Source organism: Artibeus jamaicensis, unplaced genomic scaffold (assembly GCF_021234435.1).
Source record: "Artibeus jamaicensis isolate MK-2021 breed Jamaican fruit bat unplaced genomic scaffold, CSHL_Jam_final contig_374, whole genome shotgun sequence".
NCBI lineage: Eukaryota > Metazoa > Chordata > Mammalia > Chiroptera > Phyllostomidae > Artibeus > Artibeus jamaicensis.
Genome location: NW_026521808.1, coordinates 463,966 through 573,160, shown reverse-complemented (window position 1 = coordinate 573,160; position 109,195 = coordinate 463,966). Strand labels below are relative to the sequence as shown.

Below are 109,195 nucleotides of genomic sequence, written 5' to 3'. Positions count from 1 at the left end.
AGTTCCAGTCAAAGTCTCTCTTGCTTTTTCAGGCCCCGCGGCCAAGGGGCACCCCAAAGCCGCGTGGGCCTCTTCTACCAAGGCTGCAGGAGTCCGCACTCCACCAAAAGCATGTGGCTGTCTTCTTCACCTGGCTGCAGGGATCTCCATTCTGGCAAAGCTGCGTGGTTTTTCCCTTTTACCTGGGAAAGGGGGGGGTCCACACTCCGCCAAAACCACGTGGCTCCCTCTTTCACCTCACCAACAGGGGGTCCTCACTCTGCTGAAACCGCGTGGCTCTCTCTCCCAGGCCTTCCCACTCAGGAGCGCAGCCCCTAGTTACATTCTGAGTCCAAGCCCTTCTCATTCAGGAGTGCAGACCTTAGTTCCCATCTTGAGTTCCCCAAGTTCCATCCTGAGTCCCTTCTCACTCAGAAGCGCAGCTCCTAGTTCCCATCTTGAGTCCCCGCCACAACCTTCTCTCTCAGTCCTTGCTAGTTCCTTCTTCCTGGCTCCAAACTTGGCCACTGCTATTTAACATATCTATGAAACCAGTTAAAGGTTATAGATATGTTAAATAACCATTCCTCCAGAGGTTAGCTCCAAAACTGTTGCTATGCAAAATAGCTCTCAATGGCCTGGCTCCATTCATCCCTTCCCCCCCTGGGGGGGGGCGGGGAGGACATCTTATATGTCTCTCCAATATTTCTATACACTTTGAATTCTGGACACCATTCCAAATCTTTTGGGCCCCCCCCACCCCGGCTGCACCCTGTATCACTACTATATATGTCCACTCAGCTGTCTTGGTGGCACATCAGCCAGGAATCAGTTAAAGTAAACAAATAAGTGAATTAATTGAGCAAATAAATAAATATTGATGAAAAAGGGTAAGATAGGTTTTTCAGTGTCAGAGAAACAATTTATAAATGTGACAACAGGGAGGGAGGGTAAAGTGAACCTCATGGTGTTGGAGTGAAATTAGAAGCATTGATATAAACTTTTTTCAAAAAAAAAAATAGACTCAATCCAAGATGTCAGCAGAGTAGGAGGAAGTTGCTCTTAACCTCCTTCCAGGACCAAACTGGAATTAAAACTAAAATATCAAACAATCAACCTGAAAAACCAACTGAAGACTAGCTGAACAGAAGTCTTACCACCAAAGATTTACAGAAGCCATATGGAGACTGGTAGGAAGGACAGAGACATGGACAGTAGCTGAGATTCGGGAGGGATATCCCAGCTGCAAAGGTCCCCCATGAAAAGCATGGGGTCTTAACCCCATGCGGGGCTCCTCAGCCCAGAGCACCAGAGCCAGGAAATGGAGCCCACATAATATGTGGCTGTGAAAATCAGCAGGAATTCAGTCTGCCAGGAAGTGATGGGATTCTGTTAGAAACCCAGGTGCCCTCTTAAAGGGCCAGTGCACAAAATCCCATTTATAGCCATTCACCCTAGGCTCTGGCAGAAAGAGAGTAGAGTGGATTAGAGTCTAGGGAGGAGATTGGGGTGTGTGGCTCTGGGGAGAGAGCTGAAGGGACAGCTGATAGGGTCACTGTGCTGAATCCCTCTCCCACACCAAAGATGATATCTTTCTTGGATCAAGAACTCCCCTCCGTCTGGCATCAGCATGAGGGAATGCACTACCCCCATACTTCTGACTTCCCCTTGCAACACCCTGCAGAGCACATTCCCTTCAGAGGAGCCAGTTGCCTGAGCCCATGGTGTAGAGGACTACACCAAGTCCAAGAGGACGCAGGAAGTGTCAAAGACTGTGTTGTGGCACTGGGGCAGGCCCTTCCTTTCCAAAAGCCTAATGTGCACCACCCCCCATAGGAGATCTACTAGTTCCACTCTCCTGACCCCTGTCCCCTTCTGCCAAGCTAAGGCATTCAAGGAGGTCTGGGCAGAATCCAGGAGAGACTTGAGTTTTATGGCTCTAGGGCAGGGGCAATTCCCCCGTTTCATGCAAGCCTGACCTGCACCACCCCTCCAGTGGAGATCCACTAGCCACATCCTCCTAATTGCTGGGGGCCCAGACCTGCTGACCTCAGGCTCTTGAAGAGGCCCAGGCACAATCCAGGAGAGACTGGTCTGACTCTAGGGCAGGTGCTATGTTTCCCTCATATGCTTGACTGGTGCCACTGTGCCTCTGCAGAGCCCTGCCTTTATATGGCCAAATCTTGGTCTGTTTGTATCTGAATTCTGCTGGCCTACTCCTGCTGAATCCCCGAGACCCTTCCACACCAAAAAGGTCTGTGGGCACGTGCGGGTAGCAGCTGGCCTTGGTGTATCCTAGGACATTTGCTGAGTGACCTCAGACCTAGCACTGAGATCAAGTTTAAATCTGTATCAATCTGGTGAACATCATTTGCCCCCTACCTAGTGACCCATGAGAACCTACCTCATGCAACTTGGGTACCACTAGAGGCCCTTTCAGTGACTGAGCCTAACAGGCAGCTGGCAGGTGGACACAGTTGAAGGTGTATCTTGGGGTGCCTTTTGCTGATTTGCCCCCATGCTCAGTGATGGTGGAAGCCAGCCGTGGTGCTCAGCTTGGCCCTTCCCATATATACTCAGGACCAGCAGAGGCAGCCACAATCTGTGGATAGCTTTTCAGCTCCAAATAGGTAGCCCAGGGGCAGTCACAGGCAGTGTCTGATATTGGATGCACCGGAGTCAATCCCAAGAGGCCCCAGAACCAGTACACCAGGTGGCAGGCATCAGAAAACATCAGAGCAGGACCCAATTAACTCCAAAAGCAGCACATCCAAAGGTAGATCACAGCAAGTGCTAGAATCTGCTAGGGCAAATTCTGCTTCATGTGGTAGCATCTGCACAGCAGCCCTTACACTGTGGTTGGGGGTCAGTCCTCACAGTCAGCCACCCTGATGATTGACCCTGAGCACAGATGGAGCAATAGCAATCAAGACTTTTAATTATAGTAGAAGAGTTCACATAACCCATATGAAGAATATTCCTGGAGCACCTTGAGTATGCTGCACTATTGAGCCCAACACTATACCAACCATATAAGGTCATCATAATGAGATTGGGAGACATAGCATATCTAACTCATACACAGAACAAACACAGAGAGGCAGAAAAAAATGGGGAGACAAAGAAACATGCTCCAAATGAAAGAACAGGATAAATGCCCAGGGAAGGACCTAAATCAAATGTAGAAAAGCAATCTACGAGATACAGAGTTCAAAAGAATGGTTGCAAGAATGTTCAAGTAACTGAGAGGGAGAATGGATGATTTCAGCAAGAACATAAGGAAATTGTAAGCATGAAAAAGGACGTAGAAGCCATAAAAAAAGAAATGAAGAAGACGATATCTATAATGAAGAATATACAAGAAGGAATCGATAGGTTTGATGAAGCACAGCAATGACTCGCTGTGCTTCAGCGAGTCATTTGGAAGAGAACATAGAAAACACAATCAGAGCAGATAAAACAAAAAAAGTATTTCTTTTAAAAAAGAGGATAGTTGAAAGGGCATTTGGGACAACATGATGTGTTACAACATCTGCATTATATGGGTACCAGAAGAAGAAAGGAGAGATTAAGGAATTGAAAACCTATTTACAGAAATAATGATTGAAAACTTCCCTAATCTGGTGAAGGAAAAAGGCACATAAAACCAGAAAGTACAGAGTCCCTAACAAGATGAACCCCAAACAGGCCCAGAAAACACATCATAATTAAAATGCCAAAGGTTAAAGAATCTTAAAAGCAGGAAGAGAAAGACAGTTACCTACATGTGGGCTCCCATAAGACTGTCAGCTGTTAACAGAAATATTTCAGTCTAGAAGGGAGTGGTACAAAATCTTCAAAGTAATGAAAAGCAAGGACCAACAACCAAGACTACATTACCCAGCTAGGCTACCATTAAAATTGAAGGAGCCTATATACCCCAATGTTCATAGCAGCATTATTTACAATAGCCAAGTACTGGAAGCAACCTAAGTGTCCATCAGTTATGTGAGTGGATAAAAGAACTATGGTACACTTACACAATGGAATACTACACAGCAGAAAGAAAGAAGGAGCTCCTACCCTTTGCAACAACAGCATGGATGGAACTGGAGAGCATTCTGCTAAATGAAGTACACCAGGCGGTGAAAGACAAATACCATGTGATCTCACCTCTAACTGGAACCTAATCAATAAAACAAGTGAGCAAAATATAATCAGAGACATGGAAATAAAGAACAAACTGACAGTAACGAGAGGGGAGAGGGGAGAGGCATAATGGAGGAAAGAAGAGTAAGGGTCATCAAGGAACATCTGTAAAAGACCCATGGACAAAGCCAAAGGGAGGTAGGATTGAGGGTGGCAAGCAGGGGTCTGTGGAGTGGGGTAAAGTGGTGATGATAAAATGGAAACAACTGTACTTGAACAATAAAAAAAAAGAAGTACAAATGGGTAATTAGAAAGTAGTCACAGGGATGTGAAGTATAGCCTAGGGAATAGTCAATAATATTGAAATAATTATGTATGGTATCAGGTGGGTACTAGATTTACCAGAGTGATAACTTAGTAAATTATATAATGTGTAATCACTGGGTTGTACACCTCACACTAATACAAATATTGCATGTCAACTGTAACAGAAAAATAAAAAATTATGTAATATCAGAAAAAGAAAACTTACAAAGTTATCATCCCAGCTTCAACCAGAAAAGATAAACTAAAATAAACTTGAAGGAGAAATAAAGAGCTTCCCAGACAAGAAAAAGCTAAAGTAGTACACTATCACCAAACCAGTATTATAATAAATGTTAAACAGTCTTCTTTTTTAAAAGATTTTATTTATTTATTTTTAGAGGGGAAGGGTAGGAGTGAGGGAGAGAAATATCAATGTATGGTTGCCTCTCGTGCGTCCCCTACTGGGAACTGGCCTGCAACTCAGGCCTGACTGGAAATCAAACCTGTGACCCCCTGCTTCACAGGCTTGTGCTCAATCCACTGAGCTACACCAGCCAGGGCTAAACAGTCTTCTTTAATAAGAAGAAACAAAGACAAAGAGAATGACCGTTATAAAGAATAAAATGGCAATAAATATGTACCTATTAATATAACTTGAAATGTAAATGGCTTAAATGCTCCAATCAAGAGCCAAAGGGTAGCTAAATGGATAAGAAAACAAGACCCATATGTATGTTGTGTACAAGAGGCCTGTCTCAGAAGGAAAGACACACACAGGCTAAAAGTAAAGCGATGGAAGATATTTAATGCAAATGTAAATGAAATAACAGCCTGAGTAGCAATACTTATACAAGACAAAATAGACTTTAAAGCAAAGGCTATAATGAGGCAAAGAATGACACTACATAAGTATAAAGGAATCAATCTAACAAGAGGATACAGCTCTTGTAAATATTTATGCACCCAACATAGGAGTTTTTCTAGAAACATATAATCTTCCAAAACTCAATGAAGAAGAAGCAGAAAGCCCGAACAGACTCATAACAGCTAGTGAAATTGAAGCAGTAATCAAAAAACTCCCAGCACACAGAAGCCCTTGACCAGTCGGTTTCACAGGAGAATTTTACAAGACATTTAAGGAAGAGCTAACCCCTGTACTTCTCAAATGATTCCAAAATATCCAAGAAGAGGGAAGACTCCCAAACTCTTTTCATTCTAACCCCAAAACCAGATAAAGACACAACAAAGAAAAAACTATAGGCCAATATCGCTGATGAACCTAGACACTAAAAGCCTCAACAAAATATTGGGAAACCACATCCAGCAATACAATTAAAAGATCCTACACTGTAATCAAGTGGGATTCATCCCAGGGATGTGAAGATGGTACAATATTAGCAAATCAGTAAATGTAGTACATCACATAAACTAAATGAAAGATAAAAATCACATATCAATAAATGCTGAAAAAGCATTTGATAAAAGTATAGCATCAATTTATGATTAAAAAACACTCAGCAATGTGGGTGTAGAGGGAGCATGAATCAACATAATAAAGGCCATACATGAGAAACCTACAGCCAACATCAGACTCAATAAGCAAAAAACTAAAAGCTTTCCCACTAATATCAAGAATAAGACAAGGGTGTCTGCTTTCACTTCTTCTACTCAACATACTAGTGCAAGTCCTAGCCACAGCAATCAGATAAGAAAAAAAGAAATAAAAGGCATCCAAATTAGAGAGGAGGGAGTAAAACAGTCAGTGTTTGCAGATGACATGATAGTGTACACAGAAAACCCTATAGACTCTACCAAAAAACTACTTGACCTAATAAGGGAATCTGGCCAAACAGCAGGATACAAAGCCAATATTTGGAAATGGAAGGCATTTTTGTAAACCAAGAACAAAATATCAGAAACAAAAATTAGGAAAAAAATCACATTTATTATAACAAAAAGAAAAATAAAGTACCTAGGAATAGACCTAATCAAGGAGGTAAAAGGCCAATACTCAGAGAACAACTGAACACTGAAGAAAAAACTAATGAAGTAAAAAATAAATGGAAGCATATACCATGTTCATAGATTGGAAGAATTAACAAAACATTAAAATGTCCAAACTACCCAAAGCATTCTATATATTCAATGCAATCCCTATTGAAACACCAATGACATATTATACAGGTATAGAACAAATATTTCAAAAATTTATCTGGAACCATACATGATCCCAAATAGCCTCAGCAATTTTGAGAAAGAAGAACAAAGTAGGAGGGATCACAATACCTATTATTGGAACATGTATAAAGTCTCCACGGACAAAGATGACGGGGATGGGAGGATTAAATGTGGGGGGTGTGTAGGGTAGGGGAGGGTAATGGGGAAGAATGTGGACAACTGTAATTGAACAACAATACAAAATTTAAAAGGGGGAAAATAATACCTGATATCAGACTATATTACAAGGCCACTGTAATCAGAACAGTCTGGTACTGGCATAAGAACAGACTCAAATCAATGGAACAGAATAGAGAGCCCAGAAATAAACCCATGTCTCTATGGTCAATTAATCTTTAACAAAGGGGACAGGAGCATAAAGTGGAGTAAAAATAGTTGGGAGATCTGTACAGCTACCTGCAAAAAAGGAAACTCGACCACCAACTCGCACCATACACAAAAATAAACTCAAGGTGGAAAAAAGACTTAAATATAAGTGTGACACCGTAAAAGTCCTAGAGGACATTATAGGCAGGAAATCTCAGATATTCCATGCAGCAATATTTCCACTGATATGTCCCCTAGAGCAAGGGATATAAAGGATAGTATAAACAAATGAGTCTTCATCAAAATAAAAAGCTTCTGCATGGCTAAAGAAAACATCAGCAAAATGAAAAAGGAACCAACCATATGGGAACAAGTGGATCAAAAAACTGTGGTACATGTACAGGATGGAATACTACACAGCAGAAAGAAAGAAGGAGCTCCAATCCTACCCTTTGCCTGACAGCATGGATGGAATTGGAGGGCATTATGCTAATAATGCATAGTGAAATAAGCCAGGGGGTAAAAGACAAATACCATATTATCTGACCTATAAGTGGTACCTAATTCAAAAGACAAACAAACAATCAAAATACAATCAGAGACATTGAAATAAAACACAAACTGACAGTAACCAGAGGGGAGGGAGAAGCAGGATAATGGGGGGAAAATAGAGGGCCATCAAGGAACATGTATGAGCGACACATGGACAAAGCCAAAGGGGTAGGTTCCAGGGTGGGTGGGGTGAAAATGGAGATAACCGTACTTGAACAATAATAAAAAAGATAAATAAAATAATCTTGAAAATAAAGAGCAAAAGAAAGTGAATGCAAGTAGAAGGCAAGGAATAATAAAAAACAGAGATCAATGGAATATTAGACTATAGAAAAAAATCAATGAAATCTAAAGGTTCAGAAAAATCAAATTGATAAGTCTCTAGCCAGACCTATCAAGAAAAAAAAAAGAGATAGGACCCTTACATTATCAATATCAGGAACAGATGTTAACGTCACTACAGATTCCAGAGACATTAAAAGGATAATAACAGAATACCATTAAGTGTACGGACTTCTGTATCTCAGCAAATCACCTCAGGAAAGATACAGCCCATATAATATATGATGGAAGCTTCCCTAAAAATGTCCCAGTAAGGATTCCCAAAGTACCATCTTACAATTGCTTAACTTCACAAGATCTGAAGATACCTAGAACTTTCATCTGGAGCCGCCAAAATGTCCCCCTCCCTTATACTACTCATTCAATTATTGTTTCTTTTGAGTGTCTACTACGCAGAGAGTCCACCTTCCGCACTCTGGCCATGCCCCGCCCTAAGCCCGATCCTGTCTTCAGAACTTTTTCTGGGACCCGCGGCCATTTTCCCAACTTTCCTGCAGTACCGCAGCACCTCAGACTTAAAATACCACCTCACGCTATTGCAGATCTGCATCAACCTCCACAAAAAAAGGCATTTGGTGAAAACTTCATGCAGGGCCAGTCCTTTCTTCAGTCCCCATCAGTCACCCCATCAGTCACTAGGGGTACTGTTCCGTTACTTAGTGGGTCCGGAAGGGGCGGGACCAGATTCTGTAGCCATCACCCTCGTGGCTAGCAGTCTCCCACGTGGCTAGCAGTCTCCCACGGCGAAGCACTCATGGGGTCATCTGTGTCGAAGGCTGCCCTCGGGGCCACCACGGAGGAGTTCGTGGAACCCGAACCAAAACACCTAGCTGGTAAGTAGGAGGTCTAATGCAGGTGGCTCATAGATGGCTAGCGTGCTCTAAGTACCGCTAATGGTGGGACTTCACTCGGCTCCCCCTCTTCAGCTTTCTTCTCCATACTCCGCATAGCTGCTAGACCGGTGAGATTGGGTTCTCACTTCTAGTAAATTTTGATTGCACCTAGAAGAGAACCGCTGGGCTTTTAAACTCCAAACTATAATTTTCAAATAACTTAGTACACCAGAGGTGATCAAATAACATCTCAGGTTTCTGAGAAAAGTTTCAATTACAAAGTTCCCCCCCCCCAGGCGCCTTTATAAGTCATGACATTAGAGAGTCTTCCAAAACGAAGGAAAGTCTATCAAGCAGATCTTCCCATAGGTAGTCCTTAACCTAAGGTTCGTGAATATGCAACCTTTTGGCGTCTCGGGGCCACAATGGAAGAAGAGTTATCTTGGGCCACACATTAAATACATCGTGGCACATAATGACAGAAAAAATCTCATAATCTTTTAAATAAATTAAAAATTTTGTGTTGGACAACATTCACAGTCATTCTGAGCTACATGTGGTCCATAGGCTGAAGGTTGGACACCCCTGCTTTAAAGTGTACCTTGCAACATTTTTTTTTTCTGTGTCGGTTTCCAGGGAAAAGTATTTTGATTCTTTTTAAAAATATTTTATTTATTTTTTTAAAAATTTTTTATAGAGAGGGGAAGGGAAGGAGAAAGAGAGGGAGAGAAACATAAACGTGTGGTTGCCTCTCACATGGTCCCCACTGGGGACTGGGCCTGCAACCCAGGCATATGCCCTGACTGGGAATCGAATCACAGCCCACACTCAATCCACTAAGCTACACCGGCCAGGGCTGTTTTGATTCTTAAAGTTACCTTTTGCTCAAAGACAGAATAGCCTCCAGGATCTCCCCACTCCCTATTGTTTGAGGTCACTGTAAACAAGGACTTATTTAAATAGTATGTGCTGATGGCGATATACCTAAATCCTGCTGCTATTGAAACCTGCATGGCTGACTCAGTCTTTTCATCAAATTTTGATGTAAAGATTTAAAAGTAAAGCATTTTACTTTAAAACTCCATTTACTTTACACCAAATCTTGATGTAAAGATTTTAAAGTAAAGCATTTTACTTTAAAACTCCATTGACTTAATATATATTTGCCTTCTGAGATTTTATCTTCTTATCATCATGACAGTGTGCACATATTACAGCAATTTCAAATCCCTGCCACTGCCACTTAACTACTTGTATGTCCTTGGCTATGTTACCTTCTTGAGTCCATTTAATAAGTATTTACCATAACCTGTTATGTGCCAACTATTGTGCTGCGTCTTGGGGGAACAGTGGTGACCAAAATGAGCACAGTCCCTACCCTCATCAAGTATACAGAACTATAGGGTACATAGGCATTAAATATCATGTAACATGTCATTATAAATTATCATACTTGTAATGAAGAAAATGTTTAGATTATTCCTTTTGTCATTACTCTGCAATTTGATTGCATCTGTCTTTAAAATTAAAGTTACCAATTATAATTTTGAAAATTATTTCTCAGTCTATATTTTAATACTTGTCATTTTTTATAATTTAGATCTAATACAGTACATAAATGAAACAAATAAGAGTGTTGAACCCCTGGCTGATGTTCTTTCTGAAAAAACAAGGAGCAGCAGCTGGGTGGTGGTGTTCAAAGCCCTGGTTACTGTGCATCATCTTATGGTGCATGGAAATGAGGTGAGCATGGTGGGTATAGAAATGGTAGTCATTTACAACTACAGCAGTGTTCTTGGTTTGACAAAGGCTTACCACATTGTACTTTAAATTGTGACAAATAAGAGAAGTGAAGAGCAGTGGATAGTAAAAACTGAGTTTTTCATTTTGCATATAGATACATCTTTGTAAGCAGTGTTTAAGGTATACTGTTTTAGTCAATGGGTAATAAAGTGGACAATAGGTTGGATATTTCACTCAATTCTTTAGATAATTTAGACCAAAATGGAAAGTTCCCCCAAATGTATTGCTACACAGCTGCTTTATTTTGCCACAAGAAACTGGATACCTGAGTATATTACATCATCACCTGTCCGCCTCTTCCCACATACACTTTTTATATTTTATCAAACAGCTAAAATGTTCTGCAGTATTAAATTACTTACTGTTCTCTACTTCAAAATTAACATTTTATCTCAGTAAACTTTGCATTAAAAATTAGGATTTGAGCCCTGGCTGGTGTGGGTTAGTGGATTGAGCACTGACCTGCTAACCAAAGGGTCACCAGTTCAATTCCCAGTCAGGGCACATGCCTGGGTGGCAGGCCAGGTCCCCAGTAGGGGACATGAGAGAGGCAACCACACATTGATGTTTCTCTCTCTCTCTTTCTCCATCTCTTACTCTGTCTGAAACTAAATAAATAAAATCTTTAAAAATTAGGATTTGGAAATGTACTGGATTTTGAAAGTTGTAAAGCAGTAGTAACTACAAAGCATGGTATTTTTTGTATAAATGCAACACAGTAGAAAGCTCAGAAGTAGAACTGTACTTACATGGGAGCTTGGTGGCACTAAAAATGTTGGGAAAAGTGTGGAATTTATTTCTTTTTGGACTTTTTAAAGAAAAAGTTTTTATGAAGTACATTTCATTGAGACATCTGTTTTTTTTGGAATTTAATATAAAGCCTTTTGATACAAGTAACATCCCTATGGAAAAAATAGAATGAGATCTTTATCTTACCTCACATACAAAAATAAATTTCACATGAGTGAAATATCTATAAATGCAAAACCTAAATTTTAAAATGGGAGGAAATGTAGGAGAATATGCTTATGACATTTTAGTAGGGAAGCTATTATAAAGTCGGAATAAGATTTTATATACTACAGACAAAAGATTAATATTTAAAATATATTATCAGTAAGAAAAGGGCAGCTCTGGCTTGGTAGCTCCGATGGTTGGAGCGTTGTTACATACACCAAAAGGTTGCAGGTTTGATCCCCAGTTAGGGTGCCTATGCGAGGCAAGCAATCAATCTTGACCTGTCTCTCTCCTTTTCCCTTCCTCTCTCTGTAAAAACTCATTTAAAAAATAAAGACATATCCTCAGGTTAGGGTTAAAAAAAAGGAAAGAAAACAACAGTATAATAGAATAATGAACAAAAAAAAAAATGAACAGACAATTCATGGAACGGGAAACCCGAATGACTAATAGCTGTCAGAGAACATGCTCAAATGAGCAAAGTTTAAAATGCATGGTCATGTCAAGAGTTGCAAAGATCTTGAGGAAATGGTAACTGATTTACTGTTGGATGATATGCAAATATTAGTTGCTGCAGTTTATCACTGCCAAAGAAGAGCATTGAGACATGTTTAGTAAAACTGGAAATGCCCAGCCTAGTAACCCAGCAAATACACTACTCATAGCATATTTATAATATTTAGAAAGTAAAAATCACCTAAATTTCTTTTTTTTAAAAATATTTTATTATTTATTTATCTTTAGAGGGGAAGGGGGGGAAGGAGAGAGGGAGAGAAACATCAGTGTATGGTTGCCTTTTGTGCGTCCCCTGCTGGGAACTGGCCTGCAGGGAACTGGTCTGCAACCCAGGCATGTGCCCTGACTGGGAATCGAACCGCGATCGTGTGGTTCGCAGGCCCGCGCTCAATCCACTGAGCTACACCAGCCAGGGCTTCTAAATTTCAATAAGTAGGGAACAGATAACTAAAATGAGATGTGTTTGTACAATGAAATACTACATTGCATTAAATGGAATGTATACCAACAAGGCTAGAACTCAAAAAAAAAAAAACCCAACCAATGCTAATAGAGGCAGCAAATTGTAAAATGATAGAGTATAGTATCATTCATATAAAATTTAAAGATGCATTTAATATTTTTCCATAGAACAAATATATATGAAGCTATACAGAAAATAGATTAAAGATAGTATATTACAATTATGATACAAGTCTATTCCAGGTAGAAGAAAGAAATGGAACTTAGGGATGGGGCTAAAGCCATTTTTAACTTTATCTCTAATACTTTAATCCTCTTATTTTGAAATAGGTTTGAAACAGATATGTCAAAAAGTTAGCAGTTGTCATTTCTGGGTAGGGGAGTGGAGTACACAGGTATATATATTTTTAAATTTTTTCCTGTAAATTAAATGATCAAGTATTGCACTATGAATTAGAATAATTCTGTAATTAATTAAATATTCTTAAAATCAAAAAATGGCTACATAGAAAGTCTTGGGAGAAAAGGGTGTGTATACACATAAGCTTTAATGTTTAACTCGTTATTTAACTTGGGAAGTATATAAACAGAAGACAACGTTGCAGGTCTTTATGCTGTGTAGCCCAGGATATGATCATGCTCACCTTAATCAATGCTTGTGAAGTACCTGTATGATAGAATTATGTTAAGAATTCTTTCACAATGAAAAAATCATTAATGAACTCTTATTTGTGGGAATAAACTAATTTTTGGATTTGGCACATTTATTTGACAGCGTTTTATCAAACATCTTGCATCTAGAGATTCTTTGTTCACTTTACAAAACTTCCTGGATAACAGTGTCACAGAAGGTAAGATGATTCTTTGATGGAAATATTCCTATGTGGCAAGGAAGGAAAAGTTCTAAAAACCATGCCTGGTTTTTAAAAATGATTTCAAATTATAAAGGGTGTTGTGTGTTGTGTACATTTTATGATGGTAGATAATTTCTAAGTTTATTAATACAGCACACTTGCATGCTTACTGAGAACAATGGAATATGCTGTCTGCTAAACATAGAGGAAACTGAACTCTCCAGGTATCAATATTTACTCAGGAAGGCCTTCCTTGTTCAGTCTACCAAAAACTGTGGCACAACCCTATGTCCCTTCTCTGCCTTAATTTTATTTTTTGCACTTCTCCTTGACTAACCATCTCTGTGTGTTTCTTTTCTTTTGCTTGTTGATCAGTTCCACATTGGAATGTAAGCTTCATGAGGGCAGGGATTTTTATCTATTTTGTTTACTGCTGAACTTCCAGCATCTAGAACAGTACCTGTCTCAGTAGGTATTCAGCAATTGTTGAATGAATAAGTAAATTCAATAATGAATCAAAATATGTTGAGAAGTTGAATTTCCATCACGGCCTTTTTTTCTCCATTTTCCTTATGAAGCATGAGTCAAGGTCATTGCTGCATGGAGGGAGGGTGAGGGAGGTATGACTACAATGAGATGGGGAGTTTTAGGGAAATGCTAAGAATTTACAATAGTTTTTGTAGAAATGTCAAAGAAATTAGTAAAGTTTAATTATTTTCTCTGTTCAGGAATGTCACTGTCAACACCACATCATGAGGTGATATCAAGACTTTTAGGAAATAAAAAATAATATTTAACAGAAAGTTTGAGGAATGTAGGGCTAGATGATTAATGAAGGCCATTCTAGCTTTTGTGCTTCAAAGATATTGTTGAGGTATATCGGTAAATGTGGAGTGAAAAGTCTTTGCATTTATTGACATATATTGCAAATGATTAATATTGGTTTATTAAAAATAACTAAAATATTTTATTTTTAGGCCCTACTATGTCAGCTTTCATCAGACAGTATAGCAGGTACTTGAATGAAAAGTCACTCGCATATAGACTGATTGCATCTGACATCACCAAAACCAAGAGAGGGTCAGTAAATATTATTTATGTGTAATCAAGAAATACTGAAATACATATGTGCAATAATATGTAGTTTGTAAAAAACATAGATGATTTCTTTAAAAATTTTTTTCATAGCTGTATTTCAATAGGCTGATTTCACAGTACTTCTCAAACTTTTAATTATTGATGTTATAAATTTCTTTGGTCTTTTACAGGATGGATGGTATGATGAGAACTATGAATACTAAAGAGCTGCTCAACACACTTCAAATAATTCAAATTCAGTTTGATGCTCTTCTTAATTTTAACGTAAGACCTTTATAAATCCTTTTTTAAAACTTTGGTAAATGGCATTGTTTAACTGTAGGTGGGGGAAGAAATTTTGTGAAACTGTGCTGGTAACTGATTACTCTTTTACTTAACTTCCAGGCAACTCCTGATGAACTAACTAATGGTATAATACATGCTGCTTTCATGCTCCTCTTTAAGGATTCTCTTTGCCTCTTTGCAGCCTACAATGAGGGAATCATTAATCTGCTAGGTAGGCTAAAGAATAAACATTACATGTCTTAAAAAACTGGTAAATCAATTTATTTGTAAAAATTTTCTATATCTATATTTAGATTCATATTTGTTTCAGGTTAAAAATAGGAGATATTTGCAAGGTCATAAGTGCTCACATATTTCTGGGAAATTTACCAGGGAATCAATATAGGTTGCCATACTTATGCATTAGTCATTAAGGCCCACTCCACCAAGGTCAAAATACAGTTCAGACTTTTCTAAGAAAATATTGCCTATAACATAAGTCATTGTTATTGATTATATAGAAGCATATATTTCATAGACTTTTCAGGAATTATCTGTCATTGTTTTGCCCTCACAAATGATTCATTTCATAGTTACGGTACTCCAGATTTCATTGATGACAACTTGAGATGTTTTTTGTATACTGAAGTGTAAGAACCTGTACATTTGTAGAATTATAAAAGAATAGTAAACACAGCCCCTTCCCTGAGAGAGCTTCAGAGTTTTCAAAAAGATTACAGACTAGAAGTTACAGAAATTGATACTAAACTACCCAAACAACCTCTGTATGCTATTAAATTTTAGATGTATTTCCAGCACCAGTGTTTGGCATGCAGTAGTTGCTCCATAAAAATCTGTTACATATAAATTGAGTAGTACTGTTGCTTTTTAAAACAGAATAACTGGATTAAAACTATAATTATTTGGAACAAGTTAAAATGACATCCAGAAGCAGCTTAAAATAGCATCATCAGAATGGAGTGAAACTTGAAAGTTGCTAAGTTATTGGCTTCTACATGATAATATATTTTTTCTATTTTTAGGCAAGTTTTTTGACATGAGGAAGAGCCAATGTGAGGCAAGTTTGGATATTTACGTCAAATTCCTTGACAGAACAACCAAACTGGCACAGTTTCTGAAAGTTGCAGAGGTATACAACTCTATTTCTATCCCAGGCTTTTCTGTTTTATATAGTAACTTAATATCCAAAATAACTATCCCCCCTACCACTATCACCATGGAAACACACAGAAATTGGTAGCAGTTTAAACTATTTTGTAAACAGTAAAGCTAAAAACTAAAATTAAGTACCTCAAATATACTTTTCTTTTTAAAAATATTTTTAAAAGATTATTTATTTATTTATCTTTAGAGGGGAAGGAAAGGAGAGAGGGAGAGAAATATCAATGTGTGGTTCCCTCTCATGCGTCCCCTGCTGGGAACTGGCCTGCAACCCAGGCCTGTGCCCTGACTGGGAATCAAACCTTGATCCTCTGGTTTACAGGCCTGCGCTCAATCCACCGAGCTACACCATCCAGGGCTCAAATGTACTTTTCAGTGCACTGATACACAAAAGCAATCTGACAAGGATTTCTGTTTGCAGCCATGATGATAACCAGTCACAAGCTCACCCTCTCAGCAGCAATGACTCTAACATTGGGAAAAAATATATATGATGTCTTTTCAAGTAGAACAGGTCTGTGGTCAGTGAGAGAAAGAAACACATAACGTGAGCCCCATATCTACCCTGATACTTAGAAGAACCCAAGCAGGATAAATACAAAGAGAACCATGTCTAGGCAACTGATAGTAGAACTTCATAAAAACGGGGAAAAAAGACATATTACCCATAGGAGAACAACATGAATAATAGCTAACTCTGACTCTAAAAATTAGAACACATTTGTATGATATCCAGACAGCAAAGACTCAATGTCTGACAAGTCTTTTGTTTTATAGTTTTATCCTTAGGACAAGTATAAGGTTGTGCTTAAGTGTACAAGGGCTACTTTATTTAGCCCGATGTTTTTCTTGCTCTGTTGGGTTGGCCAGAAAGTCCATTTAGTTTTTTTCTGTAAAATAAGAGACATTTTTTTCATTTGCACCAATAACTTTATTGCTTTGGCTATTTTGAGTATGTTGGCTATCTCCCACATGGTATAGCGTTGATTGTTCTCAATGTCTCTATTTGATTGCTATCAACTTCAACTGGTCTATCTGACGATGGAGCATCTTCCAGTGAGAAATCTCCAGCATGAACCTTCACAAAACACTTTTTAAAATATATGTTTTATTGATTATGCTATTACAGTTGTCCCATTCCCCCCTTCACTTCCCTGCACCCCCATCTTTCCCCGATTTAGTTCATGTCCATGTGTCATACTTATAAGTTCTTTAGCTTCTACATTTCCCATTCTATTCTTACCCTCCTCCTGTCTGTTTTCTACCTACTGTCTGTGCTACTTATTCTCTGTACCTTTTCCCTCTCTCTTCTCCTCCCACTCCCCTGTTGCTAACCTTCCATATGATCTCCATTTCTGTGGTTCTGTTACTGTTCTAGTTGTTTGCTTAATTTGCTTTTGTTTTTGTTTTTGTTTTAGGTGTGATTGTTAATAATTGTGAGTTTGCTATCATTTTACTGTACATAATTTTTATCTTCCTTTTCTTAGATAAGTCCCTTTAATATTTCATATAATAAGGGCTTGGTGATGATGAACTCCTTGAACTTGACCTTATCTGACAAAAGCACTTTATCTGCCCTTCCATTCTAAATGAGAGCTTTGCTGTATAGAGCAATTTTGGATGTAGGTCCTTGCCTTTCATGACTTGGAATACTTCTTTCTAGTCCCTTCTTGCCTGCAAGGTCTCTTTTGAGAAATCAGCTGACAGTCTGATGTGCTCTCTTTTGTAGGTAACTGTCTCCTTTTCTCTTGCTGCTTTTAAGATTCTCTCCTTATCTTTAATCTTGGGTAATGTATTTTGATGTGCCTTGGTGTGTTCCTTCTTGGGTCCACCTTCTTTGGGACTCTCTGAGCTTCCTGGAAGTCTATTTCACAAAACACTTCGGCACATTTGATCAGTCACAGCACCTTCTTCACACACTGTACAAATCTTTTCTTGTGTTTCAGTTTTTACCTTTCTTAAAACAATAGAACATAATATACTGAAATGTTTCTTATTTTTCATCTTAAATATTAAAATGGCTACACAAAAATTAACCAATTTTTTAAAAAAATATTTATTTATTTATTTAGAGAGGGGAATGGAGGGAGAAAGGGAGAGAAACATCAATGTGTGGTTGCCTCTCACATGTCCCCTACCAGGGATCTGGCCTGCAACCCAGGCATATGCTTTAGACAGGGAGTCAAACCAGCGACCACACAAACCCTTTGGTTTGCAGGCTGTCACTCAATCTACTGAGCCATACCAGTCAGGGCAAAAACTCACCAATCTGATAAGTTGTTTTTAAATGCAAACTGGTATGACAGCTGTCACAATACACTCTTAACAAAATTATTTTAAATGAAGTTAAAGACAACTAAGTGCTACTAGAGTCATATTTCAGAAAAAAACCAAATGAACATTTTGGCTAACCCAAGTAGATAGGTACCAGACTAGCAATGCATTTGTGCTTTGGGGGCTTTTTCTCTGTTGTGGATACATTGGTCTCATAGTTACTTTCTTTGTTGCCATGCTCTGCTGTAATGTCTGCTTCCGCCCACCCTGTTGTGAACTCAGGAAGTTGGAATTGACCAAAACGACATTCCATATATTACTCAGGTCAGTGTGTCTCTCCTGTGTATTTAAATGAGCTTTCTATCTTTATGTTTGTGTGTTTATTATATTAATTATAATTTGAGAATCCATCCTTTGCCATACACTTATATGTATATTATCTATTTTTTAATTTTAATTTTTAAAATACATTTTATTTTTTTATTTACAAAATTTTAAAGATTTTATTTATTATTAGAGAGAGGGGAAGGGAGTGTATTTTCATTTTCATATGAATAATATATGTATATAGCAGCGATTTCAATGTTTTTCTTCTGAAGGCACCCATAAAGTAATTAGTAAAATTCTGCGGTACACCAAAAAAAAAATGTATCTTTGCCTATCTGACCAAAAAATAGGTATAATTTTGATCTGTTGATGCTGGAAAGCTGTTGTTGTATTGTCTGTTATCATTTTTTTATTTGGCAATCTAAGGAAGAAGAGGTCAGTGCTCCTGACTAAACAGATATTGCATGTTTTAAAAATTCTTATGGTATACTGGTTGAAAATTGCTGGTATATACACATAAACTTATGTCTTCTGAATAGGTCTGTGAACCGTTGGTCTTATGAAAAGGCTGTTTCCTTCTGAGTGCTAAATGGTGTCTCATAGTATGAGTATAACAACTAGATGATGCTTTTTAAGTGCAGAAAACTGATTAGTGGAAACAGCCGAATATTTGGAATAATAAACTTAAGTTTGAGGTTGTCTTGTCCCCCTTTCAGGTGTGTAATCTCAAACAACTCATTCCATTCTCTATGCCTCATTTCTGCAGCTGCAAAATTGGTGTAATAGTATTGTCTGTCTTGTGGCAGTGTTGTAGAAATCAAATGAACTCAGGTTTTTTCCTTCCCTAGAAGCTGGTCATGAGGAATCCCTCACATGGCAATGGGTGTGGATGTGAGGTAGAGTTGGAAATGCAGCAGGTGGGGATGAAACGAGGGTGTGGCATCCTGCTCACACAGCCTGCTTGTGGCCTCTGGACCTACCTGTGCTCCATTCCAGCTGTACCATAGGGCTGGACAAGCCAGAACCTGTACAGAGACTTTTATTGCTCTGGGCTCCAAACTAATGTGGCAGGATTTTAGATCACCTGGGGCTATGGACCAAAGCAATCTTCCCTGGTGTGGGAACATGTTGTCTCCAGAACCCAAAGAGGCCTACCAGATGTTGTGTTTCTTCTTAAATGGTGGAAGGTGCTCGGTGCACTACTTTATGTTTTGGGCAGGATTTTCTGATATACTCTTGGCCGCTGAAACCTTATACATTTTACTGATGTAGAAGGCTTCTGAATCTTTTATCAGCTACCCTCTGGAGCATGTGTAGCTTTCTAAGATTTATACTGTTCTGGCCACTTCTTGCTCATCTGATTCAGTCAACATGATGTCATGGATACAAGTGGATTCATGTGACTTTCTGAGAGTTAACTAAATGGTCTAGACGTCTTCTGACCGTATTATGACAGAGGATTGGGTCGAAACTGTAAAATGTATACTGTTGTTTATTCTCTGTGCCTACCAAATTTTTCTCATCCACACTTTTGATAGCAATGGAAAGTAGAACATTTACCAAACTTTTAGCCACCTATAACATAGCCGAGACTGTGTTAACTCATCTCTACGAAAGAAACTGTAGTGGCTGGCACCATGGCTGCAGTTGAATTATTACTTGATTGAGTGTGTTGTAGTTTGTCATTCTCCAGGGCCCGACTACTTTGGGGGGCCATATTGGTGAATTACATGGAGATCATGGGGATCATCATCCCTGCATCCTTTTTATCTTGAAGATTGCAACTAAATTCTTCCATCATCCTAGGGGGCGATCTTGTTTTTTCTTTACTATTAGTCCTGGAGGGCAGCTGGAGGCTGTTTCAGAGGCATGTCCCTACCTGGGCTCTTCTGTGACTTAACTGTAGTTAGAGTCCTAGAGACCAGGAGGGGAATAGGGGCAGATCCTGATGGAGTATATAACTTGTGGGGTATCATCTCCAACAAAGTGAGGGGGGAGAACACTGAAGGCTCAGAGGTTTCTAGGGAATCTGGAGGCTTAGGACTTTCAGGCCATCCCTGCAGCTCTCCCCATTTCATAAATTAGGGCCCTTATTCTTTATTCAGTCAGGTCCCTGACCCTGGTGTGGCACACCTGCCTCAGTGGTGACTGGAGGAATGTACACTATTCAGACAGAGCCTGGCTTAGGTGGTAGTCATGAATATGGGAAGAAGCCTGTGAAGAGAGAGGTACTAGATTGAGGTCCCGTAGGGAATGAGAGGATATTGGATGCAGAACACAAGTGGAAGCAATGGCCTCAAATAAGAGGATAGAGGAGGCAAGGAGTAGAGGATGGTTGCAAATACAAATAAATATTAGGTGTGGTTTCAGAGAAGGAGGGAGTTTCTGCCTGATGTCTATTCATTAATATATACACCTCTTAGGTGTCAGCACAAGCATTCCTCAAGTACAGATGAGGGACTTGTGCATAGACACTGAGCCCCACAGAGGGGTCCACAATGGGAACTACTGTTGGATAAGTCGATGCATGGCTTCCTGAATGAGAAGTCAGATAACCAGGCAGAGAGACAGTGAGAATATCTGAGTTAGTAGGGGAGAAGATGGAATCGAATTGCTCAAAGGCACCATAACCAGTGAATTTCAATCAACATTCATTCACAAACACGTGCTTGATGCCTATCAGGAGGAAACTACTACAATGAATGAGACACAATCTGAGTCCTTGAGTTCCTAGAAAAGACAGAACAAAGACTACAAATACATGATTGGATAGCTCCCCAAGTGGAGTTTTCGTATTTTTCTCCACAATGAACTCAGTCCCTTAAGGCAGGTGGGAAAGGTTTCTTTGCTGAGAACCACAGCTCAGCAACTATGGGGGCACAGGCAAGCATTAACTAACCTGGGCTCAACCTCCTTCAGTTCTCAGTGCCTGTAACTGGATCTCTAGGGGAATATTTGACCAGAGGAGCTCCGAGGGGGAGGCCCATGTTTCCCACTGGGCCACCCTCTCTCCTTGCCCTAGGTCTGGTCTGTAGGACACCTGAATCAGAAACAAAATAGGTGGCTGTCAGAAAGGCTGCAGGAGATAGGTGAGGGTCTTTGTTGGTAAACTTCCTTGCAGATCCCCATTCCTTCCTCTGTAATTCATCTCCTTTTAACTAAAAGCTTTAAAAAAGACTTTATTTATTTTCAGAGAGGGGGAGGGATAGAGAAACAAACACTAATGTGTTAGAGAATGTCGATTGCTTGCCCCTTGCAGGCCCCCAGCCAGGAAGTGGGCTGGCAACCCAGGCATGTGCCCTGACCATAAATTGAACCTGCAACATTACACCTTGTAGGATAATGCTCAAGTAACAGAGACACTCCAGTCAAGGCCAGAAGAGCTTTTTTTTTTTTAAGATTGTTTACTTATTTATCATTTATCTTTAGAGGGGAAGGGAAGGAGAGAGGGAGAGAAATATCAATGTATGGTTGCCTCTCGTGCATCCCCTGCTGGGAACTGGCCTGCAACCCAGGCATGTGCCCTGACTGGGAATCGAAATGGCGATTGTCTGGTTCACAGGCCTGTGCTCAATCCACTGAGCTATACCAGCCAGGGCTCAGGAGAGCTTTTTTAAAAAAGTTGTTCAATTACAGTTGTCCAAATCCCTTCACCTTGCTCTCCTCTGCCCTGCCCACCCCCCTAGAAGAGCTTTTTACTTAGTACTGTGGTCTCTGGCCCTCAGCCAGTACTGAAGGTCATTTGCTGTGGCTTTGCGTTGGCAGAGCCGCTCCCGCTACATGCTTTCTTGAGTGCTCTGGAAACCCTGGAATGGACTGCAATGCAAGGCTCTGTAGGAAGGGAGGGAGCCTAGAGAGATGGAAACTAAGTCATCTTCACCTTTGCCCCACTCAGTTGGTCTCTGAGAGAGGTCTACTCAAAACGATGCACAGATTCAAAGAGCATTTTCAGCCAATCTGCTGCTACATCCCTCAAATGGTGTTAAGGTCTTCCTCTGTGACTGTATGCTCGCCAGTTTCTCCATGTGCTTCCAACAGTCTTTATGTGAGTAGCTGCTGTTAGGTGTAGGCTCACCACTTTAAGGCTCACTCAACCCCTTTTGTTTTCTTATGAGGCACTCTTCCTGGTTTCCTCAGCTAATCCTTTCCGCCTTGGTTTCACTGACATTGTCTGGGGCTCACAGAGCCTCCTCCTGGGAGCAGCTGTGTCCATCCCTCTCCTTTCACCCTTTTCGTGAGGTTTGTGTTGCCTGTGACTCACGTGGAAAGAAGGGTCTGCTCTGTCTGCAGTTGATGTATTTTTACTTTTCACTAGAATAGTTCAAACATACATCTGTGGGCCCCTCATCGAAACTCCAGGGGCACAAATTCGGAGACCTATTCACGTTTCATGTGCCTGGCTGCATTTTCCCAGCCTTCCCACAGTGCTTAATGGTTTGGGTGGGTGGAGGGTAACTGTGTGCTTCACTGAAGAGGTCTTATGGCCTCACAGCTACCCTTTCCTTGTAAAGCGCCTTGGTGCATTTTACATGTTCAGTAATTCTAAGCAGTGTTCTGCTAAATCACATCTGCTGACATTGGGTGGCAGCATTTGCACAAATTTATAGCTGTCTGTGAATTGTCTGAAAGCACATCAGATGGAAAAGAATGTTTCTAATCAATATTGTTCAAATATTGATATTTATTTTATCTTATTTCTTTGGTGTTAGTTATTTTGCTATATACTTATTGAATGACTGAGGGAATGAACCAGAAATACCTGGCCCATGTGCCAAATGTGTGTTTGCCCTGGTGACACCGACAGTCAGTCCCCTGATCATTTTGAAGGCCCTCTACCCCTTCCTGCCCATTTTGTCTGTTTGAGCCTTTGAGGTTCACCCTGGGCCTCAGGCTTTCTGCTCTCTCCACTGCAGAGGGGCCTGTGGGCTCTGTCGAGGGACAGTTTCTCTATTTCCTCTGTGCTCAGGGGCTGTGTGTTGTTATCGTGCATCCCTGGGAAGGTCTTGTCCTGGTCCCTATGTTTTCGCTCCCTCTGAGTACATCTCTGCTTGGCTGCCTTGTTCTGGCAACTCCTCTGCACTGAGTGGTATCCAGGCTCCTCTGACTGTTTTCAGGCCCATGTGCTTGTTACCCTTCTTAATACCTGTGCTGCCACTGTAACCATTAATAGTGCTCCTGTTTTTCCCTCAGAATCTCCCCCTTAGCCCTGCCCACAGCTCTGTAAACAGCTCCTTCATCAAACCTTCCTCCAACCGGCATTTCATTGGCCATCTCTGTCTCTCTTTGCCACAACACCACCACCCTAACTTCTATCATCTCTCATTTTCCAGTCTGCCTCCATATATTCTGCCCCCTGCTGTTTGTTTTACACAATGCAACCATAGTGCTTCTCTGATAGCTTGCAAAACCCAGATCTGATCCTTTTACTCTTCACCTAAAAGCCCCGCAGTGGTCCCCACCCAGTATTCTTAAGATAGTGTCCACACTCACAACATTGCCTATCATTTAAGATCCTGCATTGCCTAAACCCTATCTACTCTCCAGCTTCATCTCCCTCACATTCCCCGTTGCCCTAGCAACATGGTTCATCTTTACTCTTGGTCTGTGCCATATGCCCTTCCTGGGGCCTTTGCATGTGCTGCTCTCCGGCCTACAATGCTCAATGTTCCTCTCCTACTCTCCTCTTTATCCTGTAGATGTCCTTAGTTTCTTAGCTTAGCTGCTACTTACTTCAGGAAGGCTTGCTTCTCCGACCTCTCTGACTTGGTCAGACTCCCCTGCTTCAACGCTGAGTATCAAGTACCTCTCTTTCATAGTACTTTCCACAACTTTGATTTTACATTTCTCCATGTGATGGTCTGGTATGTCTCCACCCCTAGACCTGTAGACTAGAGCTTCTGAGGTCATGAAGTCTGGGAACAGGTTGTTTTTGCATATGGCTGTATCCCCAGTGCCTTGTATACTGTTTGTCCATATTTTTCCTTGAAGAGTAAGTGATTGCATCAGGAGAGAGATGGTGGGATTTCTAGAACCCTGATGGGGAACTCACTTTATGCCAGAAGCCCACATTTTCCATCTGTAATGGGAGTAGAGAATGAAAAGATGCATCGACATTCAGTCAACAAATATTATTTATTATGTGTCAGGCACTTAAGGTTCATCAGTGAACAAAACAGGAAAAAAAACCTCTGTCTCTGTGCAGGGTTTATATTCTATTGTCAGGAGACAGTAAAAAAAAATACAAAGAAACAGACCTATCATTTCAGTAAAAATAAGTGAAGAAAAAGCATAGTGAGGGTAAAGACACCATTGGTAGGCACTCTTTTATGTAAGGTAGGCATGGAAATCTCTTGAGACCAGAAACCATGATTAGATTGCTAACATGAGTGAGATTCTCTTTTTTCCTCTAGCTCTCAGTTTCTTCCTCTACCTTTCTCCCTCTCCTTAATGTTTTACTTAAATTTATGTTATGATCTTGTGATTCTTGAAGGAACCACAATAAGAAATTATTTTAAGCTCTCTTCTCCAAAGAGGATAGGTATTTTGGCATTTCTTTAATCATTTTAAGAAACTTGTTGTTTTCTAATTTTTTTATTTTTGTGCAATTACACTTGTCCCCATTTCCCCCCCCATTACTTCCCCACCTTACCCACCCCCACATCCTACATTCAGTCCTCCCTCCCCACATTGCCCTTGTCCATGGGTCCTTTATACATGTTCCTTGACTTGACCTTTCTATTTCTTTGCCCCATTATCCATCTCCCTCTACCTCTCTGGTCAATGTCATTTTGTTATTTATTTCCATGTCTCTGGTTCTGTTTTGCTCACTTGTTGGTTTCATTGATTAGGTTCCCCTTCGTAGCTGAGACCATCTTGTATTTTTCTTTCACCACCTCACTTACTGCACTTAGCATAATGCTCTCCAGTTCCATCCATGCTGTTGTAAAGGGTAGGATTTCCTTCTTTCTTTCTGCTGCATAGTATTCCGTTGTATAAATGCACTAGTTTTTTGATCCTCTCTTTTACTGATGGGCACTTATGTTGCTTCCAGCACTTTTCTGTTGTAAATTGTGCTGCTATGAACACTGGGGTGCACAGGTTCTTTTGAATTGGTGTTTCAGGATTCTTAGGGTATAATCCCAGCAGTGCAATTGCTGGGTCAAAAGGCAGTCCAATTTTTAGTTTTTTTGAGGAAATTCCATACTGTTTTCCACAGTGGCTTCACCAGTCTGCATTCCCACCAACAGTGCAGTATGGTTCCCCTTTCTCCACAACTTCACCTGCACTTGTTTGTTGATTTGGTAATGATGACTATTCTCACCAGTGTGAGGTGGTATCTCACTGTGGTTTTAATTTGCATTTCTCTGATGGCTAGTGATGCTGATCATCCTTTCATATGTCTCTGGGCCCTCCGTGTGTCTTCCTTGGGGAAGTGTCTGTTCAGGTTTTTGCTCATTTTTTCATTGGATTGTTTGTCTTCCTGGTGTGGAACTCTGTGAGATCTTTATATATTTTGGAGATCAAACCTTTGTCTGAGGTATCATTTGCAAATACACTTTCCCATACAGTTGGTTCCCTTTTCATTTTGCTGATGTTTTCTTTACCCATGCAGAAAGTTTTTATTTTGATGAAGTTCCATTTGTTTATTCTTTCCTTTCTATCCCTTGTTGTAGGGGATATAGCAGTGAAAATATGGCTGTTTCCTGCCTATGTTCTCCTCTAAGACTTACAGTGTCACAGCTTGTATTTAAGGCTTTTATCCATTTTGAGTGTATTTTTGTTTATGGGGTAAGTTGGTGGTTGAGTTTCATTGTTTTGCATGTAGCAGTCCAGGTCTCCCAACACCATTTGTTGAAGAGGCTATTTTTACTCCATTTTATGCTCCTGCCCCCTTTGTCGAATATTATTAATTGACTGTAGTGACATGGATTTATTTCTGGGCTCTCCATTCTGTTCCACTGATCTATGTGTCTGTTCTTATGCCAGTACCAGGCTGCTTTGATTACCGTGGCCTTGTAATCCATTGTGATGTCAGGTATTGTGGTCCCTCGTACTTTGTTCTTCTTTCCCAAAATTGCTGAGGCTTTTTTGGGTCATTTATGGTTCCATATGAATTTTTCAAATTTTCTATGTCTGTGAAATGTGCCACTGGTATTTTGATAGGAATTGCATTGAGTCTCCCAATTGCTGTGGGTAATATAGACATTTTGATTATGTTAATTCATCCAGCCCATGAATACAGTATATGCTTCCATTTATTTGTGACTTCCTCAATTTTACTCTTCAGTTTTTGGTAGATTTCTGAGTACAGGTTTTTTACCTCCTTGTTTAAGTTTATTTGTAGGTACTTTATTATTCTTGTTGTTATAGCAAATGGGATGTTTTCCTAATTTCTGTTTTCTGTATTTTGTTGTTGGTGTACAAAAACGACATTGATTTCTGAATAATGACTCTGTATCCTGTTGTTTGGCCAGATTCCCTTACTTGGTTGAATAGTTTTTGGTGGAATCTGTAGGGTTTTCTGTGTATACTATCATTTCATCTGCAAATGATGATATTTTACTCCCTCCTTTCTAATTCGGTACCTTTTATTTCTTTTCCTTGTCTGATTGCTGTGGCTAGAATTTCTAATATTATGTTGAATAGAAGTGGTGAAAATGGACATCCTTGTGTTGTTCCTGATCTTAGTGGGAAAGCTTTTAGTTTTTGTCCATTGTGTATGATGTTGGCTGCAGGTTTCTCATATATGGCCTTTATTATGTTGAAATATGCTCCCTCTATTCCCATTTTGCTGGCTGTTTTTATTGTAAATGGCTGCTGTACCTTATCAAATGCTGTTTCTGCATCTATTGATATGAACATGTGATTTTTATCTTTCCTTTTATTTATGTGATGTATTATGTTTATTGATTCTTGAATATTGTACCATCCTCGCATCCCTGGGGTGAATCCCACTTGATCATGGTGTATGATTTTTAAAAAATATTTTATTTATTTATTTATCTTTTCGAGGGGAAGAGAAAGAGAAAGGGAGAGAAACATCAGTGTATGGTTGCCTCTTGTGGGTACCCTGCCGGGAACTGGTCTGCAACCCAGGCATGGGCCCCATCTGGGAATCAAACTGTCATACTCTGGTTCACAGGCCTGTGCTCAATCCACTGAGCTATATCAGCCAGCGATGTATGATTTTTTTAAAGTATTGCTGGATGTGGTTTGCCAATATTTTGTTTAGGATTTTTGCATCTGTGTTCATCAGCGATACTGGCCTGTACTTTTCTTTTTTTGTTGTGTCTTTGTCTGTTTTAGGGATTAGGATGATGCTGGCCTCATGAAAAGAGTTTGGGAGTCTTCCCTCTTCTTGGATATTTTGGAGTAGTTTCAGAAGGATAGGAATTAGCTCTTCCTTAAGGGTTTTATAAAATTCTGTGAAACCATCCATTCCAGGGGTTTTGGGTGCTGGGAGTTTTTTGATTACTCTTTCAATTTCACTAGCTGTTGTCAGTCTGTTCAGGCTTTCTGCTTCTTCTTAGTTCAGTTTGGAAGATTGTATGTTTCTACAAATTTGTTTGTTTTGCCCAGGTTTTCAAATTTCTTGATGTATAGTTGTTCATGATAATTTCTTATAATCCTTTGTGTTTCTGTGTTATCTGTTGTAATTTATCCTCTTTCATTTCTGATTTTATTTAGTGGGGTCCCCTATCTTTTTTCTTGATGAGTCTGGTTAAAGACTTGTGAATTTTGTTTATCTTTTCAAAGAACCAGGTCCTGGATTTATTAATTCTTCGTATTATTCTTTTAGTCTCTATGTGATGTATTTCTGCTCTGATCTTAATTATTTCCTTCCTTGCACTTGCTCTTGGCTTTGTTTGTTGTTGTTCTTCTAGTTATTGTATATTCATGGTTAGGTTCTTTATGTAAAATGTTTCTATATTTTTAAGGTAAGCCTGTATTGCTATAAATTTCCCTTTCAGGATTGCCATTGCTATGTTCCATAAATTTTAGGATTTTGTGTGTTCATTTTTGTTTCTTTCCAGAATTTAAAAAAATTTTTCCTTTATCTCATTATTAACCCATTCAATGTTTAATAATATGCTATTCAGTCTCTATGAATTTGACTCTTTTTGGAATTTTTTTCCTTGAGGCTGGTTTCTGGTTTCAAGCCCTTGTGGTCTGAAAGAATGCTTAATATGCATTTGATTTCCTTGAATTTGTTGAGGCTTGTTTTGTGTCCTATCATGTGGTCTCTCTCTGAAAATGTCCCATGTGTATTTGAAAAGATTGTATATTTTGCTCCTTTGGAGTGAAAGGTTCTATATATATCAGTTAAGTCCATTTGGTCTGGGATGTGTTCAGTGCCACAATATCTTGTTTATTTTTTTTGGAAGATCTATCCATTGTTGACAGTGGGGTATTAAAATCCCCTACTATATATGTTGCTCTCTATAACTTTCTTGTAGTCCTCCAAGATTTCTCTTATATATTTTGGTGCTCCTATGTTGGGTGCATTTATTCCACTTTTATTTAAGGTTATTATTGATAGGTACTTATTCATGGCATTTTTCCCCTTTGTACCTGCGTTATTCTCTCTCTCTCACTCTTTCTCTTTATTTCCTTAAAGCAGTCCCTTTAGCAGGTCTTGTAATGCTGGTTTGGTGAAGGTGTATTTTTTCAGCCTTCTTTTGTCTGGGAAACTCCTTATTTCACTTTCTATTTCAAATGAGAGCCTTGCTGGGTAGAGTAGTCTTGGTTACAGGCCTTTGCTTTCATTACTTGGAATATTTCTTGCCATTCCCATCTGGCTTCTAGTGTTTCTGTTGAGAAGTCAGCTGCTAGCCTTATTGGAGCTCCCTTGTATGTTACTTCCCGTTTCTCCCATGCTGCCTTTATGATTCTCTCTTTGTCTTTGAATTTTGTCCCTTTAATTATGGTATTTCTTGAGGTGGGCTTCTTTGGTTTATCTTGATTTGGATTGTCTGTGCTTCCTGGACTTGTGTGACTTGTTCTCTTCAAATTAGACAAGTTTTCCATCATTACTTTTTGAAACAGGTTTCCTATCCCTTGGCCCTCTTCTTCTACTTCTGGTATTCCTATTATGTGGATATTATTATGTTTCATGTTGTCCTGCATTTCCCTTAACCCCTCTTCATTCTTCATTCTTTTTGAGTCTTTTTTGTTGTTGTTGTTGCTCTTTTTGGAATTTTTTTTCTACCTTGTCCTCCAGCTTGCTGATTTGATCCTCTGCTTCATCTAGCCTGATTTTGATTCCTTCTACTGTGTTCTTCAATTCAGAAATTGCATTCTTCATTTCTTCCTGGCTCTTATTGTGTCCTTTTTCATGCTGATATAGTTTGCAATAAGTTCCTCTTAGTTTCCCTGTAGTGTTTTTAATTCTCATTTAAATCTTTGAGCTTCCTTATAACCATTGTTTTGAATTCAGTATCTGATAGTTTACTTGCGTCCATTTCACTTAACACTCTTTGTGGGGATTCCTCCTTTCCATTCAATTGGGGGTTGTTTCTCTGTCTTCCTATTTTAGAGACTTTTCTTGTTTGCTTCTGCTTCTTAATTTGATCTGTTTTTGACTCCCTGAATTTGTGGTGTGAACTTCTATAGTAGGAGACCTATGTGATTCAGTGGTGCAGTCTCCTTGATCACCTGAACTTGATGCTCTTGGGATGCCCTTTATGCTGTTTTTGTTGGGTCTCTGGATGTAATTGGGTTTTGATTGTTTTGGGGTCATTCTTTGGTGGGTCCTTCCCTCTAGCTGGCTGACTTTCACTTCACCTACTACATCTTGTGTGCTATTGTGCAGATGCTGCCAGAACAAAACCATAAAACCCAGGGAACAAACCCATACCTGTAAAAATAACTCCCCTTTAAATCCTACTGTTGACAGCAAATGAACCAGTATTAATAAGGGTGGAAAGAGATTGAGACTACTATAAGAAAGGAGTGTAAATATGAGATGACCTACTGAATGCAAAATAATTTTGGGAATGTAGAGAGAGGAGTACTAATTAGAGAAGAGAATTGGAGCAATGCAAAGAGAGAAAGTAAAATTTACATCATAAATAAAAAAGGGAATGAAGAAGACAGAATGGAGTAAGAGAAGAAAAGCATATAGTATTAGGTTTAAACAGGAAATAAAATGGAGTGAGAGACGAAGGAAAAGGAAAAAAGTAAATAAATAGTAAAAAAATAGGGACCAAATCGGAGAGAAAGATCTACCACAGCACAGACTGGAGAGCATTATGCTAAGTGAAATAAACCAGGTGGTGAAAGACAAATACCATATGATCTCACCTATACGTGGAACTCAACAAAACAAACAAGCAAGCAAAATGTAGCCAGAGACATTGAAATAAAAAACAAACTGACAGTAACCAGAGCGTAGCAGGGAGAGGGATAATGGGGGATAATAGGGTAAGAACCATCAAGGAACATGTATAAAGGATGCATGGACAAAGCCAGAGGGGGTAGGTTTGAGTGTGGGAGGCGGGGGTGGGTGGGGTAAAGGGCTGTGGTGGGGTGAAAATAGAGACACCTGTACTTGAACAACAATAAAAACACAAATGAACTAAAATTAATATAGGTGGGATGGAAATAAGAGGGCAAAAAGAAAGAAAAGTTTAAGAGATGTCTAGAGGAAAGGGAAGTGATTATGAGATGATAGAGGGAGAGACAATACTAAGAGTGAGGAATGAAAACCAGGCTAATACAGAGAAAAATAGAAATTTGAGATGAAGATAAACAGAAAAACAGGACAGGGTGAAAGATAAAGAAAGAAAAAACAGGTTAGGGCAGTGCAAAAGCAAAATTTGAGACAAAAAAGAGTGGGAGAGGGTGACAGTAAAACTGAGATACAAAATTAGTGAAGATCTAGAGATAAAATTGTAAAAATGCAACAACAATTAACCTATCCACAATCAGCAAGGAAAGATTGCAAAAGATGGAGAGAGAATGTGGGTACTTTAAGAGTGAGAAAAATGTGAGATACCCACTGACAAGAAAATTGGTTTTGAGAGGCTGGACAGGGGAGAAATAGTAAGAGTGAGAGGAATGGAAACAAGTTGTATCAAGAGAGGACACAAAATTTAAAATGAAAATAATAAGAGGAAAGAAGAAGGTAAAACAGGGTTAGAGAAGGAAGGGGTAATATATGTGAATTGAAATAAACTATGGTATAAAATCTAGTTACTTAACATGCACAAACTTGAAAGACAATAAATGAACATTAAAACGCCATGCAGGAAAGAAAATATCGAAAATCATGGAGAAGACCACCGTGAATTTTGTCTTGGTAGCATGTAGTATTTACCACTGTTTTTCTTTCTAGATCCGCCTCTGGTGATATTCGATGGTGTCCCCTTCTGACCTTAGAGAGCGTATTCGAGACTACCAGGGATCTGCCTGTGGCTCACTGCTTCAGTTGTTAATCTGTTTGCTCGGCACTCAGCAGTCAGGCTTAAGCACCACAGATCCAGGGCAGAGTCCCTCCTGGGGTTAGAGCTATTGCTTCCCCTTAGGCTGCTGTCACTGGGAGGGGAGTGCTCTACCTGAGCACAATGGTTGCTATAGTATGGGGGATGACTCAGCATAGGGGGGTCTGGCGGCTTCTTTCTCAGTTTTCTCCCCAAATCTTTCATCCCAGTTTCTTCTCAGGCATCTCTAACCCACTGTGCTCCTGTCTTTGCCAGAGACCTGGATAAGTGGCTGCAAATGAAAATTTATGTGTTGTCCCTTTAAATGGCTCTTTGCATCTCCAGCCATCCATCTCTGGCAGAGAGCAACCTTGCTGCTTTTCGCAGCTGGATGTTATCTGTGTACTTTTGGGGCTCTGGTGCTCTAGGCTGGGGATTTAGACTCCACACTTCTCAGGGGGGATCCAAGTAGCTGCTTAATTATCGCTCTGGCATTGCCATCTTTGGGCATCCAGCCAGCCCTCTCGTGTCTGTACCATACTCCCTACCTTTTGCATTGTGCTGAAGCTGATCCTTCTGTATATGTAGTTACAAGGCTGTTTTCTCACTATTGTTCAGTTGTTTGTTCTGGGTGATTTCTCCACAATTTAGTTGTAATTTGAGATTGGTCCTGGGAGGAAGTTAGTGTGGCTCCCACTCACTGTTCTGCTATCTTGGATCCCTCTGCCTTTGCTGTTTTTAAAAAATATATATTTTATTCATTATGCCATTATAGTTGTTCTATTCCCCCCTTCATTCCCTTCCACCCTGCACACCCCTCCCCCACCACTCCCCCCTTTAGTTTATGACCACGTGTCTCAAGTTCTTTAGATTCTATATTTCCCCCACTATTCTTGCCCTCCCCCTATCTATTTTCTACCTACTGTCTATGCTACTTATTTTCTGTACCTTCTCTCCCCTTCTCCTTCTCCCACTCCCCTGTTGCTAACCCTCTATGTGATCTTCATTTCTATGGTTCTGCTCCTGATCTAGCTGTCCTCTTAGTTTGCTTTTGTTTTAGGTGTGGTTGTTAATAACTGTGAGTTTGCTGTCCTTTCACTGTTCATATTTTTTATCTTCTTTTTCTTACATAAGTCTCTTTAACATTTCATATAATAAGGGTTTGTTGATGATGAATTCCTTGAATTTGATCTTATCTGAGAAGTACTTTATCTGCCCTTCCATTCTAAATGAAAGCTTTGCTGGATAGAGCAATCTTGGTTGTAGGTCTTTGGATTTCATGACTTGGAATACTTCTTTCCAGCCCCTTCTTGCCTGCAAGGTCTCTTTTGAGAATCCACTGACAGTCTGATGGGAACTCCTTTGTAGGTGACTGTCCCCTTATCTCTTGCTGCTTCTAGGATTCTCTCCTTCATTTTAATCTTGGTTAATGTGATGATGATGTGCCTTAGTGTGTTCCTTCTTGGGTCCAACTTCTTTGGGACTCTCTGAGCTTCCTGGATTTCCTGGAAGTCTATTTCCTTTGCCAGATTGGGGAAGTTCTCCTTTATTATTTGTTCAAATAAGTGTTCCATTTGCTGTTTCTCTTCCCCTTCTGGTACCCCTATATTTCGGATGTTGGAGCATTTAAAGATGTCCTGGAGATTCCTAAGCCTCTCCCCATTTTTTTTTGAATTCTTGTTTCTTCATTCTTTTCTGTTTGGTCATTTTTTTTCTTCCTTCTGGTCCACTCCCTTGATTCGAGTCCCAGTTTCCTTCCCATCACTATTGGTTTCCTGTGAATTTCCCTTCATTTCAATTAGTTTAGCCTTCATATGTTCCTCTAATTTGTGACTAAAATCAGCCAGATCTATGAGCATCCTGATCAGCAGTGTTTTGAACTGTGCATCTGAAAGTTTGGCTATTTCTTCGTTGCTTAGAGTTATCTGCTTCGGGGGTTTGAGTTCTTCTTGAGCCATGTTTTGGTCTGTTTGCACCTGTTAGGTAGGAGGAGCAGAGCCTTAGGTGTTCACCAGGGCGGGGTGCCCAGGTCGCTGGTTTGTGACGCTGTATGTGGAGGCGGGGTCAGAGAGGAAGCAGTGGCAGTCCCCTTTGCTGCTGCTTCCCACCACTGGGGCCTGCGCGGTCTGTCTCACTGCTTGCTCCTTCACTGGTTTATCCGCGCTTGAATGTGTGACCAGGGTCAGCCTGCTGCCCGAAACAACCCCACACCTGGGAATTCGCCAACCGCCGACCTTGCGCCTGGGTTGGTCTGACTGAGTTCCTGAGCAACCCCGCTCTGCCAATGGCTCAGTCCCTCTTACTGGTCTGGCTGAAAGGCTGGTCGTGAATGTGTGACTGTGGTCAGGCTGCTGTCTTGTGCCTTCACTATGTCCGCCCATTGCTACCCCACACCTGGGATCTGCCCTCGGCTGCCTTTGCGCCTGGGTTGGGGGATCTTTTTCCCCCTGACCCGCTCTGCTGCTGGCTCTGCCCCTCTTACCGGTCTGGCTGAATGGTTTATTGTTTTCGGACTTCCATATAATTCAATTTTCTATGGTTTGGCTGCATTTTTTGTTGCTAAAACTTTGTTGTTTTTAAACTTGGTTGTGCGAGAAGGCACTGTGTTTCCACCTATGCCTCCATCTTGGCGGAAGTCTCTGTCTTTGCTGTTATTAAAGAATGCACATAAATGCATAGTTTGAAAATCTGATTTGGTACCATGATGTCACTTTTAAAAATGAATTTACTTATAGCAGTCATTTAGCTTTAGTGAATTTTCTATATAGGTGCCTTAATTTTTGTTCCAAACTTTTTAATGATATTGGAGACTATGAATTTGCTAAAAAGTATCAGAAAATAACTCTTTCCTAATAACTTTATTTTTAGGCACCCCACAGTTTACTCGAAGCACTAAAACAGCATTTAGCTTCTTTGGAAGAGAAAAATGATGATTTTCTTCCTTCCAAGTAAGTTAACAAATATCTGAGTATAGGTTAATTTTGTTTCCCTCTAAAAAGTTTCCTCATTTTAATGTGACTAAATAAATTATGGGCTTTGAATATGATGGAATACTATGCAGTGATTTTAAATGATAATACAGAATAGAGATTTTCAGTCTTTTGTGGGATTCCATACTCTTCACAAGGGTGATTGATTCTCAAAGGAGCATCTTTTATTACACTGAGTGATTCTCAAAGTCAGAGGTTGGGACTGGAATATCCCCTTCTTTTGAAGAATTTGATTTCCTCCCTTAGGGGCTGCGCTAATGGGCATAACTGTTGTAGATAATTACTTAATGGCATGGCAAACTGTTTAACTACAAAACAGTATGCATAATAACATTCAAGGAGTATATCACTTGGAATTGTTCCCACTAGTTATTTCTTTTTTTTTTCTCAATAATTTTACTTAGTTATTTTTCAAGTACAGTTTTTTGCCTGTTTCTCCCATCCCAGGCCTCCACCCCGTGCTCCCCACCTCCCTCCCATTTCCACCCCCACAGTTCTCATCCCTGTGTCCTTCATATTTGCTTCTCCAAATCCCTCCCCTTTTTCCTCCTTAAATTCCCCCACTAGTTATTTCTGAATGAAAAATTATGGTTGATTTCAATTGTCCTTTTTGTATTCTTCAGGTGTCTAAAATTTCTGTAAAGGTCGTGTATTATTCATGCATTCCACTTTTAGTTATGTTGCTTATACTTGATTTTTATTATCACCTTCTACTAGACAACAAATTTGTTGACTATTTCTTATTTATCTCTTCATCACATGTAGATGTATAATTAGTATATAGTTGGATGGATGGATTGATTGAAAGGTGGATAGATGGATGAATTAAGAAATGTAGGTTCAGTTATGTGATTCTGTTTATTCATGAATGTGCCTCATCTTTCTTGTGATCTCTTAAGTCTCCAGCATTCATTGATTCCCTCCACCTCAGATAGTTCACTTGCGAAAGCTTCATCAAGCCAAGCTTTGTTTTCAGGTAATATGTAATTATGTCACATATTTGTTTTCAGGTAATATGTGATTATGTCATGTAACATGAACATATTATATTATTATGTCCTATAATATGAATATTCTATATTCAATATGTAATGTGAATATATTATATGAATGTCAGTAATAATTGAGGACAGGATTTGAATCTTTAATTCTTCCACTGCATAGCCACCTACTATTTCTGGTACCTGTTCCTGAAAGCAGTCTTTTACCTAGCAATTCCACTTCTAAGATTTATTTTATATATATTTTCACAGTTGTGAGATGATGTATTAACAAGGATATTCATTGCAACATCCTAATTGTAAAATGAATTGTAAAATAAATAAGGGGCTTGTTTTTATGTATTGAAATAGAATGATAGCCAAGATGTATTGTTAAATGGAAGATGAGCGAGATGTGAAACAAAGTATAGTAAGCTACATCTTTGTTTTTAAAAACAGAAAAAGAAAGAATATATGTATATGTTTATATAATTTCTATATACAAAAAACAAATAAAATACCCTTCCTCCAAAAAGAACTTGGTGGCTCATGGAAAGAGATAGGTGAGAAAATCTTCAATGTATACCGGTTTGTAATTTTGGATTTTGTACATGCAAGCAATTACTAATTTAAAGATAAATTTTACAAAGAAACATACATATAGGGTGAGCTGGGTTGGAAGTAAAAGACAGAAAACTGTACTTGAACAACAACTAAAATAAATAAATTAAAAAAGAAACATACATACATACAGTGTGATACCTTCTAATGCTTAACATGTAAGTCTGTTGTAACTTCTTGAGGTTAGTTTGCTTCATACTTAAGTATTATTCTAAATCCAGCTCACACCAACTTACAAGATCCCATTGCTAAATTTTCAGGCATTTTACAAGCTGCTTGATGTCATGTTAGTAACTTGAAATTGGCCATGATGGAAGTATTTACATCACGGGAATGGACAAACACTACAAAGCAGGCCTTCTGTTTTTTTCCTGGAGAGCTGGTTGTTATATATTTACTGGCACATGGCCGCTCATAATCAGTCATATTCTGTTTTTTAATGTGTGATAGTTTTTCAACATTACTTGATCTTCTAGACACACATTCATGTATTAATGAGCTCTATGTATCTGAATTAAAGGTTATTCTTAGTTTAACTCAAAAACTTAAACTGTATCTATTTTAAATGTTTTTGTTTTTCTTTTGTGCATATATTCTCAATGGATACACCTGCAATTTCCATGGGTGAGTTTAACCAAAACTATGACGAACTTAAGTCCTTTGAGTAAAGCCATATGTATCGCAAAAACTGTACTTTTGCTTAAAGAATGACTGCTTTTTTGAGTCCCGATGGTTTGGGAATCATTAGTGCTTACAATAGATATTACAAGACTATTAAATGTAGTGTTTGACAAGCTGTGTTTTGACTCTACTGTGAATTTGTATCCCAAGTAGAGTGTGGGGGAGTAAGAGAACTACTACTACCATTATTATAAATGCTTGTGGGCCTGATTACTGACAGACCCAAACTGACTTCTGGTGATCTCCACATGTTTCCCTGAGCACTTGGCCCAGGTTGTCTAACCATTATTCCTTGAACCGCTTCTGTTGAAAATTCTGTGCCCAGCTGAAACCAGTTTTTCCCCTTAATCACTGTGATTTTAAAATATTGAAAATAGAATCAGAGTGGTTGGGCTCAAATTTCACTCTACCATTCATGGACTTGGTGACTCTGAACAGATGGCCTAACTTCTCTGTGCCTCAGCTTCCTTATCCTCATAAGGTTGTTGTCAGGATAAATGAGTCAGAACATGTAGAGTGTTCTGAACAGGGCCTGACTCATGTGTTATTTAGAAGTGCATTTTAAAGTCACTTGTATATAGGGGTCTCCTAATTATCTGTTTTGTTATTGAATTCTAGCTTACTTGCACTTTGTCAGAGAACCTTCTCGGAAATTTCAGTCCTTTGGAGTTTGTTGATATATGGCCTAGCCTATAATAATTTTTTTTTGTAGACGTTTCATGTGCACTGGAAAACTGTATCCTGTCATTGTTGGGTAGTGTCAGTTAGGTCGAAGTTGTTAACTGTATTGTTTAAATCCTCTATATCTTAATTGACTATTTTGTCTGCTTGTTCTTAGAATTGCTAAGAAAGGTGTGTTAATATTTCCCCTATTTGCTTTTGAATTAATTTAAGTACTTTAGGTAATTAGGTAATGCAAGTCAGGTTTTTGTATCCATCAAACTACTAAAATTGCTATTGTCAGAGTCACCAGTGACCTCCATGTTGCAGAATCCATTGATAATTTCTCAGTCTTCATCTTTCTGGGATGCCTCAATAGCATTGGACATAGTTCATCATTCCCTCTACTTTGATACATTTTCTTAGGTTTGCCTTTTGGTTTTGTTCTTATCAAAGTCTTGGCTCCTTTTTTAAAAGAATTTGTTCACTGATTTGTCCTTATTTCTCTTCTTTATCTGTATGTATTCATTTCCTAGATGATCTCACCCAGGCTGATACCTTTAAATATCATTTACATGATTGAACTCCCAAATTAGCATCTCTAGCTATAGCTATTCCTCCTGAACTCCCGAATTGTGTCTATTCAATGGTTTCACTTGAATATGTGATAGTGGCTCAAAACTCAGTATGTTCCAAACTGAGCTCCTGGTACTCTAACCCCAAATTGCTTTAACCATGGGTTTTCCCATCTAAGTTAATGGGAAATAGCAATTTATTTCTTCTATTTGCTCAGGCCAAAAGTTTTAGAGTTCCTTGACTTCTTTCTTTCTGTCACACCCCATATTTAATCCATCAGGGAATCTGTTGATTTTACCTTCAAAACCTGTCTAAAAGTTGACCATTTTTCACTACCTCCAGTGCTATCACCCTAGTCTGAGTTACTATTGTCTCTTAACGTAAACAAGAGCTTTCTGACCACTTACATCCTTCTGTCTTTGCCCCTACAGTCCATTTCCCTCCCTTTAAAAATTATGTATTGGTTTCAGGTGTACAGCTTAGTGGTTAGACACTCAAATACTTTACATAGTGCTCCCCTCAATATTTCTAGTACCCCAACTGGCACTATACATAGTTATCACAATATTATTGACTATATTTCCTGTGTTTCACTTACATCCCTGTGACTATTTTGTAGCTACCAAATTATGCTTTATAATCCCTTCATCTCTTTTACTCAGTCCTCCAAAATCCCTCTCCTCTGGCAACCACCAGTTTGGAAATTCCATACTGTTTTCCACAGTGGCTGCACCAGTCTGCATTCCCACCAACAGTGCACTAGGGTTCCCTTTTCTCCAAATCCTTGCCAGCACTTAATTGTTTGTTGATTTGTTTATGTTGGCCATTCTGACTGGTGTGAGGTGGTATCTCATTGTCATTTTAATTTGCATGCCTCTGATGGCTGGTGATGCTGAGCATTCTTTCATCTGTATGTCCTCCTTGGAGAAGTATCTGTTTAGGTCCTTTGCCCATTTTTTCATTGGATTGTTTGTCTTCCTGGAATGGAGTCATGTGAGTTCTTTATATATTTTGGAGAGCAAACCCTTGTCCAAGGTATTGTTTGCAAATATATTTTCCCATACAGTTGATTCTCTTTTCATTTTGCTGATGTTTTCTTTAGCAGTGCAGAAGGTTTTTGTTCTTTAAACAGACCAAGCACACTTTTTCCTTAGGGCCTTTTTTCATGCTGTTCCTTCTTCTGGATCTTGTGGTTTACTCTCTCAGATCCTTTAGTTCTTTACTTAAAAGTCCCTTTCTCAGTGAGCCTTTCCTATCTAAAATTTAAGTATCCCCACCCTCCACCAGCATATACCACTTTTCCTGATGTTTTTTCTTTAGCATTTATCATAATCTAATATATTATATGTGTTATCTGTCTTGGTTAATTTCTTTCTCCAATAGAATGTAAACTACATCAAGGCAGGGATTTTTATCTTTTTTATTCACTTTTGTATCTTTAGCACCTAGAACAGGACCTGACACATAACAGGTGTTCAATTAAAATTTATTTAATGAATAATTTAACATGACTTTATTTATACTCATTAACCTAATAGCTTGAGGTCCTGTTTATAATGGGAAGGTACATATATGTAATTAGTGTATTGATATAAATTTTGCCTAGATTTCCATCTAATCCTGTCTTTTATTTTCAGATTATTTTGTCTACATGATATATTACAACTAACATGATCTTCATAAGCCTACAATCCTGTTAAAGCCAGACAACCTTATGGAACAACAACAGGAAACAATCTTGATGACCCATTTCCCAGCCTCATAGAAAGTATGCATACTTTTTTAAATTAATATTTTTACATGTAGATAGATTTTTACTTTCCCAGGAAGCTACTGTCTTTATTTATTTATTTTGATTTTTAAAATTTTAAAATTCTTTTTATGTATTTTTTCCATTACCATTTATCCCCTCAATGCCTTCTTCCATCTCCACCCATCCCCGCCCCCCACAATCACCACATTGTTTCCTGTGTCTATGAGTTCTTTCTTTTTTCCTTTTAAATTCATTTTAAGAAAAATATTTATATAAAAATAATGCATTTTTTTGTTTTATAAAACAGATTTTAAATTCGGAGAAAGCCTAGTCAACAAGTAAGTGTTTTTTATTATTGACACTACTACAGATGTCCCCCATTTTCCACTCCACCTTTTCCCACCTCCACATAGCCCAGCCTGACCTTCCCTGGCCTTCACCACATTGTTGTCTTTGTCTGTGGGTTATGCATATATGTTCTTTGGCTAATCTATTTACCTTCCTTTAGTCAGTTCCCCAACCCCCTCCCCTCTGACAGCTGTAAGTCTGTTCCATGTGGCCACCATGCCTCTGGATCTGTTTTATTTTATTTTTAATATTTTATTTATTTATTTTTAGAGAGAGGGGAAGGAAAGGAGAAAGAGTAGGAGAGAAACATCAGTATGTGGTTGCTTCTCATGTGTCCCCTACTAGGGAACTGGCCCACAACCCAGGCATGTGCCCTGACTGGGAATCGAACAGGCGACCCTTTGCTTCACAGGCCCATGCTCAATCCACTGAGCTACACCAGGCAGGGCTGGATCTGTTTTATTTATTAGTTTATTTTGTTCGGTGTGGAGTTTAATCAACAAGTAAGTTTTTATTATTTTAAAAAGGCAGCCAATAAATACATGTTAGAGGAAGAGGCTTACAAGAGTAGCAACCAGAAAAATAATTATTTTGAAATTAGATATAGGAGTAATTTGTTATAAAACTCTATACCATGTGAATCTTTTACTTAATTAAAGTAGGGAATTTATTCGTTATATACTAACCCAATTTTTGTAGGTAAATTTCTTGGTTAAAGTATACTGTATTGCATGCTTCTCCTCCTCCCCTCTGACAATCTCTTTATGGTTCATTTGAAGGATCTTTTTCTAAGTATGTCTTAAATATTGACATTCTTCATAGTTCTTTGTGCTTTGGGGTTTATTCTTACTTTATGATATAGACTGCATTAAATGAGTAATACTTATACTTTATTTTATTAAACAAAGACAACAGAACTACCAGATCAGCATCATACAATAATCAATATTACTCTAGTAAGTGAATCTCTACACTTTCAGACTTCCCAACAGACAAATGGAAACCAGAGGTAGGTAGGAGTGATCATATTAACAATATTAATAATGTGGAATGTAAAGTTAAAAGCACTAAACAGAATAAGGAGGGATATCATATGATGATAAAAGGTACTATTTATGGGGATACGAAGGTCTTAATACTGTATATACAAAGCTAAGTATGTAAGCCAAAATTATTAGAACTATGTGGAGAAAAATACAGTTGTGATCAGTGATTGCAAACCACCTCATTCATTGTTAGATCTAACAGATAAAACACAAGTAAGGACATAGAGGAACTTGAATAATACATAATAAACAATAAACTTGCTTGTACATACACATAGAATGTTTATTTTCTTCCAAGCAATCACAAAGAAAAGCTTAACAAGAAACTTAACAATTTATAGGCTATATTTTGATAATCCAATAAAATTAGAAATAATAAGTAGTTACCATGAAAACTCTGAAGTACTTATAAATTCTTAAATATAATCCTTTGCCAAAGAGGAAACCAAAAGGAAAGTTACAGATTATTTAGAGGTAATAAAAAAGTGAACTTCATACCAAAGCTAATAGATCAGTGTGAAAGATAAACTCGGAAGAAAATTTAATCATTGTTTAAAAAATAAATAAAAAATAATTTAGTTTTTGTTACAGTAAGAAAATAGATATAACAAAAATGTATTAGATTGATAAAATTTATAAAGATAGGAGATCCAAGGTGGCAGAGGAGTAAGTGGAAGCTACACTAACCTCTTCTGAGGACCATTCTGGGATTACAACTAAATTGTAGCAAAATCATCCTGAATAACCAACTGAACACTAGCTGGAGAGAAGCCTTATAACCATGAACAGAGAGAAGGAACCACTTCACCAAAATAAGACTCAGAGAGAGTACATAGGAAGCATGAGTGGGCTGGCTGGCCTCTAACAGGCAGCAGCTGAAGTTCCAGAGGGACATTTCAATAGCCAAAGGGTTTCCTTTGAGAAGTGTGGGTTACAGAGAGGGGAAGGGAAGGAAAAAGAGAGGCATTAAGCATCAATGTGTGGTTGCCTCTTGCATATCCCCGCATTGGAGACCTGGCCTGCAACCCACGCATGTGCCCTGACTTGGAATCAAACCTGTGACCCTTTGCTCCGCAGGTCCATACTCAATCCAATGAGCTACACCAGCCAAGAAATATTTCAAAAATTTGTGTAAAACCACAAAAGGCCCCACATAGCAACAGCAATCCTGAGAAAAGAATAAAATTGGAGGAATCATGCCACCAAATATCAAACTATACTATAAGGCCATAGTAAGTAAAACAGCATGGTACTCCCATAAAAACAGACACATAGATCAGTGGAACAGAATAGAGAGCCAACAACCCATGGAATGGGAGAAAATACTCACTGATACATCTGATAAGAGGTTTATATCTAAAAATCTATAAAGAACTTACAGAACTCAACACCAAAAAGCAAGTGACCCAATTAAAAAAGTGGACAAAGGATATGAATAGATACTTATCCATAGAGGACTTACAGATGGCTAATAGGCATATGAAAAAATGTTCAGCATTACTAATTATCAGAGAAATGCAAAGTAAAACCATGAAGACATACTGTCTCACACCTGTCAGAATGGCCATCATCAATAAATCAATAAACAATAAGTGCTAGCAAGGATGTGGGAAAAGGGAACCCTTTTGCAGTGTTGGTGGGGATGCAGATTGATGCAGCCATCATGGAAAGCAGTATAGAGACACCTCAAAAAATTAAAAGTGGATCAGATTTTCTACCCAGCTGTCCCTCTTCTAGGAGTATATCCAAATGAACACAAAACACTAATTTGAAAGAACATAAGCATCCTTATGTTCATTGAAGAGTTATTTACAATTGCCAAGATGTGGAAGCAGCCCAAGTGTCCATTAATAGATGAATGGATGAAACAACTATGGGACATTTACACATGGAATACTACTCGACTGTAAAAAAGAAAATTATACCCTTTTCAACAGTATGGATGGACCAAGAGAACATTATGCTAAGTAAATTAAGCCTGTCAGAGAGAAACAACTACCATATGATTTCACTCATATGTGGAGTCCAATGAACAAACTGAACTAAAGAAAAATGGGACAAATTCATTGATGGAGAGCAGGATTACAGCCATGGGGGAGGGGAGATTCAGAGGTGGAGGGATTGAGCAAAAAGGAAAAAGGACTCATGGACAACAGTGTGGTGATTGCTGGTGGGAGGGGTGTATAAGGGGACTAAACGGTAATGGGGAAAAAGTACAATAAAAGTTAAAAATTAATGTATAAAAACCCTAAAAAACTCATAAAGATAGAAGCTTAATAAAATTTCAAAAAAGAAGAAGTCTAAACTTATTTCCTTTTAAAGTTCAAGAAAATGAGCTTGTCTAATTAAAGAGAAAAGAGACTGTAAGAGTATATAACATAAGGAATAAGAGAGCTGACATAACAGATGTAGGAGAGATTAAAATAATTATAAGGAAATACTTTTTGCAACTGTTTGGCTATAACATATTTGAAAGTTTAGAGGAAATTGATTATTTCCGAGCAAAATATAAATAATAAATTCATCTCAGAAGAAGCAAAAGCATACTTAGAAAAGTCACCACATAAGTTTTTGAAAAAGTAATTCAAGATTTGCTGAAAGCATCATGCGTTTGGGGTTGAACTTGAGCCCTTAAAGAATAGAGCATAGGAAAAAAGGAAAGATGTACAATTCAGTGTATGAAATGATGTAACTTTAATATCAAAGACCAACAAAGATAGGAATCTGCTAACCAATCTCATTTATTGTAGATGTCAGAATTTTAAATAAAATATTCACATATAAAATCCAGGAATATATTTTAAAATTCCACTCCCTGTACAGACTGCTGCTTCCTTTCTCTTGAAACATGTTGTGTGAAACATCCTGTCTGGGATGGTAGTCATGGAGGTGGTATAATGGAAAGTGCATGCATCTTGGATGTGTTTTGGAGGTAGAATTGATAGTACTTGGTATTAGAGGTGAGGGAAAAGAGATTGAGTAATGGTGTTTAGGTTTTTGGATGATGGTGCCATGTGTTATGATGAGAAAGATTGAAAGGGAAATAATTTAAGTAGTTAAGTTGAATCAAGTTGTGTTTTGACATGTTATATTTGAGATATGTATTAGACATTCAAGAGACAGGTAGACATGTGAGTCAGAATATTAGGGCCAGAGATAAAACTTTGTGAGTTTTAAATGTGGCAGTTAAAGCCATAAGACTAGATGAACTCATCTTGTTAGAGAATAAAAAGGAAAATGGTAGGTTCAGAATTGAACTTTCAAAATATCCTAATATTATGGAGGCTGAATAGAGAAGGCGTGTGTCAAGAATTGAGGAAAAGAAAGTACAAACAATTGATCAGGAATAAATATAGTATTGAGCCTTTAAGCAATAATCCTGGAAGATAGAAGATAATACTTCAACCTGTTAAATATTCTTCTTTGTGAAATTTATTTCCAATCTAAAATTGTGTACTCACATGAGCTCTCAACCAAATACAAGAGATAAACATTTTCAGACACCCAAAACCTAAAAAGGTTCCTATTGTGCACCTTTGCTCAAGCAAGTGACTGCGGGGTGTGCTCCAGCAAAATAGAAATGAACTAAGAAAGAGGAACGCATGGGATTCAAGGAAACAAAAAGCCACACTTCAGTGAGAGGTGGAAGTCCTAATATAACAATTGAAGTCCCAGAATGACATTTGTACAGCAGCCAGTTTAGATTGGAGCAGAAGGATATAGAGCTCCAGGAGAGTTATGTTCAGGAAAAAATGAAAATGACAGATTATTTGCTTTTAACATTTATTGTTTATTCTGAGCCAGATACTGTTCATTCTAACTCTTTTACACATAAGTCATTTAATATTTCTACTTGGGATAGCTGTTATTTCCACTACATGTAAGCTCCATGAAGGCAGATATTTTCATCTGTTTTATATATTCCAAACACCAAGAATAGTAATGGATATTTAATAGATATTTAATGGGTTTTTGTTGAATGAATGCAGTGAATGTACAATGCACATTTTACATATGGGGTAACTGAGATACAGAGATTCTAATGCTTGTCCAACTTTGTATACTTGTTAAGTGGGTGAAGTGGGATGTGAACCCAGGCAGTCTTGCTCTATAGTCAGAGCTCTTAATCTCTATATTAGCTATATATATAATATTTCAAAAATGGGAGGAGGTGGGATGTATTGTATCAGAGTGTTGCATCTTCCAGAGGAAATCAGTAACATCTAACATTTATAAATTAAGACATAGTAGTATAAACATCTTAAGTATAATGGAATTAAATACCATAAGGAAGAGTGGCTAGTTTTGGAAAGGGGAACTGGTGACATTTTAGTTTTAGCTCTTTTCACACTATTTGAATTTTTACAGTCTATAGCGCAGATAAAAATTAAATGTGGATTAGTCAAATGGTGAATATGGAATAAAGATGAGTTTTTAGAGACAAGTACCATGTCTTAGAATTATCATTAAAGTGTACGCAGAATAGAGTATTACATGACTTGGTAGAGGAGATGAAAAAGATGTAGAAGATAAGGATAATAAACTTAACTACTAGTTTCAAGTATAGGCTCCTAGTCGTACCATTAATTAACTGTAGGACCTTAAGCAAAATACTTGTTTTCTCTGAGGCTCAGTTTTGTCATCCATAAAATGAGATTTATAATACTTGCTTCAAATGGTGGTTATGAAAATTAAATGATAATTAAGATTGTGACAACACCTAATAGAGCCTAGTAAGAATAGATGCCTGATAGAGATTGTTTCCATTTCTTTCTATTTATTCTCTTATTTATACAAAATATTTCCTACATGACATTATTTTTCTCATAACTCTAATAACTCATTCTACAGAACAGACAAAGCATTGTTTATCCCCATTTTACATACAAGGAAAGAGGTCAAGTTATGTAATCAAGGTTATACAGATATACTTATGTCCTTTTGACCCACTACCATGGAGAATACTAGTTTTTTATTTAAAACTACTAAAATAGTTTAGAATAAAATGTATTCACTCAAGTCAGTTTGTTTATAGGAAAGTGCTACTAGTGAATTCTTTCTGTAGAGTCTCAGATTTTTTTAGTGAGGAATTTAAATATGGAATTATCTGTCAAACCTAAGCTGAGACATTTAGTTTGTAAAGATACCTGAATCTTATATAGAAAATAGCCAGTGGCCTCTTTTGGGCTTTGTTTTGTGATTCCTTGCTATTATCTCTTACTTGTTCATAAGCATAAACATTGTATCAAAGGCTGTATTCTTCTGACTAGATGTTTAAATGGTAGATTTGTCATTCTCCTACTAAATAGACTGATTTATAATTCCCATTTTAGATTTGATGTGAAGTCTCATCCGTCTTCAGAGATGGAAATTGCTGATGGAATGAACTGGTCATTGAGTCCCACTTCTATTGAGCCTTTTGTCTACAAGGTAAAATTTGTGATGTATCATCACCTTACTTTTTTATTTTAACTATTTTTGGCATATGTGAATAAGTTTTATTTTAACTTTTTTTTGGCATATAGAAATTTGTAGAAAGGAAAAGGGCAGAGCAAAAAATGTTTTAATTTTTTATTTTTATTTATTTATCTTTAGAGGGGAAGGGCAGGAGAGAGGGAGAGAAATATCAATGTATGGTTGCCTCTCATGTGTCCCCTACTGGGAACTGGCCTGCTACCCAGGTATGTGCCCTGATTGGGAATCGAACCACGGTTGTTTGGTTCTCAGGCCTGAGTTCAATCCACTGAGCTACACCAGCCAGGGTGAAGTGTTTTGTTTTTAATCAATTTAATGTATTATGCTAACATTTATTGTTGACATATTAAGCTGTTTCATAAATTAAAATGTGAAAATTCAAATTTAGGGCTTCTATAAGGTCTGTAGTTACCTCCCCATCACAGAATATTCACTCCTACTTTTTTTGCTCCACATTTATTGAGCACTTCTTAGGCACCAAGGACTGTGCTGAGAGATAAAGATACAGTAGCTGTATTGCAGAAAGACATACCATCAAATGGAGGCATTGAATATTATAAGTGCTAAGGTGAAATACTGTAGAGGGTGTGTTGGTTAATTTCATAAAGGAGCTGAACTTGAGGCCAAAGGAGATGAGGTGACTTGAAAACACTGGCAAATGGGGCATTCTAAGCAGAAGGAGCAGCATGAGCAAAGTCAGGAAACTTCATGGTCTATTCAGAGAGTTATAGGTAGTTTAACATGGCTGTAACATAATTTATAATGGGTGCAACAAGAGATAAAGCTAGAGTGTTTAATAGAGACCAGATCTTGTAGAAACTTGTGTAGTAGTTTGGGCTTTATCTTATAAGCAGTCACTTTCATATTTTTGAAAGATTAGTCCAGGAGGAGTGTGAAAGATGGATAATAAGGAAATAAGATACAGATTAGGAAAGTCTGAAGTGTTTTCAAGTTGTTGAAGCAAGATATCTAGAGTGGCCTGGTCTAGAATACTAAAGTAGTGGCAGTAGATTGAAAGATAGATTTTATATAAATACACACACACACAGGTAGAATTGATAGGAGTTGCTAATAGATTGAAGGTTGAAATATGGGTCTCCAGTAAATTGTCTTCAATTCTAAAATTCAAAACTCTCTGGAAAATTAGTTTTCTTGAAGTTTGCAACAAACTTTTGGCTGAAAAATGTTATCTGAACTATAATGAGGCTATCATCATTATTTTGCTAAGTGTAAGTATTCATATGTGAATTTTGGATTTGTGTTTTGCTATAGAAATATTAGTGTGTTCGATTAGAGGGTGCTATTTTAGCTCCCCTGGGGTGTTACTAATATGTTCTATATATAATTTTAATTATCTTTCTAAAATATAAAACATTGTGAATTCCAAAACACATTTGTCTCCAAGGACTTAAAGGATGTGGACCATTCGGTCATTGTGAGCATTAAATGAAGCAGTAAGTGCTCAATAAATATTAGCCAGCAGTATGATGATGGTGATGGTGCCAGTGATGATGATGATGATAGAGATTTTGTGCACAGTATTCCCACTCACTAGTATATGAAACATAGACCATTAAATTAAAGTTCCTCAGCCCTCAAAGAGGGATATGAAAATAGGAAGGCAAGGAGAATAAGCATTCTCCCTAACAATAACGAAGATGCTCTAGTGGAATTGTGAAAATGCTGGGAATACTTCTTCCTTGACAGACTTTTCTAGATCCTTGCTCCACTTTCTTATTCTCAAGCTTTAATGTGCATATGACTTACCTGGGGGTCTTGTTAAAATGCACTAATATCTAGGATGGGGATTGAGAGTCTGCATTTCTGGCAAACTACCAGCTGATGATGTTGATGCCTCTGGTCCATGGATCAGATTTGGGTAGCAAGTGCCTGGTAATAGGGCATATGCTGCAAGAATAGAAATTATTTATGAAACAGTTACTAGTTTGGCTCAGATAATATATATCAAGCATGAAGAAAACTTTTTATAGAAGAGGGAGGAACCAGGGTATAAGAATACTTTGGAAAATATCAGAAAGACTGATATCAAAGATGTATTTTGCCTCTTTGTTCAAGTCTCTTCTGGTCTGTTACTAGCACGTTGGGGTATGTCTAAGGTCAAAGGTCACTACTATCTCTCATATCACCTGGCAGTACACAAAGAGAGTAAGACAAGGAGTAAATTTGTGACTGTTATAGGCAAGGAAATTAAGTCATGGTTCAAAGCCAGGTATAATTTGATGTTATGCCAATAGCACTAATACTGTATACTACTTTGCTTTTCATCTGTTGTGGTGAAAGCCAAATTATCTTTATTTTTCACATTATCTCATATATCCAAATAATGTCATAACCAAAGTCTGGAAGGGAAAGTTGAAAAATTAAGAAAGTTTCCCTGGCTGGTGTGGCTGAGCAGATTGAGCACTGACCTGTGAACCAAGAGGTTGCTGGTTCAATTTCCAGTCAGAGCATATGCCTGGGTTGCAGGCCAGGTCCCCACTAGGGGGCATGTGAGAGGCAACCACACATTGATGTTTCTCTCCCTCCCTTCCCCTCTCTCTAAAAAGAACTAACTAAATAAAATATTTTTTAAAAAGATAGTTTTATTTGTTGGAGTTAGTGAGATTGTGATAGAAATTTTTTCTTTCATTTTGTTTACTAATGCTATTATTTTCTTTATGCAGTATAAAAAGAAGAATCATAGCCCTTTTTTATCTGAAAGTCCACATTTCTCTTGGGCGTGTAATGTTGTCCAAGCAAATCCCACTCTTTGGGGAAGAGTGGCATTTGCTCCTTTGAGCTGTGCTATGGTTTCCAACACAACATACCAGTAATTAGAAGTCCTTAAAACTCCTAAATTTCTCATGCTTGGAGAAAAATAACTGCCCTGGCTATAAAGTACTTCCTATATTTGTTATCAATATTAAATACATGGCATAATGTTATCAATATTAAATATATGGCAAATATAGGTAGAGAACATACTATATAGTAACTGACACTTTGCTTACAGGTACCACTTCCAGTGGCCTGTCCAGTGACTTCACAGCATGTGCCTATGTATGGAATGGTAAGAAAAAAACCTTTTAATATATCAAAAGTGGGAGACTGAGGTGAAACTTCCCATGGCTTGTACTAATAGAAAAGAGATATTGATCATTTAAAATGGAAGGTCATTTATCTATATCCTTTCCTTTCTATTTTCCTTTCTATCTATCCTGTCTATTTTGTACCTAACATTTATGCTTCTTGGAAAAACAGATAGCCCTCTTCTCATAAAGGCTCTGTGAGATGGCTAAATGGAATAGAGATGGGAACCTGAACAATGGGGAAGAGAAGTGATGTGCAGAAATGGGTTAAGGAAAGCTGTTCCAGAATTAATAGATAATCCAAAACAGGAATAATATGCACATAGTAGAGATTCAAATATAACTTACCTTACATTCTTGCTTTACACCGATAGTTACAAGCTACTGTTTGCTGCTGGTTTTCCTCCCTTTTCTAAAGTTTGGTTGTTGTTTGATTTTGTTTTGTTTTATTTGCCATCTTGCTGTTAGGGATCACTTCCACTCTATATCAAGCAGGTACAACACTAAGTGGAACTTAATAAGGCTGAATTTTTCTTACTGTGCAAGACTTTCCAATGGGAGAAATTATTAATACTGGTGGAATATCTGAAACTTTTTAGATTTCAGGTTTTTTATCCAACTTTTTTCTAACTCATTTTAGTCTCTTATTTCCATTCTTCATGTTTGGAAATGTTTTCATAATTAAAAATTTTCCTTTACATACTCAAAAATTGTTTGCAACCATCAGTTCTCCTTTTCATAGCTTTGGTACATTGCATAAATTTCATGTAACATGGTTTAGGTAATGAAAACTTTGAAGTCATTCAGTCCATAAATCTCACCACCAGTTCACTCAACTCATGTTTTTGTTGTTGGTGTCAATTTTGGAAAATGTAAAAAATACAGGAAAGTAGAAAGGATAACAAACATCCATGCTTCAACATCCTGAATTACTAAATATTAACTTTTTAAAGTACATTATATTGGTTATGCTATTACAAATGTCCTATTTTCCTTTCCCCTTTATTCTACTCTGCCTTGCACACCCCTCCTTCCAGCATTCCCTCCCCCACCTTAGTTCATGTCCATGGGTCATACATATAAGTTCTTTCACTTCTCTATTTCCTATACTGCTCTTAACCTCCCCCTGTCTGTTTTGTACCTAACATTTATGCTTCTTATTCCCTGTACCATTTTCCCCCATACTTCTCTCTCTTCCTCCCTGCTGATAACCCTCCATGTAATCTCCATTTCTGTGATTCTGTTCCTGTTCTATTTGTTTGCTTAGTTTGTTTTTATTTTTAGGTTGAGTTGTTGATCGTTGTGAGTTTGTTGTCATTTTACTGTCCATATTTTTGAACTTCTTCTTTTTCTTATATAAGTCCCATTAACATTTCATATAATAAGGGCTTGGTGATGATGAACCCCTTCAACTTGACCTTAGCTGGGAAGCACTTTATCTGCCCTCACATTCTAAATGATAGCTTTGCTGGATAGAGTAATCCTGGAATAGACCCTTGCCTTTCATGACTTTGAATACTTCTTTCCAGCCCCTTCTTGCCTGTAAGGTTTCTTTTGAGAAGTCAGCTGATAATCTTATGAGCACTCCTTTGTAGGTAACTCTCTCCTTTTCTCTTGCTGCTTTTAAGATTCTCTTCTCATCTTTAACCTTGGAGAATTTAATTATGACGTGTCTTGGTGTATTTCTCCTTGCATCCAACTTGTTTGGGATTCTCTGAACTTCCTGGACTTTCATATTTATTTCCTTTGCAAGACTGGGGAACTTTTCCTTCACTATTTTTTTCAAATAAGTTTTCAATGTCTTGTTCTTCCTCTTCTTCTGGTATCCCTCTAATTTGAATGTTGGAACGTTTAAAAAGTTGTCCTAGAGATTCCTCAGCCTCTCCTCATTTTTTTTGAATTCTTGTTTCTTCATTCTCTTCTGATTGAATGTTTATTTCTTCCTTTTGTTCCAAATCATTGATTTGAGTTCTAGCTTCCTTCCCTTCACTGTTGACTGGTTCCCTGTATAATTTTCTTTACTTCACTTTGTATAGCCATCACTTCTTCCTTTATTTTACACTCAGTCATTTCTGTGAGCATCCTGGTTTTGAACTTTGATAGGTTAGCCATCTACTTATCACTTAACTCTTTTTCTGGAGTTTTGATTAGTTCTTTCAGTTGGACCATATTTCTTTGTCCCGGTGCACCTGTTACACTGTAAGGAGTGGAGCCTTAGCTATTCACCAGGGTAGAGCAACCCACTTCTCTACATGTGGTGCTGTATGTGGGGGAGGGGTCTGAGAGGGAACAATGCCACTTGCTTGGCTCTCGCCCCACTTTCAGTCACTTTCCTTACTTCCCTCAAATGGATTGGGCCCTTTCAGGTGCTGATTCTGTGATGTGTGGGCTTGTGTATGTTCTAGGATCACTTGGGTCCCTCCAATGGACTCTCCTGTGAGTCTGGGAGTTTCTCCCACTGCCACGACTCCCACAGGTCTTAATAGCCAGAGATTTTGAGGCTTTAGTTCCCTTGAGTTGTGTGATCTGTCTCACTCCCCCATTGTTCCTCTCAGCTTACCTGCATGCAAATGTTGGATCACATGGTCTGCCACTGTCTCACCTGCCCCTGTCTGCTAGCTGCTGCCTTGTTGTGCATCCTTACCACTCTGGCTTCCCATCTCCTCCCCTCCTACCAATTTGGATGACTGTTTCTTCTTTAATTCCTTGGTCGTTGGACTTCCATATAGTTCAATTTTCTGGCAGTTCTGACTGTTTTTAATTTTTTAATTGGCTGTTATCTGTTTGGTTGTATGAGGAAGCAAAGCATATCTACCTAACATCTTCATCTTGGCCAGAAGCCTAAATGTTAACTTTTTATCGTAATTTTTTCAGTTCATTTGAAAATGAAATTTTACAAATAAAATCAAAGTCTCCTTGGCAAACTCCTAGTCCCAATCATCCTCCACTTTTTCAGAGACAATGACTATGATAAATTTTATGTACTTTTACTGTGGAAAAATGAATAGTACTATTCTACATGATTTTTAAAAGCTGATTATAATTGGCATTGTTCTGTACTAATGCTTTTGAGGTCTACCTAGATTGATATATATTAATTATAATGGCTCATTGCTATTCCACATATGAATATAGTACCAGTTAGTAGTATATTTTATCCCATTGTTGAAAAATTTCTCAAAAAAGTTCTCTGTATGCTGTCAGTACTTCTTTTTGTCTTATTCTCTCTTGAACCTGTTTCAGCAAGGATCCTGCCTATCCTTGTTGTTCTTACCTCAGTCACAGGTGACCTCTGTAATACCATATCGGGTGGTCACTCCTCAGCCCACATTGTGTCTTATCAGTGGAATTTTATACAACCGATCACTCCTTCCTCCTTGAATTGCTTTTTTCACTTAGCTTCCAGGGTATCATGGTCTCAGCTGGTTGTTTCTTTTCAATTTCTTTGCCAATACTAAATACTGGAGTACCCCAGGATCAATCGTTGAGCACCTTCTGTGTGGATACATACTCCCTTGGTGATTTCATCCAAGTCATGGCTTTAATGGTACATTTATGTACTGATGACTCCCCAAATTGTATCACCGGTTTAGAGCTCGTCCCTGTTATCTAGATTTATATACCTCACTAATTGACATCTTCACTTGGGTGTGTAATAGGCATCTCAAACTTCACATGTCCAAAACTGAACTCTTGATCTCTCCAAAGTTGTTTTACCTACAGCCTTCCCAATCATAGCTGATGGCAGTTCTGTTGGTCCAGTTGCTCAGTCCAAAAACCTTGGAGTCTTCCTTGACACCTTTCTTTCTTTTGCTCCATATCCAATTGATGAGCAAATGCTATGGGCTTTATTTTCAGAATGCATCCTCAAGTTTTCTAAGTCACCATCATCTTTCACCTGGATCACTACAGTTGCCCCCTACTTACTCTCCCTGCTTCTGCCCTTGTCTCTGCAGTCTTTTCCATACTGCAGCCAGAGTGGTTGACTAACAGTGTAAGTTAGATCAAGCCACTCTGCTGCAACTTGCCCCCTGTCACTGTTTCTCTCAGTAAATGCCAAGGTTCTCCATGCTACCTCTTGGCTTTCATCTCCTGGCATGCTTGCCTTTCATAGTTCATTCTATGCATAGGGCTTCTTTGATGTTTTCTGAGCATACAAATCACCCTCAACTCAGGCCTTTGTACTTACTGTGCCCTGTGCTGATGCGGACTCTGGCCCACGGGGTCCATTTGTTGTGACTACAATGAACAAATTCATACCAACTACAGAGGTCCTGTGGAGAAAAGGGATGGCATGGCTGCTCTCTAAATGAGAGAGCAGGCCTCAACCCCTGCCTGGACGGGCTTTTATTGCTTTTCTGGGTACATTACATCAAGGATGATCCTCATCTACTATGTGCAGGTTTGCTGTAAGTGATTACTTTTTACAGATAACAAAGGAAAGAGTGTTGCTAATTACTTCAAAGAGAAGGATGTTGCAGATCAAGGGTAAAAGTGGTTGAACTGATTACACTCTATTCTTGGCAGGGTTAGCACAGACTTTAGGAAGTTACTTTAGAGATATGCAGTAAACATTTTCTGCCTCAATCCAGGGTGAGGGAGTTTTAGCAAAAGCAAGTCTCATAGCAACCTAGGTACAATGCAGGCCTGATTCCCCATGGGAGAACCTATCTGTGGGCATGAGTCCTATGTGCCGACCTTGCTCCCCATCAGTTTTCCAAATCAGGGGCTGGGCTACATTCCCCATGCCACTTGGAATGGTTCTCTGTACTGTGCTCGGAGCATTCTTTGTTTAGGTACCCAATTTACTTACTACCATACTTCCTCAAGAATCTGACCAAAAGAGTTCTTTCTTTTCCACTCTTTAGAAGTAGCATCCAACTATTACCATGTACCTCCACCTCCCTTACCCAGCATTGGTTTTCTCCATAGGACTCAGGAACACCTGATATATATATTTGTTTGTTTATTGTCTGTCTCCCCTGACTTGAATATCAGCTCCTTGAGTACAGGGACTTTGTCTTATTCATCACTACATACAGAATACCTAGAACAGTACTTAGGACATAGAGGCTGCTCAGTAAATACTTCTCGAAAAAAGACAGAAATAACCAATGACTCTATTAATGGACATTTAGGTGTTTTTCCCTGGTTCACTTTTCAACTTATTTCATGTGACAAAATCTAATAGTTCTCTGCCCTTTTCTTACTTAGCTCTTTTCTCCTATCACTCAGCTAGCAGATATTCATTAAGCTTCAACTGTGTTTCAGGTACTATCTTAGCAGCTGGGAATATAGCAATAATTATCCATGTACTTGTGGGACACACATTCTAGTGGTGGTGGTGGTGGCACAAACAATAAATAAAATAGTATGCAAAGAAAATTAAAGCAGGGAAGAAGCATTGTAAGTATTGGGGTAGGTTTCTATTTTAAATAGGCTATTCAGTGGACTTTATTGAGAATGTGACTCAGTCTTGAGCAGAAATTCAAAGAGGAGAGAGAAGAGGTTACGTGGAAGATTATTTCAGGGAGTGGGAATGATTAGCACAAAAGCTTTGAAGAGTATCATTAGAGAGTAGATGAGACCACCGAGGGTAAATTTAGACTGGTTCACAAGTCCAAGGTGTGAGCCCTGAGATGAACTGTCATTACTAGGCAAGAAGATGAAGAAGAACTGCAATGGAGGTAGAAAAGGAATGGTTAGTGAGGGAACGTGAATGCTTCTTGAAACACTTTCCCCCTTTTTTTAGAAATACCATACTTTCTAGTTTTTCTCCTACCTCATACCCCTTTCAGTCTTCTTCTTAGACTCTGTATAACTTCTGTGATCATTATATTTGTAAGTTAACACCTGGCAGAGGATTAGAGTATTATATAATGCTAGTTATACATGTATGCTAGGAGTAAATGTGGATGTAAGGAGTAAATGTGGACTGGAAAATGTAGACTGAATAAGAATATAAGGGAGCAGAGATATTCGGAATATAGGAGCTGTGATATTCCACAAGAAAATATGGGCAGACATGATGGATCCAAATCCCAAAAGGATAGTGGTAGATTCCAGGTCAGTGACCAGTAACCAAAGGGCATCTATTGTTAGTGTAAAAGAGCTTAAGGCAAAATGTGTGGATGGCAAAGTAAAAACTGAAGGGCCACATAAAAATTCAGATTATATCATGGATTGTTTCCAAATAAGTGAATGAAATAGAGCCAATTTCCTAGGGAGTGGAGCTGTTAGGAGCCAGATAGAAATTAAGCCCCAGAATTGGCAGGACTACAGAAGGGGTATCCCACTCTTCAGGCACAAATAACTACAGACCCAGGTAGGTTGAAGGAGGTATACACACCCAGGTTCCCAGTAGGGAATAGATACTTAGTCTAGCCACTGCATGGGATCATTGCAGGATTCAATATCTGATATCATCATGGAAGTGTGCCAAGATCTCCATTCCCAGGCAAGGGCAATTTTAATGATTTCTAAGCTGCACTGGTTTGTAAGGGAAAAAGTCCTGGTACCTTACCCTAGCCCATTGTTTTGTCCTGCAGATGTGGCAGCCCTGTATACTGAAGATAGCTGGGAGCTGCTTCTAAATTTCTGGCAGGAAATACAGGAGGAAGTACAGGAAAGCTTAACCTTAAAACTTAAGCTTACTTTTAAATTAGAAATCAACTGCAAAAAGGAAGGAACGAAACCCACAAATATGTGAAGATTGAAAAACATACTACTAAAAATGACTGGGTCAAAGAAGAAATAAATTGTGAGATCAAAGGATATATAGACACATAAGAATGACAATATGACAACATATCAAAACTTCTGGGATGCAGCAGAAGCTATGATAAGAGGGAAGTTTATATCATTACAGCCCTATCTCAAGAAACAAGAGAAATACTAAGTAAATGACCTAACATCACATCTTGAAGAAGTAGGAAAAGAAGAACAAAAGCAACCAGAGTCAGCAGAAGAAAGGAAAGAATAAAAATTAGAGCAGAATTGAATGAGATAAAGAACAAAAAGACCATACAAAAATTTCATACAACAAAGAGCTGGTTCTTTAAAAAAATTAATAAAATTGACAAATCTTTTGTTAGACTCACTAAGGAAAAAAGAAAAAAGATTTCATATAAACAACTCAGAAATGAAAAAGGAGAAGTTACCACAGACATCACAGTACACAAAGGATTATACTAGAATACTATGAAAGACTATGTGCCAACAAATTCAATAACCTAGAAGAGAGGGATAAGTTTGTAGACTTATATAAACTTCCTAGACCGAATCATGAAGAACTGCAAAATCTAAATAGACTGATCAACAGTGACGAGAACATTATGTTAAGTGAAATAAGCCAGGTGGTGAAAAGCAAAACCTGTATAATCTCATCTATAAGTGGAACCTAATCAACAAAACAAAGAAGCTAGCAAAATATAACCAGAGATATTGAAATTAAGAACAAACTGACAGTAAGCAGAAGGGAAGTGAGAAGGGGATAATGGAGGGGAAAGGGGGAAGTGTTGTTAGGAACATGTATAAAGGACATATTGGACAAAGCCAAAGGGAGGTAGTATTGAGGGTGAGGTGGAGTGGTGATGGGGAAATGGAGACAACTGTACATGAACAACAGTAAAACAAAGAAATTGAAACAACCATAAAAAAACCTCTTCAAAAATAAAAGTCCAGGACCAGATTGCTTCAATAAGTAAATTCTACCAAACAATACACTTGAAAAATAACACTTTATGATCCAGTGAGGTTCATTCCAGGATCACAAAGATGGTTCAACATATGCAAATTGATCAATGTAATATACCACTAACAAAACAAAGGATAAAAATAATATGATCTTATAAATAGATGCAGAGAAAGCACTTGATAAGATACAGCATCCATTTATGATTAAAACACTCAATAAAATGGGTACCTCAGCATAATAAAGACCACATTTGACAACCCCTCAGCTAATATCATATTTAATGGTGAAAAATGGAAAGCTTTTCTTGTAAAATCAGGAACAAGGCAAGGATGCCCACTCTCACCACTCTTATTCAACATAGTTCTGGAAATCCTAGTCAGAGCAATCTCAGGCAAGAGAAAGAAATAAAAGGCATCCAAATTGAGAATGAAGATGTAAAAGTGTCCCTTTTTGCAGATGACATGATTCTATATGTAGAAAGCCATGAAGACTTCATGAATAAAACTATTTTAAACAATAAACAAATACAGAAAAGTTGCAGGATACAGAATTAATTACAAAAATCCACTGCATACCTATATGTTAACAATGAAATTTCATAAAAACAAATGAAAAAATTTCTTTTGCAATTGCAACCAGAAGAATAAAATACCTAGGAATAAACTTGACAAAGGATGTGAAGGACCTATATACTGAAAACTACAAAGCATTATTAACAGAGATTGAAAAAGACAAAACAAAATGGAAAGATATTATGTGTTTATGGATTGAAAGAATCAGCAGGGTTAAAATGGCCATTTTACCCAAAGCAATAGACAGATTTAATGCAATCCCCATCAAATCCCAATGTTATTTTACAAAAAAAGTAGAACAAAAAATCATTAGATTTGTATGGAACCACAAAAGATCCTGAATAATCAAAGCAAATATGAGAGGAAAAAAAAGAATGAAGCTGGAGGTATCACATTGCCTGATTTCAAATTATACTGCAGAGCTACAATAACCAAAACAGCATAGTATTGGCAGAAAAACAAACACACAGACCAATGAAACAGAATTGAAAACCCAGAAATAAAAGCGCATGTTTAGCCCTAGCTGGTATGGCTTAGCTGGTTGGAGCATCATCCCATACACCAAAAGGCTGGGGGTTTGATTCCTGATCAGGTCACATACCTAGATTGTGGCTTCAATCCCTTGTTGGGACCCATATGGTAGGCAACCAGTTGATGTTTCTCTCTCTCACACTGATGTCTGTCTGTCTCTAAAGTCAATAAACATATTTTTAATTATAAATAATTATTTATATATATGGGCACACATATATATGGGCAAATAATTTTTGACAAAGGAGCCAAAATCACACAATGGAGAAAAGAAAGCCTCTTCAGTAAATGGTACTGGGAAAATTGGAAAGCCACATGTAGAAGAATGAAAGTATATTACAGTTTGTCCCTAACACAAAAATTAATTCAAATGCATGAAGACCTAAGTATAAGATTTGAAACAACGAATGGGACTATGTCAAACTAAAAAGCTTGTGTAGAGCGAAACAAACTGCCAACGGAACAAAAAAGCCACCAACTAAATGGGAGATGATATTTGCATACAAGAGTTCTAATGAGGGGTTAATATCCAAAATATATAAAAAACTCATACAGCTCAACACTAAACAATCCAATTAAAAAAATGATTAGAGGATCTGAACAGATGCTTTTCCCAAGAAGACGTACAAATCACCCACAGATATATCAGAAGATGCTCCACTTCACTAGCTGTTAGGGAAATGCAAACCGAAACTACAATGAGATATCATCTCACACCTGTTAGAATGGTTGTTATCAACAAGACAAGAAAAACAAGTGTTGCAGAGGTTGTGGAGAAAAAGGAACCCCTATTCAATGCTAGTGGGACTGCAAATTGGTACAGCCATTATGGAAAACAGTATAGAGGTTGCTCGGAAAATTAAGAATTGAGTTACCATTTGACCAGGCAACCCCTCTTCTGAGTATCTGCTCAAAAAATGCAAAAACACTTATTTGCAAACATATATGCACTCCTATGTTCATTGTAGCATTATTCATGGTGGCCAAGACATGGAGACAATCAAATTGTCCTTGATAGAGGACTGGATAAAGGTGCGGCATGTATATACAATGGAATATTACTCAGCCACCAGAAGAGATGAAATACTGCTATTTGTGACAACTTGGGTGGACCTTGAGAATATTATGCTAAGCAAAATAAGTCAGACAGAAAAAGCCAAGAACCTTATGAATTCACTCATATGTGAGATATAAAAATGAAACTGATAGACACAGACAACAGTATGGTGGTTACCAGAGGGAAGAGGGTGAGAGGGTAGTGAAGGGTAAAGGGGACCAAATATATGGTGTCAGAAGATGATTTGACTTTGGGTGGTGGGCACACAATGCAATATACAGATCATGTATCATCGAAATGTACAAGTGAAACCTATATGGTTTTATTAACCAATGTTACCCCAATAAATTAAAAATCTTTAGCTTACTATGAACAAAAATTATATTAGTCTTTGTCTCTTCTTCCCCATGGGGGTATAAAACACCTCCATAGTACTTTTTAGGATCCAAGTGCAAGTCATAATAATTATTTTTGTTAAACTTCATCTTACTCAGTTGGCAGCTTATTTCTAGACTGTCAAGAACATTAAGTTTTCTGATTCTATTTAATGTAGTCATTATACCATCCAATATATGTTATTCACATGCTCAATGAACATGTGTTATACATTTTCATTGATAATTCGGATAAAGATAACCTAGAAGGCCAAGGACATACTCCTGCAGCTTATCACCTGAAACATTTCAGCAGGTCAACACATTAATCATTAGCCTTTAGAACATGAGCCATTTAGAACATGAACAGTTTCTAATTTACCCAGTTGTCCATGAGTACTTTTCATATTGCCTCAACTTTTGATAACCATTGTCTTATATCCATTGATATAAGATATAAGATGACCACGTCTATATCCATTGCCTCAACAATGGATAAAGACAGAGAAGCAGTAGGCTTGGTTACTCATACCAAGGAGTTTATACACTATCTACAGACAATGAGGATCTATTTTAGGAGTTTTTAAGAGGGTGGGAAATGGGCAGAGTCTTATATTAATGGGTCTGTGCAACCTCCTTATATTTGTCATGCATTAAATGTCCTTTTTTCTTTTGAATACATTTTAAAATATATATACATGTATATCAAATCATCATATTGTGCATTTTTTAGAATTTTATTTTTTAGTTACAGTTTACATAGGTGGTATTTTATATTAGTTTCAGGTGTACAGCATAATGGTTAGGTAATCATATACTTTACAAAATGGTCCCAATATATCTAGTACCTGTCTGGCAGCATACATAGTTATTACAATATTGTTGACTATATTCCCTATGATGTAATTTGCATCCCTGTGGCTGTTTTATAACTACCAATGTGCACTTCTTAATCCCTTCAACTCTTTCTCCTAGCCTCTAAATCCTCCCCTTTCGGCAGCCATCAGCTTGTTCTCTATATCTACTAGTCATTTACACTTTGTTTGTTCACTTATTTTGTTCTTTAGATTCCATGTATAAGTGAAATCTTTTGGTATTTGTCTTTTTCTGACTGACTTATTTCACTTAGCATAAGATGGTCTAGGTCCATCTATGTTGTCACAAATAGTAAGGTTTCATTGTTTTTTAAGTCCAGGTAACATTCCATTGCATATATGTACCACACCTTTTTTTACCCACTCATCAATTGATGGGTACTTGGGTTGTTTCCATAGCTTGGTGATTGTAAATAATGCTGTGGTGAACATAGGGGTGCATATATTCTTTCAAACTAGTGTTTTGGGGTTTTATGGGTAGACAGAGGCTGGCAAAAGTAGGTTTACAGTTGTGAGTACATGAAACACAGGGTTTATTATTGCATTATTTATTTATTATTATATCATTTATTTGTACTTGCCGCGGTCCAGCCGCAGCGGGTCTAAGGGTCCCCTCAAGGTGAAGGTAGGAGTCGGCGCAGAAATCAGGCAACTATGCAACTCAAGGCAGGTGATGCTCTGAAGACCTTTATTGAAAGTAAGGCTGAAGCTTTTATACTATTCTAGCTGACAAGCGATTTCAGCTGGCAAGTGATTTCGGATTCGTTGGCTTTTGCAGTTACTGTTACTATGCTTTTTGGTCTGAACAGGAACTTGGCTGTCTGCCTTGGTTAGGCTGTCGCAGGGGGCCTATTCTTATTCTGCATTTTAGATATGTCTAAAATTGACTCGGGGGGTAAACATGCCCTCCATGCCACGTCCACCAGGTTGGAAAATGCTTCTTTGAAGTCTTGAACCTCCCCTCCTGACTTTGTCAAGGAAGGGATCCAACTGTGGACGTGGCATGTACTATTTGTTATTTCGCTCACTCACAACTGTAAACCTACCTTTGCCCACACCTGTATACCCAGAAGTGGAATTGCTGGGTTATAAGCAGTTCCATTTTAATTTTTTGAGGAATCTCCATATTGACATTGCACATCTTAAACATATACAATTTTATTTGTCAATTATATCTCAATGAAGCTTCACGCACCCTCTTCACCTGGTGTGCCTACCTTGTCCTCACTGCTTTCACCAGGACAATTCCTATACATCTTTCACATTTAACTTTAAATGTTTGTATGAACTCACATACTTTCACTAAAATATTTTATCAAAGATACATATACACCATTATATATTTAACATGTTCCATGTCCACCTATAGCCTTCCCTTCCCATTTCCAATGAGAATTATTGGCCTTTATATGTAGAAATTCTATTTCTCATAGAGTTTCTGCCTTTCAAGAACTATTCTTTCGGTCTTCTCACTTCACTCATTATCAGTAGCAACTACTTCAGAGATCTGTTTTTCTCTCTTTTTTGTATTTGGCACTTAACATTCCTTTCAGTTGACATTCATCAAATGTAATGGTTACTCTAAAGGAATTCTTTGTCCTCTTGGTACTATTGTATTAGGAGAGAAATTAAATACTAATTAGGTTTTCACTTTTTAGTTTTCTTAATGGTAGCCATTCTAACAAATGTAAGGTCATCATTAATAAATCAAACAAGTGTTGGAGAGGATATGGAGAAAAGTGAACCCTAGTGCACTGTTGGGAATGCAGACTGGTGCAGCCACTGTGAAAAACAGTATGGAATTTCTTCGGAAAACTAAAAATGGAACTGCCTTTTTATTCAGTGATTTCACTGCTGGGATTATACTCTAAGAGCCCTGAAACACCAATTCAGAACTTACGCAGCCCTAGTTTATAGCAGCGCTATTTAAAGTAGCCAAGTGCTGGAAACAGCCTAAGTGCCCATCAGTAAATGAGTGGATCAAACAACTGTGGTACATTTACACAATGGAATACTATGCAGCAGAAAGAAAGAACGAACTATTACCTTTTGTAACAACATGGATGGAACTGGAGAGTATTATGCTTAGTGAAATAAGCTAGTTGGTAAAAGACAAATACCATATGACCTCACTTATAACTGGAATCTTATAAACAAAATAAACTAATGAGAAAAATAGAACCAGAGTTATGGAGACATGGAACAGACTGATAGCTGTAGGAGGAGGGTGAGAGAGAGGAGAATGGTGGAAGGAAGGGTAAGGCACTAGTCAAAGAACAGATATGAATGATCCATAGACATGGACAATGGAGAAGGGATTGACTTTGGAGAGGGGGGTGAGCTGGGTGGAGGGGGACAAAAGGGAAAAATTGGGACAATTGTAATAGAATAAGCAACAAAAAAAACCTTTTCACTTTTTGTTTTCATTTCCATTCACATTCATAGGTTCCAGTTTCAGTGGGATCTCCTTTTTCAGTGAAACCTCAATCCGTGATTTATAACCAACCAGGCTTAGGGCCCAGAATATTTCCACTTTATCAACCAGAAATAAGGTACGTTTGAGTTGTTCCTTAGGGCCTTGGTAGAGATGTGCAGTCACTGGAGGCAGGACCAGTGTTAGAACTGAGTTTTTACAATACATACATCTTTTTTGCACTGTTGATCTCTCATAGCAGAAAAACTAGTTCTAACATTTTCATTATCATAGAAAGACATAGACCTGTGCAGACCTGGTCCTCTGCAAACTTGTGTCATTAAATGTCAACTGGGTCCTGGTAGCTACTCAGCAGTTCTTTTATTCATTCAACAAAACCAACTGTGATCAGTACCTGTGAGGCGAGTAACTCAGCCTGGAGGTTTCAAGGACAACTTCCCAAAGAAGTGATACCTAAGTTGAATACTAAGATTTAAAATAAATAGCGAGTCAATAGAGTAAGGAAAGGATATTCCAGACAGACATATGAACAGATAGAAAAGCACAAAACACCATGGGAAGTCGAAGGAGGGAATAATTAATTCAGGGATGGAAGGTTTGGGTATGCAATGAGTATCAAATGATGAGAATCTCAACTAGTGGATGTATATACGATAGGAGTTTGGCATTACAGAGAAAATAGATTGAGCATATAAGTGAAAGAAGGCAGTGGTAACATGGATGAGTATAGCTGAAGCATGTGGGAGATTATCATGATCCAAATGTTTATTGATTCAGAGTGCTGTTTTCTAGAAGCCTTTTTAAAAACATTTTATTTATGTATTTTTAGACAGAGGGGAAGGAAGGGAGAAAGAGGGAGATGGATATCACTGTGTGAAAGAAACATTGATTGGTTGTTTCTCATACTCCCCCAGCTAGGGACTGGGCCTGCAACCCAGGCATGAGCCCTGACTGGGAATTGAACTGGCCACCTTTTGCTTTTCATGATGATGTACAGCTAATGTATTGGGCCCCCTGGTTCCTAAATGTTTGTTTTAGGAGGCCTGACCCCCCAATGAGAGGATTGGCCAGAGTTTTGTGTGTAATATTTATGATTTATTTTGTAACTGTGGAGAAAAATATGGAGAAATGATGACAGGTTTATATGTATATCTTTCATGCAGGGACAATCTATGTGGAAGTATCGAAGAAAAAATATTTGAATTTAGACGTAAAAAAAGTGATGACCTCTCTACAGCCTCATCCACATCTTCCAAGTAATATAAACATTAGATCCTCTTGAGATTCTTCAGTTTAATGTTTTGGAGATGATACACTGTATTTCTTTTGTTTTATTAGCTATCCTTCAAAATTTTCAAAAACTTAATTTTCCCTCTTAAGGAACCCCAGGACCTTAGAACACTTGTAAATTACAAGGGCATTTCTAACCAACTTGTATGCTATTGTGGTGAAATATTTTAGACCTGTGAAATTAAAAGTATTGGTATTTATAGAAACTTTTGTTTAGACTTAACTATGTGTTTAGAAAATGTTTGTTTACCATCTCTTTTTGCATTGGAATCATTTCCCTCTTTCTGAAGTACATCTTTTAGAAGTTTATTTAGTTTTTTGTGTTGGTTATAAACTATTTGTGTTTATGTGAAAATATATTTCTTCATACACATTTTAGAAATAAATTTTAAGTTGATATACACATACAAGCTCTATAAACATTCTTGTATGAGTCTTCTTGTGGACAATTGTGGATATATATCTTAGATAAATGGTAGAATGGCTGGGTCACATAGTAAGTGTTTGTCTAAAATGAAAACTGCCAAGACCTGACTGGGTGGCTCAATTGGTTGGAGCATCATCCCATACACCAAAATGTTGCAGTTCCATCCCCAGTCAGGGCACATACCTAGGTTGCAGGTTTGATCCCCAGTTGGGGCATGTATGGGAAGCAATTGATTGATATTTCTCTCTCTCACTTTCTCTGTCTCTCTTTCTCTAAAATCAATAAATATGTCCTTGGTTGGAGATTTAAAAAATTAAAACAAAACTGCCAAAAAAATTTTAAAACTATACCACTTTATCCCACCAGCAATGTATGAGAATTCTAGGCACTCAAAGTTCTGGTCAGAATAAAAAATAATAATAAATATTAATTTACTGCTGTTAATATTGTAAATTTTGGGCATTCTAGTGGCTTTCTAGTAATATAACATGTGGTTTAATTTACATTTCCATGATGTAAACAACCTTTCTCATACTTATTGGCCATTTCAATATCTTCTTTTGAAGTGTTGTACTATTTTGTCCATCTTAATGATTTTCTTTGTTTTTGTTTATTGATTCATAGATTTTATATATTCTGAATATTAATTCTATTAGATATTTATGGAAATAATTTCTCCTAGTCTGTGACTTGCCTTTTCATTTTGTTAATGGTATCATTCAATGAGTATATATTTTCTAATTTTGAAGTTCAATTGATCAAGTTTTTTATGATTAATTCTTTTTATATCTTCAGAAATACTTGTTTATCCCAACATCATAAAGATATTCTCCATTCTTTTCTAGAAACTCTGAAGTTTTAACTTTTATGTTTGGATCTATGGTCCATATAAAATACATTTTTAGCCCTGGGTGGTGTGGCTTAGTGGATTGAGCACCAGCCTGTGAACCAAAGGTTCACCAGATGGATTCCCAGTCAGGGCACATGCCTGGGTTCCAGACTGGGTCCCCGGTGGGGGGGAATGTGAAAGGCAACTACACATTGATGTTAAAAAAAGATTTAAAAAATACATTGTGATGTTTTTTTTTATTGTTGTTCAAGTACAGTTGTCCGCATTTTCCCCTCACTACTCCCCTCCACCCCAGCCATCTCCACCTCCCACGCTCAGTTCTACCCCCCTTTGGTGTTGTCCATATGTCCTTTATACATGTTCCTGAAAACCCCTCACACTTTTACCCCTTTATTTCCTTCCCACCTCCTCTCTGGTTACTGTCAGTTTATTCTTAATTTCAGTATCTTTGGTTATGTTTTGCTTGCTTGTTTATTTTGTTGATTAGGTTCTACTTAAAGGTGAGATCATATGGTATTTGTCTTTCATGGTCTGGCTTATTTCACATTATACCCTAAACACCAATATACCCTGAAACACCAATCCAAAAGAACCTACGCACTCCAGTGTTCATAGCAGCACAATTTACAGCCAAGTGCTGGAAGCAACCCAGGTGCCCATCAGTAAATGAGTGGATCAAAAAACTATGGTATATTTACATGATGGAATACTACACAGCATCTTTATGTTTCATGACGAGTAAGAGTAGTGATTTACTTTTTCATATAGTTATCTAGTTGTTCCTGAAACATTTGTGAAAAACAAATTTCTTTCTCTATTTGTTACCTTGGTACATTTCTCAAAAATCAGTGGATAACATGGGGATGTAATATATAACATAAGAAATATTGTCAGTAATAACTGTATATAGTGACAGATGACTACTAGACTTATTATAGTGATCACTTTGCAAGATACATAAATGTTGAATCACTGTGGTACACATGAAACTAACATTGTTTATCAACTATAATTAAAAACAAAATTTTAAGAAGACATCAGTGAATTGAGGGATGTTTGGGATGGCTGAATAATAAAAATTCCATGTGGAGATAACAAATAAAATAAATATAAATAATGAGAGGATTTTTTAAAAGCAGCCGCAGAAACAATAAACTAGTCAGTATGTGTGGTTACAGGGTCTTTTTTGTGAGGAGTCAGATCATTATTATATGTGTGACTTTGATTTCATTAAATCAGAATTCCCACATATGGCATTAATTCGCAAGTTAAAATTTTAAAAAAAGATTTGTTTTCCTTCTAGACACACACACACACACACACAGGCACACACCAATTGACAATATATTTATTGGTCTATTTTTTATTTTGTTTTGTTCCATTGATCCAAACCTCTCTCCTTAATCTAATAAAACATTGTCTTGATTACCATAGTTTTCTGTAGGTCTTCAAATCAGGTGGTATTAGCCTTCCATGTATATTCATATTTTTCAAGATTATTTTAGGTATTCAGGTTGTCTTTGAATTCCATAAAAATATTACAACCAGCTGGTCAATTTCTGTGGAAAAAGAAACCTGATTGGTACTACATTGAATCTACAATTAAATTTGGAGAAAATAGACATAGATATCTTTAAAATATCAGTACTTCCACGTCATGAACATGGCATAACCATTTATTTATTCTGGCATTTCTAATTTCTCTCCATTGATTTAGAGTTTTTAATGTTTACTAGTATATTTCATTATATAACTGCTGGTAAAGGCTGACTGAAACTTTATGTTTTATTCTTTTTTAAGATTTTATTTATTTATTTTTAGACCGAGGAAAAGAGAAGGAGAAAGAGAGAGAGGGAAACATCAATGTGTGGTTGCTTATTACATGCCCCCTACTGGGGACCTGGCCCACAACACTGGCATTTGCTCTGACTGGGAATCTAACCAAGGACCCTGTGGTTCTCAGGTCAGTACTCAATCCACTGAGCCACACCAGCCAGGGCAGACTGGAACTTTACTTCTAAATCATATTTTATTGTTTATGTTATTATAGTTGCCCCAATTTTACCCCCTTTGCCTCTCTCCACCTAGCCTTCCCACTCCCTCAGGCAATCCCCACACTGTTGTTTGTGTCCATGGGTCATGCATATATGTTCTTTGGCTAATCCCTTCACCTTCTTTCATCCAGGCCCCTTCCACCTTCCCCTCTGACAGCTGTCAGTCTATTCTAGGTTTCTATGCCTCTGATTTTATTTTGCTCATTAGTTTGTTTTGTTTATTAGATTACAAATATAAGTGATATCATGTGGTATTTGTTTTTCACTGACTGGCTTATGTCACTAACATAATAGTCTCCAGGTACATTCATGCTATGGCAAAAGGAAAGAAGGAAAGTTCCTTCTTTTTTATAGCTGCCAGTATTTTGTTTTGTAGATGTACTACAGGTTTTTTAATCCATTCATCTACTAATGGGCACTTACAAAACCCTATATAGACTCCATCAAAAATTTACTAGACCTAATAAATGAATTTGGCAAAGTTGCAGGATACAAAATCAATACTCAGAAATCAATGGCATTTTATACACCAACAATGAACTATCAGAAAGAGAAACTAAGAGAACAATCCCATTTACTATAGCAACAAAAAAATAAGGTACCTAGGAATACATTTAACCAAGGAGGTAAAAGACCTTTACCCAGAAAAGTATAGGGCACTGAAGAAAAAAATTGAGGAAGACACAAGTAAATGGAAGCATGTACCATGTTCATAGATTAGAAGAATTAACATCATTATGATGTCCATACTACTCAAAGCAATCTATAGATTCAACACAATTCCTCTTAAAATACCAATGGCATATTTCACGGGTGTAAAACAAATATTTCAAAAATGTATACAGAACCAAAGAAGGCCCTGTATAGCCTCAGCAATCTTGAGAAAGAAGAACAAAGTTGGAGGGATCACAATTCTGACATCAATCTATACTAGAAGGCCACTGTAATCAACCAGCCTGGTTGTGGCACTGGCATAACAGCAGGCATATAGGTCAGTGAAATAAAACAGAGAGCCCAGAATTAGACCATGTGTTTATGGTTAATTAATATTTGACAAAGGAGACAAGAGAATACAATGCAGTAAAGACAGTCACTTCAATAAGTGGTGTTAGGAAAACTGGACTAGTACATGCAAAATATGAAACCAGACCACCAACTTACACCACACACAAGAATAAACTCAAAATGGATGAAAGACTTAAATGTAAGTTGTGAAACCATAAAAATCACAGCAGAAAACACAGGCAGCCCTGACCACTGTGGCTCACTTGAACATCGTCCCACGAAAGGTCGCAGGTTCAATTCCCAGTCAGGGCACATGCTTGGGTTGTGGTTCAGTCCCTGGTCGAGGTATGTTTGAGAGGCAACTGATCAATGATTCTCTCACATTGGTATTTCTCTCCCTCTCTTTCTTCCTCCTTTCCCCTGTCTCTAAGAAGAAGTAAATAAAATCTTTAAAACTTAAAAAAAGAAAACATAGGCAATAAAATTTCAGCTATCTCATGTAGCAATACTTTCACCGATATATCTCCTAGGGCAAGGGAAACAAACAAACAAAATAAACAAATGGGACTACATCAAATGGAATAGCTTCTGCACAGCTAAAGAAAACATCATCAAATAAAAGCAAGCCCACTGTATGGGAGAACATATTTGCCAGTGACACATCTGATAAGGGTTTGATTCAACACCAGGAAGACAATCCAGTTAAAAAATGGGCAAAGGGCCTGAATAGACACTTTTCCACAGAGGTCATACAGATGTCCCATAGACATGTAAAAAAAATGCTCAACATCACTAATCATCAGAAAGATACAAATTAAAACCACAGTGAAGCCCTGGCCCAGAAGCTCAGTTGGTAAGAGTGTTTTTCCAATATATCAAGTCTGTGAGTTTTGATCCCTGGTCAGGGCACATACAAGAATCAAGCAATGAATACATAAATAAAAATATAAAATAAAACCTCAATGAGATAGCACCTCACAACTAACATAATCAGTCTGGGGGGAGGGGTCTATAGGAAGAACTAGGGCTTATGGGAGGAGTTCTCAAACTTTAGTAATTGTGAGAACCATACAGAAAGAACTCGATGTTTATAATAAAATTCTATGGTTTTAAATTCCCCTTCCCTTGACTCCCTTTTCCCTTCTATCAATACTCCTTGTCAACGAATGATCATTGGCGCTAATTCAACACCAATAACAATCCAAAATTTGTGGTGCAGTGAAGAAAGAAACTTCATTCAATGCAAAAATCTCAATTGTGATGCAGCGTGGCCGGGCTCAATAGTATTACAGCTCAGTTTGGAAGCGGTTCGGCTGTTTACCAGCACAGCTGTTAGGTGGCCCTTGGGCCAGGCCCATTTCTAGCTAGACAGCTCTGCTCTGGTCTGCTCCACCTCCTCTTGTCCAGTCCAGTATGCTCTGCACTGGTTTGCTTTACTCTGCTCTTTTTATGTTCCACTCTTCACCAGCAAGATGTGTTGGGTGTTTCAGCTCCAGCAGAAGAAATGCAGTTTTCTTCACATGAAAGGGAAAGTGCACTCCCTAAGACAGAGGGGAGGTGCATTGTATAGACAGAAGTCCTTGCCTCTGGTCCCTGATTGGTCCTTCCTCATGCAAAAGAGGACTTCAGATTCTCATTCTGAGTCCTCCAAAATGCACTGTCTTGATTGGTCAGAAAGGAGCCACTCTTGATTGGTCAGCGAAGATGCTGATGTGGTGGTATAGCTGCGCAGCTCTGATTGGGAAAGACTCAGTCCTGTTGCTTAAAATAAGAGTTTAGGAACTCCTTTATAAGGGCTGGCTCAGATGGCAGAAACATAGTGGAGAGAGGCAATTCAGTGCAGGAGGCAGGTAGCTTGGTGCAGGTGAGGCAGGATATAGCATAGGAGGAAATCTGAGACAGCGCCGCTCTTACTGGCCAGAGTCTAGCATCCTGGTTGCCAGGATACACCTTTTATCACGTAGGCAGAATGAATAGCAAACCAAGGCAAGGAGGAGGAGGAAGATATGTGTCACCCGCTAACTCATCAGTCCTGAGCCTGGTCCAGTGTTGCCAGGTGTTCCAACATCACAAGGAACACTATGTTTGCAAAAAAGGAGGGAAGTCCTTGGAATTCAATGTAGCATTTCCTCGGAAAACCTTGTCTGGGAAAGCCTTGAAACTGTGCTTTCATCCCAAGGCCTGAAATGTGGGAGAGAGTCTGCAATGCCCAAAGAAGAAGGTCATAAATAGCTTTGGGTACTGCCCCAACTTTAATTAACTGCCTCCTGTCATGTATCTGTTTTACAAGAAAGATGAACAAATGCAGTCTGGAGCAAGATAAGGATTCGGAGTAACAGACCCCCACACATACCTAAGTTTGGGTAGTCACGTCCCCCTGAGAAAGCTGGCACCATGTTTACCTGCCAGTAAATATGTAACATTTTTTTACCACCATCCTGCCAACTATATAAGTCCTCAGAACAAAGGACTCATTCTCTTGGCTCTTTGGTCACCTGGCCTCAGGCCACTCAGGAGCTTGCCACCCTGGCCTTCAGCTGCCCTTACTTTGGCCACCCAGCTTTGCTCTGAACCTATGCCTTTCACCTTCCCATCCTAGCTAGGCTCATTTTATTCCATGGGAACAGGTTACTAATAGACTCTCATTACATGCTAATAGATTTGCTGGTCTGTACTTCTTTACATGTGTCAATAAGATGAACCAGGTTTCTCCCATCAACACTGCCTTCTCCATGAAGTGCAGTTTGCATGAGAAGCCCTTGTATAGAAAGTGCTACTAAACTCTGTGTTTTTGTTTGTTTTTAAAAATTTGAGCCCAGTTAGCCACCAGGAGACCTTCTTAGTAGGTATCTTTTTTCCTCAGGGCTCTTGGCATGCAGGCCACAGTGTGCATGTGGTTTGCTGTGTTCACAAACACTGGGTTGCAACCCTCCCCCTTTGTCCCTAATAAATCCTTTTAGTCAGTCATTCAGCCTCTCCTCTCCATCCATTTAATTACTCCGTCTGTCCCTCTGTCCATTCCTAAAGTCCTGCCTGCTCTCCTCACTCCTACTGCACACTCTTCTTTCCAGACCTCTAGTCATGCCCCTCTTTCACTCCTACTGCCCCACCCACTTTACCCACTCCTGCCCATCCCTCCAGTCTTTCTCACTAGGCTACCTTTTCACCCCTCCGGCCCCTCCTCATCTCCCAGCTTCAAACTCTGACATTTCCCTGATTTGTTTCCTAAGTGTGTTTAGAGGACCCAGAACTGACACAGACTCCTTTTTGAATTCAGTGTAATGGTCTAGCCACAATAGGACCTTGTTATCCTTTGTCTCTGATTTAGTCTATCCCACTCCTTACTTCCTTCTCTCTCAAACTCCAGTCCCTGGTCTCTCCCCAGCTCATTAGCCTCTCCTTTATCCCCAGTCATCCTGCCCAGTCTGCCTTCCTCAGGCTTCCACTCAGCCCCACTCCAGTCCTCCAACCACTCCACTCTCTCCATTCTTTCAGCAATCCACACAATTCCCCTCGCTTATATCTCCTGCCTAAGCTGCTTTTTCAGTCACCAACCCCTCTCCATTTCCAAGTCCTCTCACCTCACCCTTCTTCCCATTTGTACACATTTGTAATTTACTGAATTTCCCTGTGTATATGTCTATTTCTGGATGTTCTACTTTATTCCACAGGTCTGTCTTCATGCCAAAAAGAACACTGGATTTAGAGATGAATTTGGGGGGCTCTTTCTGCTCTATCCCAGGACTTGCTGTGGGATTTTAGGCACATTCTGTTCTCTTTCTAGGCTTCAGTTTCACTGTCTGTAACATGAGAGGCTCCAACTAGATTATTGCTATTTCTAGCACTAAGATGGCCTTATACTGTTAGGAAGTAGAGAGTTTCTGCTGCAGCCTGCCTGCCTGCAACTCGAGGCATGGAGTTCTGGTTTCCCAGGTCTGACCTCTTCTTTAGCTCAGTGTTTGGGTGATTTTGGGTTCTTGGTTTTCCAGTCCAGGGTCTTATTTGCACCTAGCTTCATTTCTTTGGCCTCAAGAGGCTTTTCTCTGGTCCCTTTCTGATTCATATGGCATTCTACCATGAAAAAGTCACTTTATATGTGTGCTTATAAATACCAGACTGGAAGGATGTTGGGACGTTGCATGGAACAAAATAATGAAAGTAAAATAGTTTGGTCACTCTGTTATACAGGACAAGGGTCTCAAGGTTTGGGCTATTCTTACTAATGCTATTCTTGTTAATGTTAAAATGTAATGCAGTATTTTGCAGGCCAGCTTTAAACAGAATGAGCCTGACAGGAACACAGTCATAAATGCAAAGATCAAATCAACATGCAATTGACCAAATAGTGTATATAATCAATGTCTAAGGCTCCCTTTGGCAAAACAGAGCTTTGGATATGAATTCCGTCTCCTTTACTTGCTACAGTAAAACTATCTTGTGACAACCACCTCTCCTTCTTGAATAGAACACCCCAAGCAGCAAACAAACCCCTTGAGTTTGGTAATAGCCCTACTGTGTGGCAGGCAGTTATTAGGTATTTCACATGTATAACTTCTTTTAATCTTTTTTAAAATTAAATTTATTGGGGTGATGTTGGTTAATAAAATTATATAGGTTTCAGGTGTACAATTCTATATTGTCTATCATCTGTTTATTATATTGTGAATTCACCACCCCAAGTCAAGTCTCCTTCCTCATTAATCTTTACAACAGCCTTGTCGGTACACATTCCCATTTTAAAGTGTGACTTAGGTGGTGTTTTCCACCTATGTTCCCTTCCTACCCAATATGTGACTATTATAACATTTATCCTAGTATCTTACAAATGATTCATTTTAAAGGCCCTTAGCTGTCTGTAAACTAGAGGTGATAGCAGTCCCTCTTATGCTGAGCTGTGGTGATTAAATAACGACTCAGCGACTGGCATGTAGTTAGTTTTTTAAAATTTATTGTTCAGTTATAGTTGTCTCAGTTTTTAAACACATTTTAATCACTTATTATTATATGTGTTCTCACTAAGGGAAGTGACATTTGCCCTTTATTCATAAAGGGCCAGGTTCCTGGTAAGGCATCATGTGAGTGGATGGAGTGCCACTTACCCTTTTAAGGGGATGAAGTCCCCTTAAAAGGCCAGCAAACTCGCTGGTATGGAGGGACCAGAGTCCTAGGGTGGCGTCTGTGTTCCAGTTTCTCTTGCATCCGGTCGTTGTGAAGGCCATCCGCGAGGAGGATGCCTCTTCTGGGGTGGGAGTGAGGTCCCATTCGGTCCCGGATTTCCAGGGTCCTCCAGCCCTGCCTACCTACAAAATTCCGGAGATCCCTTTTCCCAGGAGTCGAAATTGGTACTTCCCGCAGAGGCAGCTACTCCTACGCGGCCCTTCCGTACACGTCACTCACCTGCGCGCAGCCAATCGGCACCCACCGGTTGGGCCTTGAGGGCGAAGGGGCGGTTACTTCCTTCTTGCCTACAAAGCTGCGTACTCACAAGCGAGGGGCGGGTCTGTAGATATTAGCGAGCCAATCACGGGCCCCCCGGCGCCTGGCGACTGAAGAAGCGGTTAGTCGCGCGCTTTATTTCTCAAAATGGCGGCCGCTAGAGACGGTTGTGGCTTAGGAAAAGTGGCTGTAGGGAACGGGCGGCGGCTCCACTTAGGGATTCCTGAAGCCGTGTTTGTGGTAAGAGACATGCTGGTCTAGGCATCTTGACACTATGCCGCAATCCCTCCTTCCTGGCCCACACGCACACCCTTGTCTCGACTATTGGGGGAAAGAGTTGAGCTTAAAAAACCTGGGAGAGAACGCCCCTTCCCCTTTCTCCCTCCGAGCCTGGGCAGATTTAGCGGTGCTGGGACTCGCCCGGGGTAAAGTCAGTCCCAGAAGGCCCGAGAAGAAGGTCTGGGGCGACAGGACTCGGGAGCGAGGGGGCAACCGTCCCCTACCCCCGAATGCCAGGTTTCATCCCTTCAGACATGGAAAAGGGGAAGCTGTGAGAAGCTTGAGACTCAGCTTAGATGCTGGAGAGACCAACCGATAAATGGTGACTTGGATGTAATGAGTAGGCACAACGGCTGGTGCTCAAGTGTGAAAATGGGAAACGAAGCCTAGTTTGTTAAAGGAATGGAGTGAGCGTTCTGTTGCCTTAGAGGAGGAATGGGAAAAGAGAGTGATTGGAAAGTAGGATAGGATGAGAATGTGAAGTCCTTGTTTGTTCTGCTGAGGAATTGAGTCTTTATCCAGTAGACAGTGGGCTGTGTATAGAAGGTGTCTAAATAAAACCACAATATAATTGTTTTTGGTTTTGGGTACATCATTCTAAAAAGTTAGTAATTTGGAAACTCCTCAAAACAGCGAGACCAACCCAAGTCCAAACAAAAAAGTAGATGCATTCTTTTATCAGTCTATTCTAGAAATGGTATTTGAAAACTATTTGAATAACGAGAGAAAACGTGACTGGCCTTCCAGGCTAGTGTTATCTGTCTTTTCCCACTCAGTTCTGGTTAAGCTACAATAAAATCTTAATGGAATTTTCTTGACCTTTTGGTTTGTAACTTATATTGCCTTATCTCTACCTTTTTGTTAATCATATCTTACATGCTTCAAAAGACCCATTTCTTTTATTTAAACCCCTTTTATATACACTGTATGTTCCATATTTGTATTTGCTGATTCAGTTTTGTATTTATTTTCTTCAATTATTTTGTGTCTTTTCCTTGAGCGGTATTACTTATTTTGTTGCATTTATCTCCCAGCTAATGATAACAAGATACCTAATGCTTTGTAAGTCTAGAGAAGGTTGATACTGTAATTTGTACGTGATGAAACTGAGGCATGGAACTCTTGAGTAACTTGCCCCTAGCCACACTGGGTGTAAATGAGTTATTCATGATTCTGCTTACACATGTTCTGCCACTGGGAGGAAAAGGAGGTATTTATCTTGCTCACTGACATTTTCTCCTGGTCCTAGCACAGTGCCTAATAAGTAGTATAAATGCATGACTAGATGTCAAACTGCATTTTCATAATGTTTTAAATTCTACATTATGGTGCTCAGCTGGAGTTGGGTTTAAAAATCTAATTCAGTTTTTTAATTGGATTGTTCGTTTCATGTTGACTTGTATGAGTTCATATATTTTAGGAATTAACCCCTTGTTGGAGCTATTATTTACAAATATCATCTCCCATTTGGTTGGTTGCCTTTTTGTTTTGTTGGCAGTTTCTTTTGCTGTGCAGAAGCTTTGAGAACATTATGCTAAGTGAAATAAGTCAGAAAAAGATAAGAACTATATGATTTCACTTATGTAAGATATAAAACTGAAACTCATAGATACAGACAACAGTAAGAGTGGTTACCAGAGGGAAGGGGGTGGGTGTAGTAAAAGACAAAGGGGGGCCAAATATGTGGTGATGGAAGCTGATTTGACTTTAGGTGGTGGATACACAGTGCAAAATACACATCATACATCATAGAAATGTACACTTGAAACCTATGTGATACTATTAACTAATGTCAGCCCAATAAATTTAATTTAAAAATCTAATTCAGGAGGATAAAGTTCATTGGAGGGCTATGTAAAATCTGATAAAGATCTTAAAATACATTTTTCCCTAAAATATTTTAATACTTTATTTTATTGTATTTTTTCATTACCATTTATCCCCCTTATACCCTCTTCCATTTACCCCAGTCCCCTGCAGTCTCCACACTGTTGTCCATGTTCGTGAGTCCACTTTCCTTTTTGCTTCATACTGCACCCCCCACCCCCTCTAGAGCTGTCAGACCCTTAAAATTTTATGTTTTTTTAAGACTTAAAATTTCTACCAAGATGATAATTTTTTGCAATTATTTTAATGTTCCCAAACTAATGGGAATGGCATGGTATTGTAGGAAGAACATTGGCTTCTAAATAGACCGTGGTTTGAATCCTGCCTCTACTTCCCAATTGCTGCTTAGTCTTGAGCATATTATTATATTGCTTTGAGACTCAGTTTCTTTAACTGAACTAGGAATAATGATACTTAAAGTTGCTATGAGAAATAGGAAATGTACTTCCAGTATTGCAAGTTGATACTTAATATATAGTTGTCCCTCGGTATCCATGGGGATTTGGTTCCAGTGTCTACCTGCTTTCATATAAAATCCACAGATGCTCAAGTTCCTTCTATAAAATGGCATAGTATTTGTATTTAACCTACACACATGCACGTTCTCCCAGATACTTTAAATCACCTCTAGATTACATGTAATACCTAATACAATGTAAATGCTGTGTAAATAGTTGTCATATTGTTTAGGGAATAATTACAAATCTGTACATGTTCAGTATAGATGCAACCATTTTAGGGCTAATTACATAGTACACATCAGCAACAACATAACATTTTTTTCTAATATTTTCAAACTTTGGTTGAATCCAGGGATGTTGATGATGCAGAGCCTGTGGATGCAGAGGGCTAACTGTATATTAGTTTCTGTGATGATAGGAGGCAACATACCATACTGGGTAGAAGTCAGACCTCTTCCTTTTCCCATTTCCAGTGGTGCAGTCATTTGTTTTCTTTTTCTACTCGACTTTACTTTTTCCTGTTGTCCAGTTGCTGTCCTCTTCATCTCTCATTGTCCCATTCAGATATGACATCCCTGTAGTTTTTCCTGACCACACTATTCCAAGATGGAATTCTTGGCACTTTATTTGTTCTCTTAGCCCATTGTATTATAGACATAGCTAATGTTTGTTGAATGGTTATGAGCTTTCATATACTCTTCTAAGCATTTTACACAAGCTAACTAATTTTTTAAAAAATGTATTTTATTGATTATGCCATTATAGTTGTCCCATTCCCCCCTTCATTCCCCTCCACTCTGCACACCCCTCTCCCACCATTCCCCCCCCTTTAGTTTATGTCCGTGTGTCACAAGTTCTTTAGATTCTATATTTCCCACACTATTCTTGCCCTCCCCCCATCTATTTTCTGCCTACCATCTGTGCTACTTATTCTCTGTACCTTCTCCCCCCTTCTCCTCCTCCCACTCCACTGTTGCTAACCCTCCATGTGATCTTCATTTCTATGGTTCACTCCTGATCTAGCTGTCCTCTTAGTTTGCTTTTGTTTTAGGTGTGGTTGTAAATAACTGTGAGTTTGCTGTCCTTTCACTGTTCATATTTTTTATCTTCTTTGTATTAGATAAGTCCTTTTCACATTTCACATAATAAGTGCTTGGTGATGATGAATTCCTTGAACTTGACCTTATCTGAGAAGCGCTTTATGTGCCCTTCCATTCTAAATGAAAGCTTTGCTGGATAGATCAATCTTGGATGTAGATCTTTGGATTTCATGACTTGGAATATTTCTTTCTAGCCCCTTCTTGCCTGTAAGGTCTCTTTTGAGAAATCCACTGACAGTCTGATGGGAACTCCTTTGTAGGTGACTGTCTCCTTATCTCTTGCTGCTTCTAGGATTCTCTCCTTCAATTTAATCTTGGCTAATGTAATGATGATGTGCCTTGGTGTGTTCCTTCTTGGGTCCAACTTCTTTGGGACTCTCTGAGCTTCCTGGACTTCCTGGAAGTCTATTTCCTTTGCCAGATTGGGGAAGTTCTCCTTTATTATTTGTTCAAATAAGTTTTCCACTGGTGGCTGTTCCTTTCCCCCTTCTTGTACCCCTGTAATTCGGATGTTGGAATGTTTAAAGATGTCCTGGAGGTTCCTAAACCTCTCCTCATTTTTTTGAATTCTTGTTTCTTCATTCTTTTCTGTTTGGTCATTTTTTTTTCTTCCTTCTGGTCCACTCCCTTGATTTGAGTCCCAGTTTCCTTTCCATCACTATTGGTTTCCTGTGCATTTCCCTTCATTTCAATTAGTTTAGCCTTCATCTGTTGCTCTAATTTGTGACTAAAATCAACCAGGTCTGTGAGCATCCTGATCACCAGTGTTTTGAACTGTGCATCTGATAGGTTGGCTCTCTCTTGGTCACTTAAAAGTATTGGCTCTGGGGCTTTGAGCTCTTCTTCTTCTTCAGCCGTAATATTTTGGTCTGTTCCCACCTGTTATGTGTGAGGGGCGGAGCCTTAGGTGTTCACCAGTGCAAGCCAACCCAGTCACTGGGTTGTGAGGCTGTGTGGGTGGGGTCAGAGAGGGGCAGTGGCGTTTTTTCTGCTCTTTTTTGGATTTCAGTCCCCTCTGCTGCTTCCTGCAAGCAAACCGGGCCCCCCTGGTGCCGGCTCCCGGGTGTGTGGGCTTGTGCACCCTCCAGGACCCTGTGGGTCTCTTCAACAAACTCTCTGTGAGCCTGGGAGCTTCTCCTGGCACCTCGACCCTGAAAGTTTTTCCAATTGGTGCTTTTAGGCTTTAATTCCCATCACTGGGGCCCTAGCCTGCATGGTCTGTCTCACTGCTTGCTCCTTTGCGTGGTTTACCTGAGTGTGAATGTGTGACCACAGTCAGCCAGCCGCCTTGCGCCCCCACTGGGTCTCTCCACTGCCACCTCATGCCTGGGATCTGCCAACTGCTGCAGGCCGGGGCCTGGGTCCGGAACTTTTTTTTCTGCGCGACACCGCTCTGTCCGCCGCTGGCTGCACCCCTTACTGGTCTGGCTAAATGGTTCGTTGTTGTCGGACTTCCATACAGTTTAATTTTCTGTGTTTTGGTTGCATTTTTGTTACTAAAACTTTGTTGTCTTTAAATTTGGTTGTGTGAGGAGGAACAGTGTTTCCACCTACACCTCCATCTTGGCCGGAAGTCCCCTTTCTTCCTTCCTTTCACATGCTAACTCATTTAATACCCTGTGAGGAAGAGGTATTTTTTTATTTTACAGATGAGGAAATTGAGGCAAAAAGAGAGGTTAAATACCTTTCTTGAGGTCAACACATCTCGTATTTGGTAAACACGGAATTCAAACCAGGCAGCCCCATCTTTTAACCACAGTCCTATGCTGCTGTAGTTAATTCTCCATGCTAGATAGACTCTAACTCCTAATAAAATGGACCATGTGCTTGAAAGTTTAACTTATTTCTCTTTTCTGCAGTGACCCTTCTAGGAAGATGCTGTCTCTCTTTTACATGCACAGCTCAGCCGTTGCCTCAGCTTCACCTTTTCCATTTCTTTTACTGTGCCTCTAGTTTGATGGCTTCATAGTTCACTCCCTTGATGTGTTTCTCTTCCTTTTTCTTCTTGCTTTGTTTTAGATAAAATATTCCCTTGTGGTTAGTAAACATGAATAAGAATAATAATGTGGAGATACCAGAAACCATAAAATGATTGCATTTAACTTACTTATGAATGAAGGACCAGTAGGTAGTGTACATTTTTTAAAAATGCCATTTGGCTACCACCAGCACAAAAACTAAAAAAGAAAAGAAAAAGAAAAGAAATTTAAAATGCCATTTGGTTTTACTGATTTTGTTTCGCTTAATTGTTCTTGTACAAAAGATTGTTCTGTTTCCCTTTTACATTTGCTTTTATTTCAACCACTTGATACCTAAGGAGGTATTGTGGTTTGCCTTGGGAACCTAATGACCTTATTTAGCGTGGTTTCTATGGTAGTAGTTGCTGAGTTAAAACCTAAGTTAACAAAATCAATAATTTTGGCATACAATCTCTTGAATCATTCTGTTGCTAGGGCATGTGACTAGGCAATATGCTTGTTGGTAACTTTCATTTTTACTACTAGGGTCCCACAGGAGATACATAAAGTAGGCAAGGTCATTCTTTTCCTCTACATAAATAAAAATAAAAAGAGGAAGGTAGAGGAAGAATAAATTAGTTACAAAATGGAGGTGCACTGTCCGAAGTGATCTAACATGTAAAAATTACGTTTTTAGTTAAAAAATGCCTTGGGTAAGAAACAAAATTTTTTTCTTATGTGTTTTAAAAATAGAGCTAAAGAAATAAAAATCAGAGGTATGATTCTAAAATTTGAAGAGAATTATTTTTCATTTAAAGGAAGATGTAGATTCCTTCATGAAACAGCCAGGGAATGAGACTGCGGATACAGTACTAAAGAAGCTGGATGAGCAGTACCAGAAGTATAAGTTTATGGAGCTCAACCTTGCTCAAAAGAAAAGGAGGTAAGCATAGAAATTTCCAACTTTTAAAAAAATTAATGTTGGGTGGCTTAAACTTTTCAAAAACTGACATGTTGAAATGATAATGTTTTGGGAGAACTGGATAAATAAAATATATTATTAAAACTATTTTTAAAATGAAAATTTAAAAATTGAGCCATAATTTACATACAATGAAATGTCCAAATATTGAATGTTCACTTTAATGAATTTTGACAAATATAGTTACTTTTATAACCATTAACCAGATCAGTATATAGAACATTTCTATTACCTGAGGAAGTTCCCCCCACTGCTTTCTGACCAACCCTTCCCACTCTCAGAGACAATCACTGTTCAGATTATCTTTCCCATGAGTTAGTTTTGTCTGTTCTTGAACTTATATATAAATGGAAGCATTTAGCAACTATTGTTTTTTGGTCAGGTTTCTTATACTTAGAGGAATGCTTTGAGAGTCATCTATGATGTGTGTATTAGTAAATTAGTTTCTCTTTAGTGCTGAGTAATGTTCCATTGTATGTGGATGTACCACAAATTTCATCTGTTTGCCTGTCAATGGACATTTGGGTTGTTTTCCCATGTGGTTTTAAGTCTTTCTATGGATATGTATTTTTTTTCTCCTGGATAAGTTACCTAGGGGTGGAGTTACTGATTTGTATAGTAAATGTCTGTTTAATTTTATGAGAAACTGCCAAATGTCCTCCAAGGTGGCTATACTATATTACATTCCCAGTAATTAAGTTGGGTTCCAGTTGTTCCATATCCTCATCAGCACTTGGTATTGTCAGTCTAAAGATAGTTTTGAAAACATAATAGAATGACTGTTGAAGACCTATTATTTCAAAGCATCTAGGATTATAATATTTTCTATATCTACCTCATTCGTCTCATAGTGCTGATGAGATGAGACACCCACAGATGTTATGATTTTCCCAAGATTTCATAACTAATAGGCATATGACAGAGGTTTCCTTGCTCTTACTCCTTTATTTCTCTATATTTTATAGAAGCTTATAAAGTAAATTTACTATAATAAGTATTTATGGATATCTGGTATGTATATGTACCAGCATTCTACTGTCAGTTAAATATTTATAGAATTCCTAGGAGGTGCCACATACTGTTTTGGGTGAAATAAGGTTCAGTATCTGTTCTCAATAGGGACACAGTCTAAGGGCATGATATGTATGTAAATAAAGTAACTATACAAAGTATAGCCGTTGAAGTGTTCTGATATAAAGTAATGAGTTAGCACAGGGGAAGGTGTCATCTGGAGGGGGACGAGGAGGTTTGGGAGAAGCTTCCTGGAGGAGCAAGTTGCTGTGCAGAATTTTGAAGGCTGGTTATGAGTTTGGAGGCAGAAAAGTAAAGAAGGGTAGTCTGGGCATAAGGTATCATTTATGCAAAGGTACAAGTTTGTTTTTAGATATATTTTCTCATTTGGTTTTAGTGATAATTGGGGAAATGTGAGTAAGGGCTGGGTATTAGGTAAGATGTAAAGTGACCGACATGGACAAATGGAGAGTATTAACTGAAAAACTCAGGATGAAAAACAGTATGAACAATATGCTCTCATTTTGGAAAGAATGTACACAGAAATAGCTGGAAAAATCTGTAATAATGGTCTGTTAACAGTAGTCATCTTTGGGTTTTGGAAGTATGTTGTTTTTCTTATTTTGCCTGTTTGTATTCTTAATTTTCTACAACATTCATGTACTGCTTTTGGAATAAAAGTTTATTTTAAAAAGAAGAATAAGGTCATTGGCTTTGACATCACCTACAGTGAAGTTATAGATAGAAAAGAAAATGGACTTCAGGACTAAGTCCTGGGACAGAGGAGGGAGTTTGCATATCAAAGTTACATTTTTTCAGCCCTGGTCAAGTGGCTCATTTGGTCGGAGCATCATCACATACCCCAAAAGGTGTGAGGTTTCTATCTCTGGTCTTGGGTGCGTATGAGAGGCAGCTGATCGGTGTTTCTCTCACATTGATATTTCTCTCACTCTCTCTGTATCTCGCTTACTCAGATCAATTAATATCTTCTCAGGTGAAGATTAAAAAAATATTGTTCCAGACTACCTCTTGAGACTGGGCTCTTTGAATGACCAGACCTCAGGTGGTTGCCCAAGTTCGAGCTGGTACTAGTTTGCTTCTTACTTTCTTGGCATTATTCTTATCACTTTGGCCCCTCTTGAATCCTAAAACTGAACACCTATAAAGTAAAAGTTATGCTGCTAACTCTAGTACTGTAGTATAGTAGGATATTCACTCCAGGTTCACATATGTTCTAGGCCTCAATGTGAGTGATAAAAATTGTAGTGTATATGTGCAGCCTGTCTAATTAGATGTACTTGGTGAACAAAACAGACAGTCCCTGCCCTTGGAGGGGTTACAGTCTGGTGGGGTCTAGGGAGTAAACATACAATTCAGTACAATTAATACTTACTGTGCAGCTGATTTGGGCCAGGCACCATCCTAGGCCCTTAGGATACATCAGTGAACCAAACAGGTGAGAATTTGTGCCTTCATGGAGCTGACACTGCAACCAGAAGTAAATTATATAGTAGCTTAGAAAGCAATAAGCACTATGGAGATAGGAATATGGAGTAAAGAGGGTGTGGAGTGTCAGAGGTGGTGGGTACTAAGGGTTTTGAGCAGAGGAATGAATGACATGATCTCATTTTCTATTTCTAAGTATTTTTTGACTGTCCTATTACAGTTGTACCATTTTCCCTCTTGGTCCCCTTCTGCCCTGCACCCTCTCCCTCCACCATCCCCCCCTTAGTTCATGTCCAGGGGTCATACATATAAGTTCTTTGGCTTCTTCATTTCCTATATTAACATGCCCCTATTTTGTGCCTACCTTTTATGCTTCTTATTTCCTGTACGTTTTCCCCCATTCTCCTCCTCCTCCTCTCCATTGATAACCCTCCATGTGATCTCCATTTCTGTGATTCTGTTTCTATTCTGGTTGTTTGTTTAGTTTTTGTTTTTTTAGGTTCAGTTATTGATAGCTGTGAGTTTGTTGTCATTTTACTGTGTATAGTTTTGATCATCTTCTTTTTCTTAGATCTAAGTCCTTTTAACATTTCATATAATAAGGGTTTGGGGATGATAAACTCCTTTAACTTGACCTTATCTGGGAAGCGCTTTATCTGCCCTTCCATTCTAAACGATAGCTTTGCTGGATAGAGTCATCTTGGATGTAGGTCCTTGCCTTTTCATGACTTTAAATACTTTTTTCCAGCCCCTTCTTTCTTGTAAGGTTTCTTTTGAGAAATCAGCAGCTAGTCTTATGGGCACTTTTTTGTAGATAACCATCTCTTTTTCTCTTGCTGCTTTTAAGATTCCTTCCTCATCTTTAATCCTGGATAATTTAATTATGATGTGTTTTGGTGTGTTCCTCCATGGGTTCTACTTATTTGGGACCCGGTGACCTTCCTGGACTCGTTTGTCTATTTCCTTAAGCAGATTGGGGAATTTCTCCTTCACTATTTTTTCAAAATAGTTTTCAATTTCTTGGTCTTCCTCTTCTCCTTCTGTCACAACTATGATTCAGATGTTTGCACGTTTAAAGTGGTCCCAGAGGTTCCTCAACCTCTCCTCATTTTTTTGTATTCTTGTTTCTTCATTCTGTTCCAGTTCAATGTTTATTTCTTCCTTCTATTTCAAATTGTTGGTTTGAGTCCCGCTTTCCTTCCCTTCACTGTTGGTTCCCTCTATATTTTTCTTTATTTCACTTTGTATAGTCATCACTTCTTCCTTTATTTTGCACTCAGTCATTTCTGTGAGCATCCTGGTTTTGAACTCTGATAGGTTGGCTATCTCCTCATCGCTTAACTCTTTTTCTGGAGTTTTGATCTGTTCTTTCGGTTGGACCATATTTCTTTGTCTCAGTGCACCTGTCAGGTTGTAAAGGGCGGAGCCTTACATATTGCCAGGAAGAGGCAACTCATTTGCCAGTGTTGTGGTGCTGTATGTGGGGGAGGGGTCAGAGAGGGAACAGTGCCACTTGCTCAGCTGTTGCCCTGTTTTCAGTCACTTACCCACTACCCCAATTGCACCTTTCTGGTGCTGATTCCCAGGTGGGTCAGTTTGTGTATGTTCTAGGACCCCATAGGTCTCTCTAACCAAGTTCCTGTGAGACCGGCAGTTTTTCCTACTGCCACAACCCCCACAGATTTTTACAACCAGAGGTTTTTGAAGCTTTAGTTTCCAATGTTGGAACCCTGGGTTTTGTGGTCTGTCTCATTCCCTAGTTATTCCTCCTGGTTTATCCGCATGCAAATGTGGGACTGCCTGGTATGCCAGGCACCACTTTGCTGGGTGTCCTCTCTGCCCTGGCTTTCCATCTCCGCCCCTCCTGCAAGTCTAGACAAATGTTTCTTCTTTAACTTCTTCATTGTCAGACTTCCATACAGTTTGATTTTCTGGCAGTTATGGTTGTTTTTTGTTTTTAAATTGGTTGTTTTCCTTCTTTTGGTTGTGTGAGGAAATGAAGCATATCTGGCTATGCCTCCATCTTGACTGGAAGTCCTGATTTCTGTTATTATATAACTCACTTGGATTGATAATATCCTTAAAAAGAGCTGAACCAAAGACATTAGTTAGGAGGTCCTTTCAATAATATGGATTCAGTGATGGCATTGGTAGGAAAGAGTCATATTCGGAATCTGCTTTGAAGTTGGAGCCAGCATAATCTGGTGGATTAGAGGTAAGATGTGGAAGGGAGGCATGGAAGATGGCTCCCAGGTCTAAGCAACTGAAAAGGAGAATTGCCATCTAAGATGGAGAAGACTAGGTGGAGCTGGTTTGGGGGAAGATCAGTTCAGTTCTAGGCACATTTAAAATGCCTTTTGGACGTGTAAGTGGAGATGGTAGGTGGGCAGTTAAGTATATGAGTCTGAATTTTGGAAACCATCTGTGCTGTGTTTAAAAATTTGGTAGTCATTTAAAGTTGATTGAGCTTCATCACTAAGAGAATGCATATAGGGGGAGAGATCAAAGATCTGGGCACTCACTGCAACAGTAAGAAGTTTGGGAAAAGAGTGATAACCACCAAACAGACTGAGAAGAGTTGGCAGTGAGGTCAGGTAAGCCAGGAGACCATAGGGTTCTGGAAGCCAAGCTTAAGAGAATGTATCTTGGAGAAGGGAATGATCATGTGCTGTGTCAAATGCTGCTGATGACTCAAATAAAATATAAGGACTGAGAATGGACATGGACTCAGCAAAGTGGAATTCATTGGTGTTCTGGTTGGGAACAGTGTCTAGTGCTTAAATAGAAAGGGCAGAATTGGAGAAAATGCATATGGAGAACTTTAGAAAAATTTAATTCATTTTAGTAGTGGATTGGTTATCTTTTTTGTGTGTCAGAATTTTTTACACATTGAATACTAATCCTTTTAGGTTATATGTGTGAGAAAGTTTTCTTCCTTTTAAAATTTATTACTTTTCTTTCCTTGTGGTTTATTTTGATTATACCAGGAGGGTCAAACTCCTTTTCACCGGGGGGCAACATCAGCCTCGTGGTTGCCTTCAGAGGGCCGAATGTGATTTCAACTCCTTAACAGTTAAGGAGTAGCTACATGTATATGGTTCTAAAATTATTTTGGCCCTTTGAAGGCAACCTTGAGGCTTATGTGGCCCCCAGAGAAAATGAGTTTCACACCCCTGGATTAGATGTTCTTAATTTATATGTTTTCGGTCAGAATTTCCCTTAATGATTAGTGCTTTTGGTGTCTTGTTTAAGAAATCCTATCCTGTATTTCATGTTCAAAAAGATAAACCCCTATATTTTCTAAGAATTATAAAATTTTGCTCTTCACATTTAGCTTCTTAATTCATCTGAAATTTATTTTTACATACGGTATGTAGTAGCCTTTGATTTCTTCTTTTTTTAAATGGGTATGCCGTGGACATACTGTATGACTTGGTACCATTTAATTTTTATTTTAAAATCCCAGCTGTGATCTAAATACCCTTTATAAAGTCCCATTTAACAATCTTTTTCCTTAATGGTTAGCTAGTGCTTTTTATATTCTGTTTAAGAAATATTGGCCTATCCCAAGTTCATGAAGATACTCTCTTAATGTTTTATTCTTAAAGCTTTATTGATTTATCTTTTATATTTAGATCTATAATCCATGGGTTATTCAGAAATGTGTTGCTAAATTTCAAAGCATTTGTGGTATTTTCAAGCATGTTTCTCTGTTCTTTCTACTTACTATACAATGATAGTTGGACATATCTTCTCGATCATATTAAGGCTTTTTGGCAACACTTCTTCATAAGTTTATGTGCTTTTCCATTAAGAGACAGATAGTATCTAATTGTCCCTTTTTATGATACTCAATGCCTAGATCCATTAATTATTAATTGCAAAATGATGATGTTCTAATTCAGTTCTTTCTTTTTTATTTATTAATAAACTGGTATATTTCTATGAAAAGAGATGTCCACTCATGTACTATTCGGTAAAAGTGGCTGTAGGAAATCAGCTCACCTTTCAGTTTCTCCCTTGAAGGAGTCTTAGCCCTGTAGGCCTATCAGCTCAGCAGCTCTCTGCTGCCTTCCAGCACAGGAGGTGTACTATATTTTTTGGACCATAAAACATGCCTAGGTTTTAGAGGAGGAAAATAGGAAGAAAAAAACTTTGAAGCAAAAAATGTGGTAAAATATTTAATGACATAAATAACATAATATTTCACCAATGTAAATATAAACAGAACTCAACAGCAGCATTAACAACCATTATTCCTCCCAAGTGGGGGTGGGATGTGCGTGTTATAGCCCCCAAATATGTTATTCTGTATTTGATCAGTTAGAAGTGGAAGTACCGGTCTGTTGCCATCTTAACCTGAAACAACTTTTATTTTTTAAAAATACTTTTTAGTCTATCTTATTTAGGTGCATGCAATATCTATGTGCAGGTTTTGTGTTGACATAAGTATTCAATTCCTTTGAGTAAATACCAAAGGAATGTGATTGCTGGATTGTATGGAAAGAGTATGTTTTGTTTTATAAGAAACTGCCAAAGTGTCTTCCAAAGTGGCTGTATCATTTGCATTCCCACCCAGCAATTGATGAGTTTCCATTGCCAGCAGCATCCTCACCAGCATTTGGTGTTGTCAGTCTTCCAGATTTTGGCTGTTGTGATAGGTGTGTAGTGGTATCTCCTTGTTGTTTTAATCTGCATTTCCTTGATGGCATATGATGTGGAACATCTTTTCATATGCTTATTTTCCATCTGTGTATTTTCTTTGAGATGTGTTTGTTAAGGTCTTTGGCCCATTTTTAAATCAAGTTGCTTGTTTTCTGATTGTTGAGCTTCAAGAGTTCTTTGTATATTTTGGGTAGTAGTCTATTTTATCAGATATGTCTTTTACAAAGACTTTCTTCTAGTCCTGTGGCTTGTCCATTCTCTTGACAATGTTTTTTGCAGAGCATTAAGTTTTTAATTTTAATGAAGTCCAGCATATCGATTATTTCTTTCATGAATTGTGTCTTTGGTGTTTATCTAGGAAATCGTCACCACACTCAAGTTTATCTAGCTTTTCTCCTGTGTTACCTTCTGGGAGCTTTATAGTTTTATATTTTGACATTTAGCTCTGTGATTCATTTTGACATAATTTTTGTGAAGTGTATTGCGGGGGCAACTTTCCTCACAAGTCCCCTAGTCCGCCAGGGATGAAAGTAAACAAGACATGACAGGATCTGCTTGGGGAGGAGATGTGGCCAATCCCTCGAGAGGGAAGGGCTGTGAGCAGTGGCCAGTTTCTCAGGGGAAAAAAGGCCTTGAGCAGTGGCCAGTTTCTTGGGGGGAAAACGCGTTGAGCCCCTTCCTCCAAGGGCTTTTATTGGGTTGTAATACACAGGAATACAGGGTGGCAAGGGTCAAACAGTAGATAACATTTCAAGGAAATCTGAGGTCTTAGTCCGAGTCAGTGTCAGGAAGAGAGTTTTAGGGTTTCCCTGCTCAAACCCTTATCATATGAATGAAAGCACTCTTAGCAAAGCAGATTTCACAGGTTTTTCAGGAATTCTTTGTGATGCCAGATTTTTCCCCTGGACATACTCTAGCAAGGCAAGTAGCTGTACCCCTCCCCATCAGGTATTTAGGTTTAAGGGAATTAGAACCAAGAAGGGGACTCCTGCTATCTCACATAGCCAGGAGGCATGAGTCCATTGTTCGCTCTTTGTTGCAGCCCCCCCCCCCCCAGTCCTTCCATGAAGTGGTCAAGTCTGGCTTAGGTTGCTCCCTGCTGTGAGGAGACTTACACTGCTTTGGGGGCAGGGAGAGGAAACAGGCAGCATTTGCTACCAGAGACAAGCTTTGTCTCCTGTGACTCACATTCCGGAGGTCACTCACAGCCTTAGCCACTGGGGGAGGGGGCGGGGAATTAGGGTTACAATTCCTGAAACCAGGCAGAGCTGTCCACAATAGTGTATAAAGTCTGTCTAGATGCATTTTGTGTGTGTGTGTGCATGTCCAGTTGTTCCAGGATAATAGTTTTGTTAGTAAGTATAATGAGTTACCTGTTGTGTGTGATCAGTCCCATCATACCATCCTCATTTTCTTAAATTTCTATGTGCAAATCAATAATCCCTTTATAATTTTAAGAACAGTTGTTACTTAACTTGAAAATAAAATAGCATTTATCAACTTAAAAGTTAAAGAAAAATTACACAAAGCTTAAAAGAATCACTAAATTATACTTTATCATAATGTGGTGTGTTACTCATTTAGGTGATATTCTGCATTTCTCACAGTGTGACAGATGCAAGTACTGAGAAGCTGTCACTGTGCTTTGCTGGCATTTAGCTGACTGTGATGTGTGTGTACTGAGTGCAGTCACCAGGAGCAGCTACATTCAGCACTAGATAGAGAGTTGGTGATTTCCAGTTGTTTTGAATTTAGAATATAATATTTGAATGCATGTTATTTTAAAAATTAATTTATTTAAAATTCAGTTCTAATAAAATATGGAGCCTTCGAATCATATTTGTGAAATATGGTTTCCTCTAGGAATGTTAAAGAATGATGGGGTATTCGACATATAGAAAGGGGCTTTGTGTATAGTAGGCATTGCATAAATATTTGCTATTTTATCTGAAATATTTGCTATTTACTGAAATATGAGTATTTCAGTAAATATTTATATCTTAAATATCTGAAATATATTAGATGTTTTAATAAACCACATGTATTAACTTTATCTTAAAAATGAATGCCTTAAATGTTTTATATTTGTAAATAGTCCTCAAGAACATATCAATAGAAATGGAATGAGCCAGTCAGTGAAAGACAAATACTATATAATCTCACTTATATGTGGAATCTAAAGAACAAAATAAACTGATGAGCAAAATAGAATGAGAGGCACAGAAACATGGAACAGACTGACAGCTGCAAGAGGGGAGGCAGGGGCTTGTTGAAAAAAGGTGAAGGGATTAGCCAAAGGACATCTATGCATGAACCATGGGTACAGACAACTGTAGGGATTGCCTGGGGAAGTTGGGTGGAGGGGGGCAAATAGGGGAAATTGGGACAACTATAATAGTGTAAACAATAAAATATAATTAAAAAAGAAAATGCAAGGCTTGTAAGACTGTGTTCTGGTGTCTGTTTTTGCTGCATAATACTAAATTAACCTCTTTTCTTATTCACAGGCTGAAAGGCCAGATTCCTGAAATTAAACAGACTTTAGAAATTCTGAAATACATGCAGAAGAAAAAAGTAAGTATATTTTTGTTTGTGAATGTGAATGAGCTAGGATACTTGGGCAGAGATGTGTCTTCCTTGACTCTTTGGTCACTGGTATTTCAACTGTGCTGGAAGATTCAGTCAGCCTTCTTGAACATGTATAGTAATGTTATAGACAGTGTGCCTCCATGATAAATGTGGTTTTGTGCCCCCCCCATCAGGTTTAATTCTAGGGCCTATACGTCTTAGATTATTTTATTTATATGTAGTATTTATAAAATTTTAATGCAATTTGAAATTATTTTAGATACAAAAAGATGTCTTATTTTGAAGTAGCAGTATCTAAGGGTTTTGTTGTTGTTACTGTTCTCCCTAAGAATAAAGGAGTGAATCCAAGAGTTATAGAGTTGGAAAGAATCTTGGAAATTATGTTATAGATTCTTATTTAACAGTTGAGGATACAGTTACAGAGAGGTTACACTTAACCAATGTTGCATAGCTAGTTACTGGCAGAACTGGATTTGAGAATCTTCTGAGCCTTAATCTAATACTCATTAAGTACAAGCAGACTGTAAAGATACAATTTCATAAGGATATTGTATTTAAAAAATTGCATGTGTGAATATATATGATTTATTACTTGACTGGTAGAATAACTACATTTCTAGTACATTATTTTATTTTTTATTTTTTTTTAGGGAGAGGGGAAGGGAAGGAGAAAGAGGGAGAGAAAAAATGGATTGGTTGCATGTGTCCCAACCAGGGACCATACTCGCAACCTAGGCATATGCGCTGGCTGGGAATTAAACCAACCAGTAACTTTTGCTTTGTGGAACAATGCCTAGCCAACTGAGCCACACCAGTCAGGGCTCCAGTACATTATTTGATGTGCTGAACTTTGTAAGAGACTTCAGAATGCTGGTTGGTTGGGCATGAAGCACTCATGAAGTAATAATAAAAGCTAACTCTTGTGTAGTGCTTGCTCTGTATCAGGCACTGGTATGTCAGCTGTGTTTGTGTTGGCCTTCAGAGGTGTAGAAACTATTATTATTTGTGTTTTACAGATGAGGAACCTGAGACACAGAGAGGTTAAGTGATATTCCAACTTTACACAGGTGTAGGCAGTTGATCCAGAATCCATGTCCCTCCATGCCCAGCCATATGGCTCCAGGCATTCATTTCTTTTACCACTATACGTAGTTTGCATGATGGTACTGATTTAAATGGCTTAGGTTCAGCTGTGAGCTCTCTCCTTTATAGCTTTGGTGTTAAACTCATCTGTTTACAGTACTGTCATTTTTTTAAGGAGTCCACCAATTCACTGGAGACCAGATTCTTACTGGCAGATAACCTGTATTGCAAAGCTTCAGTTCCTCCTACTGATAAAGTGTGTCTGTGGTTGGGGGTAAGTAAACGTAATAGCCACAGCTTCCTTGGCTGACATTTGTTTTTCCCAGCAAAACAGTATTATTTCAGTTGTGTAAATGGTCATTCCCTTTGACTGTTGAAGGTGGGGTGGAATTCAAGTAGTCCATATTAGAAACTGACTGAAATTAGGAGTGTGATGAAGACTGCCACAAAAACATGCTCAAACCTTCCAAATAAATAAAACTGACCAAAACCCTAATTCCCTTGAACTAATGCTTTATCTCTTATATGTAACAGAAGGAAGAGCAATCAGTAGAAGTAAAATAGAAGGTACCGTTGAACCTCAAATAAATGTTTCTTCCCAGTAGGAGTTTATAAATTCTAGAAAGATCTTTCTAAACTTAAGGGAGAAAAGATTATTACCAAAAACTTGGAGATTGGAGTCTGCTTCTTTTCTTTATTTTTAAAGATGTGTTTGTTTGTTTGTTTATTTTTAGACAGAGGGGAAGGGACGGAGAAAGAGTAGGAGAGAAACATCAGTGTGTGGCTGCCTCTTGAGTGCCCCTACTGGGGACCTAGCTCACAACCCAGGCACGTGCCCTGACTGGGGATCGAACCGGTGACTCTTTGGTTTGCAGGTCAGCGCTCAGTCCACTGAGCCACACCAGTCAGGGCTGGAGTCCACTTTTTAAAGTATACATTTCGATTTTAGTGTATTTCATAGATCTTGGCTTTGATTTTTTTCTGTCTTACTCTTCTCAGTTCCTTAACCAAGCCGATTCTGACTTTCTAGCTTTGCATAGGTCTTGTTACCTCAGGCAAGTTCCCACTCAAAGTAGAAAGTCATGTGGACCTCTTCCAGCTTTCTCCACCAGGAGGACTTCCCCTTGCTGCCATTCTATTGAATCACCCCTGAGAGACATTTTAGTGCCTTGAAAGATGGACAGCTTAGTACATGGAAACTCACTTCTCTATCATTTAGTTCCTCTGGATTTTTGTTCGTTGTAATATTTTCGGAGTTTGTACATTTAATTCTATACCATAATTCTCATACTTGTTTAGTTTTAGTTCTGTAAATGGAACTGCTATTCACCCAGTGGCTCAAATCCTAGGGGTCATTCACCTTGGTTTCTCTTCCCTCCACCCACATTCCATCAGCAGATGTGGATAAGATGATTCCATAAATTAGACTGGGACAACAGGGAACTCTCTGGTAAGAATTATGGCTGGAGCCCACCACACATCTCACACCAGGATGAATTCCGCATGGGTCACATACTTACATGAAACACACTATCAAAGTTTAGGTCAAGTCATAGGTGACTTATTTTGTAACCCTGAAATAGTAATATATTTTTTAGGCCACAAAAATGAGAAATAATAAGCAAAGCCAAAAGACAATTAGAAGGAAAAACATTTGTGACTCATATTGCAGCCAAAGACTAATAAGGTTTGCAGAGTGACTGCAGTTGTGTTGTGGCCATGTCAGTCTTGAGATGCCTATTAGACAGTCAAGTGGAGAAGCTGATTATTTGAGGAGTGATTCAACTAAGGAGAAATGTTTGGCATAGGGTACTTCCTGAAGAAAGATTGATTTTTTTTTGACATGAATGAAATGTTTTTAAATGTATTCTATTTTTTCTTGTTAAAAGTAACCAAACAGCAGAAATTTTCTGGGGAAAAAAATAATAAGAAACTGCAGCAGTTGACTCTGAGGAATGAGATTGTGGGTCTGGGATTGGAAGGACATGTACTTTCCATTGAATTTTTTTTGTCCTGTGTGAATTTTTACAGTTTTCTAATGATCATGGATTGCATTGTTCGGTTAATAAGTATTTTTGCAGCACCTACTTTGTGCCAAACACTTTCATTTTGTCTTATTTGATTCTTACAACAATCCTTTGAGTAAATTTTAATTTTCATTTGTCCGATGAGGAAAGTGGTTCAGAAAATGCTCTGTAGTAAGTCAGGTGGTAAGAGTTCAGACTGGGAAAGGTATGGTTCCCCACCTCCAGAGTACATGGATCCCCAAGTGTTGGTAGTGACACCAGCTCTTCTGAATGCCAGATGGAGTCACCTTGCCTTTGCCCCTAGCATCTGTTGGAAGTAGGGGGAGGGCAGTAAAAGCTAGCTACTTTTCTTTCTTTTTTTTTTTTTTTTTAAATTTTATTTAGTTACTTTTCAAGTACATTTTTTTTTCTCTTCCCCCCCCCCGCCCGGTCTCCTCCCTCCCTCCCATTCCCCCCCCCAGTCCTCATCTCTGTGTCTTTCATACTTGTTCCTCAAAAGCTACTTTTCTTTCTTTGAAAGTTATTTATTTATTTATTTATTTATTTATTTATTTATTTATTTATTTATTTATTTAATTTATAGAGGAGGGAGGGAGAAAGAAAAAGAGAAAGAAAGAAAGAAAGAAAGTGGTTGCCTCTTGCATGCCCCCAGCATGTGCACTGATTGGGAATCGAACCAGTGACTCCTTGGTTCACAGGCTGGCACTCAGTCCACTGAGCCACACCAGCCAGGGCAAGCTAGCTATTTTTCTTTTTCTTTTTCTTTAAAGATTTTATTTATCTTTAGAGGGGAAGGGAAGGAGAGAAGGGGAGAAATATCAATGTATGGTTGTCTCTCATGTGTCTCCTGCTGGGAACTGGCCTGCAACCGAGGCATATGCCCTGACTGGGAATCGAACCATGATCCTTTGGTTTGCAGGCCCGTGCTCAGTCCATTGAGCTACTCCAGCCAGGGCTTCTATTTTTCTTATTGGATCAAATGTAGATGTATTTGAGAACTTTTAAATTACAGTATATTAAACTCAAACAACTATTTAAATGGATTCAAATATAATACTATTTAGTATCATGATGGACTTAATAAAAAGATAGGATTTGGTATCTAAACATACTTGTTTCATCCTAATTCTCCCATTTACTTACTAGCTATACAAGCATAAGCAACCTGAACTCTCTTAACCTGTTGTTTTTTTTTTAACTGTGAAGATAAAGATAACTGGCCTCAGCAGGGTTGTTAGGAGGAGTAAATGATATAATGTATGTAAATATATTCTCTAACCCCAGGGTCAATAGACTTTTATAAAAGGCCAGAGAGTAAAAAATATTTTTGGTTTTGTAGACCACTTGGTCTCTGTTGTAGTACTCAGCTCTGCCACTGTGGCATGGAAGCATAAGCGAGTGGAGAATACCTGAGTTCCAATAAAATTTAAGACAAAAGGCAGCCAGCTGGATTTTGCCTAAGGACTATAGCTTGCCCAGACCCTGCTCTAACCTGTAAAGCACTATGCAAATGTTTAGTAATTGTCATTACTTTCTCTCTTTAGGCTAATGTAATGCTTGAATATGATATTGATGAAGCTCAGGCATTGCTGGAAAGGAATTTATCAACTGCCACAAAGAATCTTGATTCTCTTGAGGAAGACCTTGACTTTCTTCGAGATCAATTTACTACCACAGAAGTCAGTATCCTTTCTTTAAAAAGAAACAAAAGGAAAAGATAAAGATGTTGTTAACATTCTTATTTGCATTGCTTTAATGAGAAGAATATCCTTTATTCTTAGACTAGTCAGTCTTATCTCATGCCACTGACTTCTTTCTGCCCTGGCCCTCCCCCTCTGTGCACCCTAGATTCTAGGTAATCTTCATCAGTTATTCTTCCTAAGCCCCCCAAAGTGCCATGCCCTTTGCATTTTCTGACTTTGTCCCTCCTACCTGGAATGATTTCCTATTTACCCGGGTCACTTTTTATCCTTCATATTTCAGCACAAGCATCAGAAACATTTCTGAATTTTAACTCTCGCAGGGCATTTTGTTGTTCCTCTGTGCTTACTCAGCACTTTGCACATCGCTCTTTATTTGGTTTCCTCATCAGACTGAGAGCTCAAGTGTAGAATCTGATCTGTACTTTCTCTTCTCCACAGCATGTGGCACAGGGTAGGCATTGAATGCTTGGGCCAGGGAAGGCAGGTCTGTCTGAGGCCTTGAGTGAGGGTGGTGTGTGACTGTAATGTAAAGACTTTGTCCAGAGGGTAAGAAAAACCTATGTATTTCCTAGAAGGTAACATAAAAAAAACCTAGATGGTCTTGAGTATGATGATGACTTTTTGGATACAATGCCAAAGTCACGATATGCAAAGTGCTGCCTGTGGAAAGGAAAATATGTAGGTGCTTAATAAATTGAGTGAATGTCCTGTTAAGCCAAAGGGAAGGTGAAAGATAAAATTATTGATAATTGTACTAATTTAAATATTACACATCGTGATGTGGTTTGAACGTTCTTTGAAGTTTTGTGGATGTGGGGCTGTCTTTAAAACTTGACAGTGTCAAGTACATATTTGTTAAATATAATACCATAGTTGATTACATATGCTAAACAATTGTTGATTTGATGCCTTGACTTCATTTTGGTGGAATTTAGTTCAAATAATTGCTCAGCAAATGATATTACAGTAAGATGGCTCACAACACTACTTGTCCCCAGTATTTTGTGTGTGTGATTTATGCCTTTGATTCAGTGTGTGAGTTCATACTTAGTAACTGCATCTGTTATCTTTAGAATTGCATTTGCATTTTCTTTGACAATTCTTGCAGACATGGCCAGGGTTTATAATTGGGACGTAAAAAGAAGAAACAAAGATGATTCTACCAAGAACAAAGCGTAATGCTGGCAACAAAAAATGTGGTTCAGTTTTCCAAACATGTTCTTTTAAATACTCCAAAGTTTATCCTTACAGGTTAACATAACTTTGAATGATTTTTTAACAATAAGAATGATAATTAAAACTTTAAGAAAAGATAAACACCGTTTTATTTATTTATAAAAACAAAATTAGTTTCAAATATTTTATGAAATTAGCAGGATTTTTATTTGTTTTGCATTTCCAGCAAAGTAAATGCAACTTTCATCATTTTTTTGTTTGTCATAGGAAAAGTCTTAGTTGAAATGACTAAAAACTAATGTATGCTGTAGAAGCTGAATTCTGGACACTTTAGCACAGTTTACTTTTTCTTTATTAGCTGATGTTACTCTCCCTTGATATGGTTAAACCAGTTTAGAGGTAGGAAAAAGTCAGTTTGAATATTTGCCAACCTGCTTTTCTTTTAGTATATGTGGGGCTTTATGGTCCTCTGTTGCCATTATTTGTCCTGTGTAAGTGGAGTTTCACGAAATACTGCTTAGCCAATAACTATTTATTATAATATTCTATGCTCTTCAGGAAATGGTCATTTGCCTTCCTAAACCTTAAGAGGGCTATTGAGACAACATTTTTTCTTTTCTATAAGTGCACAGTGTCTTTGCAATGCCAACATCAAGAAGTTTTCAGCCAATGTGCAGTAACAAAATTACCCACTCAAAACTCTTGGCTAAGGTGATTTTGTATGTCCGGGTAGTTCTCATAGCAGCTGAACAGGAATATTGAGGTAAATTAAAATCTGCAGTGGTTGAAAAGACTTGTGAGGTTTTTTTATCCAGGATAAAACCTTATTAGGAGTTGTAGAAAATCCCCATGGAAAGCTATTGGTACAGTTGGCTAGTAGTGGGTGATAGAGATTCTGGTTAAAACAGATGTATTCCATCTCTGTGTAATAAAAAGTATACTTGTACGTATTTTGTGCTTGTATTTCATGATATTAAAAGTGAAGTTAAAACTGGTATGGCACTTTTTCCATGTTATTTTTTTTCAAAATTAACATGGGTATTTTCACATATTTGTGAAGTTTATTTGCTTGTCCATATAAGTTGCATGTCCCAAGAACTTCTTATGTTTGTAAGAAAAAACCTAAAATCCCATTGGAAGGAATGCAGATAAGGAAACATTTGAGAAGTTAAATCTGAAGGACACCAAAGTTCTTGAGTTAGTTTTTCTTTCATAATTTAAAATTCCCATGTTTTAGAATTTGAGGTTTGTAAACATTTTGAAATATTGTGAGCAATGCTTTTCCTCAAACTTTACTATGGTAAGTATATAGGTACAAAATTTCTTCACTAATATTAGTACAAGAATCATTTGCTCAAATCTTTCTTTTCTTTTATTTTTAAGAGTGGGAGAGAAACATCAACGTGTGGTTGCTTCTCATGTGTCCCCTACTGGGGACCCTGCCCGAAACCCAGGCATGTGCCCTGACTGGGAATCAAACCCACGACCCCCTGCTTCATAGGCTCATGCTTAATCCACTGAGCCACACCAGCCAGGGCTCTTTTTTTTTAAGATAGATTTATTTGTTTGTTTGTTTGTTGACAGAGTAGAAGGGAGGGGGAGAAACATCAGTGTGTGGTTACCTCTCACATGCCCCCTACTGGGTACCTGGCCCACAACCCAGACATGTGCTCTGACTGGAAATCAAACCAGTGACCCTTTGGTTTGCAGACTGGTGCTCAATCCACTGAGCCATGCCAGCCATGGCAAGATCTTTATTTTCTTTAAGTCTGTGAAATTTGAGATGAGAATTTGTAGGTATTCCAGACAATATAAAGAGACACCACTCTTTAGAAATATGAATAAAACAGCCAAAATTAAGTTAATTATTCAACAAACATATAAACACCTAGTATGTTTCAGGAACAGTGTTAGGCTGTCTTAAGTAAAAGAGAGAGATTTAAATTCTGCCTTAGCCAAATTGTTTCTCTCATAATGTTTTACATTTTCAGAATAATATAACCCAATTTGACATGTTTTCAAGTTTAATTGTAATATTTGTATAATAGACCTATCAAAGATAATGGGCAAAAGATTTTGACTATAAAACTAGATATTGGGTAACATGTATTGGAAATGCAGCAAATTTAACTGTTTTCCATTACAAAACAGATGTTCATTTGAGAAAATTTAGAAAATGGGGAAAAGATTTTGTTTCACTTGTAGTTCCCCCTAACATTCTGTCTTCCATTTCTTTTTCTATGCATTAGTTTTTATAAAAACATAATTGAAATATTTTTCTGTGTAATTTTTATCCTTTACTCACCACATGGAATTTGCTTATCGCATAGTGCTATAACATTAACCTTTTACTACTTGCATAATAGTCAAATTGATGAGCCTATAGTAAACTATAATTCACAGTTAGACATTGGGTGGTCTTAAAATTTTTTCTCTATTATTAGTGACAACTAATTCAATTTATTTTTACATAAGACGTTATATTTAGGCTTTTGTCCCTGAGACTAGATTACCAAAAATGTACTTAGGAAGTTAACAATTATAGATAGCATTTTATTTTGGGGGGTTAATAGAGTAGTTTTGTCACAAGCAACAGCAGGGGCTGATGGAAAACACAATTCATCATCCCCACTACCCCTACCCTCCTCTACCATGTGGATACCAGTGGCTACAGAGGGAAGGACCATACAAGGCTACATAACCAGCAAGAGACCCAGATCTAGCTCCTGAATGAATTTCCCTCCCTCTGTACCATGATGCCTCCCTCCCTCCTTTATTTATAACTTAAGTTTGGTAAAAATATTAACTTCAGTCCTTTAGTGAATGAACATTCTGTAGGTTGCCGTTCTCCGCCCTCAACTTCAGATAAGTGTCTTAAACCATTTCTTAAAGGTTTGTCTTGGTTGGTTCTAATGCCATACCCTTTTGATAGCCATGCCTGTGCCTATTCCATACTAATGTGGTATTGTGTTGTCTCTGAAGACCCTGCCAAGTACACACGCAACTCCTATCACAGTTGGCGCTGCATTCAACTACATACACATTTAAACTCCTAAGACCTGGATAGGCCATGTGTGACACCAGTTTACTCTGGAGGACATGAGAAGGCAAGACACCATGACGGTGCAGCTTTAGGCATAGTTCCTATGTGGGAATTCTCACAACGGTCTCCACAGACTACACAGATGGGTGCAGGAACCCCCTGGCTTAGAAGCCCTAAGGGACCACCTCATAACAGTCTCCTGTGTACAGCAGCCCCATATCCTAACTAGGGACAGGTCCCAGGAACAACAGGTACATTGCACCTGGGAAGCTAGAGCTGTGACTCCTAGCAGGTATGAGCACTCATTGCCTTACCAGCTTGGACACAAGGTGTACCACTCGGCATTTTACCAGAATCAAGCCCTCCTGGTCACACTGCTGATGGTCCATGTTCAACACGTTTCTAAGGAAACTGAGCTAGAAACCTAATTCAAGGTCAGTTTGTCATCTCAAAAGGAGAGAGGGGTTTTGGTACACCTCTCATAGTTTGTTGAATCTTGTGTAATCATAGCCCAGTTTTGGATAATGGTTTACTTACTTTTCCAGTTCCATTTATACAAGCCCCCTAGGTAATAACTACTCTGCAAAAAATATATATAGCAATAGTTCATGTGTTTTAAAGGGCTGGATGGAAGCATTTCTCTCCATGTAAGGTGAAAGTAAGGCATCACCTGGGAAACCCAAGTAGTCTCCAAAGTTTCATAATTATACAATGGATTGGAGATGTCATAAACTTAGTGAAACTATTTGTGACGTAATTGCAGAGTGACTTTTTAGACATGTGGCCACAATTGATAAAATTTCTCATTTTTTACACTTTGGGTATTTTATAATTACAACCAGTATCATAAAAGAGATGGGCCTACTAATGAACCATATTTTCTATATATTAATACTCTTCTGGCCCTAAGGAGTACTGCTTAAATGAGCAGTTGTGAGAAGAAACCAGTTTGAGACTGGAAGGGTTTGAGGCTGGAGAAATTGGTTAATGTGTTGTGTGCACAGAGCTGCTTTTCTTGTTTTTGTTATTTATCAAAAAGCTGTCCCGGGGTTCTATGTGCACCTGAAAACTCAAGTGAGAATTGTGCCTTAAGGAACTTTTATTTGTGCCCCTCTCTCTTGTCTGATATATTTGGTTGCAGGCACATTGAACAAAAAAGCATGGACCTGGTGTGCACAGTATATTTGAGCAGTTTTGTTTATAAAGGACCATGCCTCTTGGCCATGGTTTTCAAATATTTTTATGTTTAGTTAATTGCGTGACAACTCTATTTGCCTTTTGGGAATATTTTATTTGGAGGTAGTCTATAACCAAATAGGAAATTTCTTTTCAATTTTTTTAGCTCCTCAAGTAAACCCATCTTAGACTGAATCAGCTTATTTTCTCCAGATCAAACCTGTGGATTCTAGAGAGAAAAAAATATACAAACATTAAAAAGCATGCCCTGGCTGGCGTGGCTCAGTAGATTGGGTGCCAGCCTGCAAACTGAAAGATCTCTGGTTCGAGTCCCAGTCAGGGCACATACCTGGGGTGGAGGGCGTGCAAGAGGCCACCAATCACTGTATCTCTTGCACATTGATGTTCCTCATCCTCTCTCCCTCCCTTCCCCTCTCTAAAAAAGGGGGGAAAAGGTCAGCACATAACAATTTCTTAATATTCACATCCTCAGTTACTTCAGCCCATGTCTGGCCTGGATTGGGCAGTAACTTCTCAGGTAGTCCAGAGGCAGTTTAAGAGTTTATTTTTAATTGACCCTAGATACTTAACTTCAGCTCTTCTGTAACAGTTGATTGTAGTACCAGAGCAAAGTGACAGTGCTTTTCATTATCTGTTGAATATTTGGTGTCACACTGAAACACACCAGTGTTTGGCTAAAAAGTGGGCTGTGGTTGCCCTTCTCCACTTGGTCCTCGCCTACCTCAGAGGTGACCAAGGTCTAGAACTGACCTTGGCTTTCTGGCTAGAGTCTGCAAGTCAGATGACAAGGAAAGAAGATACTGGAGAAAATAAATTTTATACTAGGGAAGGAGTAGTCAAGTTCCAGTACAATAAAGATGGCCATGGAAAAACAAAAGGCTGGAGGAACATGGGAATTTCGCCCTGGGGCTGGGTAGAGGCAGGGCAGGCAAGCTGGGAACTAAAGCATGGAACCCCTTCCCTTCCTCCCTGCTCCCTATCATACCCCCTTCCTTGACACTCCACCTATCCCACAGGTAAAAGTTGGATACAGTAAGAACTTCTGAAAGTATATAGGACCCAAACTGGTTCTGGGAGAAATTCAGATAACTAGTAACTCTAGAGAAAATTACTCATTCATAGTAAACAGTAACCAAGGAATCGGCACGTTCTCCATGCCACATCTATACATTGTCAGCCTGTGTTTATAGCCCCATGGTGTTAGGCTTTTTTTTCTAGGCAAGAGGAATCTGAATAGCGGGAGGAGAATCATAACTATAATGCCCTCTGGTCAACTGCTTTGCTGTCAGCAGGAGCACATTGGGCTGTATTTTAAGTAAACTAAAAAACGAAAAAAAAAAAAAAGAGAAAAAAACTCTACAGTGGCTCAGTTGGTTGGACATTGTTCCACAAAGCGAAAGGTTGCCGGTTTGATTCCCAGTTGGAACAGGTGCAAGAGGCAACCCATCAACGTCTGTCCCTCTCACTTGTTTCCCTCTCTGGAAAAAGAAATAAAAGTTAAAACACCTTTTTAAAAAAGTTTAAAAAACAAAAAAGAAACTTTCATATGGGACTTCCTGAGTGCCGCCCCAGCCTATGGCACCTTCTGTTAGCAGGTTGCCCTTTTTCTGCACCTGTCTCCCTGGGTGTCCCAACAATCTGGCTCATCCTCCTCATCTCAGCCTCCAGCCCTGCCATAACTGAAACATTGGGAGCATCATAAACATTTTTGGGCAATGTGTGGGAGCATTTTTAACATCCCTGGGGCACTTCAGTCATTCGAGTTCTAGCCTGGACAGTGCACATTATCTCCCAGCTACCGACAACTGTATCAGTAATATGCCCCAACTGGTTTTTTCCCCTGAGGCCTTGCTATTTTTAGTGTATTATTTTGCCAGTTGCGGTAAAAGTATCATAAACTGAGTGGCTTAAATAATAGAAATGTACTGTGGTACAGTTCTGGAGGCGAAGTCTGAAATCGAGCTGTTAGCACTGCCACACTAATCCCTGAAAGCGCTAGGGAAGGATCTGTTCCGGGCCTCTCCCAGCTTCTCATAATTCTTTGGCCTGTGGCAGCATCATGCTAAACTTCATACGGGGTTCTCCCTGGGTGCATGTCTGTGTCCACATGCCCCATTTTATAAAGACACCCGTCACTTGGGTTAGGGGTCTACCCTACTGTGGGGTAAGTGGAGGCAGTCTGGCTTCCTCACCCAGGTGACTAAGGGCAGCAGTGTTCCCATAGCCTCGGAGTGGCCTGATAATTAGTGTTCTCATAGCCTTCAGACTGGGTCCAATAAACTGTTCCCATAACATAAGGTGGGCTTGCATGTGCAGAATTATATAAGTTCTGGCATCTTGCTGGCTTTGTTCCCTTCTAGTACTTAAACAGGTAGGACTCCCTGCTGGGGGAGACATGCAAGGGGACAGGTGCCACAATGGGTGCCACGCTGGGGAAGCAAGGGCTATGACATGAGACATAGAGATAGACGTGCAGCCTGCAACATGCATGGCTTGCCCACCCATGAATAAAGGCATGCCAGACATGCCAACGGCTCTGTGAGTATTGTTCCATCTGCACAAATACCGTGGACCTGCCTGGCCTTGAAGGGTGGCAACACACCTTCTTTAGTATAATCCTCAACTAATTACATTTGCAAATACCCTTTCCAAATAAGGTCACATTCACAGATACTAAAAGTTAGAACATCAACATATTTTCTTGGGGAATTCAATTCAACTCATAATAGTTGCTGTGCACCTACCACCCTAGTTCCAGTCATCAACATCTCTCACCTGGGTCACTGCAACAGCGCCTGACTGGGCTCTGTGCTTCCACCCTTGCCCCTCTTCAGTCCATTCTGTAAGAAAGCTGGAGGAGAGGGATTCTGGTACAATGTAAGTCAGATCAGGTGTCTCTATTGCTCAAAACTTTCTAGTTCCTTCCATCTCAACTCAGAGCTAGCCATAGTCATTAAAGTGATTTATAAAGTCCTACCCAATCTGGATCCCCCATTCCTTCTTTAAATTCACTCACATAAGCCCTGGCTGGTGTGGCTCAGTGGATTGAGGACCGGCTTCAATTTGGTTCAACCAATTGAACCAAAGGGTTGCCGGATCAATTCCCAGTGAGGGCACATGCTTGCGTTGCAGGCCAGGTCCCCAGGTCCCCCAGCAGGGGCATGAGGCAACCACATGTTGATGTTTCTTCTCTTCTTCCTTTCCCTCTCTCTAAAAATAACTAAAATCTTTAAAACAAATAAATTCATTCACATGAGATGGCTTCCAATCTTTATTTACCCCCTATCATTCTTCCCCTTGTATATTCTGCTCTAGCACACCTGTCTCTTTGCTATTCCCGGAATGAACTTGTTTTACTCCTACCTCAGGACTTTTCCACTTGTCCTAATTTTTGGGGGGGAGGGAAAGTGCTTCCTAGGAATCTACAGATAGCTACTTTCTCACTCCTCAACTCTTTCAGGTGGCCACTCAAATGTAACTTCATAAATAAGCTTCATATGGCCACCATATATACGTTTGCAATTACTACTCACCCCCCCCACACACACACATACACAAGTGCATATTCTTGTCCTTCTTTCATGTTTTATTTAACCCTGAGCAGTTAGCTCTAACTGTATGGTATGGTTTTCCAGGAGGAGTTCTGATTTATACCTGTTGTAGAGCAGCTCACACCTATTGATTTTTTTAGTGGCCCCTTGTACTTTCAATAGTGTTTCAACTGAGTTGGGATTTCTGTCTGGAGAACAGAAAAGGGAAGCCCAAGAGAACTGGCAAGTGCTGGGGCAAGACACACAGGGAGGGAGGAGCTCTGGAAAGCGGCCCCTCCCCCACATGTTGACTACCAAGTCCTGGGTTTCCTGTGTTCCTAATTAACATACTAAAGATTTCTAGAAGTGGAGAAAAGGATAGACCACTGGCTAATTTTCTGACTGGTCACTGGGTGGTGTATGAAGTAAGGAAAAATCTCATGCAAAAGGTTTGAAAACTAAACTGGCATTGATTGAAACAACCACCCACAGAGGTCAAGTTAGAACATATGACACGAACCCATCTACATAAATTATCAGCTAAAACTAACATTCTCGACAGAATTTTAACAAGACCCAGGGTCACATAATATTCATAATATTCAGAGTACAATTAATTACTTGGCATATGAAAAACCAGGAAAACATTCACGGACATGAAAAAAAGTATAAATTTCTGTAGCTGATGATGTAAAAATTAATAAATTAGGGTGCAAAAAAGTAAAATCGATAAAACCAACAACCAGTTCCTTGAAAATACTAATAAAAACAGATCCCTGCTGACTCTTAATAAAAGGAAAAAATAACATCACAAATGAGAGATTTCTGTCCACCAATATAGAGATTCAAAATCATGCTAAGTATAACTATATACCAATGCATTTGAAAATCTAGATGGAATGGATAACTGTAACAGGGTGCAGCCAAGAGGGGGACCCCAAATAGGGATTTGTAATGGGGTCCAAAAGAGCTTGGAGATGATTGGCTCCACACCACAGGGCCACACCAACACCTGGAATGCTGGCAGCTGTGGCCAATTGTGGGAGGAGCCATAAATGAGGCTGTAGAGGAAGATGACGCTGGGATTTAAACCCAGGCGCCACAGCCATTTGGTGTCTTTTCAGGGACCACACAGCTTTGGAAATGTTTTCTTTTGCCCCTTGGATGTTGCTGGGACCCTGAATTATGGACTTCTACTTCTTTCCTGAGATACAGTACCCCCGCCTGGGCAGAGAGAGAAGGAACGACTATGCGCATTTGTGGGTATTCTAAAGAATTTTAGTCTGTATAACGTTTATTATTTTTAAATATAGTTTATTGATTCTGTTACAGTTGTCCCATTTTTCCCCTTCGTTGCCCTCCACCCTGCATAACTTCTCCCACCCGCATTCCCTCCCTTTAGTTCATGTCCATGTGTCATAAGTTCTTTAGCTTCTACATTTCCCATACTGTTCTTACCCTCCCCCTGTCTATTTTCTACCTACTGTCTGTGCTACTTATTCTCTGTACCTTTTCCCTCTCTCTTCTCCTCCCACTCCCCTGTTGCTAACCTTCCATGTGATCTCCATTTCTGTGGTTCTCTTCCTGTCTAGTTGTTTGCTTAACTTGCTTTTGTTTTTGTTTTTGTTTTAGGTGTGGTTGTTAATAAGTGTGAGTTTGCTATCATTTTACTGTACATAATTTTTATCTTCCTTTTCTTAGATAAGTCTCTTTAACATTTCATATAATAAGGGCTTGGTGATGATGAACTCCTTGAACTTGACCTTATCTGGGAAGCACTTTATCTGCCCTTCCATTCTAAATGAAACCTTGCTGGATAGAGGAATCTTGGTTGTAGGCCCCTGCCTTTCATGACTTGGAATGCTTCTTTCCAGCCCCTTCTTGGCTGTAAGGTCTCTTTTGAGAAATCCGCTGACAGTCTGATGGGAACTCCTTTGTAGGTGACAGTCCCCTTATCTCTTGCTGCTTCTAGGATTCTCTCCTTCATTTTAATCTTGGCTAATGTACTTATGATGTGCCTTGGTGTGTTCTTCCTTGGGTCCACCTTCTTTGGGACTCTCTGAGCTTCCTGGATTTCCTGGAAGTCTATTTCCTTTGCCAGATTGGGGAAATTCTCCTTTATTATTTGTTCACATAAGTTTTCCAATTGTTCCTCTTCCCCTTCCCTTTCTGGTACCTCCATAATTCAGATGTTGGAACCTTAAAGATGTCCTGGAGATTGCTAAGCCTCTGGAATTTTCTCCTGCTGGCGCCTCGACCCCCACAGGTGTTTTCAATTGGTGTTTTAAGGCTTTATTTCCCTGCTCTGGGACCCTGGGTTGCACGGTGTGTCTCGCTCCCCAGTTGCCCCCTGGTTTATCTGCGTGCAAAAGTGGAACCACCTGGTCTGCCAGCTGCCTTGTGTGCCACACCCCTCCACAATCTGCCACTTCATTGGGTCTGCCAGCCGCCGCTTTGCTGTGACCCCTCTCTGCCTGGCTGCCTGACTCTAGCACTCCTACCGGCCTGGATGACTGTGTCTGCTTTAACTCCTCGGTTGTTGGACTTCCATACAGTTCTGTCAGTATTGGTTGGTTTTTATGTCTAAATTGTTGTTGTCCTGTTTTCGTTGGGCAAGGCACAGTGTGTCTACCTATGCCTCCATCTTGGCCGGAAGTGGGCTGTATAACTTTTAAATAAATAATAATTCCTTTCCTTCTCACTGATCTCTGATATTGAGAGATGTCTTTCCTCTGGCTGTGGCCAAAGCAAACTAGTATGGGGGAGGAACCCCTGGAGAAAAAGGGGGGTCTTTTATATCATTCAGCCTCATCCCCCAATCTGCTCTGTAACATAACTTTCAAGAAAAATGTAAATTACTAAAATTTACTCATGAAGATATATATATATATATATATATATATATATATAGATAGATAGATAGATAGATAGATAGATAGTCTACATGATGCTGTGCTAGTCACTCCCAATTCCTGTGACCTCATGTCCTCTGCATATCAGGGTGTCTCTGCTCCATGATCATTTCACTCTGGAATTCAGGATGATATGAAGCTTACATCATAGGTGGGAAATACACTGTTCCAGGGAAGAGCAAAACACTTCATTTTATGGTTTGAAACACAATCTAACCATAACCATGAAATAAATTGAAAAGGTTGTTAAAGATCATCCTCTTTTGGAAAAAAAAAAGTACCCCCAAATTTTTATCAGTGAATTCTATCCCATGTTATTTAAACCATTCTAAGGTATAGAAAAAGAAGACAAAGAGATTCCCAATTGTTTTATGATTTCTTGAGATCAGAATAACTATGATGCCACTATCTGACAGAAAGCATAAATGATCAACATTTTCCAATGTGTTTTTCGCCAAACAGTAGTTATTTTAAATGCTCCAGAAAATAAGAATTATTTTGTCATGTAAGTTAAGATGCTGTATAAAATTGCCTTCTATTGGAGAGCCTCAACATATGATAGTGTAATCCTACAGGATATTTTGCTTTGTTTAATCTGCAATTTTCCAAATGTATTTGTCAATTCTCCCTACTCCCCACCCCAATTACTCTTAATCCCTGTGGAATACATTTTTGGGAAAACCGTTATGAGCAAATCTCAAACATGAATGTAGATGCAAAGATCCTCATAAAATGAGTAAATTAAATCAAGCAGTGTTTTCTAAATATTTTATTTATTTTTAGAGAGAGGGGAAGGGAAGGAGAAAGGGAGAGAAACATCAATGTGTGGTTGCCTCTCATGTGTCCCCCACCGGGGACCTGGATTGCAACCCAGGCATGTGCCCTGACTGGGAATCGAACCGGCAACCCTCTGCTTCACAGGCCTGTGCTCAATCCACTGAGCTATGCCAGCTAGGGCTCAAGCAGTGTTTTAAAAATACAGTATGAACAAGTAGAGTTTATTCTGAGAATATAAATAATTATGGTTAAACACAGACTTACTGATAAAATTAATTACATCAATAGGTTGAGGGAAGGAAACCATTTAATTATCTCAGTGGGTACCAGAAGGACATTGGAAAAACCATATATTCTTTCTAAAAACACTTAGTAAAGTAGTAATGCAGTGAAAAGTTCTATGACCTAATAAGACTAATTCATAGTTAAAATACTAGAAGCATAAAATGAGACAAAAACAACACCATCACTGTTATTTATCATTTTTTACTACAGATTAGCCAGTATAAAAAGACAAAAACAAATGAAATATGAAAATTAAACAGCAAGACAGAAAATTATCATTATTTGTAGATTAACAGAATTGAAAAACTTTTTGACATAATAGAGTTAATGAAGGTGTCTGGTTACAAGATGTAACTACACAAATCCACAGATTTCCTACATATCAGCAATGACCAATTAGAACATGTAATGAGAAAAACATT

General features: G+C 38.6%; 2 protein-coding genes across 2 annotated transcripts; both read left to right on the top strand.

Moving 5' to 3' along the window:
• The first annotated feature begins 8,605 nt into the window (after nt 1-8,605).
• Nucleotides 8,606-64,943, top strand: LOC119055488 (phosphatidylinositol-binding clathrin assembly protein-like). The gene is made up of 16 exons (XM_053664499.1): nt 8,606-8,684; nt 10,285-10,427; nt 13,198-13,273; nt 14,254-14,356; nt 14,545-14,638; nt 14,759-14,870; nt 15,682-15,788; nt 18,377-18,418; nt 34,711-34,790; nt 35,732-35,808; nt 40,035-40,118; nt 40,411-40,441; nt 46,831-46,927; nt 49,986-50,042; nt 63,612-63,718; nt 64,764-64,943. Exons 1-16 carry the CDS (start codon nt 8,606-8,608, stop codon nt 64,858-64,860), a joined length of 1,386 nt encoding a protein of 461 aa, XP_053520474.1. The 3' UTR covers nt 64,861-64,943.
• A 9,843-nt stretch (nt 64,944-74,786) lies between these two features.
• VBP1 (VHL binding protein 1) lies at nt 74,787-98,024 on the top strand. The gene is made up of 6 exons (XM_037153768.2): nt 74,787-74,902; nt 81,166-81,290; nt 90,959-91,025; nt 92,299-92,397; nt 95,695-95,833; nt 96,962-98,024. The coding sequence occupies exons 1-6, from the start codon at nt 74,810-74,812 to the stop codon at nt 97,030-97,032; spliced, it is 594 nt and encodes a 197-aa protein (XP_037009663.1). The 5' UTR covers nt 74,787-74,809; the 3' UTR covers nt 97,033-98,024.
• The last annotated feature ends 11,171 nt before the right edge of the window (nt 98,025-109,195 follow it).

Excerpts from the sequence above, each read along its gene's own strand:
- VBP1 (XM_037153768.2), top strand. The coding sequence starts at position 74,810 with ATGGCGGCCGCTAGAGACGGTTGTGGCTTAGGAAAAGTGGCTGTAGGG. Across the intron at positions 81,291-90,958 it reads CTTGCTCAAAAGAAAAGGAG|GCTGAAAGGCCAGATTCCTG; the intron begins GTAAGCATAGAA and ends TCTTATTCACAG. Across the intron at positions 95,834-96,961 it reads ATTTACTACCACAGAAGTCA|ACATGGCCAGGGTTTATAAT; the intron begins GTATCCTTTCTT and ends CAATTCTTGCAG.
- LOC119055488 (XM_053664499.1), top strand. The coding sequence starts at position 8,606 with ATGGGGTCATCTGTGTCGAAGGCTGCCCTCGGGGCCACCACGGAGGAG. Across the intron at positions 18,419-34,710 it reads ACATTCCATATATTACTCAG|GCACCCCACAGTTTACTCGA; the intron begins GTCAGTGTGTCT and ends CTTTATTTTTAG. Across the intron at positions 40,119-40,410 it reads ATTTCCCAGCCTCATAGAAA|ATTTTAAATTCGGAGAAAGC; the intron begins GTATGCATACTT and ends TTTATAAAACAG.